The following is a 120,835-nucleotide window of genomic DNA, read 5'->3' as shown; positions in this document are numbered from 1 at the left end:
TTAGTATCACCACTGTTAACCCCTCAACCTATCATTGTTGTTATTGTTTTATATATACTTACGACTGTGTTTGAAATCGACACATTTTCAACATGTGACTGCAGATGTGTTGACGACGTCAAGAGACGGGTTCATTCACGAGCGCTTGTATTTACTGTCCTTCCCATGGGCATTCAGTATAGCAGAGGGAAAGGTGAAATAGCCAGGATGGGTTGTGTTTGGGTTTTTTCTGTTTTGTTGTTTGTTTGTTTTAGGGTTTTTTGTTTTTGTTTATTGAGTAAGGTGGGGAAGGGTGTTTTTTAGGGGGTTGGGTGCAAGACGAAACAAATTTCATTTTGGACGGGCAAACGCAAATTGCATGACTGACTGCGGTTTATTTATTTTCCCTCCTGCATGAATGTGTCAAAACTATTTGGCAAGTGGGGGTGAATAAACAAGTTGGACGTGTTGGTGACCTTGAGAGGCAATCCTGCTGATGAAGTTGTTTTTTTGTTTTTTTTGTTTTTTTTTTCACAGATCAGCTCATAAAAGAATTTGGTAGGCGATCAAAAGGTTGCATGCTCGAAAAAGAAACCTTTGTACCTCTACCAATATAAATCGTTGTTCCGATAAATCAACAGTACAGTGTATACCATGTAATTTGCTCAGTGAGCTTCATATGTTCGGTTAAATTCAGCTATAATACCAACATGACTGTTTTTGTGGAATTTTATCAAGGAAAGTTTAACAGCCCACTTATAGACCTCTACACATTTCTGACACATTATTTCTAAGTCTCGTTTTGAGAAAGGAAGAAGGAAGGCCGATGTAATATCCAAGCCAGTGCCTCAGCATTGGGAGGTCATGTGTCCAAGGCAGGTTCAAACTCCAGCAGTGACGGAATAGTTTGCTGTTCCTGTGGCGTCCCCTAGTCCAACACTGCTGTAACTGCAGCATGGATGCAGGGGGTGAGCTGGAGGACTCCTCCGCTACAGCAGTCTATAAGCTAAACCAAAGATTTCTGATTGTACGCGTGAAAGAAGTATGCTATGCTCAAATATAAATTCACATAAAAACAGTTGGAAAATTAGGCTTTCTGTGGAACTGTAATAATAACAACAGTAGCACAAAGAGTATATGCGGACACTCCAAAGACTGTCCAAATAACTTTTTTTTTTTTTAGTCTTTGTTTATTCACAATTTGATGAGTTCACTGACTTAAAGCTTAAAGCAAGTAGAAAGGTGTCCGGACTGGCTAAAGTGTAGTGAGTGAATTTGATCCATGCTACCTCTTAATGGTGATCTCATGTTTGATTATCTCAATGGATGTCAACAGTATCACCAACAGACAATTGAAAGCAATGGCATCTGTGAGGAGTGATGGTGACTAATGGAAGTTTTAGACTGGGACTGAGTTGTGGAAATTATCAACATGCTTTTTCCAAATGGTGTCTAGCAGGTACATGGCTTGATACTGTATTGTGCAAACTAAGTTCAATAAAGTTCTCTGAGAGTGTATTCCTATTTTATATAGTTTGTGAATGGATCTATTGCAATGTCTGGGTTCTTGCAGCCTCACAATCATTCCCTGGAATAAGGTCACATCACTTGTTAGCACTGACCTTCTTTTAAGGATATGACAGAAGTAATGCTGTGTTGTCAGTATCCTTCCAGAATATTGATAATGACTGCTAACTGACCAATTTAAATATTACAAATAGTGATAGTGCTAAATGCATTTCAGGTTTTGCTTTCTAGTGCCCCTAGATTGTTTACATCATGCTTAGTCTAGAGGCAGATGTCCATGTCTTTGTTGGCTATAAATCAGGTTTGTATATTATTAATGTGTGTTACGGCTGCAGAGCCATTGGCTATGTGTGTGATTGAGGCGATCCTGCCTGACCCTGTCTCTCTTTTCCCTCCAGTAGCGTGAGTGTCTGTCCCTCCCTCCACGCTTGCAGTGCTGCACAGCTTTAAGCCATCAAAATCAAGCTGGGTATAAAGGCTGAGCTGGAAGGGCAGGAGGACAGTCACCGGAGCAGATTGCGGATCATCAGATGTCTCCTGGGCTTTCGGTTTACTCTCCTAATGGAGAGGGTGACCATGTGACCTGTTTTACTTTGGGTAGCATCTTTAGTTTTCAGCCTACCTTTTTACTTCACTTTCAATTCTCTCCATTTTGATTGTTTTTGTTTTGTATTTGTTGTTTTTGCTGTAATTACCACAGTGTGGCTAATAAACCCTGATCTGGTTATCCTCCTTCCACCCTGCCATTTTTTTTATTTTGTTGGTCCCCTTCCCCCTGGACTACTTTGGGGACATAATGATGGGAAATTGTCAAATTTAGAGACTTTTGACTTAAATCCACCTGTCTGGACTTCTGGAACTTTGTGATATCAAAACAAAGCAATCATTTGTCTGAAATTTGCTACATTTCCTTTAAAGACTAGATCTGCATTTGGACCATATGGGACCACTGATCACTAGAGAAGATGTAAAACTACACAGAGGATTTTGGGTTCTAACAAAGACAAATTTATCTTATTGTATATCGAAAATTTAAAGATTAAATGACAGTTTTTGAACCAGTTCCAGATGGAGTTGGTGACCATGACGAAAACGTTGCACATGGGTTTGATTCAAACAGAAAACCTTAAAATATTGATATTGTGACGGACACCAGGGGCTATGCCTCTCACCCAGCAGGGCTGTGAGCCTGGGGCGTGGTTTACGTTCTATGGCTCTATTGTAAAGTTGTTCCTTTTTCAATTGTTTTTTGGTTGAGGATTAAAGAAGTTAAAACTCGCCTTCGTCTCCTGGTTTTTACTCATCCTGCCATATTGGTGACCCCGAATTGAACATGTTCGGAGCAGATGAAGAGTATGACTCTTTGTCCATGCCGCCGCGGCTGTGAAACTCCCGGAGTTCTAGCAGTGAGACCCGGCTTCGTGGTTCCAGCATGTTGAGGCGCTGTTCCAACAGCGTGGAATCACTATAGACGATTCCAAGTACTTTTTGGTCGTCGCTGCGCTGAACCAGCAGTCCACACGCACGGTCATACAGCTGTTGCGCGCCCCTCCGCAACACAGAAGATACGTCACCTCAAACCGCTTCTGCTCCGGAGGTACAGACTATCTGCCGCGAGCGGGCCACTCCGCGGCAGTGGATCTCATGGACAATATGCTGTCGCTGCTAGGATCGGACGAAGGTGGTATCCTTTTCCCGCACGTTTTCTGCGCCAGCTCCCGTCTCCGGTGCGCACGGCTCTGGCTAACTCACCGTCTCTGGCCGCCGGTGACTGCCGAGGTTTGGCTGAGGATGCCGATCGGGTCCTGCTAGCTACCAGACTGTTCGCTGTCCAGAGCCCCTGCCGACGATGTCGGTGGATGCGGATCCGGCCGTGATGGCTGGAGTGACTGCCCGGAGACGGCGCGGGAATGGCCTCTGCTTTTCAAACCAGCGGTTCGGTAGCATGGCTTGGCGCTCTCCACGCGCCTGGCGGGTGCCACATTTTTTTCAAAGGTGGACCTGTTGCGCGGCTATCACCAGGTTCTCGTGCACACAGAGGACGTGCCCAAGACCGCGGTGATCACACCGTTCAGGCTTTTTGAGTTCTTTGCGCATGCTTAGTTCACAACGGACAACGGGAAGTCAAACCCTGTTGCTGATTGTCTGTGGCTTGTGCTAGTGTGTCCTGTACACCTGGGGGGGAATTTTTCTGTGATGGCTGCCTACCAGCCTGGATATCCGGATGTCCTCGCCCTTAGGACAAGGCGCCGGCCTTAAACTAGAGGATACGGTGATGTAGGAGGGCAGCCCTGCCCCTCTCTGCAAAGTCTCCACTGGCCGTCCCCGCCCCGTCGTTCCGTTGACCTGACGCGTTGAGTTTTTCAAGTCGATACACTCTCTCTCACACCCTGGAGTTCGCGCATTGGTGAAGTTGGTCAGTTCCAAGTTCATCTGGCCTGGCCTCCGTAAAGATACCAAGGTGTGGGCGGATGTATGTGTGGCGTGCCAGCGTGCTAAGGTCCACCAGCACACTAAGTTGCCCCTTGAACCATTTCTGATCCCAGTTAGACGTTTCGACCACGTGTATGTGGACCTACTGGGCCCACTACGTCCTTCGCAGGGTTTTACGCACCTTCTCACAATGGTGGATGGGACCACCAAGTGGCCACCAAGGCCTCTGTGCTCCACGATGTCCTTGAATGTCGCATGGGTGTTTCTGTCCTTCTGGGTCGCCCGTTTCAGTACTCCGTCAGATATCACCTCAGACAGGGGCCCCCAGTTTGTGTCAGAGCTCTGGTCCTAGCTTGTGCAATCACTGGGTGTGAAGATGCAAAGCATGACCGCGTACCACCCTCAGGCTAATGGTTTGTGTGAGCGATTTCACCGGTCGCTTAAGGCAGCACTGCGTGCTTTGCTCTCAGATGGTATCTGGGTGGGCCGTTTACCTTGGGTTATGCTCAGGTGGCATTCAGCCCCTAAGGAGGACCTTGATGCTTCTCCCGCTGAGCTGGTTCTCGGCCAGCCGCTCTGCTTCCCTGGAGAATTTTTGCCTGGGGCCTCCACTCTCCGGCCTCATCCAGCCATTTATCCTTTTTTGTCAGACAACACTCGTGTACCAGGCCCCATTCACCAGTTTTCCGCGGTTGTTCGTACCTGCAGAGCTCATGTCGGCTCGGTTTGTTTTTGTAAGACATGAAGCTCAGCACTCGCCCCGTCGACCCCCATACGATGGCCCTTTTTGGGTTTTTGAGACAGGTTTTAAGAGTTTTGTGCTGGATATGGGGGAACGTAGGGAGCGTGTTACACTTGATAGGCTTAAACCAGTGCACTTAGTGGCAGACGAAGTTGTGTTTCCGGCCCAGGTTCCCTCTCAGGGTTGCCCTCCTTCCGGGCCCCCAGCATTGCCTTCACAGGATCAGCATTCTGCTGCTCAGCCAGTATTGGACTGTTTTTCTGCTGCTGTTTCGGCTGAGACAAGGCACAGCCATTATGGCAGGTTGCTCAAGTCTAAGACAGATTTCTTTTTCCAAGAGTCCCTTCTGGGTGTTTGGAGGTGGGGGGGGCTGTGTGGCGGACACCAGGGGCTATGCCTCTCACCCAGCAAGGCTGTGAGCCGGAGGCGCAGTTTACGTTCCCGGGCTCTATGGTAAAGTTGTTCCTGTTTCTGTTGTTTTTTGATTGAGGATTAAAGAAGTTAAATCTCGCCTTCGTCTCCTGGTTTTTCCTCATCCTGCCACAATATAAACATACCTGGTAAGAAAAGAAGACATTTATTCAACCTTCCACCATTATTATAAATGGATTAAGCTTCATGGTTCCAACCAAATATCCTTATTTTCAAAACAATAATCTAGGTGAGGACATGGCTAGCCTAGCTTTGCATTAGCCATTTTATTCCATTGTGTAAACAACAGTGAGAATGACTGGAACTATTTCCGGTTAGACAATAACAAGGTGCAGTGAATTTATGCTGCTTCCTGGTGTCTTTTGCTGATGGAAAGGTTGCCAGGTTTGGTACCATAAAACCAATGCCAACTGACTGTAGCCATCTGGCAATATAGCAGGAGACGCTGAACTGAAGCATTTGACACTAATGCTAAACAGACGAGATACAAAATGTTAAGCAGTGAGTTTTAGAGGTGTGTACTTTTGGAGTAGTCATTATGCTAAAATAGACAAATCCTGAGATGCTTGGTATTGTACCTACAGACATGAGCATCAACTCATCCTCACCTCACACCTCCTCCTACCAACTAATCCCAATTAAACCCAGATAAATCAAGTCTAATATTTCCACAGTATATTTTAACCCCAGTATGCACTGAGTACCTCCACATGAAGCATTAGCATGCAGTGATGATAGTTCCAGTTCTGGATTCACAGGGCTTGACTTTGTCGGATTCAGCTGGCAGATAAGTAGCCATTCCTGAGGGGGACCAGGGCCTTTGCTGGGCCCATTAGTCTGGCACCAAGCCATTCTTTCAGCCAACAGTGAGCTCTCACAGCTACAGGCTTGATGTGGGCCTACAGTACCACACTGACATACTCTATCAGTCTGTGTGTGTACATTAAGTGGCAATGGATACAAGTGGGATACAAAGCTTTTGCTTCCTTCAGGCTTCTCATTCTATCAGTGCCAAAGCTGCTAGACAGTATGGAGTGTATGCCAAACCTCAGTTTAATGATTCATAATGTTGCCAGCATTTTTCTGCATGAGGAAATTATGCTAGTCTTTTACTGGTAGTCTTTTTGTTTGTTGTTTGATGTGGTTTGCTACTCTTGACATTATTCTCCTGTATCCGGCACTTGTCTGTTACATCTTAATTTATGTTCACCATACACTAGGCTGTATGGCGAACACAAATACACAATTTGATGCTCATGGTAAACATAAAGGTTCAAATCTTCCCCTTCGCCATCACAGTGAACACTTTCATAATGTTTTTAGTGCATCATTTGATCATGGCTTTGCAATCAAAGTGCAAACAGAATTTCACAGCTGGGGCAAGAAATCAAGGTACCCTTTCTAGTTTCACACATTCAAAGACCAGGCCAGTCATTACATGAACAGGACAGAGTGGTGAACTTTCACTCCAAATGAACGTCTCTCCTGAAATGTCTCAAAAACAAACAAATTCAACTGCATCATCATTTAATTAGTCTGATTTAGGTCTGTTGGCTGGATGGCAACAGCAGATGTTTTAGCCCTGCCATATGCAAATTATATGGTATTGAACTTGGTCTCTGGAATAAGTTCAAACTGTGGTTGCTGATGTAAGTAAGATTAATAGTCAACTACTACAACTGTGACCAATACTACTAGAACGAATACTAATACTAGTAAACACATAAAGGGCCTAAACAACTGACAAGTCTAAAACAGAATTCCGAATGCATACAGCTTATGATGTGGTCCAGACATGTGCTAGGTTTCGGTTTGATCTTGTTCACTTTAGGCAGAGCAGTAGAGCCCATTTCCTGTGCTTTCAAGCTTTTGACTAAAATATGCTGAGAACATCTCAAATCCAGTTTCATATATAGTGTTAAACAGCTTCCTTTTCCTATGTACTTATGTGGTACTGGGGTGAAAAGTGAAAAAAAAAAAAAACAAATCTTTGGAAAACTCATAGTGTGCTTTCGTTGTCTAACTTGTGGCTTAAAGTTTATACAACATCAATATTGGGTGCATTTGAGATGGAGACAGATCACTGCTCAAAGGTTGCACTGAGATGACCAAGACAGAATTCCAAACCTGACTTGAAACAAGGCTGTAAAAAACAGAGAAGCCAACATTTGCAGTGAGCATGGAGGAAGTGCCATGTTGGCATATTTCTCCCAGGGTCAAAGAGAAGTAAGTATGAGTAAAGACGTTTTCAATTTGTTGAGGGTGACAGTCTCCCATGAATAGCTGAATGATTTTATCTGTAAGTTCTCAACACACTAAAGAGAAACTTCTAGGTGCTAAATCCTCCAAAACACTGGAGTGTGTAACTATTTTTTTTAAAACAGTTAAGGCTGCTGCTGCCTCACTTTTATTCTCCTCATCATCTTCACCATCACCATGGCAGCAGAACACAAAATAGTATCACGTGGGATGGGTGACATAACGTTTCTTTCCAGGCGCCGGATAGCTTTTTCCCAGGATAGCACTATGTACCACAGGCCTGGCCCACAGCTCTGCTTTTGTATTTCTTCCCGTCTGTGGTTGAGGTAGAACAAACTGATTGGCCAATGTCAGCATTTAAACAGCGGTCCTTCTGGAATATTCATCTAACAGGGCACTGTTTCCAGAAAAAAAAACAAAAAAACAATGCTCTTACCTTATTTCAAAGTGGCAGGTTTTCCCATAGTGCCATTTTCCATTCTTTTAAATAATGTTCTCCACTTTCCTTTCTTTTCTTTTCCTTCCATTCATTCCAGTTTTCCCTCATCTTTTTCCATTGCATAATTGTAGCCACTCTCCGTTGGTCCCTCTCTTCTGGCCAAAAGCTTAAAAGGCTCAGAAAGTCCCACCATTATTATGACTTTGACTTTCCACTTTATTTGTGTTCTAGCTGAACTAACAAATATTATCATTACAGTTAGCATTCTTGCATGATGTAACCTGCTTGAATGTGCACTGAGCAGAAGTCCGTATGCAAGACTGGCATAATATAAGTCTTGCTGATGATTGTGTGATATGAACAGTGGATCCTAAGAAGCTTTTTATCATGTTCTTTCTTTCTGGAATCTAACACCTTGATGAACTCCAACATCCATCTACCTTCCAGATGCGACTTTAGTTCATTTATTTTCTTTCCTTTCAATGACATGCATTGAGAACTTGGCTAGTTTTGCACATTGCAAAGTTCATTTTACTTGGTAACCTTTAGGTCTTTTTTATGTTGGAAAATACAACACACAGGACTAAGGACTTCATACGAATATTAAATTTCAATATAATTTTTAAAGCATTCTGCATGACTTCTGTGTTTTTATAATGAATTGTTCCGTGAGACAAATTCTGCTAAATGCTACAGAAAGTCCTGGGCGAACCTTTAAGAAATTAGCCAGCAGTCATTTTCCATTTGCAATGAACTGTGGCAGAGAGAGATTTGAACTAGTTGAACTGAATAAAATTGTGTTTTTAAAAGCTTTCTGCTGTATTATTAAAGATGTGGGCAGTTGAGTTCTGTAGAAAACTACCACCAACAGAGAGAATAATAGAAAAACATGTAGATTAAATTTAATTCAAATGCTTTGCAGTGTAGATTTTCATTTAGAACTCAAATATGACTTGAATTCTGACAGTGAAACTGTTTGTCAATGAGGCACGGACACTCTGGCATACATACTGTGACGCATCCCAGTAGTAAGAGTCATATTGTCAAACATGTCACTGATATTAACATCACATATATGCTTTCTACACACAGATGAAGATATTAACAAAGTAATATTTGTTCTTCAATTAAAAATATATATCAAAATGGAACAGGCATTGCTTCACCAAACATACACTAAAAAGATTTAATTATTGATCATGCTGAAAGTTGTTGCACACACTGATCTCCCAAACTGTGAATGTGGTCTCAGATGTTTGGTGCCTACTGTATATAAAGTTAACATGAACTTACATGATTTGTGATTGATATTTATATACTGGAGTATATTGGAGATGGCCATCTCTGGTCTGTGACTGATACAATACATGTTGCGATACACTTCCAAAGATCTATACATTAACAATACATGATCAGCAAATACAGGTGTTACACAATGATTGAACTTGTTTAAACTGTTGTCACCATAATTTAATTCAATACAGTGATTTTGTGCAATACAACAAAGCAAAAGAATGATGCAATGCAACAAGTCTAACTATTTATTTATGCGTTTAACACTAACATTTAACCTATCAGAAAGGTCTTTCGCATTGGCTTAAAAATGGAGAAAGAAAACTATTTGCTCTATTTCCTCCATCTGCAGCATCAGATTTTTTTGGATGGCTAGTCCCCAATATCAAATTATTGGGTGGGTAATATTTGCAATAATAAACAAATTAGAAATTTTTGATGCAAAGATGTAAAAACCAATGCATCTTGATTTCATTTCCACATTTCATGTATTCCCAGCCGCCCTATGACTGAACTTGCATTGTGTCTGTGCATGTCTGTGTGTTGATACAACTCATAACAATCATGAATAGTCTATTGCTAGATATAAAGTCAATACATAATATTATTCAGATTTATAATAGGTTTTATTTATAATTAGTTTTATATGTCATACTGATATAAATATGTGTAAACATTACATTTGCACTTGGGATAGCAGACTGGCTTTAATAAATGCTGCTGCAGGACATACAGAAATGAAAAGCATAGGTTGCTCAGTGGAGGAATAAGGTAGTGGACTTTATATCCACAGGTTTAGAACAGGTCTAACAAGAACCTATCAAGAACTATCTAGATTGAGTTTCATGACATGCTGGTTGAAAGGTCCTGGTTAAAACTCCAGCAACACTTGAGGTTTGGCTTCTGGCTTTCAGAGTGATCATCCTTCCTGACTGAAGTGTGCACACCAAACTCCCTCAAAGCATGATTTTCTACCATCTTTTGCTTCTTATTTTAGATTTAAGATTATTCAAGGCTTGCTTCAAGGCTTGTGCTTAAATGCACATTTTAATACCTTTGAGGAATTAATCATTTCTGGAGCTATGAACCCTCACAAAGTCATTAATTTTCCAGCTATTGGTTTATAGAATTGCATCCATACGGTGTACTTATACATACTTTAATAAACCTGTTGTACAGCACTACAATATGTTATTTAGCAAATTGCATGCATCCAAATAACAACTAATACAACGAAAAGAAACAACAACAACAAAAATAATAATGCAGATTAGCTAATACTATTAAATATCCAAAAATACACAGGATTACCTTTGCAGATTTTGAGTGACACTCTGGTCGGAACAAGTGCTTTAGTTAGTGTAATTTTGTTGTTTCTTTAATTCACGAACGAAAGAACAGCCAATAAATCATATTTCTTTACATATTTCATTTTGCAGGCGTCCACGGTAAACTGCTGGAGCGGTTTCAGTCGATCCCGCACAGTTGTAGTTTTTTTTCCTTCTTCTTCATTGTAACTGAAACATCTTATGGCTTTATTCTGGGGCCACTGTCCGCTGAACCAGAACGAGGGACTATTTTCATATCTCCATATTGAAGAGTACGTGGAGGCGCACGCGCAGGGAACCTCTATATTCTGATTGGATATAATCAGGTGACGTAAGGTGCCAGAAACAAGGAAGTCGAGGAGTTCCGATTAGCGCCAAATTTTGCAGCCGTTAAAGCAATTAAACGTCATGGATGAGAAATACCCAAAGTCCAAGCTAAAACGGAAGAAATCCTCTGCCGTAAAACTCCAGCGGGACGACCCGTTTAGGGACACAGTGGAGGAGAAGAGGTGGCGTCCAGCACTGTCTTCCAGCGATATGACGGCAGAGACCGAACGGTGGGTCCGCAGGTGGTAGCGCCATTAGTTTCTGGCTATTTCTCAAATGGCTTCTGTGACACGCAGATTTAACAGATTTCCAAGAGTAAATCAGGAGGCAGATCTTTTAGCTATCAGGCTCCTCTTCTATGGAACTAACTGTCAGTATCATAGTCTGGGGGGCGGACTCTACAACAGCTTTCATGATCAAGCTTAAAACATCCTTTAGGACAAAACTTACAGTTAAAAGATAAAGTTTAATCACTCTTTCTTTAGTCATGCTGCTTGGGCTGCACTGAGCACCACCTCCTCCGTGCATGTATATAACACACTAACTTTGTCTCTTCCTGCAGTCTGTTTTTTCCCTCTTGTCCTCTCTCTTCCTGTCCCCGTCCAACAGGTGCTGAATCATCTCTGCTCCATGATCTGCTCAGTACCTACTGCTGCAGGAGTTGCCTTTAGTTATCATTAACTGACACTATTAATCAGTCTGACTATCACTTCATCTGCTAAAAACCTTTTATACTTACTGCTATAAGTCACCAATGTACATTTAGTGGTACCAGGCATTAATCCCACTCTACGTCTATGTTTTTTCCTTGCATCTTTATTGTATTTTCTCTCCTGCTATCTCCTCTTCCCTCTTTCTCTCTCTCTCATTCATTTTCTCCCTCTCCATTTTTTTCTCCCTTCCTCTCTCTCTCTCACCCACCCATTGTGGGAATTTAAACTGGAGAGAAGAGATTAGAGATTTTGGGAAAATTCATGTGGGAACGTGCTGTTGGATGGCATAATAAAAGCACAGGAGAACAGGCACATTATTTATATTTCCAATTTGGAAAAAACTTCAAATTGATGCATAACATGGTTTGTAGGTCAGCAGTTCCTGCAGCTGCTTGGTGGAACAGACAGCAGCTGCCTGCAGTGGAGAGGTTGTGGGCATTCACACTGTTGTCTGCTCTGCCATGCCTGGAGAAGCACCATTGCGACCTGGTTCCTGAGTTTCCAGATCCTTCTACAAAGGTGTGTTGCCATTGGGTGAACCTTATTACACTGTTGTTGAAAGGAGTATGATGAAACTCAAAACAAGACTCACATCAGAGACACACATCAACATATACAGTTACACATCATACACATCTTTATAGGTTCAGGTATCCAGAAATAATAATACTTTGTAGTTAGATGCTTCAGGCTGAGAGGTGTGGATTAACACTACAATTGTGTGTTAATCCACACAGTTAAAACGGGTAAAACAGGTGACCGTTTACCAATCTCCATCTCATGACAACCCAAAACAAACACATCCTCTAATCAGTTTTGTGTCCTTATCCTAAGTTGTTGAATAGAAAGCATTGGCCTTTATTTTAGGCCTTTCTTCCTGACTCTCTCTCTTTGTCCTCTCTGTTGTCATTGTTTCATTTTGTGCCACAAACCATTCTGCTGCATTTAGTTCCTTAGAAAAGAAAATAGGTAATTACTGATGCTGTGTAATAGGTTTGGGCAAATCCCAGTCTCTGGTTTTGCCATGCTTACAGTTCAGACTAAGCACAAGCAGAGGAGTTCCTCTCTATCTTTACAGTTCTATCAAAAACTCATCTCTTCAGAGAATACCTCCTCTCTTTACTCCTTACAAAGCACTAACCTTTCAGTCCGCTTCCTTTGAAACAAACAACAAAAAGGCCATAAAGCCAAATCTGTTGCATCTTCACAACTAGCAACAACTGTGTTTACTGGACTTGCGTCTTTTAAATCATCTGTAGATAAATATATGGCTGCTGGAGAAATTTGAATACCATAATACTGTGTTCTGAGCAGCCCAATTAAAAACCTAAATTTCACAGAAACCATGAGAGAAACCAAATTGCGTAAGTTTGTACGGTGGACTGGGTTTGGGGTGTGGTTAAGTCAAGGATTGTGTTTCTTATAACACAAGTTTGAGAATTCCTGACGGCCAGTTTTAAGACTCAGTGTCTGAATACAAGCTGTGTGCATTTCTCTTTGAACTGAGCACTCTGCTATTATAATCAAAGAGGATACGGACATCTATCTTTAGGCTTTACGGGACCTTTACCTTTAAATGAATAGATAGTTGTTTGTCTTGCATTCATAAATCTTACAGTGTTGTATTTACAATCATTATTTGTGGTATCACTGTGCATTAAGAAGTATTATCCCTAGATAATGTTTATGGATTAACAAACTGGCACAAATTGTCTTCAATATAGTTGACCAAAAAGAGTGGCCTATATTGAGTTATCATTTATATTGCATTTTAGCTATAATGTACCTTCAGTTACCTGTCTTAATTTTTAGGAACAGTCTCTTCTTGTTTTTAAAAACCTTTCCACATCATTTCAGAGGCCTACAGCTCTGAAGTCAGATGAAGAGCAGTGGTGCGACCTTAGAAGAGAAGTTGCTCCATTCCCTGAACCCTCAGCTTTGTTTATTCCAGATCTTATAAGGCCCAGCTCCTCTCAGCAGGATCTATCAGCACAAACCTATCCAAAACACAACACAACAGCACACAGCACAGCGAACAGCGCACACGAACACAAAGCATCATACACAGCCGACAGACAGTTACCTTCTCACAGTAGGCAAAGTCCTGATGGCCAAACAGTATCCCTTCAAGGCCCCATCCAAAGACAAACAATGTTCTTTGACAGCTGTGAGGACGAATCATCGTCAGCAGGATGCTCAGCATTTAGAGGAGAAAAGAGTGTACAAAGAGGAGAGCATGACGAAGAAGCTGGACCAAGTAATGGTCCAGTTCACAGTAAGCAGTTGAAGTTTTTCAATGGCCTAGTATGTTCAAAGAGGAAGGATGGAAATGAAGAGAATGTTAAAGTAGATGGACCTAGACGAGAAGAGCGACTGCAGAGCTGCCCCATGTGCCTTCTGGTGTTCCCTGTTGGGTAAGAGATGCAACAGTTTCTTTTTTTTTTTTTTTTTTTCAAAAAAAAAACGGCAGTAATGTAAATATTCTTCCATTAATTTTTAGCCACACTGACTAGCTTGGATTTTGAAATAAATAGAAAGATACAGCATGCTGCTGGTTTAATCAGTGTCTGATCTGAAATAGGCTCTCGCTCTCTCTCTCTCTCTCTCTCTCTCTCTCTCTCTATATATATATATATATATATATATATATATATATATATACATACATACATACATACATACATACATACAGACAGAGACACACACACTAACTTTCAGTATTAGAAATGTATCTCCTAGTTCATGTCTCTCCAGGTTCACCCAGATGGACTGTGATGGCCACCTGGCCCAGTGTCTGTCAGAGATGAATGTGGATATGACCTGGTGAGCCCACAGGATGCTGCACTGGCTGCTGTCCATGAGCTGTGTGCACCCCAGATGCCCCGAACCTTCCAGGATCGCCTTGTATGGAGGACACACCCAGAGAGCAGCTTGCACAGAAACAGCAAGGTTCACTTTTCTGGCTGTACACTGACAAAAAACGCTCCTGTGTTATGGAAGAGACATGCGCACATGGATGACAACCCGGCTGCCGTTTTTCTGTTCACTCTCGTCAGACACTAGATCCCACATCTGGCTCTAATCTAGTCTGGCCACTTGTCCTCGGGTCTTTGATTCCAGCTGGTGAAGAGGATGTCCAAACTGAAATGACTTCCAACCAGCCTCCCCTCTGGGAAATGAAAGGGCAAACTTCACACAGAGCTGCTTTTTAAACCTATTACACCAATTTATTTTCTCAGACAAATGAACTTTACTATTATACAATCATTCACTCAGTTGAAGCCCAAAAATTTAAACAACCTGCTCTTCATCTGTTCCGATGTTGTCAATCATTTCAGGTTTTCTCTTCCCTGCAAGGCCTGAGCTCAATAACAGAGCCAAATCAGTTGTCACAAGAACAAGCTGGGTTAGCTGTTGTTGTTGTTGTTTTGAGCTAGTTAGTCTAACCATGAGAATGATAAAGACCTTCAAGGGTCAGGGTTAGACATTTTAAAACATTTTTGACTAACAAGATTTTTGATGAATGTTCTGTTTGTTCTCAAGACTCTGATAAACAGTGTTATTACACTATCGGAGGAAAAATAGCCACACATTTCTCTAAAAATATATTCAAACCAGTGGTTTTTCTAATTGACTTCCTCCTGATGTGCTTGGGAAGACACACACTGCACAGTTTTTCCCCTACCATTATATTAGGGGGGGGCGCCGTGCCCTCCCAACAGGACCCCCCCTGCACCCCAGAAGGTCAAGTTAATTTAATATAATTTAATTTTCTATATAGTGCCAGATCACAACAGACATCATTTAAGGTTAATTTCCTTTAGAAAATGTCTATAGCTACCTTGTGCTCTTATTGAAGAACAGAGTCCTATGTTATTTATTTTATTGACGTGACACAATGTCATTTGTGTCTCTCAATGTTCGCACACTTCTCCTCTTTGCTCTGTATCACACACAGTGGAGTTCCACCTCGATGTGCACACACAGGAGAGCAGACCCCTGCCAGCGAGTATCGAAAAAGCTGCAATCCTAGGCCACTCGCCTTTATCCAGCCCCTGAGCTGATGAAACCCACCAAACACTGCAGAGTTTGAATATAAATTTTTTGGAAACAGTTCAAGTTTATTTTCACTGTATGGATTACATGTTAAACTACACATAAAATGGTTTCAGTGGATGAATACTAACTGGCGTTTCCACTCACTCACTATGAATGTGCTTAGTGGTAATCAGAGGAGAGTGAGACCCGAACTGAAACATCAGCAATGATTTTTTTTTTTTTGCTGTAAACTGCAAAAAAGAAGGACTATGTTCACGAAAAACCAGTATCATTTTAATAATTATACATATTTACAAAGATGCAGAGAAGCACAATGCAGTCCCACAGCAGTCTGTTGAAACAAAAACTGTGAATTCATTCATGGAGTTTTTGAGCAAAATCCTGTTTATCTCCGGCCTTCACCTGTCTGTGTTGTTTCCAGAACTACAGTTCATCCATTGGTCCCATAATAAAAAAACAAATCATTAGATCTTGTATGAAAAAAAAAAAAAAATCCCCAAAACAATTCATTATGTTTTTATTTTACTGCCAAGTAGGTGTTGTTTAGGGGTGTTGGAGGACGAATCTTCCTTGAACGGTGAAGTGATTTCTTCAAGTGTGTGTGCGTGTGTGCGCGCGTGTGCGTGCGCTGAGCTGAGCTGTTTGGTGACTGTGGCACTGCCCCATTATCTCTCTCTTCTCTGTTCTTTGCCAGTCTGTGAAGGCCCTGGAGCTAATTGAGACCCTTTGACTCAGGATCATCTCATAAATCCTATTAGTGGTTATCAAATTAGCTCGGGTCAGATTTCATCAAATAATTCCCAGCCAATAGGGCGCGAGCTTCCCTCCTTCCTAGAACGTGCACAGACGTGGGGATCAACGATGCCCGTGTAAGAGGCCGGTTTGATCCATACTGATCTTTGTAATTCAAACATGTTGTGCCTTTTAACAGCAAAAGAGTCCTACACTGGTTTAAAAAGACACTTACTGCACATGAAGTTTAACAGCCTCATATTTATGGCTTCTTATTGTTGTCTGCACCGTCATCTGGTGAGATTAAGGATGATTTAGAAGTGAGCTGACCTACATGTGTTAGGCTTTACATCAGGCAGGAGAAAAAGAACAGTTCAAAGGGCAAAACAGTTTAAGGAACATGAATATCTTTAAGCCCTGTTTCCAACACTGTCCTTGGTGTGGCCCATGTGTAGGTTCTGTTGCTAGGTGACATCTAATGGTCATAGTAATGATGCCATAAGCAAAGGGAAAGTGCAGTGACGTAGTTTATACAGTAACAAAAGTCCACTTTCAGGAGGAAGGTGGGCTGGATGGATTGGTCAGTAATATGACACAGGAGAGCTGCGTTCAATTGCCACGTGGAGGTAACAGCTAATGTTGTTTCTACAAAGTTAGCCATGTTAGACAAAGAAATCAAAAAAGCACCTGGTGTCTGCTTAATTTTAACAGTTTTCAGAGCTTCAGATAAATTTGTTTGTGCTGAGTTATCAGATGTCGGTACAGTCCAAAGACAGATGCACACACCTATCTTTGTTGTTTGCCATCTGATGATGCAACCAGGAGCTTCCTAACATGTCAGTTAGACCCTGTGATGGCTGGGGAGAACAGACCGGAAGAATTAAGGACAGCTGTGAGATCCCACCCCTGACTCTGGGCTTTCCCTGATTGGTTAAAAGGGGGAGGCTCACTATGGTGGTTCCATTCATAAAAATCTATTTTTAGAGGTGTCTGGAAATCATGACAAAAGATTTCTTAGACCAGTGTTTCTCACATTTTTTCAAACCAAAGACCACTTAGCCACTAAAATAAAACTCACGGACCACCGAACTTGCGTGAAAAAAGTATGGAAATTCCCCCCCCATCCCCATTTTATATCTGTATTGGCTGGCTCAGTGATTCCCAACTGCTGTGCACATAAGCACGCCACGAGAAACCACTAGGTGCCCTACGGAAGATCACCCAACTTCACCTGGCCGGTGCTCCAAGGCTTTTAGGTGAAACTGGACAATCCTCCATGGCACACCCATGCGTTGCAACACAGTGGCTGGGAATCACTGGGCTAGCTAAGTGACTAAATTGAAAATGTGAGCGAAGAGGCCAGTGATCTGGAACCAAACCTGGGTTTCAGATTAGTAGTGCATGTGTCTTAACCACAAGAAGCACAGCTTGAGCCTCATGAGGTGCAATGTCATATGCACTGCTTTTTATGTGGCTGAACACAGTACAAACCTCAGTCATGTGAGGACATTCTAATAAAACTTTTCCTGTTGCATCCTTTGTGTTGGAGGTCTCTGACACTCTTAATTGAACTGTTCTTCAGCCATCTAAACTGCACAGCAGGCTCTGTGGTATATGAAACAGGAGATTTTAAAATGTTTACTTACACACTGCACTTTGAGAGGCTTCTATTGTTCTCTTGGTAGAATTAGCTCTTGCATTTGTTGGGTCGAAATGTCAAAGAAACGTGCGCGATACCAGGAATAAAATAAATGTTTTACTAATAATAGTGACATGAAGTTTCTTTGTGAATAAAGTCCAAATAAGCAGAAACATCAGGTCTACTCTGGGGTTTCTGTCATGTGCCTTTAAGGAAAAAAAAGTTTTCTATTCTTGACAACTGTATGGATGTAATAATTCAGCAGCACTGCCTTATGATACAGTCTCTAATGCAACGTTGTGTGCCAGTGCTGATGGCTGCTGACTTTTATGACTAAAGGAGCAATCTTACACTCAGCTTTTGTTGCACCATGTAAAGCCAGCCTCAGTGTGGAGATGGAAACACACAATGTTCCCAAAATAGAAATGGAGACACGTTTCCACAAAGCAGGACCAAATGGTCACACAAGACTGTTGACCAGTCGCAGATGGTCACGCAGTGGCAGCTGGTGTGGAAGAATCCAAGCTCGGCCAGCAAGCCTGTGCACACTGTGAAGGCTGGAGCCAACAGACCGGATATCGTGCTGGCAGAGAGCGTGGCGTGACTGCTCTACACCTCCGTACCAGGTTTCTATACTCCATACAAGTGTGGGTGCTGTCTGACAGAGGATGTTTGTGAATGATAGTTTGGTTTTGAACATCGCACTTCGCCTTCCAGCTTTTAATTACATGCTGCTTTTGTGAATCATAATTGGTTCTGCATTGATTATTGGAAATGATCGATAAACGGTTTGGGCCAACCCTGAGGAGAGTCTGGTCATGGCTTCAGTTGGTCTTCACCTACTGAGTCCTTCATGGGCAAGACAGGTTCAATAAGAGATAAGTGCATTCAGAGACAAGGTCATTAATTTGATCTTTGAGGCACTTCTTAAATAAAAAGCCGTCTCCTACTTAGCTTATTTTTCCCCCTCAGTTTGGGAAAATCATGAAAGATACCAAAAAGCGAAGTTCGGACATTACAGACGAAAATGTGCCACTTGCATCAATAAAAAGGCATCATCAATTTTGGATTCACTACCTACAATATTATACACAATAATAACTTATTTTGTTCCTTTGACATTGTACATTCTTCTTTAGTGTGAGGAATTGCTCCCTCCCTCTACAAGATAGAAAAAAAAAATATGAACTGTCATATTCATCCAGGGACGTGAGTCAGGTTGAGGTGTGTTCATGATGGCAGGCACAGAATTAACAAAAGCTCTCTGTTCAAATGACAAAGCCAGTCATGCTTTCACATGAGGATGGACATTCTGACGGGAGAGGGGCATGATAATGAGGGAGAGAGATCAAAAGAAGAGGGGAAGACAATGCATGGACTGGGAATATTCATATAGTTCAGTGTCTTTAGTTTCCTTGCCGATACCAAGAAAACAGAGTTTGGTACCCTGACAAAACAATCAGGATCATCCAGGAGGGAAACTTTTCTTTCTATGAGTCCGCAGACAGAGTTCATCCTCCATGTTGTCCTTTACTCCTCCTACTGATTGCCTTTTAGAGTTGGCTTACAAGTGGTTTTTGGCTGAGATGGCAGCTTGGACAGACAGTAGGTGGGCGAAGGAGGAGGCTTGTCTCTCCTTCATACAGACTCTTCTGTGGATAGCAGCAGGGGGTTGATGTATTCAAATCCTTCGAACTCTGACTGGTCTATTCTCTTGATGACGTCCCTGAGGAGGAGGTGGGGTGCAGAGAAAAATCAGAGAATCAGAGATGGTGTTTCATCACAGACCCACAGCACAATGCTACCAACAACAACACCCAGATCAGGTTGTGAACAAAGATGGGGGCAGAGAGACTTTGCTGCTCCGTTTCATGTTTGTTAATCAAAGCAAATCCATGTCTCTTCATCCTATCTGTACTTCCACCACAGTTCTTTTACCCCACTGCACTTAAAACACCAATATATTTTTTTTGCATATACTTGTTACCCTGAATATGTGGATCAGATCCCCTCTTCTGATTGGCACTCTGATTTCAGGGAATAACCTGAGCGAGAGATATAAGTCTATACTAAAACGTTTTCTGGTTATTAAAGCCACAAATATGTATTTTTATAGATGGAAACATTCGAAGGAAACAGAAGAAGCATACAATTTCGACCATTCAGGATCCTTTTACTTCACCCACCATTTTATTGCAATGTAAATGGTTTGAATTGAATTCACATATGCTAAATGTCACATCCCTCTTAAGTACAACAACAACAAATGTCACTGTTTTTGTTGGTACCTGTTGCTATTGCTCTGTAAAAGGCCTGAATCCCTTTTCCAGCTGGAAACCTCCATGTGTTCTAATCAGATTCTGTCAGTAGGAATCCTTCCAACAATGAACACTGAAACATGGTGTCACTTCACACATGATGTCCAGTGAGACAGGAGGAACATAGTGTGGAGTAATCAGTGGAAAATGCAAACATCTCCTTTTGTTTCCTGACTCTGCTGCTTCCATTAACAAAAAGCCATAATCACAGGTAAACTGAGCGGAACTACAGAACCAGTGGGCGGCTGGGTGAAAATAAATGTACTCCCTTAGCAACACTTCTTCTCCTGCAGCAACAGACTATTTAATCATCTATGTGTGTGTGTGTGTGTGTGATGAGGAACTAAAGCCCAAAAAGGAGGCCTCTCGCTGTGAAAAGCTGAGAGGCTTTCTCACTGCAGACCCTGAGCACGGGGCTTTGAAGTGAAAATAAAAGGTACATTTTCTGGACTTTCCCCTGCTCTATCAGGTGGGTGGGGGTCTCACTTTTGGGACCACCAACAGTGTCGAACAGGTTGCAGATCCCACCCACACTGAGTGAAGTTACGGGTGAATATAACAGTAGACCATTAGTTTGCTGACCAGCATACTGATGAAGTGAAACCTTTCTCCTCTATCTGATCTCATGTGACGTGCTCTCACTGTGGAGTCAGTCAACCACTGATACAACAATTACATTTGGAGAATGGTGTTTTTCTATTTTGGAGTTTCTGGTGAGCACAGAGAGGCAAAGAGAGACCACATAAAAGAGAGGGTGTAAGGTTTGGGAGTTCACCAAAATAAACTGTATTTCCAACCAATATAAATGTTACCCTAGCCTTGGAATACTTGAAAGCATTACCAAATACAGAATGAAGAGGAAAAAATGAGGAGGGCTCAGAGGAGGGGATTGCGGAGGGGTGGGGTGTGAAGTAAGAGTGAGCACATGGTTGAGAGGCATGAGCATGACCCAAATCAGACACAAACATATTTAGCTACCAAGACAATAAAAAAAAGGCAAAGAATGATTACAAAAAGAAGACTAATTAAAATGAAAGAAAAAAAAAACAACCCAGATTATGTCATAGAAGATGGACAAAGTTGACCTGCAGATCAGCAGCAGTTCCTTCTGTTTCCCACAATACTCCACGTTCAGATGCTGATTAAGCTGCCTCGTCAGTTTTGTTGTAATTAAAAGTACATTGTACTCTTTCATGAAAAAAGATGGGAATTTAAACTCATGTGCAGTCCACTGAGGATTAGACAATCAACTGCAACAAAACATCTTTGGTTTTGTTCTGAGGAAGGATTAAAATTTAATGTTGACCATCTGAATTCTTTCACTACTCTTTATCATCTTCTGCAAGGAAATAGCCCTGTTATTGTTCACCCATATTTTACTTCCCATGAAAGTCACCTATCATTTTATTGAATTTGATTTTAAAATATTATCACTTAATAGATGACTTGTTTCAACTGCCTTTTAGATAGTTAGTTTGTAAATTGATTCCATTGATTTGATTCCATTCCTGTGTGATTTTATGACTCTTCTTTATTTTCCAAAATCTCCTAATATTCTAAATTTTAATTTATTTGAGTAGTCCTTTTCTTTTTAGCTCATCAGTCTGTGACTTCAAACTGCACTCAACTGTATTAAAATAAAGTTTGGTTGATTAAATTTTTTGAATAATGTTATATTAGTAAAGTTAATACCTTCCAACTAGAATTCAATTTTTTTCTTTTTATCCTTTCAACCTATGTACATATGCATTTTGGAAAATGAAGTGTGCTGTTCAGCAGTTCCTGGCTGGATAAACAGTTAAACTCTGGGCAGCACAGCGGCATATTGGTTCGGGCTGTTGCCCCACAATAAGAAGGTCGTGGGTTCGGTTGCCGGCCTCTGACCTTTCTGTGGGTGGGTTTCCTCCCACCGTCCTAAGACATTATATTTCGGTAATCTGGTGACTCCTAAAATTGTCTGAAGGTGTGAGTGTGAGTGGTTGTTGGTCTCTGTTTGTCTCTGTGTGTTGGCCCTGTGATGGACTGGCGACCTGTCCAGGGTAACCCTGCCCTCGCCCGGAACGCTGGCTGGGATTGATTCCAGCACCCCCTGTGACTCAGAAATGGAAAAGTGGTAAAAGATGGAGGAATGGATAAATTCTGAGGACAAGAGTCGTCTATAAAGGGCTATAAGTATGTTAATGAAAATAAATTTGTAGAAAACGTAAATCTAAAAATATCACACGTGTGTTTAAATGGAACTGCATCTGCAATGGCTGCAATCAGTCCAAGAAGGTTTGAAGAAGCTTCTCTTGATGCTACTGCTGCGACTCTGCATTGTGCTTATTTTAGGACAAAACAATAACCAACTTGTCATTAGCATAAGGGTGTTACACCTTTTTTCTCTCAACTCAAACACAATCTCTGCCTCACGTCTTACACTCTGCTCCCACACCTCCAACAGCGAAAGCTCAAGTTTTCATAGGTGGAAACCATATTAGTGGTATGGAGTATAAACATTCTGCCTGTGATGCTAAAGCAGAGTATGCCATTGTTTCCCAACTATCATCCAGAAAAAATTTGAATCTAACTGTGGGTGTGGTAGATGACCGAAATGCTCCCATGAATAACGCCAGTAGTTACATCCATTCTGAACAATGTTTCTAGCGTAGCAACTGTCAGAACTCAAAGCTGGAAAAGGACTGAAATGCATGACACCAGATGGGAATAATCAAAGGTCAATATCATTTACTCAAACCAAGTCGGTACACTTGGTGTTTGGTGTAAGAGCGGTCAGATCAGGCAGAGGTATCCAAAAAGTACAAGGAAGTGAAGGGGAGTACAGAGACACAGCTGGGGAGAAACAATGAGGGAGCAGGTGTGCATATGACAAGGACCTGAAACAGAGATGAGGGTTTGGAACATTTCAAAATAAAACAGGAAGGACAAGATGAGTGAACGAAACAACATTTAACTAAGGACCAGACACAACAACAACTGTTGCACAAGTGATTTGGACATGGCCTTAATCCATTTAGGCAACACATACATGACTGAATGAATTTATTAATTAGCCCAAATAGATCCATGATGCTGAGATAAAAAATGTGTTCTCCAGAGAGATAGGGCCATAGCATGGTCCTAACCAGGTTAGAAGATATAATGATGCTTCCCTGGGCCGTGGCTCTGGCAAAACTACCCCCTCCCAATACCACGTTGACAAGGGCCCACAGCAATCCTGGCTTTTAATGTTGCAATGTAGATCTCTAACAGAGAGGGTTTACCCCTTTCTCTCTCTCTGCACAACTCTCACTTTTCTTTCTTCGTGTGCCAAGCTCATCACAAATGGGAACGATTGGAGACTGGAGAGCTTTTTTGCATCACCCCCTCCCTGCAGGAGTGGGCGAAGTCAGCCCCTCTCCTTGGTAACAGAGGGAAAAGAAAGGGATGAGGAGATAAAATGTGAGACGGAGGGAGGAGGTGTACGTCTTCTTTTGATGTGCTGTAGTGTTTGATGCCAGGTTCATATCTCCACTACTGAATTGAATTGAATTGGCATTGTGTTCCCCACCTCGCTCTCCCACTGCCTCTCCTTTCTACCATCACCCAACATCCTCCACAATTGCCTCCCCAAAAGTCTGTCAGTGGTTCTCATTGTTGAATCCTGTCACAAATGAACTTCAGAGCCGTCTCACTGTACACCCTTAATGAGCTGCGGGTTCCACCCACACCAGGCTGGTTTGAAGATAGACAGCGTCTATCTAGGATGAAGCCGTGATGTGCGGCACCTTCAGATGGCAGGAGAGCCACATTACTTACCCAAACACATCTGTCATGGGTGCAGAACGTGATGGGCATTTAATAAGGCTTCAATTAACACCAGCAGCTCCTGTTCCTGCATGACCCTGCTATTTAATGATGGTGTAGTTATTTCTATGCATGTTCAGAAGTCACACTGGCAGAGAAAATCCATGATAGCACCCCTGTCAGTCTCCACCTAGCTGGTGGAGTGCAGAACTGACTTTGACAGCTTGAATATCCCATTATATTTTGGAGGGTATCCTGACTGCAGAATACGGGCAGGTGGCCCTAACCCAAATAGGTGAGCAGCAGAAAAGTTTTTTCAAAGTCTAACAATATCTGCTGCTCCAGTGAAAAGGGTGGGAGTCTGCTTTGGTTTGGTACCTCTCTGATTTTACAACTGGCCATGAAGAAAAGGACTTTTCTCTCATGTTGTCAGTTTTCTTTCCTCAAACAAGCACTTCTGTTACTTTTCTTGTGCACAATGAAGTGCAATTGTGATTTCTTTCTCAGAAAACTCATAAAAAAATATATCAACGGGGTGCTTGAAGCTACAAGACGCTGTGGGAAACAGCAGAGATGGTTCCTTCCTGATCCTAATTCCAACTTTTTTTAAGTCATGGTTAGCTGCTACGAACAGATTTGGTAAAGGGGTGTTTAAAGAAAAACAAGATGAACAGATATTTGCCACTAACACTGTCTGGATGTGGTGTGATATGCTGTTGATGTGAGGCTAAAGGTTAAAGTTAAGCTGCAGGAATCCATACAATCTTTCCTTTCATGATTTCATCTGACTGTGGATCATGACAAAAAACACTCCCAACGCTATTATCAGAATCTGAACATCTCTAGCGGAGGGCTCACAAGAGATTGACCGAGTCAATCACTGCAGACTACTTCAGTAACTATCCGTGGGTCCACAGGGAGAACGTCCCACTTCTCTGCTCATTTCAGGATTAGCTCCAGATTCTGAAGGGGCATGGCCAACATCACTTTTAGTTCTGCTTCTGCTTTTAAGTGAGGGAGGGAGGGGGATATAACCAACAAAAGAATTGCAGGAAAAGCACAATTGTTGGAGCCTGAAAAAAAATCAATCCAGCATTAAAATGTTGTCTAACACAAGCCTGGTAATATTTACTGGCAGGCCCTGCTAAAGCCTTATGGAATCCACTTTGTGTCGGCACAAAGGAAAAGAGGCAGTGATTGTGTTTTCATGTAGCGAATTCAGACAGTCCACAGCAAAGGCTGTGCCATGTCTGTTGTTGTGCCAGATCCCTACTCTTAAAAAAGGAGTTCCTGTCAGATCCTGAAGGCTGCATGTTTGAATTAATCAGAAAAATGTCCCTGATGGATAAAGACAACAGTATTGGGAATTCACAGGGGGCAGATGTGCAGGGAGTTTTCTTCTTTACTGGATGCAGAAGTCCTCTGGGAGGAAGGCATATTACACACTGTTTGTGTAAAAATAACTGTTCTCTTTCAGGCTCCGTTTGATCATGGCCTTCACACCTGCCTAATGCAATTACAGTCCTGCTGCAGTGTGACACTCGAAAATACACAGATGACAAATATCAATGCAACACTTTTCTTTTTGCTCCCTTTTTTATGAGTTGATATTAAAGATCACACAAATGGTTCACAATAGCTTTCAATCTGAGTTAGCGAAAAGTTCTCCTGCTGTGCTCATCCCTCCACCTGACATGATGCACAATGACACTGGTCACAGTGAAAGCATGCTTTAAGAATGTGTAATTTTATTTCGGAAAAAAGTATTTATGAGGGACAGGGCTGTGGATTCCACAGATGTGCAGCTTTTTTTAGACAGGAGAAAGGCACGGTTAAGAAAGCCTGTGGCCATGATTTGCCTCATGCAGAGCGACACACCTCCCATACGCAGTTGATCAGATGGTTGGCTGTGCCCTGTGGAGTTTTGGACTGCTCCTCTTCAGTGGCTGTGTTCAGTGGCTTCAGTGGCTGTGTGAAGTTGCTGGACATTGGCAGGAAGTGGAACACGCTGTCGTACACACAGATCCAGAGTGTCCCACATGCTCAGTTGGTGACATGTCTGGTGACAATGCACACCATGCAAGGACTGGGATGTTGGAAGCTTCCAGGAGTTTTATACAAGAGGAGGCGATGGCAGCAGATGAATAGTGCGACAATGGACTCGTCATGCTTCCTTAGTGTCTTTTGTGTTTCTAGAAAGAAATCTCACATCTTTTAACTCAACTAAATAATAAATAAAAACATTGTATTTCTGTTAAGGAGACAGTATTGAAGGGAGAAGGAAAAGCAGAACTAACTGAAATTTAATCTTGTAAACAGGGCACTGTTGCTCCACAATAAGAAGGTTGCAGGTTCAGTTCCTGGCCTGCGTCCTTTCTGTGCGGAGTTTGCATGTTCTTCCTGTGTCTGCGTGGGTTTCCTCTGGATACTCCAGTTTCCTCCCACCGTCAAGACATGCATGTATAGGTTAACTGGAGAATCTAAATTGACAATAGGTGTGAATGTGAGCGTGAGTGGTTGTTTGTCTCTGTTTATCCTTGTATGTTGGCCCTGTGATGGACTGGCGACCTGTCCAGGGTGTACCCCGCCCCTCGCCCTGATGTGAGCTGGGATTGGCTCCAGCAGCCCTCCGACCCGGATACAGATAAAGATGAGTGAGTGAGTGAGTGATTGTTTTTCCAGTGGATGTAAACTTGTGACACCCACTAACAATGTCAATGGTCCAATACAGTCCGTGCAACATCTGTGTGGGCTGTGGACTTCACATCAGAAGCTTACACAGTTTATACCACTGGCTGCCAAGACTGTTGCTTGGCCCCATCTGTTAAAAAATCTGAGGTGACAACACCATCACCACAAGTGGACTCTTGACACACAGACAGTCCATCTCTTCTCTTTAGCTTGGGTGGACATGGCAGTAAGAGCACAGGAACTTATGAAAGGAATAAAATGTAGTATTGAACGCAGTGGTTCCCAACCTGTGGTTTGAGGACCGCCGGTGTGCCTGCTGAGGTATAATAAATGGAGCAACCACTCAATTGAAAAACTGCACAATTTGTACGTTCATTTAAAAATAAACTACAGTCAGAGAGATAAATAAAGAATGTACGGCAAAAACTGGAGAATAATCAAATGAAATTAGAATTAAAAGACAACAGTGAAGAGACCACTTCCAACCTTAAGAAAATCTGTGCAAAGTTAATATCCATCTATCAGTTGTACCGGGTGGTGGCACCAAAGTAAAGTATACGTCTTTAAACTGTAGGAAGAAGGCAGCGTCCCTGCCCCTCCCTACGTGGAGAAGGAGACCACTCCTGGGGTTTGATACCAGACCAACCATTGTGATATTGTGAACGAAAAAATAACATGTAGATGTTGTCAATGCCAGTGAATGCTCATGTATGCATCATGTAGGATATAGCTACTTATTACCTCTCAGTCTCCAGTCAACTCATGCCCATTTATGTCGATTCATTTCATTTCACTGTCAGCATCAACCAGCAGACACTTGAAATTTGTTTGACTTATGGAGTTTGTCATGGTGATAATTATGTAGAAGTTTGAAAAGCCACAGAACAAGTGTTGCAACACTAAAAACAAATCTTGGACAAATTTCAGCCAACGCATCATCATCAAGCATGAAAGAGTGACAGAAGGAAGAGGGCACTGAATTGTTCACATGAACTTAACTTTGCTGATGGCAGTGATGCGACTGGAGAAAGCTGTACTCACTCATCATCTGGTGTTAGCTGCACTGGTTCATTCGTAAACTGCGTGTCGAAGTTTTCAAGGCCGTATTCATCAGAGATTTGAGGTTTGAAGGGTGGTGTCACCTCCTTCTTCTCCAGCTGAGGAGAAACAAACACATCAAACATATCATGTTTAACAGCCGTGTGAGAGAGAGTGGAGACTATAGAAGGAAACAAACATATCAGACATTGAAAATTATTTTAGCTTTTTAAACATGCAACTGATTTGTGATCCACACAGATAAATCTTTTCCACTTGGGTAGTTCAGTTCTTTTTTGATTGAGAATTATTTTTCTTAATTTATTTTGCAACCTAACACTGGAAAAAAGACCCAAACAATTCAGTATCACCAAGTGTTTGGGTGATTTATATTAAAAGCTGCAATGTCCAGCTGTCATGAGGAAAGTGTACACCTTCGCCCAGACACCAATGAGCTTTAAGTAAGAACCACAAACAGGGAGGAGAGGCCAGCAACTAAGAGAAAGAGAGCGAGTGGGAGGGAGGGATGGAGAGAGACATAGGGACTAACATGTTGCTGGTCTTTGTTTTTATATAAACACTCTAGGACAAAGTAAATTTTAAATTTCCTGATTGACAAAAGTGACTGACTTGCTGATATCCTTGCTTGATCAAAAAATTGTCGGGGAAGGAAGGGAACGAAATAGCTACTGAGGCAGCGGCAAACTGTGCTTCTTATATATAATACATCAGACACTGTGGCTCTTTTCCATGTGGTTGGCTATACTAGAGTAAGAGACAACTTGCCACTACATTTCTCAGTTTTGCTGAAGATATACAGGATTGAAAAGTGGAGAGGAAAACAACAGAATGAAAAGGGTTGATGCAGAAGAATAATTGTGCCTGAGTGATTCAGCAAGAAGAGTTTCTGTCTGGTTTGTTTCCATGGTTTCACATCCGTCCCTGGTCCAGTTAAAATGTGCAATGAGGACTTTTTCTGAGAACACAATGATCCATGTTCCATCCATGCCTTGATGTAAACTAACAGTTCAGTTCTGCCTTATTGGTTTGAGCGAAAGCCCAATCCAAAATAAAAACACCTTCACAGATTGGTCTGGAATAAGTAAGAATGGATATGCACTGCAGGGAAGAAAGGAGGGGAGCAGCAGAAATGTAACTAAGTAAAGGAGTGCTGAGAACTAAGTTCTTGGAAGTAAAGTCTGGACCCCTGATGATGAATAGTTTTTCCTTGTTTTGTTGTGAACTTAGCCACATCACATTGTCGTGTTTTTACATGGACAAACAGCCGTAGCGTCATGAGAGGGAGAAAGAGAACACAAAGCAGCACAGTCTACTTTAAAGTAGACTACGTTTTCTACTGCTCCCCTCCTTTCTTCCTGGCAGTGCATAGCCATTCTTACTTATTCCAGACCAACCTGTGAAGGTGTTTTTAAAGTACTTAAAATAGGCGTTTCTACAGTACTTTAATGTACTTTAGAAGACAGAATAATTCTCCATTTAATAACAGAGCAAAACAAGAAGGGGGTCGTACCTACACGTCTACCTAATGTACCTAATTTCAATGTTTTGTTATACGGAGGTTATTTAGAAGATGTCGACAGAAATATTTCATGCAATTACTACTTCTGACTTGATTTATGAGCTCAGTTTTCCTAATTAGTTTCTGGTCTTCTTCAATACAGCGTGTTAATTTTTAAAACCATCCTATTTAGGGGAAACAGACCATAAACCAGGGCATGGACTGCGTATACTATTACCTCTTATCAAGTCTCAATCTGGAAGGGATGCTTTTTACTGTGGATTGACTTAAGAAAAATTACAGAAGGAAGGAGTGTAACAATGGCTTAATTTGTGGGGGGCTTTATTAATTAAAATGGCTAAATAAAAACATGCTCATTATATACAGGTGCGGATCAAAGCATAAACTAGGTGAACTGGGTGAGCTTGGATTTGCAAATGGGATGGCATGATATAACTGATAATCAAGCGGCTGGTGTTTCTTGAGGATTTGGGCAAATGAATGGCAGATTGTTTATCAAAATACAAGGGGGTGGCTGTCTGAGGAAGGAGAGCTCTAAAACTAAAATTTGATTCACTGTTGTCTGCTAACCATGCCTTGCACCACTCAGAAGAACCCGCTGGGGAAGCAGATAAACGCCCCCTTACTTGGTTGACTCAACTGGTCACAAAAAGGGCAAGATATGTCAGACAAGAGTGGCCGCGTCAAGGTCCTTCATCGTGGCCTCCCAGGCTAGACTGGTCCTCGGCTGAAGTGACTGTCAGTCTGGCTCGTCCCTCTTCAGTGGCAGTGTTATCTTTTTAGCGATTGGCTTGGTTATTAAGTTAATGTCCGAATTATTCTTCTCTTTTCTGATGAAAACAGATTGGATCAGCACAAGTGGCCCTGGTCACCACGGCAACTCAAGATGCTGAAGACGCTGAGTCCCATGCAGTCAAACTTGTTCCGGTTGAGGACAACCTTGGCTTCAAGATGGAACTTAGCCCTTGTTATTTAGCGGCTAGGTTCTGACTTCTAAGTTTTGTTTTTTTTGTTGTTGTTGTTATTGCTGCGTCAGGTCTCCTGGGGAAGCTCTCTTCTTCAGAACTTCCCCAGAACTCCATCAATTCAAGACTCGATAAAATTTAATTTTGACAACTTTTATTTGGGGCCCGACCCACGGGTGTGGTCTGGTTGTCGGCGCAAATTTGGTCCAATCAAGTTTCTCCCTTTAACTTCAGGGCATAGCAAGGGTGGTGTTTGGATTTGAAGCTACGCCTTTCATTCACCTAAGGTTGAAGATATATATAAAACAAAGTACAGTTTCTCTGCTTGTTGTGGTTGCTTAGGTGGACATGGTTTTACCTTATCCACTGTAAAACACAATTAAATGGTTATTGGTTAATCACAACATCGCAGAGCACACAACCAAATGAACTAAGAGAAGAACATGTTTCATGTATATCTTGACTAGTTGTGGAAAATCAGAAATGTATGACTATGGGCTATGTATAAAGTTTCTTTTTCTTTTTATAGAACAGTTAGACAACAACCAAGCACATAGATTATGGTGCTCAGGCAATATGCCATTGGTTCCGGTGGTTCGTCATTCGGGTGGCGCTGTTGTTACATAATTTGAATAGTTCATTGTCCATTGTAAATTCTATCTCAGCCCAACTGTCTTGTAGAAAAATGGTTCGAACAGCTGTGAAGTCCTCTCTCACGGGGGAATCAGTTCGGGATGTTTGCAGTCTCTTATTTGATCAGGATATCCAATTTCTTATTATATCAATCTTTGTGTCCTTGTTGGCCTGGATGCATTCCAGAGCGGCAATTTACATCTGTTGCCTGGTAATGTTATCAGGCCAACCCGAGTGGAGGGTCAGAGAAGGGATACCTCTCTGCGGGGTTAGACAGGTTTATGCTGATTTGTGGCATGGACTGCAATTTATTGTTTTGGGAAAGCAGGGTCTTTCGATGCCAGGTCCAGGATGGCACTTAGCAGAGATTTGGAAATCTCGGTGGAGGCAACAGTCTCTTTAAAGTTTGCCGGGTTTGAGAGATTGGAATCTCCACCCCCCCCTTTCAGGACACATACAACACTTGGTATCTGAGTGCATAAGTGTACATTTATTTGTACATTGACATATATAACAGCATGTAGTGCACTATAAATATATTGGTGGTTCACTTAATACATTACTTAACTCAGTAGTTGTCATTTTGGTTGCGTAGTGGTAGGAAAAATCCCGTCAATGTGTTTTAAAAATTGCGACAATGGTAGTAGACAAGGTAAGATAAGTTGTTGCAGCTGATGATATCTTAATGTCCGGTGACACAGACTGGAGATTTAAATGTTAATTTTCAAGTCAGGTGAAGACACCAGCTGTCAGTCGGGTGACGTGTCATTCCCAGTGAGTATTTCACACACTGTACCAGTGAGGACTGTGTGCGCAGTGTACTACACAGCACGAGCTTGTGTTTTCATTTCACATCACAAACATTCAGACATGACTGACAGTGACATTTAGCCATCCTCACACAACTGCCTCCAGAGACACATAGATACTTCTTCATATCTAGAGGGAAGCCAAGGTATCGTCCAATATGGCCTGAACTTTATTGGTGGAAGTTCCACCTGTACACTCGACCTCAAGAGGAGCATTTGGCAGCAGCAAAAACAGAGAGGCACATTAATGAGAAAATGCTCCTATGATTTATTTACAGATACAGACATACAACCTGATTTGATGCTTATGCATTAATACTATTCATAAAGCTTTGTGTGTGAGCTCCAGGTTCCACTGCTGGTTTTTGTAGCACTTTCTCTGCTTCATTTGCATTATTGGTTCAAAGTTCTTTGTGAGAAAAAACCTCAAATAAGCAAACAACACAAAGTTTCTTTATATCTCTTCCTCTCATTCCCTCACCACCAAATTGGTGCATCTTCCCCCAAACTCTCTCCCTCCCTATTTGCTGATTTCTTTTTCAACTTTGTCAGTGCCTACCTACACTCCTCTGTCAATTTCACCCCCTCACATCCCGTCTCCATCTTCCTCCTCTCTATTTGTCTCCATCTTACTCATTGTCAATTCTCTTATCTTTTTCACTTTCCTCCTACTTTCCCCAGTCTCTCTGATGTGTTGTTGGGCAGAATGAAGCTCTGTGTGGTGGTAATGAAGTGCACTGAGGGCCAGAAAAGAGGCAAGCACCTTTACACACACACAAACACTCACAGGCACACACAGAAAGTGGCCGAGAGGGGGCACATGAAAGAGGTACGTTAGGCGCCAGGGCTGTACTGGAAAGCTATGGGGTGTCAGTTCATAGTACCTGTGTGTGTTCATTTGTGCGTGCACCTTCCACTGGAATCTCTGCCTTTAGGACAAGCTTGGATGATATGACAGTCAGATTGATCTGAGGCAGACATTAATGTGACTGGAGTCGTACTACAGTCAACAGATGCGAAGCCATATAGCACACACTTACACTGTATTACTTAATGACACAGCGTGCACTGTGTTAGAAGCACATCTCCATAAGGGCATCATCAGAGCAGGGGCATGCAGCATGCAGCTCCCACAAAAAATAGACCTGTTAATGTCACTTTGACATCATACCAACAACTTCACATATAACTGACCTGTTCCACAATAGTTTAAATAACTACAATATATGCAAACATGGCACCGACATTAAACAACACATCATTTTACTGGCTGCAAGTGGAAAAGTTAAATTTTAGAGACATTTTCTGTCAGAAATGAAGTAAAATTTACAGTATCCACAACTGAATAAACTGTAAAAATCTGTGTAGAGAGACATACGGATACTACAGCAGATATACACAGATTCATACAAGGTGTAGAAGTTCAGCAGTGCAATGCAGGCAGTGTGGTCCTGATTTTACACAATCAGACAGGTAGTAAACAAGTACCAGAAAGATAAACAGCCAGAAAGTCTAGTGCTCACACTAAAAGTTGTTCAAGGGTTCAGTAGATTTGGGAAAGTAAACATTGAAAATTTGAAATAGATAAAAGACCAAAATATTTAGATGCACCACCTGTGAGCCTGAGCGATGAGCAGTTGAAAATGAAATGAAGTGAATGTTAAGAGGCTAGCTCTAAAACATCAACAACAGAAAACAAGTCTTTGTGGTTTTATCAATGCAGAATTGAATTCTTTCTTTTCAAACTACTCCACTAAAAACAAATCTGACGTGAAATGACGCCAACCGGATGAAAAAGGACAAGCTAACTGCTCTGTGGAGACTGAGGTACATTACCTTCTAAAATATAAATCATGACATAAAACAAGGGATATTTGCTTTCATTTTCAGTTCTGTAATCTTGAACTTCAGTGAACTGAAAAACACTGTGACATGAAAAGAGAGGACGAATCCCACTGCCCAGTATATGACACAACCTGAGTGGACTTTGGGTGACCCCTGACCCACCCACACAAACACACACACATTTATTTTAGAACAATAATCTACACATCCATCTTGATGTCTATCTTGTTTTTATTTTATATTTATTATTCTTTTGAATTTGCATTTTAATGAGTTGAAAATATTAATATGGCCTAAGAAGTTAATTAGCCTTTTTCAAATATAAAGTGCTCTACAGGAGGAACTTCCTGTTTTTCAAAGGTTCTGCCCAACTTCAATCTAGTTGAAAATAATTGGAAACATGTGAAATCCAGTTGTACCCGTTTCCAAACCATCGACTTCTTGTTCATGTACATCAACCTGACAGTTCTCTGGCAGTGAGGAACTGTGCCCTTGAAGAGGGAATAAAAGAGGACAGAAGGTAAATGATATTCAAATGTGTCATCTCTTCAGAGAGAAAACTCGTTGCTCTCGCAGGAACTGTCTGATGAATATTAATGCGTGGTAACAACAGTAGGAGCATGCCAGGCCTGTCAGGTCTGGAGACAGGTTTCTAGTTTGAGGGCAGAGAGCGCTGCTTCTCCACCTCTCACAGCTTTGTCAACTTGTTTTCCCTCTGCGCTGCATGGAAGCTTTATCGCTATGCTCAGGATTCCTTTTTGCTTTGATATCTTCCCCCAGTTTGCCTTTGGTGTGTACTTCACAGGGACGGTGGCAGCACTCATTATCACACTGACAATTGTTTTCCCTCTCTTTTATACCACTCTACTACCTGCTATCTCACCTAATTGCCCCATGAGGGACATGGCAACAATGAGGACGTAAAATGGCCTTCATTCAACTTAATTTACCATTTGTGCTAATGTAAAGTAACAGTAAAGCAAAAAATAAGCTTTTTATTACGAATAACTCAGTCAATGGTTTATTAGCAGGTTTTACCCTCCTTAAAAACCAAAAAAAAAAAAAAAAAAGAAAAGCAAGAGGTGAAAGGCTAACCCCATTACACCAGGGTCATTTAATTTTAACATCACCACCACTGTGCCTTACCATTTAGTTTGAGTAACCTCTAACAGTTAACAATGTGGCTGTGAAAGTGTACCAATGAATAGGTCCGTTTCCATTTTGCTGATTTTTGATGTCCACAACATTTGCAACATTTTCAAAGAATGCTTAAGTTGTTTAAAAGAAAACAAGAAATCCGGACTGGACTATTCATTGACACATATATTGGGGAATAAGAACACAAATCAAAAATAAAAAAGACATACACTTTCTTTGCTACTTAGAAAATATTTTGGAGCAAAATACATGATATTATGAACCTTTCACCAAGTAAGTACTTGAGCTACAGAAAGAAGCCTGAGAGTTTTCATTTCAGCTCGATGTTCCTAAAAAACTGCTACAGTTCAGTATTGTAAAGATTCTTAATATTGTACATTTTCTATCTTTATTCATGTCAGTTTGAAATTATTTTATGTGCCAAACTCAGCACACACATATTCCCTGCCACTGCTTCAGTTGGTATGAATATATGAGTAATTAGAAAATTCACTTTTATTTCCCTTGTTGCTCCATAGAGGGGTAAGGTACTTCACTGCATGTAGATGTATTCTGCACACAATTTATCTAACTATATCATCCATTTTTAAAAACATAGATACACACTCATTTGCAAATACAGATGGAAGAGGTAGGGGGCTTCACCTTGCTTGTGTGTCGGCTCAGATCGTAAATAAAAGTGTGTGATGTATGAAGTACAGACACACACAATCAAATCGGACAAAGACAATTCAAAATGGTGAATGACAGCTGAGCATTGTTCTCACAGCTGATTGACATTAAATGTAGGCATTGTGTATTTATTCTGTTTACACTAGTTTGTGACTGTAACTGACAGGTTTCGAGAGTCAACCCCTAGATCTGCTGCCAGCCGCTGTCTATCAGGTAGTAACACTCACCCAGATCTCACAAATGAAGACCTGTCTCCTGTAAGTGGATTATGTGGCAAGTCACCTTCCACCTCCATTTTTAGATTCAATGAGTGATTTTGAAGTTGATGTTGGTTTGAACTACTGACTGTGTATGAGAGTGGATGTACACTTTGGGAATGCCGAGTGATGCCATTGGTGAAGACCCTTAAACTTTTATTCTGTCCAATGACGATCAGGGAAGACTAATTGTAAAAACCAGCCAAATTGTATTGAAATCTACATGAAAATGTCACTAATTCTTACTCCTTTTTTTTTGGCCACATTAAATGTTTTCCTTGTGAATTTATAGTGTCAGTTTCTTGTCTGGTGTTCATTTTTTAAATTACTGGAGGATAGACCATAAAGCAAGGTTATGCATTGGCTATGTTTATCATGTAATTGATAAACACACATAGAATGTGCCTGAATTTGAATTTTAAAAACCAAATTACAAACTCCCTTCTACTTCCCCCATAATGCTGTCATCTGATAACAATCTGAGCCACAAGCTTCATGTACGAGGTGATAAATACAAGTATTTTATCAAAATATTATACGATCTCACAAAACCTCTCCAGGTCATCGATGCATTATCAGTGAACCTGGTGAAGTTAGAAGAGTCGAAAGGTATTAACAACATCCTTGATACTGAGTATGACCATAAGCATGAGACAACTGAAATCTATCAACCTTTGATTGGACATAATTTCCATTACATATGAGTACTTTAGAAGGTTTTATTTTTGATGGCATGATGGGCTCTTGCACCACATAGTTCCTTTGATCTATTAATCAAAAATGTGGACTTCAAACTGTGTTAGCGCTAAAGGTGTTTTGGATCCAGGTTTGGTGAACTTACGTTTATGTGTATATTCAGGAACATACAATGTATAATTTTCCTTCATTGTTATATTTTCCAAAGGACATTTATGGTTTTGTTTTTAATGTCAAGTGCATTTTTTTTTATCTAATCTAGGGTATGCTTTCGTTTTGCACTGTGCACTTCTTGGGAAGAAAATGTCGAATTGTAAACTGAATTGACTGCAATATAAAACCACTTAATGAATCATAGCAGGATGTTTTTCCTGACCTCAGTCAGCTCTTACCTGGTTCCAGTCTATACTGCGGAAAAATGTGTGTGACTTGATATCTGTGAAGCCTGTCTGGACTTGGCATCCCAGCCGTTCCTTGGGATCCTGCAAAGACCAAAACAGCAATTAAGGAACATCAACAGAAGCAATAGCAACATGAAGGGTTATTTTGTATTTTGGGATTGAGTTGTAGACAACACAGGTTGACTTAATTTTACGTGGACAGTATGAAGAAATAAGTGCAGGATTTCCCTGGTTTTTGATATTACATGACTACCCAGAGAATGAAGCAACTGTCGTAAACACATATATACAGTTAAAAATCTATACGGGTGGAAAGTTAGCGATGATGTTAATGCCACGTTATACTGCGCTGCTTGTTTATGTGTGCATCCTTCCCCGTGTCAAATGAAACAGCCACTGCAGTTTGACTTTCTAATGCTTCAGATAACTGGGATGAACTTGCACACAGATTTTCTAAAATATCAGCCCTGATTGTCAGTTTTGTCTTGTGGCTACCTGTGTGAGGATGAGTTAGCATTACACAAATTCGGTCAAGTTGTACTCCTAACACATTCATGGTGTATATTGTTTTTTTGCACCATGATCTTAAATCATTTTGGGAGAAAAAGTTCCAGTTTAGTCTTTGGTACCATTTTGTAAATTAATCAAAAAGACCCAAGGATTGGCTATGTCGATTCCTTAAATAAGAACTTTCTGCAGAAAGGATCTTCCACTTTTCCCACACAGGAATGAGCGCACAGATGAGTCAGACAACATTAGGATTTTTTTATCACTCATACACCTGTCAGGGTTGGAGTGGACACCTAGGAAGGTGATGAGACAATAGCAATATGCAGTTGAAATATGAGACTAAAGGACTTCAGATAGTGACTAAATCATGCAATCTAAGATGAAAATAGACTGTCTTGTATACAGAATTAAGCAAGAAATATTTTTTTTCTATCACAGTATCAACTAATCTTATTTAAACCCAATAAACTTGATTTGTGTGACCATATGTAGGTGTACTCTTTTATGTTGTATACGTTTCCTTTATACAAGTTTATTAAAAAACAAAGTAAGTACTTTTTTGTTTTTTAAGAAGGACTGTTTTTCAGCTGGACAATGCAACCGTTATCCAACCTTCCTCAAAAATGAAAAAGGGCATTTGTTGGGCACTATTTTCATTAGTGGAGTAATCCACATTTACAGCACTTCTGAGTGCAAGTCGCAGCAGCACAATGTGCGTGTGTTTGAGTAAAAATAAACTACAGTGGGTGTTTGGTTAGGGTGAAGGAGGGACATGTCAACCAGGAAAATCTATGTAACTCGCGAAAGTACTTTTTAAGATAGCAGAGCCTGAGAGGAACAATCATTTACAGCGAACTTTGACTGGCATTGTTTTACATGCTGATCGATCTGCAGTTTTCTGATAATTTAATCCATCAGCAAGGACATGGCTGAAGATAATCTGTTTCAAAATGTCCTTAATTATGTTGGTTTTCTTGTGCAAATAGATGTGTAGACTGAACACAGATAGCCAAGTGTGGCCTAAAGACTGCAAGTAGACTTACTACAACCTTTACAGTCACTAATGCTAATGCACTAATTTGATAACACAGGCCCATCTTGCAGAGATGCAGTGCAGAAACCTCAGGCAGATGGACAATCAAGTTTTCTGGTTCTATTTCTCACTCTTTCAAAAGGAGTGAATACACGTGATCTTATCATGTCTGCACTTGTGTCTGTATCGGCACAACTTCATTTTACACAGGAATTATAAAAAAGTAGCAAAACATTTCAAACTTATGACCCACAGTGGGATTCTGATCCAAAGCCTACACCACTGCCTGGCTGTAACACAAAGAAATCCTCACCTAGATTATTTTTACTGTGTAGCCTATAATTCTCTCAAGATGTTAACTGGTTTTACTGCTATAACACAGGAATAAACAGCCTCAAGATCTTGGCAAAGATTCCAAACATTATGATTTGACTGAGTAACAGTCTACACAGACACATACAGAAACGGAGAACGTGGAGGTGGGGGGGGGTGGACGACTCTCACCTTGTTTAGAAAGCCCTTGAGCACGCTGGCAGCTTTTACCGACAGAGACCTTGGGATGCGAATGGGCTTCTCAAGAATAACTGTTGCCAAAAGAGAAGGACAGCAACAAAAAGAGAGGGAGAGCAGGAGGATGAAAAGGACAATCGTGAGTAATAAGGGATGATTCATAGTCCAACCTGCCTGTGGGTGCCAATGTCTGCTGCGTGAGAGTCAAAGTGGGGAGAAGAAACAAAGGACACTGTTCTTTCACTTATTTTTGATGGTCTGCACACAACCTTGAGACTCCCACAGCTCAACAATGTTGTATGGACCAGAAGAAAAACACACTGAAAACAAATATTTTCCCTCAAAACCTAAATCCAAGGATGCAGTGCTGCTACACACAATAGTACTACACACTTAGGTGACCAGAGCAACTTTCCCCAATCTTTGTTCATAGTCATGTGACCACGTGTTCCTACATGGAAGAGAAGCAACTTGTTTTGTTACCTTTAGATAAGTGGTTGCTATCTGGGGGTCCTATTACCTACAGATATATCAGAATTATTGGATTTGAACTACGGGAGAGCAAATGCAAATATTAAGACAGACATATTAAGATGTGGTGTTATTCCTCACTTGAGCCTGAGTTCCAGAGTAGAGTCATTTAAAATGAATACTCTACCAAGAATTAAAATCAAATCAAATCAGACTTATTTGTATCGCGCCAAATCATAAAAAAGTTACACTTTACATATAGAGCAGGTCTACACCAAACTTTATTTAAAGAGACCCAACAGATCACCCGATGAGCAAGCACTTGGCAACAGTGGCAAGGAAAAACTTCCTTTAAGAGGCAGAAACCTCGAGCAGAACCAGGCTCAGGGGGGGCAGCCATCTGCCCCGACCGGTTGGGTTGAGAGTGGGAGGGAGGGAGAGAGAGAGACAGAGAGCGAGAGAGAGAGAGATAGGCATTGGAGGGGGGGCTGTAGGCAGGAACATGTTGCTGCATGAAGTTCATGGAGTTGAGCTGTAGTAATTCATGAAATATGGGACCAGTAGGTGTTGCAGGAACATGGGATGGCGATGAGTCACCACCTGCAGGATGAGGACAGGGAGAGAGAAGAGAGGAACTGGGAGAGACAGAGACTTTGGCAGAACATGGTTAGTAAATGCAGTATAAATGCTTAGAACTGGGTGAAACTGTGTTTTTTAAGAAGGATGGTTCTTATCAACACATGCAAGGGGGGAGGAAAGGAGAGCAAGCGAGAGGGATGGAGAGAGAAAGAGAGAAAGAGGGAGAGGGGGAGAGGGGGAGAGAGGGTGACAGGGAGAGACAGGGAGAGATAGGGAGAGAGAGAGAGAGAGAAGCTCAGTCCTTCCCCCAGTAGCCTAGGCCTACAGCAGCATAGCTAAAGAGTAGAGGACTTTAACTTTTTAACTATAAGCTCTGTCATTCAGGAAAGTTTTAAGCCTGGTCTTGAAAATTACTTAAGAGTCTGCCCCCCGGAATGATGCTGGAAGTTGGTTCCATAGAAGAGGAGCCTGATAACTGAAAGATCTGCCTCCAGATTTACTCTTGGAGACTCTAGGAACCACAAGTAAACCTCCATCTAGAGTGCGGAGTGGCCTGCTAGGACAGTAAGGAACTATGAGCTCTCTGAGATATGATGGAGCTTGGCCATTAAGAGCTTTATATGTTAAAAGAAGGATTTTGAATTCTACTCTATATTTTATTGGCAGCCAATGAAGAGCGGCTAACACAGGAGAGAAATGATCTCTTTTCCTAGTTCCTGGTAATAACAAATCCATCAAATTCCTGATATGGATTTGAAAATTTAGTTTGCGTTAAAAACCTAACGTTGGTTTGACGTCTAATTATAGTATAGTATGAGCATAGTGTACCACATAAATTTGGTTTGAGGTCAGTAAGCACAACAAGAAATCATACATGCGCACAGGATTATAAGGCGCTATTGCCAATTTTTCAGAAAATTTAAGGATTTTAAGTGTGCCTTGTAGTGTGAAAAAAAAATTAAAAAAATTGTATATATAATTTTGGGGGCCTTTTCCATGATTTCATTTGACAAGGGGAGTGTTGACAGAGGGGAGACGTGTTACCTTGCATCCAGATAGCTTTGGATTTGAGCCCTGGAGTTTGTATCTTCCTTTGGTTTGCTTTGGCTTCGCCCCACAGTGCAAAGACATGCACTTTAGGTTAAATGGTAACTCTAAATTGTCTGCAAGCGAGTGTGAATGGTTCTTTGGCTTTCAATGTCAGTCTACAATGGATGGTGACTTGTCCAGGGTGTACCCCAGCCTCATTCAATGTCAGATGGGATTGGTTCCAGCCCTGCAACCCTGGTACAGATAATTGATAGGGTAGAGAGAGACAGGAAATGCAGGGGAGAGACTTGCAGTCCGGCCAGCTGGGAGTTGAATTGGACCCTGCTGTCCAGGGCTCCATATGGCTGATGGTAAGTGTCCTAACCATTTGGCAATCGGATCACTACACGATTAGTTTTATAAATTATACCATTATGTCAGTGGTTATGTTGGCAGTTATGCATTATATAAATGTTTTTTTTGGTAGAAGTTGAGGCTGAGAGAGGAAACATTTTGTCCATATAAATATAAAACAGTATAAACATAATAAACAACACTAATTCTGAATAAACCTCTTACTACTTTTTTAAGTAAATCTCCGTAAACCCCCTTCAGTCCTTTTGGCATCTCATTAAAAACTTGTCCTCCCATGGAAATTACAATTACAAAAACAGGAAAATGTTGTTATACTGTACAGCCGCTTCTCTGGTGCTCTTCATCATGAGCACCAGATCAAAAGCTGAATAATTACTGGCTAGTGGGGCAAAATGGTGCAATGAGAAAGGCAGTGTGATGTTTATTCAAACCAGGTCTCATCAGCTCATGGGTGTAGACGTTATTATCGATCTGATCAAGACTTTGTACAAGTAAATTTAAACTGTTGTCAAAGTGACAATTTAAAATGGTTGTTTCCATTTCAAGAATTAAAAGCCCCATATTTCACATTTTCCCGTTTTTTTATCATTTCCGTTTTTATTTTCCACATGAAGATATATATTTATAAACAATAAAAATACTGCAGATTTCAGGTAAACACTCCAAATTCCTGCAAGTTTGGATGGGGAGGTCCAGGAGGTTGGTCTTGGAGCATAACTGTGAGCAGTGACTACTTTTTTGTGCTTTCTCTGTCAAACATTGCTCCACAATGTCTTTCAGTCTACAGCAGACTGAGAGTAAAATGCTTTGATATATAACATAAAAAAGTAAGTCCTGACAGCTCATTTTAAGGCTTAGTGTCGGAATACAGATGTGTTTTTCCTCTGTGGACTGAGCAATTTGATTCTTTCACAGGATTAATAAATACAAGCCTTCACCTGCTTTAGTTAAAAAAAAAAAAAGAAAAGAAGATATGGACATCTTAATTTAAAACTGCATGTTTTCGTGTGATCCCACCTTATGGCTGTTTCCACATTAGGATCTTATTTTTTACTAATATCTTTCCATCTGTCTATAGCTGTCGGTGTGTCATGTGAAGCACTGATACTCAAATAAAAAAATAAAATAAAATAAAATAAAAAAATAGGGGGGGGTTGGGGGGACCTAGGACAGGGTCTAGCTAAATGGCATATGGCTGGGTGGCTCCTATATCTAGTTTCCGTTGGCAGGCACCCATCCAAAAACCTGGTGATTTAAGGATGGAATCGCCAAGACGATGGTGCTAGTGGCAGATGCTAGCCATGGAGCCACACGATGCTCTTGACAGTCTCAGCAGAGATGTTATGCGTCACACGGGGCTACTGTAGTATGGAGGAATTTCAGTCACAGAAGACTGTGTGGGTGTGAGCAAGAGGGTGAGCTATGTATGGGTACCATATGGATTGAGGAAACACAAATGAAAACAGAGGGACAGATATACTAGAGGTTCATCCTTTGTGAGGGTGCAATTGCATCCATGTTTAATTTTCTTTGGTCTAGTCAACTACTTTGAATGAATCTGATTTATGTGTCTTCAAGTGTTACATTGGGTTTTGGCAGCATTGCCGCATCTATGCTGCTAAAGGTTTCCATTAAGCCTATGTATGTGCAGGGGACTTAGAGGGAAGTATGCTGTTGAGAAACATTTTAGGCTTAGCACAAAGAAGATTTATGTGTCTTTCGTTGTCAAATATATTTCTTAAAAAAACCCTTTTTAAGGACAAAATGTGTGTCAATCTGTTGAAAAGCCTCACGTTACTACAGGAACCATCTGGCCCATCTACATGCAAGGTTGTAATTGTGGTTCTCCGAAGTCAATACAATTTTTAGAGTTTTCATTACCTTTGCTCTTTACTGAAGACACAGACCCTATGTGAACTGTCAACTGTGTAGTATGTGTAAACCACCCCATTCACAAACCACATATCTCCCTTTTACACTCCTCCAGACATATCAAATCTCCTTTGTCTTAACAAGATATTGCAGCATAAAGTGAAATTGGCTTTTTCGTCTCCAGGAAGAAACAGTGACAGTAACCAACCACTGAACTCACCACCTCTCTATAGCTTTTGTGATGTTACATTGATTCTACATCACAACCTGTAGTTTACTAAAACTGTAGCAGCGCATAAAATTAAAAACAAGTCCAGAATGAGGTCCATCTTCTTTGTCTCATTTTGCTATTTGAGGTTTTCCAAGTACCACTAAGTACTGGCTTTAGATGTCTATATCCATCTCGTTATACTACTTGGACTCGACTTCATCCACTCTCAGAATGTCAGTTATGCATCATAAAGGGTTAAATTAACACGTTTGTTTAAGTGGCACCAAACAGCCTGTCATGTGTTCTCAATATTCATATTTGATATCTGACTCCTCTACATTCCCAGTCGCTTTAAGCATAGAGAATGAACATTCCTGTTGGAGGAAGATGGACAGATGTACGACCACATGACAAAAAACAAGTATGTACAAGAATTATTTGACTGGTTAGAAGCTATTCGTAGTGAAAATTAGCTTTTGTAAAGATTGGACACACTTCCATTATGGCATTTACTATTTCTTTTTTACAAATTTTTTGTAGGTTCAGGTTTAGGTTACTTCATTGGTAAGTAAATTTGGTTTACAAACTCTTATTTCTAATGTGCTGGTACTTCTACTTGCTGAAGTCCCAGTGACTCTGACACTGGCACCATCAGCTGTTTGTTTGTTTGTCTTGATAAAGATCTTAACAACTATTAGAGTTGTTATGAAATATGATAAATGTTAATTTTGTATCATCAAATCACCGCTTAATTATTGACAATCAAAACAACTTCAGCTCTACTTTAACTGTAGAACTAACTAGGTATTGCTAACATGCTATTACATACAAAACTAAATAAAAAATATTTCCTGTGTGTCCAGAGGGGTCTGATAAATTTCTGGCCCCTGAAAACTTTTGAAAAAAATTTTAGTAGGTAACTTGACCTCACAAGACACTTAAAGGTAACTGAAATTTTCCCTGGGCAGAAGCTAATAAAATATAAAAAGCACATTTAAACTAAATAACTTTTTCAATATGGAAACTTGTTTCTGTCTAATGATAGCTGTTTGATTCTACAAAACAGAACAAACAAACAAGACAAAACAATGTGTAATATCTCAGAAAACTTAATTATTATTATAGGATGCAGCTGTTATTGTTGTCTCTCCCCCCTCCTGTGGCACAGTGGTGCCATGAAAGCTCCTTTTGCAGCAGATACAAAAATTCTCCTATCCCACCTTGAAAGAGGTACTCTTCTGTGTTCATGTCAGGATTGTCAGTGATGATGTCAAATGGGGACCTCCCAGCCATCATTTCAAACATCAGCACACCCAGAGCCCACCAGTCCACGCTGAAGCCTGAGATGTGGGCACAATAACACAATAGTTTCATTCAGATATATGTGTGGTGTGAAATGACACCTGACAGGACTATCTTCCAGACATCACACCACAATAAATCACAGTATGGCAGGTTGTTTGGGTTTCTTTAACTGTCCAACTATTATTGTTTTTCATAATAAAAAAAAAAGTTTCAAGCCAAATACATGATTGTTGGCATCAGTGTTTTGGCATGAATTGATCTAACCCAGCATAACCCCTGTACTCACCATAATCCTCTCCTCTGAGGATCTCAGGTGCAATATAGTTTGGTGTTCCACAGAAAGTACTGGTGGTGTCACCTGGTCTGATCCCTTCCTAGGTAAAAGAAGAAAAGAAAAGAGTGCAAAGGAGAGCAGCGGTTGCAGAAATGGAAGCGTGTGGCAGATATGAAAACAACAACATTAATGGAGAAAACCCAAAGAGGCTGTGATAGTATTTCTAGTTGATACAGACATACTACATTATTGATAATCCTACACCGGCAATCCACATAGTGCAGTGGAAAAATCAATCCTTCTCTTACCTTGCACATGCCATAATCTGTAAGCTTGATGTGCCCCTCATGGTCCAGGAGAACGTTGTCCAGCTTCAGATCGCGGTAGATGATGCCCTTTTCATGCAGGAAGTTCAGAGCTATACAGATTTCAGCTGCATAAAATCTGTGAAGACACAGACAGGAGGTGTCTAAAATGTTCTCTAGCACCCTCACCAGGCCAAATATTCCCAGTCATACAAAAAAAGTCAAATTTTCCAACCCATGATAGAATGCGCATTATGTTTTTGTAAGTACATCGGCCCTGATAACATATCTATATTTCCTCCAGAGCAATTGTGTGTGAAATACTGTGAAAGCATCAAAGGTCTTAACCCACAGGGAAACAGTCTGTACTCAGAAACAGAGCCTAAAAATCACCTATGATGATTTTTTGCAACTTTGTGATGTCACAACAAATCAGCTACTGTCCAGGCATGCTGTGCAGGCCAACCCATCTCTCAGCCAACAAAACAGAAAAATATATAATTTGTTTATTTCTAGTTGATCAATGCTTTCTTAAGTTTAAAGGACCTTTCATCAGTAGGTTTGTGCTAATGGGATTATTCTAATCAGGTCAACACTATATTCTAACGCTTTAAAGGTGATTAGAGGCACTGTGGGCCTCTCTGGTGAGTCAATAGCATGTTTCCTCTCCATGTGTAGGTAGTGTGTATTCTGTCTCTTAAAGATAAGCCTTCATTAAGACTGATGAGCCTCTGTCTGCTGTAAATCTATGATTGTCAAACACTGAGGGAAAGATGTTGTGTAGCAATGTTTGACAGAGAAATCACAAATCCCACATTGCTCCCCCACGTTTCCACTGTGACAGCCTTTATTGTTCACTGTTATTTCATTGCTGGCATCAGACTGATGGAAGCTGCATCCTATCGGCAGCACCATCCGTCGCCCACTGGCCAGCCTCCCCCACTACATGGGGGAATGCAGCAGGGCTCTTTCCAAGAGCACTGCTCATGAATATGTACAATCATTATGAGTGATTAACATGCTGCTTTGCATATGTAGAGCCACTGTCTCCAGAATACAGATTGCAGGGACTGATTGGGGCCCAACAGTGCCTCTCTAAATTACCCGGCCTTTGATCCAGCATTTATCAGAGCCGCAGTTGGAGTGCCCTGCACGTAGACAGGCAGAATGAATTATGGGTGCTCATTATATTTCTCAGAGGTGGAAAAACAAGTGTTACATTGGGTTTTGGCAGCATTGCCGCGTATATGCTGCTAAAGGTTTCCATTAAGCCTATGTATGTGCAGAGTACTTAGAGGGAAATATGCTGTTGAGGAACATTTTAGGCTTAGCACAAAGAAGGTGAGTATAAAAGCATCTTTAGTCATGCGCACCTCTTCTAGCTGTCCCACACAACATACAAGATGCTTTAAAAGTGACATATTTTATGCTTTTAGTTCTTGGTGAAAGACAACAACTGCAGTGCAAGCACTCTGCCCTTCACATAATACCATCATGTGAAATACAGAGGAACCATCTGGAGGAAGTTCTGTCGTTCCAATTAAATAGCAAAGATGTGTTTCCTGTGGAGCTACCTGACTCAGCCATGTCAGCTTAACCAAGATTGAATTATAAATTCACTGGCTTGTATATCCTACTGGTTTTAATGTCTGTACATCTAGGAACAGCCAAGAGAAAAATCACTTAATTTCTCCCATGATTAAAGAACCAGTTTATAAGATTCAGTGACATCTAATGGGGAGGTGGCAGACTATTAACAGTCCACGTGCCCATGCCCCATTCCGCCCTTTTTTTTTTTTTTCCCAGTTTCTCAAGGGAGCCTTGAGCGGCCTGCAGGTTCTCTCCAGAACCTGTATTTTTTCAGTCCATTCTGGGCAACTGTAGAAACAAGACAATGCAACCTCATGGGCTAAAACACTGAAAATAAAGACATAATTTTTATATATTATGTTATTTTATAAATAAAATATATTCAATTCACGCATTTTTTGGTATGTAAATGTAGCATTGATTGAAATATAACACAATGAATCTAAATATAGATATGTAATTCTAGACTCATTAATCAAGTATGTTTTTTTCTCATCTTAATGTTTACCTTGCATGCTCTTCTGGGAGCTTCCTTTGTCGTTGCATATGAAACATCAAGTCCCCGCCATTCACATATTCAATCACCAGAAATAACCTGGAAACCAGAGCATGATGGGAGAATGCATTAGTATACCACTGATCTTGTTGACAGTGGATCTTTGAGAGTCTAAGAAATATTCTCTCGATAGTCTGCTATAGCTTATAATTGTGTGCCATACAACTTCAGTGACAGTGATTTTGCATCTAGTTTCATTTAGATAACTAGATTTATAAACTTTTGGTCATATGCCTCTGTCTGTAAATCAGAATCACTGTTTTGATCTTTAGCTAAAGTGCTGAATAGCGGCCAGAAGTGTTTTTTAGATTATTGCAATGTCACAATGCTGCTGCCTTTTAACCTTTGTGTCTTAGGTGAATATTTTGACCAAATTTGAAGCAAATCCCGCAATGTGTAATTAAGATATAGTATATAGTATATTTGAACAATCTAAAGGCAAACTGCCTCCGGGAAGCTGTGTCCACTGTATATTTAGTATTGTTTATTGTTTCTATCATATTCCTGTAAATTATTGTCAGATGCTGTGAGCTATAAATGTCAGTACAGTGTGAGCTCTTGCTGAGTTTCAGCTTCATCATGCTCTTACCGACTTTCTGTCTGGAAACAGGAGTGGAGGCCAACTAAGAAAGGATTGGTGGATGCCTGCTCAAACACATGCTTCTCTGTCTGCACCCAGTCAATATCCTGGAGAAATGAGGCAACACAGAGAAAGATAATGTATTAATAATCAATCTCTCTGATCAATAGACTTTCTCAGACAGTTAGTCTAGAGAATATCCCTTTCACCCAGGAATATTATGAGATAGTTTTATTCATTTGACTGTCCCAACAGTTGGAGGGACCTTGGATGGTGTGCTAATACATATTATGCAGCATAATCACTAAGTCTATCTTGAAAACCATCAGTGAGTTATTAAATGAAAGAAAGAGTCATATAAACTTTGGAAACTATTGTATAAAAGTTTAGAATGTAGAAAAACAACATTGAAGCAAAGAGTATTTTGAAACCAAATCAGTTTTGTTCCATGTGAATAAAAGAGTTAGCATGTTCTCCCTGTCCCTGAGTGGGTTTCTTCCAGGTACTCCAGGTTCCTCCCACCATCCAAAGATATCATGTTTGGGTTAACTGGTGGATGTGAGCATGAGTGGTTGTCTGTCTCTGTGTGTTAGCCCTGTGATGGACTGGTGACATGTCCAGGGTGTACTTCGCCTCCCACCCAGAGTGAGCTGGGATTGGCTCCAGCACCCCCTGCAACCCAGAAATGGAAAAACGGTAGAAGATGGATGGATAGAAGGAGGTAGGCCATTCTGTCTCCTCATCTCTTCTCTTGTATATGTTTGATCTGTCAGTGCAGTTACACGTTTGTGAAATTGTGTTCATGGTTATTCATTCTTTCAGTAACATTCTTCTGTAGTGTATGCAGATAATTTTGTGACTTTCTCGATAGTAGGGCTAGTATATCCAAAAGCTACATAAGATGCTGTTATGATCTTGATCAAATATGTATACAAGAGAAATATTATGAATCTTGGTACTTGGGAAGACAGAAAATGGGATGTCCCAACTTCTTCTTGTGCCATATTTCCCATAAAGTGCACAACAGGGTCAACCTACTGGCTTGCCAGATAGAGTCCATACCATTAGGCACTCTCCCCAAGTCTCAGTGTACCTTGACATCATCCACTAGTTTATGGGCTTTTGTTTCGAAGCATCTAGTTTGTAATTTGGCTGTCGGCTGTCCAGACAATACAATATTTGGAGGACAAGGTGGGAAGCAGTGAGGGGTGCATCTGACTTACTCTGACTCAGGGTATGTGTGTCAGTCACATGCTAACTTATATGGGGCCATTATTAAAAAAAAAAAAAAAAAAAAAGACGAACAAACAATATGTTATATTGAAAAAAAACTGAGCCTACAAACTTGTTAGGAAAACAAGTACTGTGGCAATAAATCAAGCCAGAGGAAAGGCCATTTTCACAGGCTTCCGTATAATTTCACTTTTTCATTTCTTTTTACAACAACTAGTGGTATTGCTCCCTGGTGATCATTTGATTAATCTAAGGCATTTCAGCCTTAGCTTTTACTCGTCAGGTCCTGCGTCAACATCCATTTTTATGTAAAGTCTATGGTTAGCTGTTATTGTAGTGGTCTCAGTTTAGGTCCAACCCAAAGCCCTCTGCATTAAGTGTCTTCCCTGTCTCCCTAATTTTCGTCTCTGTCTCCTATTATAGATCTCCAAATAAAGGCAAAAATGGCCCAAAAATAACTAAATAAGGTAAATAAAGTACACTTACAATCAATAAACACATCACTGATAAATATGGTCAAGAATCAGACACTGTTAAGAGTTCTCATATTAAAGCTTTTTGCACCCTCAGGCACTGCTAGAGAAGAGGCTGTCTATGTGGCTCATGGTGGCTTAAAACAGAATGAAAAATATACCAGCACTGCTTACACTGACTACCAGTTTTCTAAAATATCCAGTGTGTATAATTATTATCATTCCTCTGTGACTTTAATTGCTTGTAGTTCAATTGTAGAGAGCTGCTGGTGTGAAAAATGAGGTGAGGATATTTGATGCCGGTTTAAAGTGTCATTAAGTTGATAATGGTTCATATTTTCTGTGAGTTACAACAAAGTGTGTCAGAATTTGGAGCTCCCCATGCTGTGCTCCATCACTGTATGGTTCATTTATAACATCCCAAAAGAGACCTCATATTGCAAACACGATACCAAATTCCTTCTGGTCAATTCATTTCTAATTGAGGAATTTATAATAATGCAAAATCCAGCATTAAAATATCTCCTGTTGGTCATTTGTTTTGTAGTTTGTAGTCAGCTCTTACAGGCTTCCTTTGATGTGAGGCATTGGACTACTGCAAAGATGAATTATTAAATGAATGTACATGGGTTATACCATTCATAAATATAAATGGGAGATTCATTATAAAAATGTGTATAATGGCTTATTCTATTGTATGAGCAAAATGGAGTTTTATGTTTTCATAAAACTGGCTTTAAAACTGTTATCTGGAGGTATTTGGGCAGGTGCTAGTGATGTTTGTCTGACTACATGAACCCACTGGGTGATGCTTTCAGAAGTTATACATTTAGCAACATCACCCTCAAGTGGCTCTCAAAACCACCACAATCTGTTTTTTCCTCAGAATAATATAGTCTCTCTCATGAAGCGTCATCTTTCTTTAAGCACATTGTGGCGAGTTTAGGATGAATAAACACTTCTCTTTACATTCTAATAGTGAACTGGTCAGAGGTGCTTCAGCCTTCACATCCTTCTGTTTTACAAGAGGCACAAGTGATTAAAATGCATGACAACATGTCATTGAATTATTTCTAAAGTGTCCTCACAAAAACAAATAACTGAGCTGAAGTGGGTTGTTAATTCATTTGGGATGAATAGTATGATCATCCAGGACACAACATTCAGTGACTGAAGAAATGGAATAATGATCCACTGATGAGATTTTAATTATTAATCCAGTCATTCACTTACCCTTTTAGAGTTATGGAAAGGTGCTGGAGCCAACCTCAGCTACCCCTAGGTGAGGGCAGGGTATACCCAGAACAGGTTGCCAGTCTATCACAGGCCTGACACAACCTTATTCTATATTATCAGACTTTCTTTCATTATATATACAGATATGGACAAAATTGTTGGTACCCTTCTGTTAAAGAAAGAAAAACCCACAATGGTCACTGAAATAACTTGAAACTGACAAAAGTAATAATAAATAGAAATTTACTGAAAATTAACAAATTAAATTAAATTGTGGTTCAACAGAATCATTTTAAAAAAAAAAACTAATGAAACTGGTTTGGACAAAGAAAAAGAAGTATATATATATATATATATATATATATATATATATATATATACTTCTATATATACTTCTTTTTCTTTGTCCAAACCAGTTTCATTAGTTTGTTTTTTAAAATGATTCTGTTGAATAGATAGAATGGATCCGACATATCTTCTTCAACAGACTACTTTATTTCAGTCTGGGTCAGCTTGAGGATGTAACTTGAGCTAAAGGTCTCTGAAATCCATCCTCTAACCATCTTGGTACTCTGCTCTGTCACCTGTCATTGTGGAGAAAGCAGGTGGTGATTGAAGCCTCTTGCCTGATCGAGACTTCTCACTAAGGAAGATGACTTTTCACTAAAACATGTGTTGAGGAACTATAAAACTAATTATCTCCATGACTTGACAACAGCAGAGGTATGTAAGAATAACTAGTTGGAATTAATACCCTTTAAGAGACTAAACATCAAAGTTTAGTGAAGGTTTTTCTTGTAAATAAAAAGTTTCTTAGAGACACTGTGGTCTTAGAGCTACTCTCATGCTAAAAATAATGATGTGAAGACGTGTGTCTGTATTTCCTGCTGTAAGAACAGTCTCTTCCTTTTGAATTGGATTTCATTTCATGTTCATCTGCCGATTCATCACCGCAAAAAAGATTATACCCGGATTTTGTCATCTCCTGTCACCCACTTATTGATTCCTGCTTCCTTCCTAAGCCCTAAGTCAATTCATCAGCTCTGTACCACTTTGAGTCATTTCCACCCCTACTCTACCACATTCTTTTTCCTCTTTCCTTACAGAAACTCCTACCAGTTTCTGACTCAGTCATTCTCACTCCCCCTACCCACCACCTTTCACTCTCTGATTTCCACCCGCCCATTCCAAAGTCCATCCTTCAAATTACACCTCAATCTCTCCTTTTCTCACTGATCACTGCACTTTGACATGGTTTACAGGCCAAGCAGTTCTTAATACCTGCCCCCTGGGACTAAGAGTAATGCTACTTTTTATTCTGGATAGGCAAAACAGGGACTGCTTCCTTGAAATGCAAGGTCAAAGCAATTAAATAGATGGTGTAATCCAAACCCAGAAGTCCTCTTAGCCTAAGCACATGCACTGAACATATGATTCAAAACGTGTTTAAAATTCATGCCCTCATCCATTATAACACATTAACCCATTGATTTCCTTTCATAGTTCCTCAATTAGTGCAAAAGCCTTACACACAGACAACTTTTGTGTTTCCTTCGATTGCTCAGTTTAGCACACACCTTGTTTTCAAAACATCGCCCCATTTAATGTCTGTAGCACATGAAGCACATGGACATGATGTGGAGGTAGAGAAGCTGGGAAGCATACCTTGGGGGAGTGAATGTAACTACGTTGCAAAGCTGGAGCACTGACACATGTTAAAGCTCGAAGACAAGACAGAGGCCCCTCCTCATGGAGTGTGAGACAAGTACTTTTCGTGTGTGTTGGTGTTACATGACATGCTTCATGTATCATCACCTTGTCCCCAGTCTACAGTACATCTCAAGGCAAACAAAAAGTAAACAAAGATTGTTGTTTTGAACCTGTACTCATTTCAGCAACACGGTACAAAGAGGAGTTCACAGAGCTGAATACAGGTTTCTACTTCAGCTCACATGTTTAAGGCTGGTCATTATTTAGTCACCATCCCCACCAGCAAGAATAATATTGTACTTTACATGTTTCCTGGAGTTGTGGAAAAATCAATGGTGAGAGATTTATATTGAATAGAAGCTAGCCAAACTGATTTAGAAAAAATGAATTACCAACACATGAGATTTCCGGTAATGAGCAAGAGAAAATTTAGCTTTTTTCACCTTGTGTTTGCAGGACTCAGCCATTACATTAGTGAGTCAAATTTTATTGCCATATAAATAGTGGAAAAACTAAATAAGAAAAATAAAACCCAGTTTGTAATAAATTGTTTTAATACTGTTCAATATTAGATAGGTGCTGTTTAACAGCACTCAATGACAGAATGTCCTAGTGAAGGAGCTTCCATTTTCCCACGAAGCCTTCTTTGTTTTAGAAAAGTCATGGTCTCACACAGCAAGTGCGAGTGTCTGTATTGTCTGTCTATATCAAATGAAGCCATTATCTTTTATATTTTTTGAATAAATAAATAAATAAATAAATAAAAATCGGGGTAAATAAGCTGCTGACACAGGAGCAGAGATGGTTTATGTTGATGGATCATTATTGATGCACATTCTGACATCTGCATTGTAGTTTTGTGTATGAAGTGCATCTGTGATATGGTCTGTCAGACTGTCTGGTGCAGCATCAGACAGTTCTAACTGTCTTGCATGTAGCTATGTCCCTATGTCCCTGTTCCTCAAATTTGACATCCTGCATCTCTCACCTCGTCATCGTGGACCAGCTCCTTCTTCACCACCTTCATGGCATACATCTGTTCATTCTTTTTTAGCCGAACCAGCAGGACCTTGGCATAACTGCCACGTCCAATCACTCGAATCAGGTCAAAATCACCCAGTCCAAGGGCGAAGCCCTGGGACAGCTTGATGCCGTCAATACCATCCACTACTGCTTTGATGTCCTGCAGGGATGTGGAGTGAGTACATTCAGTCAGAGTAAATATGAACCAGGAGAGTTTTAGTTTGAGTAAGACTGAATTAACAGGAAATTGTATTTATTTAGAGGATGACTGTTTTACTAACTCTTTGAAATGTATTTATTCGTCACATGAATGTAACTGTAAATTCTGAGAATCTTCTATTTAAAACCTGGAAACATTTAAGATCCCTTACAGAAATTTAGCTATGACTGAAAACAACAGAGAGCAGGGGCCATTTTTTTTACCTGAGCATATTCTGATAAGATTTAAAAAGTTGTTTGTTGGCTTCAAGGCCGTTTACCTGACTTTTATGTCTAAACTGTCAGTGAGATTCATATTGTTTTATCACTTCAAATGTTGTACATCCAGTCTCAATAAATCCATTAAACCCAGCATATTGAGGTTGTCCTGTTTACAACATCATGTTCACACTCTGAAACCACTGAATCTTTGTAACTGTTTTGTGCTCAGGTTGTATGCCCTTCTCTTTCACTATCTCACCAGAGGGCTGCTCAACCCAAGCAATGCTTTGTTGCTGAAGTTTCTGTCTCTTAAAAGGAATGATTCTTCCCCATAGTTTTTAGTTTCTGGTTTGTCAATTGGCATTTCTATTCAAAAGTTGTAGCAAATGATACCAAAGGGAAGGAATACTGATAATTTTATTACATGGGTATTATGACTGGGATGAGTTAAAAATGATCAACAGCTATAAGCTCTTTTTGCAACATATCCGATGCATGCTAAAGATCATCTTACCTCTGCATCTGCATCTTCTGTTTTATCCGCTGTACAGTTGTGCGGTGAAAAAGGTACTGCAAAAGACAGATACAAAGACTAACTGAATTTTGGCCATCCAGACAAAATGCAAAAGACCTGAGCTTGCATGGTTTGTTTCAACATGTTCTTCTTCTGTTCCAGAAGAGGGAGGTAGAGCACTACAGTACTTTAGTCCAACTATCCACAGAAAATAGCAAACTAGGTCAATCCATAGGGGTGTCCCAGAGCATGTTACAGCCAAGACCCCCCAAAATTGACTCCATCAGTCCTCAGTCTTCTATAATAGGATAAAGGCTCTGTTTTTAGGGATCCCTTCAGAAAATAGTATTTAGATAGCAGCGAGAGTCTGTGTTAAATAAGGGATGATGGTGCGTGTGAGGTTAAGCTTCAAGGGTCTACAAAAATTCTTTAACCCTCCTGTCGTGTTGGGGTCAAATTTGACCGATTTACAACTTAAAACACTCATAAATATTGTGTTTTACATCTGATTGCCTCAAGGCCTTATGGTACCCTCCACACTATGCACTTGAACATATAAAAGTGATCATCACCTCTTTCATTGAACTTTGAGTGTTTTAATCAACCTTGTTACACCTGTGGTGTTCCCGGTCAAAAGTGACCGCCATAGGAAATGAAAGGGTATCCAGAATATATTCATCCCATCAGACAGAAAACATCTGCATACACACCACCCCAACTCACTCACTCACACACACATTTCAGAGTGAACAATGTCTTTTGCGGGTACACATCTATTTCCTGCGCTTATGTGCCGATTGTCCCATGTGGACCAACTTCCCGATGAAACAATGTATCATATCTTCACACAGACTAGACAGGTGTCTGTTATGTGAACCCACCTCTTTCCCACGCTTTTGTGCCTATCCCCCACGTGAACCACACCTTCTAGACTAATCAATGCATCATCTTCACACAGACCTCATATATATAGCATGATGTTTGCCTTGCACTCCTTTTACTCTGAGCACAATGAGTAGGCCACTGACCAAGCGGTTCTCTGTCAAAGAGGTTCTGGTCCAGCTTTTTGGACATGATGAAGAGGGCACTGAAATTGAACCAGAGAAAGAGGAGGATGTCTCGGAAGTGGAAGACAACTAGATTTTGATCCAGACTTTGAGGAGACTGACCAGTCAACAGATGGAGAGGGAGAGGCACCTGAGGAGACATTCCAGTCCAAGAGTGGACACTTGCTCTGCTCTTCATCCCCCAAGACAGAGGAAGTAGAGCAAGTGTGGAAAACATCATAAAGGTGACGCCAGGGCCAACACGGTATGCAACATCTTGTGTGGATGACATCAAGTCCAGCTTCCAACTCTTTTTACCAGAGTCCATTGAGGGAATTACACTCGAGATGGCAAACCTGGAGGGTCACCTGGACACCTGGAGAGAAATCGACCTGGTAGACCTCCAAGCCTACATAGGTCTGTTGATTTTAGCTGGAGTATATCGCTCAAACAATGAGGCTACTAAAAGTCTGTGGGATTCCGAGTCTGGGAGGCCTATATTCTGGGCAACTATGTCCTTACAACAGTTTCATGTCCTTTCAAGAATTATTCGATGTGATAACAGAGATACACGACCCGTCCACTGGCGAAATGACAAACTGGCTGCCATCAGGAACATTTGGGACAAGTGGGTGGAGCGCCTACCACTTATGTACAATCCAGGCCCTGATGTGACAGTTGATGAGTGCCTGGTTCCTTTCAGGGGTCGCTGTTCCTTCAAGGTGTACATTCCAAGCAAACCAGGGAAATATGGACTGGAAAAATGCCACTTATGTACACACACACACACACACACACACACACACACACAGGCACAAGTGCACACACACAACTTAATGTTGAGTTTGGTCTTTGGTTTTCCATTTAGTTTTTACATTACATGTTCATTTTGTAATACATTTTCAGTGCCCATTTGTATTTTCACTGCAGTTATTTTATGTCTCAATCTATAAATTCATATTAAACAACTAAAGAATGTTGTATAAAAATTTGGTGGTGAAAAATGGTTTTTGTGCTAATTTAAGAGCAGTTAAAACAGACCGGTCAATTTTGACCGGGAACACTAAAGTAAGTGGTGGGAGGTGAACACAACCGGAGGGTTAAAACAGGGTTCTCCAGGATTTATATCAAGACTCCCTGCAGGCTTCTTGAGCCCACTCTGGTGGCCACACTCCACTGTGTACTTTGAGAAAAAAAAAAAAAGTTTTTTATTTTTTACACAGATTCTTCATAGTAAAATATGAAAAACAGCTATTATATAATAAAGAATTTATCCTGGACAGGTGTTTGATGTGGTTAGAGCTGTAGCCATGTTTTTTAATGAAAAAAAAAATGTATGTCTAATAATTTTTTTATTTACCCAGAATTCAAATTGGTGCTATTCAACCCAATAAACAACAAGAACAGCTTATTGCCATGGATAAGTTAAGACATCTCTGTGAAGTCTATTTGTCTAATATGAAATACAGTCAAGAGTTTGAGTGGACCTAGTCAGAAACTAACTGTCTTTGAATGGATTCTTGCTTTTTCCCCATGAGTCTCATGGGTAATCCACGTGATGCATTCCTGCAGAGCTGTGTCTCATCCTTGGAAATTAGTGCTATGCATCAACAGGAAGTAATTTAGGGTTTCGGTGGATGACACTTACAGTTGGGGTTTGAATATCAGGATGTTACGTAACATCAGCAGGAGACTCTGCTCCAGCAGAACATATGTTGGCTCTTTGAGGTTAACTTTGGCTTCTTAAAAAGCAACTGCAGAGAGATTGGTTTACTCAGGTGGTCTTTTTTAGACTTGTGTATTTGTTGTGGAACAATGTTTTTAGCATTCAACACAAGGCACAATTACATTTTTCCCACTTTGTCATTTACATAGTACATTGAATGCAGGAGTTTGGCAATACATTTTTCCTTGCACCCTGGCCTGGTTTTGAGTATTTTGTAACTTTTCAAATATCAGCACACAGCAGACATAGAGCCTGCTGAAGACTAACATGTAGTGCACATACAACACAGTATCAGAAATAAAATGGGAACGATGTCAAGGAAGATATTCTGATGCTGGCTGGGAATGATCCAGCCCTGACGATCTGCACTTAGCTTCACAAAGGAAGCCATACTTGTCTATTCACACCACACCTTTATAGCTTCAATGCAGTGAAAGGCATTGGTATAAGTAATAAGTACAACATTGACTAAATAAGTGCAGGAGATTGTATAAGAGGCAGAACAGAGACTTACCATGAGAACTTTTGAATGTTACTTGGTAAAGCTTTTGACTTTTTGTTAAATGCTTTCCCATGGTGATACAGCAATGTTTTTATGTTTTAAAAATCAACTGCCCTGACAATGCATGTGTAACTCCAACATGCATAGTCCAAACTCCAAACTTTCAATGTTGATAAGGGTCCTGAGCTGAACTTATCTACATGTTCATATTAAGTTCTAATCAGCACACCCTCATGTTTACAATTTGATGCGCTCATCCTCAAACTTTAGCACATGGAAGTTTTGATCCTTTGCCATAAAAATTCAACTTCCACTAACTACAGCCAGAATTGGCAAAACTAATCGTAAACTCTTTTGTATTCTATAATTGCTTGTCTAGTCATGGAGATTCTTCCTGTTTGATCAAAGGGGTTAAGTTGTTGTGAAGAATCATGGAAAGAAATAGATATATTCCTCTCCTTCTCCTGGGCCAAATTGTTTGGAATTCCAGTTGTCTACACAAAAAAGTAATAAAACTACTTGAAAGACAACACACATGAAGAATGTAGCCAAACTATTAGTAAGTTCCAGCCAAATGTGGCTATATGCGTATTCATACACCAACGACACATCAGGGGCAATTTGAATTTCAGTGTTTTTTCCAAGGGCACTTCAAATTGCCCCCTGAGAATCAAACCACTGACCCCACCAACCCACAAGATTTATATGGTCTATCTGAGACATTACAAGGCTTGTAAGAGCCAACAAAATGGTTGTATTCCTTATTCCTTAAAAACTGCAAAAAAAAAAAAAACAAAAAAAAGGTTCAGCGTCTTACTTCCATCTGTGTCCTCTGTCTCATCTGGTGGAACATCCACCTCTTCACTCTTAGCATCTGAAGGGGGCTCCTGTGAAGGCATGACTGGATCCTGGACAAAGAAGTCAAGATATCCACCTAAATATCCCAAAACACATTCCCTCAGATATCTAGTATAATACCCACTCATGGTTTAACACTCCTGGAAGAGTTTACAACGAATCATGTTTGTGAATATGGAGAAAAAAGTTGGAGAGAAAGGCTGTTGTTCTGAGATCCTCATGACAACGTGTGAGTTTCACTAAAGAAGGAACTCGATTCCTTCATCCTATCAAGCTGCAAAGTCACTTATCTGGCACCAAAGACAGTGAGCTGGAGATGTGATCACTTCACCCAGCACCAGAGCAGGTCCTGCATTGACCTCTTTGATTTTCTAGACAAGTGTCAGTTCTGGATCTTTGCAATTTGTCCTTGTGGTCAGATGGACTGATAAGACACACTGATTTGCTGTCAGTAAAAATGACATCTCATTTGAATAAAACAGTAGGATGAGCTGCAGAAAGAACATGATAAACAGGAAACGTTCAAGGAAAAGTGCTTGATGAAATCAGTCTCTTGATTTTCAGGAGCCCTTACTCACAGGGGACACCTGCACACCATTTCTAATATATTTGTTGAAGGTCACATTTAGTTTAAATATAGATGCCCGTGATATCTTTGATTATAAAGCAGGTCTAGGTTCCATATTACTAGTGTGAAACTATTAAAGTGCCTAGTTCAGAAAGAAATGCACACGGTCTGTCGTCTGATTGGCCCACCAACTTGTTGTCCCTAGAATGGCCAAGAAAAGCCTGAGAAAAACTAGAGTGAGATGAAAAGATCAAAACCGCAATCGGCATGGACACTTCAGATAAACCTTTTTTAACCAGGATTTTATATGAAGCTCATTTCGGTCAGTCTGGCCTTTAAATTGCAGATTTTTTTTAAGAGCAGGAATTACATTCTATTTTTGCCACTGAACTGCGACCAGATTAGAGTTATAATTATACTCAAAATCATTAAGCCATGTTCCTTTGAGTTCATGAATGAATCACTGATGATTGTGGCTTTTCTCTTAATTATAGCTATATATTGCATTTATCAATAGCATTGCTTAGAGACTTGAATAAATGTTTCAGTTTGTTTGGAAATAAGAGCTTTGGACCTGGATGCTTTACCTCAGTTATACAGTAGCTACTTTTAGGAAGTTTGTGATTTTCACATGATTTGTGTATCCAACCATTCTGATATGCATCTTCTCAAGCTATTGATACTTCAAACCAACATGGATATGTATCACAATAATCATGAGTATCAAGAAAAACTGGACAATGCAAAGGACTAATGCAATTAAAGGGTGGCACAAAGAATACAAACATTTTCAGACAGTTTAATTTTGACAACACATGACATGACCTAAAAAAATAAAAAATTGTGATAATAAAGAAGGAAATCATCCACATGAAAATTACAGACCACCTCCCTTTTCTTGTCGAGTTCCTAGAAAAGGTAGTTGCAGCCCACCTTAAAGATCACTTCAAACACAATAAATTCTTTAAAAAATGTTCTTCTAATTTTCTTTCAGCCCATAGTACTGAAATATAGCTGGTTAAGGTCACAAATGAACTGCTGATGGCTGCTGATGTTGGCTCACCTTCTCTTCTCTTTCTCCTGGACCTTGCTGCAGCTTTTGACACCAATGACTACAACATTCTCCAAAGCTGACTTCATCACTCAATTGGAGGTACTCTAGTACTGTCGTAAACTCGTTAAAATTATGCCTCAGTGATAAATTCAAGTTTGTTTTTATGGGAGGCTCTCAGTCTCACCCACAAGGGTCAATGCTATGTCCCATTCTTTTCTCCCTTGACATGCTTCCCCTTAGCTGTGTCATGAGTTGATTTAGAATATCATTTCACTGCTGACGACACTCAACTGTACATCAATATGACAACCACTCCAGCATGGTGTCATCCTTGTCATCTTCAACACTGGACCCTTCCTCTCCATCTCCAACACCACTAACCACAGTGATTGCCTCTCTGAAGGACAAAGATATGTAGATGAATGGCAACTTTCTTCAACTGAACTCAAAGACTGAAGCAGTTCTAATTGGCATCCCATCCCAGACCAGATCATCCTCTGTTACTAAATAGCACATTTTCTTTCCAGGACATTCTCTACATTCCCTCTCTACAATAGTCACTAACCTTGATCCCCACTTAATTTATGAGGCTTTCAAAAAAAACTGATCCAGGCCTTTGTCTCCTCCAGGCTGAATTACTGCAATGCACTGTTCGGATTCACAAAAAGAGTCTCCAGAGACTGCAATATGTCCAAAACAGTGGTGCTTATGAGTCCTTATGAGAGTGTGCAAGTACCACCATCTTCCATCTATTCACTGGCGTCCTGTCTCTACTAGGATTGAATAAACGGTCCCCTCCTCACACACAAATACATCCATGGAGATGGCCTCAGAATCCTCACCACAGAGTCTGTTGAGTCCACAAATACCTACCACCTCTGTCCTCCCATCCTGAACTAAGTCCTTTCTGCTCCATAGCCACTTGTTCATGGAAAGCTCTCCATGCCCATCCAAGGGCTCCGCAGACTCTTGAGACCTTTGAAAAGGAACTCAAAACGTTCATTTTTAGAAGGCACTGTTACTTTTGAGTAAACTGCAATTGTTATGTGATTATATTTGACCTGGACTCTATTTGACTCATAGTTTTTTCCCCATTGTCTTTTTGTTAAACTGTAGCATTGTGAGATTGTTTTAAATGTAAAGTACAAAATATATCATTGTTATCTTTATTATGGTTACTAAGGCCTTTGGTGTCTCCAGAGGAGACAGCTAAGACATATCCTTGAGAGATGTCACTTGAGGCAGTTAGAAATTAGAGATCTGCTATTACTTGGCTGTCAGCCTAGAGAAATCCCCAGCCAAAATGTTGGTGATGTAGTTGCATTCTAGTTAATATAGACACCAGGTTTTGAAAAAAATCAAAAACAAGAGTGAATTTGCGTAATTGTCAATGGAGCATAGCTTAAGATTAGGCTGGTTGTGATGCTGTTTCAGGCAAGTCGAACAATTAACTTCAACATTATCATCAGATTTCTGAAGTTAGAGAGAAGATTCCCTGTGAATTTATCACTCTGTTTTTCCACTGATAGCAACCAACAAGCTTCCAACATCCTACTTTAGTAGACATTGTCAATTAGGTTAAAGTCAGTTTGTGGTCTGACTGTTTTCCTATATGCCCTTATTGTGTGACTTCTCATTTTTTCAGATTTCACTCTGTGTCAAATAGTCCCTGCTGACCAACAAAACAGTCCATGCCTCCTTAGAGGCAAGCTCACTTTCAGGGATGTTACTATCTAATTAGCCACAGCTGATCTCTTGCCAGAAGTGCTTCCCAGGTGCAGGAACTCTGGAGAATGTGCATCTTAATGATACTAGTCTCTTCACGTTTAATGAATACAGTCATATTTGCAGAATTGGAATTAATCCATGATCATGTACTTGGCCTTCAAGTGTTAATTACACTTAGTTGCGTGTACACTGTTGCTTGGTAAAAAAATTGACAGACTTTTTTCTAACCCTGAAACTGTAGTGCACATCATTTGTAAAGCAGAAGTGTATCACAGTGCCTTTGTGAAGGGATTAGTTACTACAGGCAGAGATTCAAAATGCCTCTTTCTTGTTTCTGAGGCAAGAGTGATGCTAAAGAATGCCTAAGACAAAGACGGACACTAAAATCAAGTATGTGAAATGTGTGCCACTTCTTTGATCTCATAATACTCTGCCGAGGTAATCAAATCTTGCAGCGGTGGTGTTAACAGCCAGCGCTGTGCTTCCCAGCACTCAGGGACATGATGAAATACTCACCATAAGCCTTTGGCAGGTCCGAGGGATGAGTCTGTGACAGCGCTTATGGACCAGCAGTTTGCAGTTGATGCACTTGAAGCCCTGCCTGCCCAGCCCCCATATCCTTTCACCACAGTGGCCACAGTAGGCTTTCTGTAAGACAGGGCACACACAGAGGTTAGTCTTTTATTCACATGGCCACTAACACAAACATCAGCAATTTAAGCAATAATTAAGAGGGATGATTGACACAATCGGTAGCAAGATGTGATGGACCAACAGCCTTGAAGCTCAAAATTACACTTGAGTCATTACTGTCACTTCTGTAGGCTACAACAAATTTTCTATAACTAGTAATTTAACTAACTTAACTTATTCAGTTAGTAACACCTGTTTTTATTTTCTTTGGTGCTTTTCATATTTTAGGGGTGGAGGTCGAGGTTTGTATTTTACTGACCTGATGTATAGTATCATGACTGTTGGGCAGGTTGCAATGTGTGTGGTACAGTCTGTCAATCACAAGGTAGCCATACAACAATATGGTCTTTTTTTCCCCAAATAGGAGCATCCTTTAAAAAATGTATAGCTTCTGATATTGCAGAAGACTTGAAAGTATAGACTGAGACTGTAGACTCACAAGGAAAACATTTAGAAAGTAATAGTGAAAATAGGCCATATTTGCACAGATATCAATACAATGTGACCAATGGAGATCCGACCAACCAATGGACTCACTATGGTTTTATATGTGCCAGCTACTGGAGAATTTCCTTCTATATTAATTGTCATACCTACCTACCTACTTAACAACAGTAGTAAATACATTTATTAGTAATGTTTACCGCCACCAGACAAATGTGATTCAGTCTTGAGGAGGACTTGAGCAGATTCGTAATTTAAATGGAGCAATGAGAAAAACCTAATTCCAAAGTTTATTCACAAATACATGTATGGTTTTGGAATAAGTAGAAAAAACTCCTGATGAGAACGATGTTGGAATATTGTTAAATGACATGTTAATGTATTTTAAATGTACTTTGTTTTTAACACTGTCTCCATGCTATTTAATTTTTATATTTGATATTAACATCATTAACCTTTAAACAAATGGATCAGGAGATTGATGTGTTTGACTTGAAAGATATGTAATCTGCTTACAAATTCAAAAACAGTGTAACACACAATTTTATAAAACTCAGACAACATAAAATGCTTCCCCTGTGTGACTGTGTGACTTCCTGATACAGATTTTATTACCTGAACCTGTTTGTCAGCTGATATTTGCACTAATGGCAAATGTTACATTATTTACTGGAAAAACTAGCTGGCAGGGGGCTGAGAAGATGAACAAAACTAGACTTGCTTACTTGCAGATATCCAGGACAGTATTTTAGGGAGTTTCTAATATATTTTTTTCTGTTAGTATACTTGTGCAACCATCTTGCCCCTTTGGGGTTTTTTTTTTTTTTCTTTTGCGCACAAGCTGGACTCCTCTCTTTCGTTCTGACCTCATTATCTAATAATCCTTTGTTCATCCTTGTGAATACACTACTGAACTGCATCTGCTCTGCCTCTGTCCACTTCGCATGTTTTTGGTTGCCCTGCTTGCCTCAGTTTTCAGAGAGGATCTGGAACGCTGAAAACACAATGGCCAGGTGGCGTGTGCGTTGCAGTCACTCTTGCTGATCTGCTTTAGATAAACGTGTGTGTGTTCACAGTAGTCACTGCTGTTGCTGGTATTCTGTCTCTGCAGAATTTGCAAGAGATTTGAACGCTCTATGTATCACATGTCGTTGCAAAGCTGGTTAAAAAAATTGGGGGGATTTTTTTCTTGTCTGTCACATACACAAACTCAGCCTGGACACAGAAATGGGAGTCAGTTTTATGTACCATATGTACGGGGTCCATTTTACCTTTGGGGTCAATGGTTGCAACAACACGTCTTTCCCTTTTGCAGCCAGATGCAAAAGTTGTAGGTCAGAAATAGGTGATATGAATCTATAAATCACGCAATGGAGCTTCCCCATGTGAGGGCACACATATCTGGCTGTCAACCTCTAAGAGAGAACTGACTGTGAGTCCTGGTGTGAAATCAGGTGACCACAGCAGAAACAACATAAACTGACAAAAATTTGAGCACTGATTTCCATAATTTTAACATGACGGTCTATGGGAATTGAGTCACTTTTGCAGCCAGACTCTAGTTTTTGATTATTCAGTTTTGGTTCCATTGCTGTCCTTTTCATCACTCTGTCAGTGCAGCTAGAAAAAATCGCTGTACTGCTGTAGCTTTAAGTGCCTGAAGCACTGTGCTTGCACTCCCTTCTGTGACGCTACTGTCAAACACTGACAGAAACAGGGAACAACTCTCCACCGCTCAACCATATTATTGTGGGGCTAAGTCATGGCAAGGACATTAGAAAACATAGGACTCGTTGAGGGTGCACCATGCCCCTAATCTTTTATTATAAGATTTTTTAATCTAAACTTAATCTGGATCCAGACGAGCCTTTTCCTTCTGACAACATTAACTAAAATTGTTGTCCGAGCATCACTGGAGACGAATGTTGACACACATTCTCTTTACTTCAACTCATTCTGATAACATAACATGTTTCTTGTCAGTGGAAATGAGACTCCCTTCAGCAGCTCTCAGCAACTGGCATTAACCAGTGCGACTTTTAATTTGGATTTTATGTATGGTAGCAGAGGTTGGTGCCAGTCATCTCTATTGGAGTGCTGGTGGAGGACAGTGGGGACAACTGTTCACTCACATGAGCAAAAGAGACCCCATGATCTCTGTTGGAGGGGATCCACACATCAGCTTCCTTCAGATAGAGCAGGACAGAGAGGAGGCAGAGGAAAGAGATAAGTGCAGAGAGATGGAGTGAGACAAGGGAGGAGAAACCTGACCTACTTCTCCTCAGCTTATTTATATGCAGAGAACAACATAGTGAACCAACCAGAGTCTGATGAGCTGGCATAGCAACAACAGTCAGAAACATCCATGTCTGAGAAGCCAACTGATTTAAGTACACACAAACTGAGCCTTAAATCAGAACAGTGGATTGAAACACTCTGAAAAATTTTATAAACATTTAGATATGAAATCAGTCAATAAAAATGTATCCCAGAAATGGCTAGTGTTACTGTACATGATCTTACTGATAACAGTGTCTCGACATTTTCTGAGAAACCCAGCCACAAGCCTTCTGGTTCCTTCCGAGGACATCCATGTTTAACATGAGTCTGCAATTCTGTGAGGCTGCGCTGTAACATGCTCTATGCTAATGTAGAAAACACAGACATACTGATTCTTAACATTATGTCTGTCATTACAGAATTTGATCATAAACTAAAGGACTATTGACCTGATCACAGATCATTAATTTATCTAATAGTTTTTAAAGTTATCTGTCACCTTTATCCCCTGCCTTGAGAGACCGAGAGAGAGAGTCTGTGGGTGTGTTTGTGTGTGTGTGGGGGGTAACAAAGGTGAGCATCTCCTCCCCTCTCCGTTGCTGTGTCACTCCCGACTTACTACAGGACACCTGCAGTTTTATTTTTTAGGAAGGAGTGAGTCAGCACCAATGCAACACTGAGTTTCTCGGTTCTGTAGGCTACATCTTAAGAGTTAAGAGTGCAGCTCCCATGGGATATTGTCCATCCCTTATCAATATTAAACTCCCCTGTTCTATCTGAAATTAGCACTGAAGTTATGAAATAAGTTATGTCTATGTAAAATCTTCCTCACAGCTCCCCTGTATCTGTCCTCTTTTTCATCCTTTCACCTCAACAGACCTCCCATCTCCCATTTTACATCTGTCTTATCAGACTGGATGGTTTTCCTATTTCTTCTTTCGCCTGTTTCCTCTGGTCCACACGCACAGCTCCTTTTTGGCTCATCCATTTACTTTCTCTCTTGTTCTCCTGTGTGTCCACTGCCCGTGTTTAGTAATGTGGTGTCCTGTCAAGTTGCTCAGTGACCAAGAGCCTCAGCTGCCAGTACCATGATCAGTGGCAGCCACTACTGAATCAGTTCCAGACTTCCCAAACCATCAGTCATCCAAGCTCTTCTCTGGACAGATTCATCTCAGTCAACAGTGACCAACCAGCTCCAATTGCCCTAACTCATTTGACAATAACATGTCTCAGTAATGTTTACGAAACTACCTCTCCTCTAAGGCATTTTCACTCTGTCAAACATTCATATGCAGGGACTGAACTGTAATGTGTTTTTCTTTCACCAGATATTTACCTGATGTTTCAGGCTGTTTCAGCTTAAATTTTGAAGCATTAAATGAGGGAAAAACAATTTTTTTATTCATGTTACTTGGCAAAATCTAACTGCAAGTCATTGTGTTCTGTGAAATAAAAGCCCCCAACAGGATAGTACTCATTCTAGCAGCAAAGGAAGTTGATGTTCTTGCTTCCTTTTCAGAGTAGACACATTAGCAACTCAAGGTCTGCTTGAAACAGCATTAATGTCTTGTCTGCCTTCCATAAAGAACACTCAGACAAGCCAGGAGGGTGAGCAGGTGCAGCCTTTTAACAACTTGGCAGGGAAATGAAGCTGTGTGTGTGTGTGTGTGTGTGTGTGTGTGTGTGTATAACATGTAGCTGAGAGCTGATATGAAAGATCTACTTAACAAGCCATAAGTAGGATGCCAGGAATTATGCATCTGTATCCAGATAGCTTAGCTGGAAAGGGGACTTCATTACCTGTCATTTATAATTTAACTGCAGCATGTTTATGGTACACTCCACACAGGAGCAGAGAGAGATTTAGAAGCACACCTAGATAAGGGCAAAGGAATTACTACTGTAATTACTACTGCCCAGTGTGTGTTTGGTGACACCCCAGGCAAAAGAGTGCGACACTCACCCTGTTAAAGCGCTTGGCCTGGAAGACGTGTCCGTTGACTCGGTAGAGTTTCCTCCATCTTCTGGCCCCGTGGCGGTAGATTGATTCTAGGAGAGAGAGTAAACAGTTGTAGAGTATCATCATGGTGATGGACTGCTGGGTGACCGGAGATGTGCTACACTAGGGAGGAGATGAGGAGGTGAAAAGTGTAAAATCTGAGGCGAAGGTCCTAAGGCACATCTGACAACCATCAGGTTTTTCTACAATGTCTGCAAACACATACGCAGCCAAAGCTCCAGAAACGCCCACCTGAACTCCCTCTTTGCAGTCCTCTCTCACCCTCCCTTGCCATCGTCCTCCCTCTTTCCCAATCTTCATCCCTCATTTTCTGTCACTCCTGGTGATGAATGAACGTCATACTTTATCATGCCTCATTTTCAGATGGGACCATGCAGGTAAAGCTATAGCTATTTATAACAAGAGTAAGTTGTCGGCCATTAATAAACTGTAGGGTATCAACAAGCAACAAAACCATACTGAAAGTGGGAGATTCTGTTCTCAAATTAAGCCCCATTTTATAGTATATAGGAAACATTTTACATTCTTGTTTGCTGGCAATCAGGAATGTTTTGGGCTCCTGACTGGCCCATACAGACTGAAGTGAAAATACAGTTTCTATTTTGGTCTGGCCTTTGTTGCTCTATGCTCTATGGTGGGGCGCTTGTGCTCTGGTTACATATTTATGGAGATTCCTGGATGTGCATCTGCATTGTGAAAACTGGCGTTTCCATCCATTCAAGTAATGTGATTTGATGAACAGTGTTAGTCTAAAAACATTCTCATCATGTGCCCAACATATGATTCATTACAAATGGATACCGTGAATCTGCATAGAGGCTGTACAATTTGCAATACGTTTGACACCTTTGTATTAAGAGTAGTTTAAGCTATTAACAGATGGAGGGTTGTGCAAAAGTGACTCTTAGACAACAGCATCAGCATTATTACAACAGAAACTTTCCCACATTTTCACACTGTATAATAACAGCTAAATAACTCTGGTCATCACTTACAGTCACCGCGCACTTTACTATATATATCTTTATCTTTACTGAATATATTTTTATTCTTATTCTATGTTGTTTGATGTCTCCGTGTGTAATGCTGCTGCTATACTGCAATTTCCCAGCCTGGGATAAACAAAGTATATCTATGTATCTATAGCTATCTATCTATCTATCTACAAATCGTGATTAGTGATATAGCCTAATCGTGACGAATATTCTCTTGGTGCCACACATTAAAAAAAAATAAAAAATTAATAACTTCATAAAGGGGTGATCATAACGCCCTGGCTCGTCAGGTAACTATACTGTAACTATAGGTTTAACCCTCGTGTTGTCCTGTGGGTCAAAAATGACCCACCACCATGTAAAACATATAACACTCTTTTTCAAATTGAAATTTTATGACTTTTCCTCAAGGGTCCCCAACATTAAAAAAAGTGAAATTCTGGTTTTGTTTACATTTCCATATGGGCTGGGCTCTACTAAGGTCCTAAGATTGTCTTATGGGTCATTTTTGACCCATGTGTTATAAAATCACTTACATGACAGAAAAAAGTTCAAAGGCCACATACACAAATGCTCTCTAACACACACACAACAAAGAAACTGGTTTCCTATTGATGTACGAATTGAATTTGCACCTGCACCTCTGACCTGCATCTAACCCCTCACATCACACAAGATCCCAGAAAAAACAAAAAACATAATGTAAAACAAATTCAGTGGAGAGGATATAAAGATACCCCTGACCCAAGAACCCCCAGTTGGTTCCTTGTTGAAGCCATGAGCAGACGTTTCACTGTCCAGCAGGTCCTGGACCAGATTTTTTCAGAGGTTCAGGATCAGCAAGAACACTATGATGTGGAAGAAGAGGTATCTGAAGAAGATGAGGAGGAATACAACACAGACCATGAAGCCTCTTCAGATGAAGAAGAAATGACCTAAGCTGACAGAGATACATTTTTATGCAAGAACAGTAAAATAGCATGGTCCTCATCAAACACGGACGGCACCCCAGGAAGAGCTTCAGCACAAAATATCATTGGGATGACCCCAGGGCCAACAAGATATTCAGCTGCCCATGCCAAGGGCATCTCCTTCACTTTCCTCCTGTTCATCACACCAGCCATTGAAAAGATCATACTGGAAATGACAAATTTGGAGGGTTCCCGTAAATATGGAGACAACTGACATAGGGCTTTTGATCTTAGCAGGTGTCGATAGGTCTCGTGGTGAGGCTACATCTAGTCTCTGGGATGCAGAGAGTGGAAGGGCAATTTTTTGTGCCACAATGCCGCTGAAAGTCTTCCACACTTTTTCAAGAATGCTAAGATTTGACAACCGTGAGTCAAGACCAGCAAGGCGTGTGATGGAAAAAACTGGCAGCCATCAGAGACATCTGGGACAAGTGGGTTGAGCGTCTGCCATACCTTTACAACCCTGGACCTGAAGTCACAATAGATAAGCAGTTGGTTCCATTCAAAGGTTGCACTCCTCGCAACAAGAGGGAGAGTGGTCTTCTCGACAAAGTTTGCCTTCACCCCCACCACCACTCTTGTTTCTTACCTCCCAAAAAAGAACAAGAACGTGGTCCTGCTGAGTACACTGCGCAAGGCAGTTGAAATCACTGATAATGAAGACAGGAAGCCAGCCATCATCCTGGACTACAACCGGGTGTGGACAACCTCGACAAGGTTGTTGGAACATACAGCTGCAGAAGGATGACTGCACGCTGGCCCCTGGTCATCTTCCACAAAATTCTTGATGTCTCATCATACAATGCCTTTGTGATATGGCAGATGATCCACCCAACCTGAATGGCTGAGAGGAAGAACAGGAGGAGGATCTTCCTGGAGCAGTTGGGAAAGGCTCTTGTCACCCCATGCATTGCAAGAAGGGAGCACCTCCCCCACACACAAGCCTCTGCAGCAATTGTGAGCGCTGCTCAGGGAGCTGAATCTTGTCCTGAGCCACCTGAGGCTGCAGCTGGGTCAGGCAAGAGACAAAAGCCCATGCTCATGTTTGCACATAGTGTCCCACATGTGCTAATGTTCAATGTTAAGCAACCTTTTGTTGTTGACAAGAGAAGAGATGAGAGAATAGATGTATTTGATAATTAAATTCCTAAAGAATATTAACAAAGAATAAACTGTTGGAAAAGTTCCATACTGTTGACTGTTATTTTTTCTTTCAATAAAATTTATTCCATAGTCATTTCTTCACATTGATATAATAGTAATAATAAACCTTTACTGTATAAAAGAAAACTATTATTGGATTGGAAAGAAAAAATAATCATCATATTCACTGGTGAACGTCTTATGATAAAATTTAATAAAAATTTAGTTGATTTGATAAATAACAGGATGTTTCATTATACAAAATAGATATTGGATTTAAAATACAATTAAGCTGCTTTATTTTAGGGCTTTGGTGAAGGCGGGTCATTTTTGACCCATAGGACAAGGGTATGCAGAATGTTAAGACCGCACAAGGGTTAACCAAACATGTAAGCCACAGTCCAGTTTCCCTGTGAAAGGTGAAAATGATCTTAATTGCTGATTGTATAACCATCAAGTTCCATTTTTTCTTTTTCTGGTCATATTCTATATAGATATAGAATTCGGTGAAAACATCCAAACCAACAATCACTGTACAGTATCTTGCTTACAAGTACTGTGTGTGCGTATCCTGAGCCTGATGCCAAGGCCCAATGCAAAGGCCCTTGAATGAATACTTTTTCCCCTCAGATAATTTCTTGCCCTCGATAGGGTTAGGGTTAGGGTTAGAAAAAAAAAAAACAAGAAAAAAAAAAAAACAGCACATAGCAATAAAACGCCTGATAATAATGGTAATCATGGTGCAAGTGCCAGGTGCTAGAATAAAATGTCAGAGCTTAGCTCATTTTGCAGATAAATGCTGCATAAGACAAAGGATGAATGGCCTCATTACCTCATTCTGGGCATACCATATCTCCACTCTGAAGGTAAAAGCACATAATCCAAGATCAGAGGGTGCAGTGGATGGGTTAAGATGTTTAGAGGTAGATTTGCGGTGTACTGGTCTCCCATATAAGTACTACCGGCACTGGTTTCCCAGTTATCTTACCGCCAATTTGGATGACCTTGTCTAATTTCTTCTTACTTTGTACTGAACTACCTGAGAAACTTGGTTGAAACTGCTGCCTTGTTTGCAGCACTTTATATTTAGTTAATTGATACAAAACATTTTACTCACTGAATTACCAAATCTAGATTCATCCACTGCCAGATATAAAATAAAATATATCAAAAATAGTCCATCAGCACATCTAGATTTCCTCCTGTTTGAGTTATATTTAAATCTATGCTGAGCAGCTGCTTTTGAAAATTACTCACTTTTTTTTTTTTTTTTTAACAAATTTATAAAAGGACAAACTCATGGTTAGAGCCAGTACTATATAGGCTGAGCAGTGAGTCCCCAGTTCTTGTTGTTGACATTTTGTTGCATGTCATCCGCTTTACTCACACCCCCTTCATTTCCTGTTAATATTTACTGAATGAGGTTTTACTTAGGTCATTGAAGTCTGACTATGAAGAGATGGATTATCACATTGTTGGTTCTTTTTCTTTGCCACTGGGCTTTTTGAGTTATCCCTTCTCCCATTTTCTTTTTTTCTTTTGTTTGCCACCTTTGTTCTGAGAGTGGCAGTGAGAGAGAGACAAAGAAAGTTGGATAGTGTGTTGGGGCAGCAACTGCAGCTAGAACGAAAACTTTGTTAACTGCTGTTAATTTTCAAGGTTGATCTCCTTGGTTGCTCCAGTGATGGATGCGGCTACAATATCCTCATCCACTCAGATTTTTTTTTTTTTTGCCTCTGTTGCTACAGTAGCCCCAGCCCACTACATACTGACTACTATTAGTTGGTGGTGAGGATGTTAGGATGACAATGTCTGCAAATAAAATTATATCTGAACAATAACCCCTCCTCCTCTAAAATTGTTTCCAATATCAAATTGAACATATCGTGTACCATATTGACTGTTTATCTCTGGAGTTGCGGGCACAGAACTGCCCACACCATGGGATGAACTCATACTCCTGATAGTTAAAAAAAAAATAAAAAAATAAAAAATAGGACTCACATCATCATGAATGTCGAAGTTAAGAATGCATTGTTCTCTCTCTACCACCATCCTTGACTATTGTCTGCAATGTTATTATTCAAGACAAAATGTAAGTATATATGTCGTCTTTTTGGCAAGTAAAAACGTCAAGCTGATTGAATTGAGTCCCAACAAAAATTTAATTTGTGTACATCACTGTATGCATATTGGCAGCCATAGAAATAGGGATTTAACCATCCGATCAGACACTCGGTACAAACTGCTATTTTTATAGGTAGTATCTGCTAACAGAAGTCTGAATGCTATTAGAGGCCCCTGCAGGAATGAAAAGCTTTTTGCACGGTGATGAATATTTTTGTGATTCTTTTATCTTTGAGTCAGGTGAGCAAAGATCACAGTGAAAGCAAAGCAGAGGGTAGATGCAAAAAGGCTCTGCTCTTCAGGGTCTCATCTGTGAACTCCCTCTAATCCAGTTACTCGAGTTCTGTGAAGGAGTGACGCCTGCCTTAGAGATTCATTGCATTGTGTTTCCATAGTTACCTGATAATTCTTTCTGTGGCCCAATACTGCTGATTGAGTGAGGGAGTTGGGAATGACACATCTGCCACTGAGTCTCTGAACCTTCAGCTCTCTCTGCTAAATAGATGACTAATTACAGTGAGTAGGTTTAAATACAAGGAAATACAAGGAACTGTGGTCATATTGACCATTGTAGCATAACATGCTACATACAACATGCTGTTTATTTGAAAGCACACTTTACAAGCAAAGGGCTAAAAGATGAATCCCTCTGAGAAAAAAACACAAGGAAAGAAAAATGTTTTTGTACAATGTATATGAGTGAAATGAGTGGTTACATAGGGATGCATACATCCCTTAATCTATGAAATCTGTTAATTTGCGCAAATGGGACAAAATAAATGGGAAGCCTTGTAGGTGTGCATTAGCACAAACTAAGACTTTGTAAGTAACAGTCAGGTACAAGGTAATAAACATAATAGATGCTAAAAATGCTAATGATTCTTATGAGACTGTTACACAGTGCTCATCTGAGTCTGGGCTGGACAGAGGCTCAAGCATGTGGGCGGGCCTCTCTACCGTTTCCTTCTCTAACCATCTTGATACGCTCTGACCTTTCACCTGTCAACCAGAATCAAGTAGGTGGTTTCTGAAACATGCCAGTTCTCTTGTTGGTGGAGAATTAATTAAGTGATGATGCCTCTATCTGTTGTTGACCTCATAGTGTCATTCTCACCCTTTTTCAGTGCATTTGGTATTGGTCTGTTTCAGATCAGGTCCAAATTTTTGGACCTGGAAAAACACTGATTTGTGAGTAATATAGATATTCTGAACGCTGCTCAAGAATTACATCTGAGTCGGAACATGTACCAGAAAAAATGTTTTCACCACCAAAAATTTGACCAGCCAATTAGGATGAAGTGAAGTTGTAGAAGAACAGATGAAGATCAAGATGTGCATATTACACATGAGGACAACTCAGCAGCGATTTTTTTGATGACCAGCAATTTCTCCTAACAGACATTTCCTGTTGCAAGCCATCATGATGCTGGAAATCCAGCCACAACATTGGCTCCATAACGGTCAGAGATAAACAACAGCGGGATTTCCAAGCCTAAGCTACTCCTTTATGCTTTACCTGTAAATCACAGCATCCTCTCCAGCACCTACTAGTTATAGCAGATGTTATTTCTTACTGCATTCAATTTAAAAACAATTTCCGGATTGAGGGTTTAGTTCTCATTTACATTTTGCATTTTTTGCATTCGAACAAGTGCTGCAATACACTTTTTGCACTTGACCAGCAGTCCTGACCTATTACAACATCTGCCTCTGGAGAAACACAAGTGTTGCATTGCCCCATTTTTCTGCCAAGGTGCCAGAGTGAGAGTTAGAAATGACAGAGCAAAGGAACAAGCAGATAAGTTACACTGTAAATTAAAGCAAAATACACACCACCAGATGCAAAGGCCAGTGCGCACAGTCCTGCCATTTTGTCCGTTGAAGCTATAAAGTAGAGCAGATGACCTGCTGGTGCAGAAGAACAGGGTGGTACTACCAAACCGCTGCCAGACGGGACATTTACTGGGGCTTGACTCATTTCCAGACATTGTTTCTCTTACTCATGAGGAAGTAGCAGCATACAAGTCTCTCCCAACAACCCCCACCCCATGCCTTAATTACCCTTTAGGGAAAATTATCAAGAGGAAAGCGCAAGCCCTAAAGGGTTGTTGTACTCCGCACTGTACCTAGATCACAGCAATCACCAGTGTGTGTGTGTGTATGTGTATTTTTATATATATATATGGCAGGTGCCTGTCCTCCTGTCTTAGGCACTTTTCACTTTTGCAAAGTGCCGAATTGTTTTTGGGCACTTCCTGCCTCCAGCTGATGAGAGCAATTATGTTAAGCAAGGTTATTAGAGGTCTCCATTTCCAAAGGAACTGAAAGACATCAATGAATCAACCCTGAGGCTTTTTCAGCCACAATTAGACCTCTGTGATAGAGAATGTTCAATAAGCCATGACTAACTTTGTTAGTTTGCCTTTAATCAAAGTATTTATTCAATTGTCCTTTTAATTAGCGTGTTGCAGATAAAGAGGCAGAGAGCGGACATTGCAAAGCGCATGAAATTGCAAAAGGTGCCACTTCAAAGTAGGCATTACTGAAATTAGATACAGATTTAAGAGTTATGTAGAGCTTCATGAGGGCCACAGGGGTTTTGTGATAGTGACAGGGTAGGAGGTAGACATGACCGCACTGTACAATAGGCACACAGCCAGTTTGGGTGGGATTCCCTGTGCTGCAGATCAGTGAGTGTCGCATGTTGATGAATCAGACACCATGGCATTTTATTTTGACCCCACATCCACATTGGACCACTGAGATGTAAAATGTGTCAAAGATCCCTAATTTCCTCGGACCTGAAATGCTGGATTAGGCTGCAAACATAATGAATACAGCACTTGAAAACATCAGGAAAACATTCAAGCTTATTGGGTCAAAAAATCTTAATGCTTTCACTAATGCATATGAACCTGAGAACTGCTCATTATTACCATTACTAGATGGCACTAGTAATACCTGTTAGATGGCAAAAATAATACTTGCTTTATCACACTCAGCAGGAGTACTGATGTGATGTAGTTAAGTCGTCCTAAAACCAAAAAAATAAATCAGCATTATTTAGAAATTATCATCAATAAATAAGATATTTTTTGAAGATAGAATTTAAATAGTAGTAATTTGTACAGAAGCATTGCAACCCCCAGATCTCTACTCTCTTTGATTTTTAGGTGTCAACTCCATATCCATAGTATTTACATCATACTTATAACAGGACAAGTCTTACCTTGGGACACTAAATAAAAGCTCTGAGCTGTTTATTGATCTGGAAAAGTAAGTGTCAACAACCAGGTCTGCTAATCTACAGAACATCTGCAAAAGCCTGTGAACCAAACAGCAACCTCAGGGTCTGAAAAGTCCAACGATGAAAGGACCACACTTGCAGTTCCTCTAATGACCACTGAAGTCTGGCTATATATATCGAAGTGGATGTAGACTTTGAGTCTGTAAACAGACGTCAATTCCAAAGAGCCTTAAACCTGCATTCTATCGAATAACATCTACACAACAACTAGACTACCTCAGAAAACAGATTGTGATAGAATCCAGAACAGGTCTCATCTTTTTTGGTTTCTTTCAGAAGAAGAAACCCAAAATCTGAAGTGCAAAGGAAAAAGAGGACATAGAGTCAATCCCCTAAAATCTGACAGAAGGGGTTGATCAATCATCTACAGAAGACCCTTAGGAAAATTCCTCCATGACCCCAACAGGCCTCAGTTAGGGAAGGGAAAACTGTGCTGTGACTGTGAGAGGTCAGTCTTTGACTGGTTGTTCAAGTATATGGCTGAATGTAGTGACATTATAACTGAATTATACTTTTAATTACTGAGCAATCGATGTACTTATTTTTAGAAGGCCAGAAAGAAAATGTATAATTTCGTAATTTGTTTTAATTTTAATATTTTCACTGAAACAGATTTGCTATTTTTAACAGCTTTTTCCAGAGCAAATTCAGAAAACAAAATTATCTAATTGTTTGATATCTTTAAGATTAATTTTCATATAACAATTATTTTTGTTACTGTTACTGTTTTGTTGATTTTCTGTGCCCAGTTTTCACTTGTAATTGAAATCTCACTCAACCCAACTATCCGTCATAGACCTTAAACAAGCTTATACAATATGTTATTGTTGTCTCAATCCATCGATATAAGTGTGATCTAAAATGATGAGTGCATGATTACAGCAAATAGTAAGCAGAAAAGTGTAGCCTCAGTCTGTTGCAAGTTGTTAATACAAGCCAGCCTGTCTTTAAATCAAGAGGAACATACAGTGTTTTAACATTGTTAGCAGTCATTTCTTCAGTGAGACAGATTTACTGGGAACTGTAAATAGGGTACATATTTTATAATTAGCCACTTTTGTGATTCTGAGAGCAACCGATAGGCACAAATTGTTAGGGATGACAGTCTGCAGATGACAGAGCAGAGCCTCACATGAAAACAGGGATATTTGATTTGCGATGCAGCTGATATGAAGTCCATATGAAATTCCATGAGGTCAGTTAGACTCAAGTTCTATTTGAATTTAGCTCACAGGATGCATCCAGCAAAAACAATTCAGCAATATTGTACAAAAAGGCAGAAACACATTTAATCAAAGGACTCTGTTTCCTTAACTGGCTGACTCTCAATGATGTCATGCAAAGCAGTTCACCTCAACGTAACTCAGCATGGTCTGCTTCTGCTTCATGCAACCCGCCCACCCAAAATAAGCCTGACCTGCTTTCTGGATGATTGCCTGTCGCTGCACAGACCTGATGCAATGCTTTCTGGATCCCAGTGTTCTGACCCCAGATCCCCTACCTTTGACTCGAAGGTAGAAAAGCAGCGTGAGCAGCATCCCTCCAGCTGAACAATACTACTTCCTCGCCTTCACACCCTAGATCTCATGGTACTCTCCTGTGCCTCCTCCTCCACTGCTCCTCTTCCCATTCTGTCTTCCTCTTCCTCCTGCTCTCAGCAAACAGCTTTGCATGTGTATCTGAATCGCTCCCTCTCCTCCGTCCCTCCCTCCTCACTTGCTTTAATGCCCCTCAAGGCTGCTAGTCACTCTACAAACACACACACATACTGAAAGTAACTAGATATCACTAAGGAATGCAAAAACTCACTTTTTTTTTTCCTTCATATTCCAGTCTAATCATAGATCATACCACATGACAGGTTTGTCTGAGGAAACCTTCACTTCTTCCGGCCCATGTAAAGGCTTCCCTATTTTCCCCACTAGATGGCAGAAGTGGCAATGAGTCTGTCAGCGACCTCAGTACACAACACATTTTAGTTAAATTTAAACCCTGTGGACTATTTTTAGTGGCAGTTCTGTTCCTACTGGAACAGATACATTTCCTTTAATACCTGTGTGTGGATGTTCTTCATTTAATCTAGTGCCGCCCTATGTCAGACAGAGTTCCTGTACATTGAAAGAGGCTGCTGAGGATGTGTGAAAGAATGATATAATCCTCACTATGGGCTTTTTTCCATACATGCACACACTGCTAAATAAAATCTAAAATTTATTTAAGGTTGAACTAAGAACAAAGGGGAGGTGGGGTGAGCAGGTAGTACAAAAGCTTTGTCATAACTGCAGTAACATTTTAATTTTCAAATCTGACCTGTGGCCTTTTGCTTCATGCCCCCCCAGCTCCAGCACCCCGCGACCCGGAAACAGAGAAGTGGTAGACAATGGATGGATGGATGGATAGAACAATGTTCTATCCATCCAATTCTTGAAGTGGGCCCCATATTTCTCATATCTTTTAAAAAGACTGAGAAAGAGTTAATACAGCTTGGCTGACCGCTATCCATTCATCTGTATAAAAGTAGCTGAATGAAATTATGAGAGGTATCATATATTCCTTCACTATTTAATTGTAGTGATGTCAGTGAGCATCTATTGACATTAGCATTGTGGATTTAGTTGTAAGTCAATGTGTAATATTAAACTATGTTTAATGTTCAATGTGTAATATTAAACTATGTTTAGGCTTATACTATAATAGTTAGATAAAATGTCGAGCAAAAGATAATTCAATCATTAACTCGTAAACTAAAATTTCATGATCCTGACCGGCCTAATTGCAATTGCACCATCTGCCACCATGCCAGCCATATTGGTTGACATTCTTGATTATTGATTTTCTGGAGTTTATTAAACATTAGTTTATATGCATAACCTAACTATGAATATCAAATGTTATCAAATTACATAAATTAAAAAAAAGGACAAACAAAAACACAAGATGTTTAAGTTTTACAGTAAAGCAACCAAACAAATTCAGCTGTGTTTTGCCGCTGTTTCCAACCCCATATGAATAAAATGAGAGTTCTTTCTGTTGAGCAGGCATAGAACCTGGTAACATCATTATTTGCTTATAGCAGATGGCTGGACGTATCAAAATGGTTGTGACAACCACTGTTAATTTTGCATCAGTGTCTAATTCACTTTGCTTCCTGCAGCACAATCACTGTTGCCTTCTGGTGACAGATTCAGGTTCAGTGTCCACCAATCTATTAACCCTAAATCCTGCTAATGTCCCCCTCCACAGAGACTGTGCTGGGGATGTCTGTGATATAGATTAGTAATCTTACAAATCTTTCCAATGCTGTCAGTGTCTATCATACAGCCTGTCCAGCAGAGAGCAGTGGCAAGTTTATTTTTGTACCATAAAACATTCTACGCTCAGTGTGTGCTTTTAAAACCAGTTATACAATGAAAGGCTCTTTGTTTCCTACGTTGAAAAATTAAATGTCATTTGATATTTAAGGCATACAAGCTGTATGAGCCTCAAATCCACTTAAAACTTCAAGCTAAAAGCAGAAGATGCTCCATGAATAAATGTAATGACTAAGCTGTGTGTGAATTTCACCATACAAACCGAAATTATTTTGCACACCTAGAGCTCTCCCTCTCTCTCCCAGCTAAACACAGACTTGGACACATTTATGTGTATCCCCGCTTGCCAGTGTTGCAACACCAGGGAGGTTGTGCAAGCAATTTCTGCATTCCTTCACAGTGAAGGCTTTTCTCAAGGCAGAACCCACAGCTTTATCAGAGCTACTTTCAGCACTTGTACTTTATCAGTGTTTCCCGGAGCAAGGAGTGCAGCACGGCCGGTCAGTCACTATGAATCCACACTGTGGCTGGCATAAAGAGTAGGAAATCACATGTTGACTAATTTTAAAGTGTATCTCCCCCATGAGGAACTGGGTGATTAGAAGTGGAGCTGAGACTTCCCCCTGCTCCATTTGGTTATTCGCTCTCACTTTGTCCTTCCAGCTACACCAGCTAACTTCACTTCTAACTATTTTTTATATACTGTCCTTCAGTCATACATTTTACTTATTTCTCTTATGATACCATGTAGTTTAAACTTCTATGGGGTCTTTGATTATAAAGCAAGTGCAGGTCTATATTAATATTGTGAAAGTTCTCAGACAAGCTTGTAAAAATTTGTAACGAACTATTATATACAACCTAGACCTGAAAAGTGGAAATCTCACTTTTTACAATAAGGGATCTTTAGGTACTTACAACATACTTTTGTCTCCCTTTAAATAACTAATCAAAACGATCTTAAAAAAATGGGTCTTTTGATCATTATGCACATTTTAAACTTGTTGATGTTTGCAACACATTTTCACTAGATTTCTTATGTAGACACAAAGCCTACTGTACATGTAAACCATCTATAAAACCCCTTAAACCATTAAATTATGCACCTTTCCCAGATAGCATAGCTCAACTGTTTAACTGGTACAGAAATGTAGCTATAGTGCCTCCTACTATAATGCAAAGTAATACAACAACCCACAGTGTTACAGACAATATACTGGTTTATTTTTGGATAAATGCTTATGACTAATATAAACCCAAGCTTTCCTGCTCATGATAGACTTTCAGCCCTTTTGTCTACACTGTACTGGCAGGCCATTGTACCGCATTCAAATTCAAATTCCTTTATTTGTTCCACAGTGGGGACAAATAAATTTTCAAGCTGTGTCATATCAGATTGTTAAGGCTTTGTGCAACACTTTCATTTTCTGAATATCAAAAACAAAGAATAAAAATATGACCCAGTCAGGTACATAGTCCACTGTGCAGAAAAATGCTTCCTAACAGACAGGCATGCAAAATGGTGATAGGAAACATATTAGAGTAAGAAAGAAATTAGGACAGATGAGGGAAACTATAATATAAAAGAGCAGGAAAGGGGAAAAGCCTTGGGAAGGTCTCTGAAATGATGCCAACAGCTCTGCCACAGATGCATAACAGCAGTCGAACACAAGTCAACTCGGCAGTTTTGCAGGCCTTCTCTTTCAGCTCAGTATGAAGCCACACCAAGGCTAGTGTGAGCAGCGGCATTGTTCTGTGGCTTGTTTGTGCCAGTGTCAGTGGTTGCCCAGTGGGAGCACTAGGCAAGAGACTAGCCTTTTGTGGATTAACCCTATGAACAGATGTGCTGTAGGCTAACACTGTTCATTGCAGAGGTTCAATAGTGGGACATGCTGACTACTCCAGATCAGGCTGCAAGAGTGGAATGAGGTCAGCAGCAGAGTTGGATACTTAGGTAGAGGAAAGACAAGTGACTTTAATGCTGTGCTGGACACTTAGAAGTACTGTTTGTTAACAATTGCTAGTTGCAATCATGCAGCTAGCTGTAAAGATGCTTGAGTAAAGAGTTTTGATATCTAATTCTATATATCAAACCTCTAGTGTCTCTATACCCAGGACTATTATTCATTACTGACTTAAACAAGGCAGCGTTAGAGCTTCAGGTTAAAACAGACTTGTATTGTTGCTTACATTCAGACTTTCTTTTCTTTTTTTTTTTGTTAGGACAATTTTGGCCTGTGAAGATAGAGTAAGTTGTCCCTAAAGATTCCCAGTTGAACTATACCGTCACTTTACAAGTCGGCCATTCGGAAAAGCTGCATCACTTCATAGTAGTTCAGTAATTGGGAAGATAAACTACCAAGCATTTAAATTTTTTTAAATTAACTTGTTTTTGTGTGTTTTGCGTCACACTGATTTTTTCCAAATCAAATGTGTTTAAGATTAGTGCAGAAATGTGACAATCTTACCTACAGCCCTTCAAATTTCTGACCTATTTTAGTAGGTAACATGTCTGCTCATACTCCAACTCATATCTGACTCACTCAGAGAAAAATAAAAACTGTGCTCTTTCAAAATGTGTTGAACCATTCAACACACTATAAGCTCATAAGTAATTCCTTAAGAGAGACCTCTACTGTAGATGCTAACCCATCAGGTGTTTCTGAAAAGAAAAAAAAAAAAATCATGACTATTACATTGAAAAAATAACTAAATAGAATAAAATCTATGGAAATGTAGGTATTATTTATTCATATTATTTTCTGAAAGCACGGGTTGATCATTAACCGGATCGTGTGGGAGCTACTTAGGCGCTACCAACTTTTCCCTGTTGGTTTTATATCAGAACTAACTAACCATCTGCCAGCAGGAACTGGATAACCAATTAAGAACAAATCAGTCAAGTGTGGAGTCTCATTATATTAACTGCTTATTAATCAACAGCAGCACGTGAACAATTCTGCTGACCTGGTCCTGAGTTTTATTAACGACACCCATGTTTTCTGTTCATTCTCTTATAATATATATCCATATGCAATAAAATCAAAGAAGAGAAAATAATAGTCAGTGTTGCATTGTGTACTTACAGCATGATTATTTTAAATGAGGGAAGTTTCACTTCTGCCTTGACAGAGCAACCACAGAATATTTGGAAAGAACCAAGGAGCTGTAAACTGCCAGAAAATCAGTCTGGCATCTCTTAGATCAGTGACTGTCTAACACATCCTCTGCTCAGGACATTCCCACTGCCTTGAGCACAAAACTGCTCGAATATTTAGTTGGGCAGCTGAGAGATATATCTCAAGGGTTTGTTAAGAGATTGTGAGAAATTGTGTTCTTTATTGTTGAATCATGACTGTAACTGCTGGGAGCAGACTAAACACAAGATCTCAACATTTTTTTTAGGTTGGCTCATGGCCCACAATCTGAATCACAGGTCTCCCTGACTGACTCAGCTGACTTAAACTATGACTGGTGTGGTTCATGTACAACTCAAACGCTCAACTGCAACCGCAAGTGTTTCTGCTGTGATATTATTTTGAAAGTTCGAAACAAAATCAAATCAAACAAAAATTTATTTATATAGCACCAAATCATAGCATTTTATGTTATAGAGCATATCTAGATCAAACTCTATAGAATTATTCAAAGATACCCAGCAAATCCCTCCATGATCAGGACTTGGCAAGAGGCAGAAACCTCAGATAGAACCGGGGACGGGGAGGTCAGCCATCTGCCTCCACTGGTTTGGTTAGCCAGAAATTGATACAAATGTTTCTGCCACTTTGATGCTTGTTTAAGATGTTTTTCTACTCACCATGGATCTTCACTCATAAGACTATTTACAAATTATTATTCAGTCAATCACACTTTGGTTCATATGGAGTATATGTTGTGGCAGACCTGTTATTTATTCTTGATGCTATACATTATGTAAAAATTTAGAACAAAAACTGATAACCAGGATTAGAACTACACTGTTTGTGGTTTTTGCTTTGTTCAAGTTTAACAGTAACAATGGGCTGGTTAATTTATAAAGTAATTCGCAGCTTTCCAAGACATAATCTATGGCATCATCCAGGATACAGGCTCGTTAGTTGGTCTTCCTCTTATGCCAATTATTTATGATTATTCCAGTTATTATTAGACCAAGCTTTAATTCACTCATGTACTCAGAGGAAAGAGGAGCCATGGCATCTCTGGTTTAACAGCTCCATGCTGGTAGGTTTGCAGGTCTGTGTCTGTGCTCTGAGAGACTGACACTGAGTAGCAGAGGGAGTGAAAAATAGAAGGCTCACTTGGGTATTGTGTTTACATCAATGCCAATCGGAGCCAGATTCAATTAATACCTGTGTCTACTGCAGAGTTATCTGACACAGATCTGAATACCATTATAGCCTTATCCATTTTGGAAAAAAAGCTGATGTTAGCAGGTCTTCACTGGGATTTCAGACCAGCCTAAGGACCTTTATAGACAGATGATACCAAGCAGCAAGATGCTCTCACTGTGTCACATGCCTATGATGTAGGGGAACCTTTTTCCAACTATTTTAGCAGCAACAGAGTAGCAGATCATCATTTATTTAACATGTAATATAAATGGACCAATTTTAGGTTAACAGTTTGAACCTTTTAATGTCCTGCTCAACTCTTTGGTGAAGCACATTTTGATATTTGAATGTATTTTAATACAGTTACCATGAAGTGTCATCTCAATCATTTAGTAGAGGCCTATATCTTATAAACTTTAAAATATACATCACAATATACACCTTTATTGTGACTTCTGCTGTATCACAATACTGTATATGCAAGCAGGTAGAGGAGAAGAGAATGCAGAGCAAACAGCTAAAGCTAGTATTATTAATATTAGATTATATAGAGCAACCCTAGCCATCTACTGGTGAAAAAGGTCACCAGAAACATTGAGAGGAGGAAAGACTTTGGAAGCTTTGACCTTCAAACATAAACGACCACCCTTCCCCATTACAGGTGAAAATAAGAGGAGGGCCATATTCAGTACACAATAAACATAACAATGACCCTAGAAGAAGCAAGAGTCATTTTTCATCAACTTGCATTGAACCACAGGTGCACAGAGTACGCACCACTTACTCAGACGGCATAATGAGAAATCAGTGCATTGCCTCTTGAACCTAACAGCTCTTGGGAAATCAGGGATTCCTCTGTGGGCAAGAGACCAAATATGTAGTCCTGCAGCTGGGGGTTAGGGCCGGCTTTGATGGCTCAGTAAACCAGCATTATGTAATCAGTGAACAAACAAGGACAAAAGCAAGATATTTGAAAAAGAAGAGAATACACAGTGTCACACATACAGTGTGCTGCTGTTAATGAATTTGAATGCTGTACGCATTGTTAAACTGTATCAACAATAACATGCTGTTCTGTGTACAATAATCCAGATGAACCCTCACTCTGGGATACTGAAAAATGTACTTGGTCTGGTTCCAACTCATCATTCAGTTTCATAAACACAGGAGGGCAGTAAGCATATAGTAGGTCAGGTAATTTAAGCTGTACTATTCATACATTTAAAATAGATCAATGTTTTTTCAGGCTGACAAGGCACATGGACACCAAATCAGAGGTTTGCACTTTTTACCATAATAAAGGTGGTCCCCAGCTGATGGCCCACTTAAACCCAGAGAGGTTTTCAGGGGAGCTCACTTACACCAAAGGCACCGGAGGAGGTGCGACAGGCAGCAATGCTCAGCAGGGTCACCTGTATCTTCTGAAGTCTAACCTGGAGGCATCCAGTGACTACTGTGAAAGGACAGTTGGCGTCCAGGAAAGACTGGAGGACAGCCAGGAGAGACTGGTTGACCACAGGAAAGTCTGTACTAGGGGTGGCAGGCTAGTTACCTAACCCACTGGTCCCTCACGGGACACCCTAAGCAAACTACAAAGACGAACAAAGGAAACAACCCGAAGGGCCAAACCAGTATGACTTCTTGGTAATGACCGGAAAGGATACTGACAATTTCATGAGAAAATGCAGGTGTGGATGGGAGAAGAGGCTTGAGAATCCACCAGGGAAAGAAGAGGTGTGAAGGGGGAGGCCAGCGGCAACATTGCACTGCAACCACAGGTCAGACAAGAGGAGCCCAAAACCAGGTTACTAACCACAGTGCTGAGGTTTCTAATGTTGCTGAGGGAAGGCAGGCGGAGCATACAGAAGGATCCATGGTGGATACTTATTCTTCGCAGGGTGGCACAGGTGGACACATCCCTAAAACATCAACGAATCGCAGAACACCAACTGACCCCAGCAACCAAGAGCCAGGTCATGATGCTCAGACTTAACTGCTTGGGAGACATCCTGTACAAGGAGTGCAGAGGCAGATTCAGGTTAGTTGACAGAAAGCAGCGTGCGGGCCCGAAGCAGAAGGGGAGGAGGGAGAGAGAGAATGAGCAACTGGTGAAGATGTGGTGTCAGCTTCGTAAGCAGTGGAGGAAGGCAAGTAAAGAGGAGAAGGAGGGCCTGAAACCATTGTGGGAGGAGGCGAAGAAGGGCCTTGTCAGCCTGCGGAGGGCAGAGCGCATCCGCAAGCGCAGAAGACGGAAGGAGAAGGAGAGGAGCAGCTTCTTCAAAAACCCCTTCAGGCATGCGAGACAGCTACTGGAGGAGAAGAGAAGCGGGAAGCTTGAGATCACACAGACAGAGCTGGAGAATCACATCAGTGAGCAATACAGTGGTCCAGCAAAGTCAAATCCACTCGGATCACCAGGGTACGTTCCTCATCCAGACCCTCCATCCTTCATGTATCTCTCCCTAAACTCAGCGAGGTAGCAGAAGTCATCCAGAAAGCGAGAACAGCCTCAGCGCCGGGCCTCAACGGGGTCCCATATAAGCTGTACAAGTACTGCCCAGGATTCAAGAGACATCTGTGGAACCTCCTGAGAGTGGCCTGGAAGAACCAAGTCATCCCATCAGAGTGGCAGAGAGTGGTGACAGTGTTCAAAAGGTTAACAACTTACCTTACAAGCAATGAGCTGCCAGAAAGCAGGAGTGCCACGCTTCTCAGGATGTGTGGAGCATTCTGCAGTAATATGAGAGCAGATCCAAAATGCAAAAAGAGAGAGAGGTGACCTGCATGTGGTGTGGCTAGACCTTGCCAACGCATACGGGTCCATCCCCCACCAACTCATTGAGTATGCCTTGGGCTTCTTTTACATCCCTACCTGCATTCGTGCCCTGGTGACCAAGTACTTTGCAGACCTCAAGATGTGCTGCTCTCATCAGGACTTCACAACATGCTGGCAACAGCTGGAAGTAGGTATCGCCATAGGATGCTCGATCTCTCCCATTCTGTTTGTCGCAGCCTTCAAGATCATCCTGATAGGGGCGAGGAAGGTAGTTGGAGGAATGAAGCTACCATCAGGACAAAGGCTACCACCTGTGAGAGGCTACATGGATGATATCACCACCATCCTCCAGACGGCAGCATCCACATCAAGACTGCTGAAGAGAATAGATGGGCTTGTGGGGGGGGGGGGGGCGAGGATGAAGATCAAACCAGCAAAATCGCGCAGCTTTTCCCTCAGGAAAGGGGCCAGAAGCGACGATACCATCTTTGTCGCAGGCGGGGAAGCGATCCCATTGCTGGCAAGTCAACAAATCTCTAAAAGGCCTTCAGTTAATTCAGAACGCTGCTGCACGAATATTAACAGGAACTAGGAAAAGAGATCACATCTCTCCCGTGTTAGCTGCTCTTTATTGGCTGCCAGTAAAATATAGAGTAGAATTCAAAATCCTTCTTTTAACGTAAAAAAAAAAAACAACAGTTTCACCCAGTTCTAAGCATTTATACTGCATTTACTAACCATGTTCTGCCAAAGTCTCTGTCTCTCCCAGTTCCTCTCCTCTCTCTCCCTGTCCTCATTCTGCAGGTGGTGACTCATCTCCATCCCATGTTCCTGCAACACCTGCTGGTCCCATATAGCATGAATTCTGTATTACAGATCAACTCCATGAACTTCATGCAACAACATGTTCCTGCCTACACCCCCCCCCCCTCCAATGCCTCTCTCTCTCTCTCTCCCACTTTTTCCTTGCCACTGTTGCCAAGTGCTTGCTCATCGGGGGATCTGTTGGGTCTCTTTAAATAAATTTATAAAGAGTTTGGTCTAGACCTGCTCTATATGTAAAGTGCCTTGATGTAACTTTGTTATGATTTGGCGCTATACAAATAAATCTGATTTGATTTGAACCCATCCGAAGCCTGGGCCGGATAGATACAGCAGACCTCTCCGACAGGAAGATGGGGGAGACTGTGAGGAAGCAGCTAGCAGATGGCCTGGCCAGGATCCATCAGAGCCAGCTCCATGGCAAGTATAAAGTATGGAGCTACCAGTTCATACTTTATCCAAGGGTGATGTGGCCTCTGAAGATCAGTGAAGTCTCCTTCTCGGTGGCAGAAAAGATGGATAGGCTGGCAAACTCATTCATCAGGAAGTGGTTGGGACTGCCGAGATGCCTGTCAGACGTAGGCCTCTTTGGCAGGAACACGCTGCAACTGTCCCTGTGATCCACAGGCCTGGGATACAAGCAGGAGAAGGTTCGAACGGTAGTGGAGCTGAGGGAATCCACTGACCATCTGGTGAGAACAGCTGGCTCCCAGGTACGAACAGGGAGGGAGTGGAAAGCACAGGAAGCTGTCGACACAGCCATTAGCAGGCTGAAACATCGTGAGGTACTCGACAGAGTCCAGGAGGGCCGAGCAGGCCTCGGGAGTGGCGAGCCCGCCCTCTTTTGGTCAAAGGTATCCAAAGAGGAAGGAGAAGGAAAGCCATGGTGGAGGCTGAAGTGACAGGGACCGAGCAGGACCACCTTAACATCAAAGCGGTTGCTCAGAGCTGGCAGGGAGGCTGGACGACATGGGAGTCTTAGACAGATCCCTGACATGGTCTGATCTGTGGAAAATCCCCCAAGCCAGGCTCAGCTTCCTGATCAGAGCCACCTACAATACCCTACCGTGTCCAAGAAACCTCCACCAGTGGTTCGGCACGGAGGAGGCCTGCCCCCTCTGCGGTACCAGCAACGCAACCCTCCAGCACATTCTGTCAGGCTGCAAAATGACTTTGTCCCAAGGCCGCTACAGGTGGTGACACGACCAGGTGTTGAGGAAGCTAGCGGAGGTAGCAGAAAGGAGGCGAACAGCAGACCCTCTGCGCCGGAGAATCAGCCCATCCTGTTCGCAAGGGCAGGAGAGAACATCAACCCCCCCTCCTGCCAGAGCAAAACATCAAAAATCCTCACACCTGGCAGTGCTTGGTCCATGAGGGTTGGGAAGGCAGTTACAATTCCCTAGGGAGATCACTGAAACACCGCTCCGGCCAGACCTGATCATGTGGTCAGAGCCACACAAGACCAACCTGCTCCGTGACATGGGGTGCACTGGAGCAGCACAGCAAAAGGAGGAGGAGGCAGAGAAAGGCAGCTTTTGGCTGTGGCTCAGGAGGAAGCAAGGGAGTTGGGGGTCAGACAACATCTAGGGCAGCAGCAGGGGGTGGCGAGGAGGGATCCTTGCCATCGCTCTGCCACCAGGAGATGTACTGGGGTTAAAGGAGCGAAACATCCATGATCGGTGGTCCCCAGCTGATGACCCACTTAAGGTGGTGTTCAGGGGAACATACTTGCACCAACACACCGGATTAGGTGCGACAGGCAGCAATGCCCAGCAGGGTCACCTGTATCTTCTGAAGGTTACGGTAAGGTTATGTTATGATTAATAGTTTGCTTAACATGGTTTTCCATGTCTAATCCTTGCCTTGTACCCCATCCACCACATAAGGTAAAAGGCTTGTTCCAGGTTGACAAGTGACAGAAGTATCAAGATGGTTGGCAGAGGCAGCACATTTGTCTCATGACACATTTAAACCTCAGATTATGAGTTCTGTGAGCATAGACTGAATAGAAAAAGTGATGGAGTTTGTGAATCTTCAACTTTCAGGGGTTCAGCTTTTAATTAAATATAAAATCAGTTGTCACAATAAGATGCATCACAAATTATTATCTCAAAACTTGCTATTGATATTCCTGACTCTCTTTTGCCACACACAAAAAACGCTGCTCTGCCTCAGCAACCCAATGCTGCATTACCATATCATTTTTTGATTAGTTGTTGCGGTGTATTTTTCCAACAATAGGAAAGGAAGTGTCATGTTTCTGTCTGCTTGTGAGCACTTTACTTAGAATTGTCCATTTTTACAGTTCCAAAAACAATAAAAAAAAAAATAAAAAAATAGTATGGCATAAATTCATCATATTCATATTCATCATAAATTGAGTTTTACTTGCCCTATCAACACAACTTACTGCTATATAGTTTGAAGTCCATGCTTCTGCCACATGTTCAAATGGACACTCAACAAGGCTGTATCTTGCTGAGATACACTGATGAGCTGACTGGTGGAGGCTAAGGCAGTGCTGCTGCTGGGGGCTGTGGAGGTGGCTGAGCTGAACCACACATCATCTTAAATCAGTCTTGTGATTTGGATGCACCGGTGCATCTGTCGCCTCCAAAGGGTTAAAGTGAAGTCAATGCTATAGTCCTTCAAATCTGCCTTCTGTCTTTCGACAATGAAGTGGAGACTCCAGCAGTTGTAAGTCAGAGTGTATTGAAGTCTACGGGAAAACTGACATGCTTCTTAAATATTTTTACCTTAGTAAATGTTGTCCTAATGAGTTTAACGTCTCAATCTTTATTCTCAAGATTTCTTCTGTACAACATATGAAATTTTTTAATGATAGATTATTAAGACCATAAATAGACCATTAACGCAGAGTATGTGTGTGTGTGGCTATTAATTGACTGTAACACAGATGGTGATCTTCCAAACAATCAGCACACAGCAGCTCAGATCTTACAAATGCTATGTCCTGGTTTAAAAAAAAAAGAAAGATGGCCAACAGAGAAAATTACGAACTTGAGCATTAAAAATGGCGGTTACAAATTAATGGTCGTTATCATGGTGGCATGATGATTGGTTTCTGTCGAGAGAGTTTGAGTTGAGAAGAGATTGGCAGGTGTTTCAGAGATCTTAGTGTAATTTAGCATGTTTTTTTTTTTTTTTTTTTTTAAGTCTTCGAAGATGGGAACTTGCAGAACCTGACAGTGTTACTGGTTGTCCCAACACAAACTCTGGCTTTCTGACCTGTAAAGGTTTCTGGTTGTTCTAGCTTCTGACGATCTGAAATTATGTGTGTGGTAGAAGCACAATATGATTTCTACTGGCAGTAGAAAACACTGTACGAATGTGAGTGCAAAGGGGTAAATCTGACTTCTATTGTAAAGTGATGAGTGGCAGATACGACTGTTATTGGTTCACTGTAGTCCCGGATGAATATACTCAGAAATGGTGGTGACTTATTTCACTCATTATGTGCATTATATAAAAAACATTTACGTGTTATCAAGATTAAACACCTGATTCTCACATTAAGAAAGTGACTCATATCCCTGATGGCAGGAACATTGCATCTTGAATTAATGAGTCTGATGTGATTCTGTAAAAACTGGCTTATCCTTGGCGTGCTTGATAAATTCAGTATTGGTGATAAATTAGTGCTTAGTGTTAAATGTGTCAAAATCATAATAATGACACCTTTTTGCATGGGACAGTGATGTGCATGATAACCAAAGCTGTATCACCTTACTGTGAGCTAATGCCTAATCTGTCTCTGTTGTTGCTTTATCTGATTTATCACTTTACATTACATTATCAGTTGCTTAACACTCCTCTCTCCATGTATATTTCTTGCCTTTATATCAGGAACACTGTATAAACATTGGGTGGATCCTCACATTGCTCTCAAAGCCTAAGCTTCTCATGTTAATGAAGCATAGCATGTCAAAACTCTTCTATGAGACTTGCATCCATGTTGACTTGACTGCTTACATTTTTTTCTGCAGATTTATCAGCTGCATATTCAAACTGCCCATCTCCTATTATTTTGCATCCATTGTGACCCCCCCCCCCCCCAGGCTCCAGACCTCAGGAGGTCAAAATGGGTGTAATAAGTCACTCACTTCATGAAACCAGTGTGAGATAGCATCTGCTTTGTGACATGAAATATTAACATGCAGGAAGTAGACGTTGGAAGATAGCGATAGATTGTGTTGTGTGTCAACATGATGTTATGATGTTCTGGGATGGACATGGTTAGATAATGTTTTCTGACTTCGCCATCACTACCTCTATGAAGTTCCTGCTATAGTAAGGGTGCCCAGCACCACATTTTGCCTTAACACAAACTACACTCGAGGGAAAAGCCAAATCACTCACAAATCTTTAAGTTTAAAATGGCACAGAATGCTTTGGAAATTTGTTTGTGAAGGATATGTGATTTGTGGTGGACAATCTATAAAGAGCGACTATCAATATATCATGTAAATTTGCATTTTAAAAGCAACCACAGACACTCAGGCTCGAACCCCTTTTATTTTCTTAAAAAAAGTGAACAATCCAGGAGATTAACAGGACATTTTGCTTGTGTTTCAATTAAATGGCCCATTAAAAGACAGATTTTCATCAAAAATATAGTCTTAGCATAAACCCAGTGCTGTCTCAGGAGAGAGCCTCCGTCTTCACCAATGCATCACTCTGGTGAGTATAGAAACCACAGTGTGTTAAAGGCAGAACAATGGCACGCTGCTGTGCCATTGTCAGTGCTTCACCAACAAGGCCACCATTGATAGTAACTATGTTAGCTCTGTATTGGAAGCAATGCTGCTGCAGAAATCAACCTTCTCAGGTCCATATGACTACACAAAAAATAAACACGGGTGCAGGAAATTCAATGAACCAGGAAAGGCAAATTAGGCAATTAATGACACTAATGACGGTTGATGTTCTTACTGATGCTACTTGTCAAATGTCCAGGCTGCCATGTGTTTGAAATTAGCTATTTGTGTGAAGTAATTTTGGTGCAAGATTAAGTTTCATCTCTATTCTTAATATCCTTCCCTCTCCAGACATAAATGTCTGATAAATGCAGCCAATTATGAATATAAAATTACATCATATAATTGGAAATCAAATTTATCTTGGCAGCCAGCTTCTGCATGCAAATGAATACTGAAAGCTTCCCAGCTGCTTGGTTATCGGCAACAACAAAACCATGTGGGTGTGATGCAGTGCAGCAGGGAGAAATGACACATTACAAAACCACTGTTGCTATTTCTGGTGCTGGATATACTTATAAGTCAAGATGTGTGCTGAGTATTATGGGTGTGGAGGTTGAATGCAAGTCCAGCTGGATGTCACTATGTGCTGGACATGGGAGACACAGCTCTTAGAACAGCTACATTTAGATGCAATAATACTTCATCACAAACTTGAAAAGATAAGATACGAAATGAAGCAAGATGAGATGTGCCAAAATTGAGCAGAAACCGAGGACATTTATATTGTACACAGTACACAAGTACAAAAGGAAGTTATTGAGGAAATTACATAAGAATATTCATTCATTCATCTACCACTTATCTGTTTCTGGGTCCCAGGGGTGCTGGAGCCAATTCCAGCTCACACTGGATGAGGTCACCATTACATCACTGGGCCAACACACAGAGATAGACAGAGACCAAAAACCACTCACACTCACTCTCAAACCTATGGACAATTTAGAGTCACCAGTTAACCCAAACATGACGTCTTTGACCGGTGGGAGGAAACCCATGAAGACACAGAGAGAACATGCAAACTCTCAGAACATGCACAGAAAGGACCCAGGCCAGGATCCGCAAACTTCTTATTGTCGGGCAACAGCGCTAAACACTACACTGCCATGCTGCCCAACAAAAGAATATATCAAAGGTAAATGCAATACAATGCAATAAATTAAAAATACTATTAAAATGTATGAATATTATTATTATAGCGCATCCCCCCACCCTGCAGGGAATAAACAACTGGCAGAGGTACTGAACAGCTTCTACTGCTGGTTTTCACACCTATTACCCACCCCATTCACAACACCCAACAGCTGTGCTGTACCTGAGCACCCTGCCACTCCCTCCCCCCTCCACTCAGACCCCCTCACCTGCATTGAGGATCTGTGAAGAGAACATGTGGCGGCTCTTTCAGAGGCAGAAGATAAGGAAGGCTCCAGGACCCAACAGTGTGTCCCCTTTCTGCCTGCTGACCAGCTGACCCCGATCTTCACGCAGATCTTCAACAGATCTCTGGGGCTGTGTGAGGTTCCCTCCTACCTCAAACGCTGTGGCTGGTGGTATTGAGGTAGGAAGAGGACTCACAACATGAAAGTTCAAACCATGTTGTCTATGCTTGTCATTTAGTAAAAATCATTTAGTGTTTGAAGTGACGTAACCGCCATGAGTTATATGATGATGATAGTTATGAGTCATTTTTTTCTGTTCAAGTAGTATCAGGCCATTTTAGAGCTAGGCTTCAACTTAAGAAATAAGAAATAAGTTGAAGCCTTGTCCATGGCACAAGGTGTCACAGTTCAGTTGCACATCCTTCTGGATTATTACACCTCATCTCTCACACAGAGAGATGCTCTTGTGAGATTCCCAGGAACTTTGATTTTCAGATTAAGAATCATACACAGCCATCTTCAACTCTGACAGTTTTTCTGCAGTACACACAACACTAAATAGTGTTTTGTACAGATATTTTAAAGACTACGTATCATTTGCTTTTCAGGCACTTTAAAAGGGGACTCTGAATAAATTGTGATCAAGTAAATTAATAAATTTTACAGAGTACCTAAAACTTGATTTCTGTTTCATTTTTTCATGTTTGAATGAGGGTTACTCTCACACAGAGGAGCATAAATAGTTGACTCATTTTAATCTAGTATATTAATATTCTCCCTCTGCCCTCCATCACCCTTTTTGTCTTTCAGTCATGTCCAGCAGGTTCTAGACCTCAAGTAAACCATCACCACCATCGCACACTCTCTCCCACTTTATTTAATCTCATCTCATTAATCAATTATGTGAATTATGTGCACCATGTCCTCAACAGCATCACGTTTTATTTACCAAGCTACACCCACATATATTTGTCTCTTGAACTAAACTACGACAGCTGAAGTCAGGAGCTGGTTCTGGTGAAAGTGGAGCTACAGCCCGAACCAGCAAGAACACAGTACTGTAATGAAGTCAGATTCAGCCCAATAGCCACAAACTGCAGGTCACTTCAGAGACTCAGAAGAAATTTGACATGCACAATTCTACTGAAGAAGTGGATGCAAAACAGCAGCTGTTCCATTCAGACTGACGACCAATTACAAACAACACAGCCTGAGCATTACTTGTGGGGTTAGTTTAAGTCATCTGGAGGCATGAGTACAACATATCAGGGACAAATGAAATCACTATTTGTAATTAGTAACAGTATTCCGCTATCTCATGATATGAAAGAAAAGTGTTTAACAATGTAGAAAATCCATTTTTTAAAACAACACAAGTAATGTAATCAGTCATCTCCATAATCAAGTATTTGTAACTCTGAATGCAGTAGTAACCCATTGTCAGTCTGGTCAAGTGAATGGACAATGACTTATTAAATATAAGTGAACATATTAAAATATAAATACTGCAGTATTTACAGGTAAGTATTAAGTTTTGGCATGTGCAATAATGATACAGAGTGTTGCACAGCCATATTATTATTAATCCACAGTGTTTATTGCAGAGTCATAGAGTATGATGGCAGATGGCAGAAATTATTTCCTGTGACGCTGAGATAATTTCCTTTCATCTGTCTACTGTTGGCTGCTGCCTTATGAAGAGAAGAGAAATTCATCAAAAGAAAAAACTTCCTCCACACTGTTTCATGATCGAGCTCACTCTTTTCAATGACCGCTTTCCTTCAGTAATGATGCAGGGAAAGGTATCCCACTCGGGAAGAAAACCAAGTCTGGCAGACCAATCAACAAGCTTACATGACTGTCAGTGTAAGACAAAGTAATTGTGATTGGCCATGGTCCTGCATACAATCAAACCAACAAAGAGAGAACATCTGTGTATGTGTTGTGACTGCATGCACCGGCTTGTATGTTGGTGTGCACTCGTAGGGGTAATTTGGAGATTGGAAATTAATATCAATGATTATGAAACTGATTATTGATATCTTAAATTCTTTACTATGAGTAGTAAATTTCGGGGCACCACCCTGTTACCAGGGACCAATTTCCAAATTAGCAAAAATCAATATCAAGTCTCAAAAAGGTTAACAGAGTAAATCCGAGCACTAGCTGTTATAAATCCAGCAATTGTCACAATTATAGCCACAACAATCACAAACAACGGTTTAACATATAACAGAATTTATTCACAGCAATAATTATTCAAAATAACATCACTTTGGATAAATGGCTGTTATAGTTTGATTATTCAGTGACACACATCAGCTAGTAATCTACAACAGATAACACACATGAATGGGTTAGTAGTATGGATAGCCTTAGCGATGGTGATAGCTATAGTGGTAGCAATAGTAACATCATATGCAGCAATACTAATAAATAGCAATAGCAATGACAATCACCATAGCACAGCAACAGCAACCGCAATCACACCAGTCTATCTATGGATCTTGAGGGAGGGTGAGGATGTGTGTGTGTGAGAATGTGTGTATGTGTATGTGTGTGAGAGCAGTAAAGATGGCCGGAGAGTCACGTGAGTGACATCTGCAATGGCCAAGATGGCGATGCACACCCGTTAGAGCCAAGATGGCGACTGGTTGCTGCGTGTGAATGTGTGTGAGGGGAAGAAGAGGAAGGAGAAAGAGATTGTGGACGATGTCACCACAGTTGATTGTTACAATATCACTACAAAATAGCTGAGCCAGCAAACGGAGTTCATGGGTCAGGTATTGGTCCTTTAACTAGTGATATTGTGCTAACCACGTGATGGCCGACACAAGATCTGTAGCACCAATCACTTTTGCAATTTATAGGATTTAGGGGAAAGAAATCAAAATAAAGCAAACAGATAAACTGAATCCCCAAATAAACAAAAAACGCAGTAAAACAAAATGCAATGCACGCTATGCTAATTGTCTCTGCCCAGACGTGGAGCCTCTTACTTTGGTTGCTCCACTCCTCCAGAGTGAAGGAGATAAAGAGAGAGAGAGAGAGAGAGAGAGCCACCCTGAGTGTCCAACGCGTTCTTCAGCTCAGTCGAGCGGTCCGTGTTATTCTCAGATAACGACGGCGTGGTGAATCCCTCGGTGGCAGCTGGGAAGATCGCAGAAGTCGATTGTTCTTTGTTAGCTTCAGGTACCAAGGAGCAAGAAAAAAAAAGGAAAAACAAAAAAAAGAGAAAACAGTAGTCTACGCTTGTCCCGCGAGTTGAAGACTGTGACCCAGGATTTTGCACTGGCAGGATCCAAGTTGCTTGGTGTTCCAGATGAGACGAAAGCTGAGACAGCTCTCTATTCTAACTGGGGCACGGGAAAAGGCAAAGATGGAGAGCCACCGAGCGTCTTTATTACCTATGTGATGTCACCGGGGACCCCTGCTGAGGGCGCTGGCGTCCAGCCGATGCCCTCCTGTTCAAACTTAGAACCACACCTTAGGGGTGGATCATGGGGGTCGTGGCGCCATTTTCAAACAGGCAGACAACTCTGGCCTAGGCTTCAGGAGGGACATCTAGGCCTCTCTATTGTTTTTTTCAGCGCACGTGGGAGGCGATCCCAACAGTGTGTTGTTGCTGTGTTCTTTTCTGTGTTTTCAGGTCACAGGTTCCAGGTTGAACGGAGTTGGAGGTTATCAAGGACGTAAAGGCAGCTGGCCACCATGTAGATAATAAAAGAGCCAACCATTTCCAATTAGAGTTTTAATTTTCTGTTACTTTAGCTTTATATTTCTGATTTTAGTCTGATGATGATGAGTTCAAACTGCCAGCTGTTTTGAGGTGACAATTTTTAATTAATTAAGTTAATTAATTAAAAAAAAGTAATTTATTTAATTAATTAATAATTATTTTTAATAATTTAAGTAATTAAATTAACTAAATTTCGTTTAAAAAAAAAAAAAAGCAACAAACAAACAAACAGCACTTTGTTTGAGTTCCATCCATCCTTTTTAGCTATGGAGTCATGCCATAACAGTGGACACTCGTATTTCTACAAATGTTCAACATTATCTGATGCTCATCCTACATACTAGAAACTAGAAACCCAGCATTCTCAACTTGCAGGAAGAGATACAAACTCCAAGTTCAGAAACAGAAACATACAGAAATACAGAACTACTACAACTATTGTCTGACTTCTCTTTTCTAAAGGACTGTGATCACAGTGACTTTAAATTTGAACATAACTCATTCTTCCCTACACGTTCTCACAATAAGCACAACAAATTCACAATTTGAGAGAAAGGTTCTTTCCAACTTGTCCGGAATAAGCAACAGAAATCTCCGACAAGCTGCCCTTAAATGACCTGGATGTGAACAACTGATAAACATGTATATAATATGCATCCGTTTCTCTCCTTGAGAGATGGAGGGCCAAAGACTAACAATGATCAGTTCATTCTAATTCCATTTCACAACGAAAGCATATTCAGATCCAGTATAGAAAAAATATACACATTGTTTTCATGTCAGACTTTAAAAATCTGTCATGTTCCATATAGAGGTCATTAAATAGCACTGGGTATATGACAGATGCTGATGCTATGTTGAGGTAATATGACCAATCCATAGCATATTACTTGTGGCATGGTGGCACAACAAATTAAAAACATCTCTCTCCATTGGATTACTGCACTGCTATCTAGCTATTATATCATGACCTGGAACCATTCTTAAGAAGGTGAAAGGGTATAAACATAGGGCTCAACCTGAGTGTGGTTTCAAAGGATGATATCACATTTTAAGATTGACAGCAATCAGATATTATACCTCTCCATGAAAACAATTCGACCTTCATGGGATATAGAGTTAATTATAAAACGTTCTCAAAGGTAGAACATAAACAAAGCATTTCTTTGAAGAAGAATGAGGACAGAGAGCAATTCAAACATCTTTCTACACACAGAATTAGTGCCATAAGTGACACTTGTTGCGTTGAAATCTGGTGGTGCAAGAATGAAAACAGAGTTGGGATTCAGACACAGCTGGACGATCGTAAACTGATCCCTTAAGGATTATTCCTGCTTTACAAAGAGTCAGGTAACAGCACAACTATCAGACTCATACAATGGCGACTACAGTATAACTTTCAAGACTTACACTTACACTCGAGTGACATCTGACTGACAGCTTTTTAGGACCACCTGCCGGAGTGGTAACAAATACTCAGATGCACAGGCATCTGCTCCTACAACTGATCAAGGGTTTTAAAACAGATTTCTCTAGGTTGTCACAGTTGAGACTTATGTCTCATAATATCAACAGCTATGATCAATGTCTAACAATAAAAACAAAAAACAAACATTCAAAGTTTCTTCCTAGAGGAAGTTATTGGTCTCTGGCTAAGCTCTGTCTGTAGAACTACACATCATACTGGTGCTGCAGCTGCTGAATAATGGACGAGTCAAATTAAAGAGGAAAGATGTGTCCACCTAGGAAGCTGTGCCACATTTTGCCCCTAAACAAAGCAGTTTTTCTCACCTGAGAGCTATGATAGTTTCCGCTGTTTTGTTGTTGGTGGTCTGTTGTATATTTTAGTATTTAGGGAGTTGGTTACAGATTCAGTACAGTAAGTAATTCCTGCTAGTACTTTACATAACACTATTGTTGCAGATGTAGCTGATGAACTAGTCTGGTTCATGTTCTTCATGTAAAAACAAATTGCTGCTGTACTGATGTGATGTCTATAAGACACCATTAACCTCAATTGATTATATTCTATTTTAGTGTCCCATTGTATTTCAGTGCCAATGAATGTAAACTGTAAACCTGACATGACCTTGTGACTAGCACTATGGCCACACTGCGTTCGAATGTGGTTCCTAGGGTCTCCAAGAGTAAATCTGGAGGCAGATCGTTCAGGTATCAGGCTCCTCTTCTATGGAACCAATTTCCAGTATCGGTCCGGGGGGCGGACTCTTTAGTAATTTTCAAGACCAGGCTTAAAACTTTCCTGTATGACAGAGCTTATAGTTGAAAAGTTAAAGTCTACTACTCTACTCTTTAGCTATGCTGCTATTGGCCTAGGCTGCTGGGGGAAGGACTGAGCTTCTCTCTCTCTCTCTCGCTGTCTGTCTCTCCCTGTCAGCCTCTCTCCCCCTCTCCTGCTTTCTCTCTCCCTCCCTCTCGCTCACTCTCCTTTCCTCCCCCTTGCATGCGCTGATAAGAACCATCCTTCTTAAAAAACACAGTTTCACCCAGTTCTAAGCATTTATACTGCATTTACCATGTTCCTGAACACCTGCTGGTCCCATAGTTCATGAATTCTGTACTACAGCGCTCTCTCTCTCTCTCTCTCTCTCTCTCTCTCTCTCTCTCAACCGGTCGAGGCAGATGGCGCCCCCCCCTGGTTCTAGTTTTTCCTTGCCGTTGTCACCAAGTGCTTGCTCATCGGGGGATGTGTTGGGTCTAGACCTGCTCTATATGTAAAGTGCCTTGATGTAACTTTGTTATGATTTGGCGCTATACAAATAAATCTGATTTTATTTGACTCTTTATTTGAATTGAATACCAGCAACTATCTGTGTAAAAGCCACATACACAAAAGCAATTTTTTATTTTAAATTTAAAGTTCAGTTGCTGCTAGCCAGTCCATTTTAACTGGTAAACAGCTCGCATGCTAACTGCAGCTAGAGGTTGCAATCATCATTTTGCTGCATATTTACCCATTCTCCAAACAAGTAGAACGCGAACCACTGTCACCGGCTGCATTCCACAGTTATTCCATAGAAGTTACAGGCCCGCCTTTCGGATTAAAGTGTTTACAGAGAGGCAAGAGTAGCAGCCAGCAAGTAAATGTCCCAAAGAAACTACATAGTGACACAAATATCCACTTTAAAACCCCTGGTCAGGCCTTTGTGAAAGATTTGTGAGTTGAGTCTACAAATGACAGGAATTTGTATTCAGGCAACCATATGTACAACTAGTTATGTGTTCAGCTAAATCTGTGGGGGTGGGGCATGGCACAGGTCATGGATCTTGACTCTACCTAAACAGGCTTTGATATGATATTTTGGCCTGATCACCCTACCTGAGTTGTAGATTGCTGTCAGGGACAACTCCTCAGCTGACTGTGGTACATTATGGATTTATAGTGATGGTTCAGTATTGTGGGTTTCCCTCTGTACAAAGTATCTTCAGCGAACAGCCAGTTCAGAGTCTGACAGGATTGTACTATTTGGTTGTTGTTGTTTTCTTCTTTGGGTGTCAGTTTACATATGGATTGTCTATTAAGGTAATTGGCTAGCCCACATGTCCAATTTTTAAAATTCAACCTACCCCATGAAGGTTAACTCCACCCAGCCACTGCATCCCCACCAGCAGGAAGTAGTTCATAAATAAAGGCACCCTCTCTCTGGCTCCGTCTCACTTTCTAAGACAGTACTGTACACTGTTGGCTCTTGCATCATATATCCCATAGTAGATCTGTGTGGGTGTTAAAGAAGCAAGACAAGAAAAAGTCCAAATGAACAGCATGAGGGTGAAACTGCCACCCAAGATGCCATCAAAAAGCCTCTTGTTTCCTTGAATAATGAGAGTGAGTAAATGAGTGCAAGGACTATGAAAGGAAAGGCACTTATTATTGTCCCGTCAGGGGAGTTTGTCTGTTGATCCTTGAAGTCTCCTGAGACTTTAATGTTTGCTGCTTTTCTTATACAGCTGACAAAGAGAGCATTGTCTGACAGAGTTTCCACTGCCAGAGTGATTTCACTTTCTTCTGAAGCTAAGCAGTCACCTGGACCTTACATCAATGTGGTCATCTACTAAGCTTAATAACAATCTGTCCTAGTTTCACCGTTGACTTTGATCATTCAAATACAACACTTCATATGCCATGGGTGGATTAATCATTTTTTGTCCCCAGTTTGTGTTTCACCTTGTTTATGGGTGTCTTCATGGTCATGAACTCCAGCTGATTACTCCACTTGCCATCAGCTACCTCCTGCTATACAAACCCAGCAGCCAAGAGTATTCTTTCCTTGTGTTCATTTCCATATTCCCACTCCTGGGTTTACTTGCTCTTCACTCTTTTTGCAAGGACCTGTCACATCCAGTTTCATCCATGTTTCCTATTCCTCATTAACAACTACATTACATGACCATTTAGACTTACACACCTATTGGAGTCTTCTGAGAGTAAAGTTAATGCATAGAGTTTGTTAGTTTCACATTCAGTGTTTCAAATACAGACTACTTTTTAATTAGTTTCCAACACTGCCCAAAAAGTCATTAAGTGTGATACTGTGGTGCTTTTTTGGTGGATTTAAAACTAGGAAAACATTTAAAAATTAGCAAAAGGTAGCTGAAAATGTACTGAAAAGTTGGTAGCACACATTGCATACTGTAAATAACCTGGATGCAGACTGTTAGATATCCAATGATGACATTCCAACTCAGCCATACGTAGTAAAATCATTAGTCTCCATGTTACTTGCACTTTTTAAAACACTCATTCTTTCATTAAAATGTACACAACGTGCACGTTTATCTCTATTTTTGTTATTTTCTTTTCTGTTAATATTCCTTGGTCATGGACAGAAGAAGTTTGTCAATACTATGTGTACTATGTATAAATGCTGGGTATTCGAGTGCCATATGACATGACTAGACCGATGTTCTTCTAAGTCACATATTTGAAATCTTAAAAAATAGAACAAAACTAAACTGAGACTGATCAAACAAGACCCTTGTTCAAACATATGACTCAACCAAGGCCAAACAATCCTAGACACATGAAACTCCTGAATTACTTTAACAAGATTCTCAACAAATGTAAACATCCCTGAACCATGAAGCACCTCTTCACCCAATTTAGTGCAAATCATTTCAGTATATTTTGCTACAGAGCCAAAACAATTTCAAGACAACCATATAATGATAGCAAATAACTGTAGGAGTGGTTGGCTTTAAGTCAAGGGTCCATCAAATATCACTACAATTAATAAATGTAAGCAGGTGCAAGAGCGTTCGAGAATAAAATTAAACTTGCAGAGACTGTTGATTTAAACATAGAAACTGGAGTTTACCATCCAAAAACTTGACTTTATAATTTAAAAACTCATTTCAGGGCACATTTTGTAACATCATGGAGGTAAATTAACCCAGAACTGACAGGAGCAATCAGATTATATCTTGGAGTTGAAGCCTCCGAGAGATTACATCAGTGGCTACAACTTAAACCAAGTCATGAGTGTGCTGAAATTTGATTTTCAAAGCAGCTTTCCCGTGAATGGCTCCAAGCAAGGGTTGATGAATTTATGTAATCTCAACATTTGCCAATATTGAGCAGACCCAGTATAGCAATAAAGCATGAAAAAGACCTTAGGTCATGTGGTCATGACAACCACGTCCTTTTTGTGCTTTGTGTTCTTGAGCTAAGAGTAAACAACAATCATATAAATCTATGCTAATCAACAGAAGTGACTAAACTCCTCACTCATCGCAAATGCAAACAGTTTCAGCTGTAAGACTTATTCTTTGAGGCTGGCAGCAATGTGTCCAAATGCCCAATTATGATTGGAGCGTTAACTGATGTGATATAGTGATTGTAGGACAGAAAACCCTCTCACTTTGTCTTCCAGTTCACTCTCTTAGACAAGCATTGTGCTTTTTTCCTCCTTATTTCCTAGGGAGTGTATGTATATGGGAACTGATGTATTATTGAGCAGGAACTATGAGCAGCATAACAATGCAAGTGTCAAATTTGAGGAGCAGATATACTGAATGTATCAGTCAGACATCCGAGGACCAGTGAGTCTGCTGGTCTCCAGTTAACCAGTTTAACCACTTTCAGATTGCCTAGAGCTCCTTAATGCTGTCCCAACGGACCTTCTCACTAGTGCAACAGAGAACCAGACCATAGCCACAGCGGCTGATATGAACTGATACACAGTCACATCCACTAACAAGAGGAAATGGAAGCAGATGTATCATTATGTAGCATGAGGTAACTGCAACTGCATTGCACACTGAGCTATTCAGCTGAGTGTATCCATAAAGTGCTATTAATAGGTCGATGACCAGTCAGCACAACTGACACACAGGAAAGTAACTTTAGCCAGACACGCACGCGCACACACATACACAGAGCCACAGTCCTAAACAGGCTCATAAATAGCTGGAAACAGTGCAGGAATCAATACATGGAAAACTCAGATTGGACAGAGCATGGCCACTACAGCCCCAGATTCTCCCAATGCAGATATAGGCTCTGAGATGAAATACTCCGGCTCCGTATTCACCCTGAGTCTTGCAGACAGCAGACCAAGGACAGAAAAGCACAATGCTGAAGTGCCATGTCACTTTAGGCCAATAAATCCAAAGCAAAAAGGCCTGGGCCATCACCTCCAGCCACATCAGTGCATAGACCAGGGCAATAAAACAGTGTCCCTGAGACATTGCGTCATGGGAGCACCTAAAATCAGCGCTGGGCCTGGCTCTGCCACGGAATCCGGAAAATTTTATAGACAGCAGCCTTCTTGAAGTGGAAGAACTAGAAATAAAGATTTTAATAAAAATATGTAAAAATGTCCTTGATAGTAGAATAAACTGCAAAGGACACAAAATGTTAAGAGTGGTGTATGGGATGAATATGGCTAATCTGTTTGATGTGAGTGGACTCAGAAAATAGCAACAGTAAACTTGGCGCATTTCATCGATCGATGTGAAAAATATTACACTAACTGCTCTAAGTATGCAATACTACAGCTTGTGTATTGACTAAAAATGGTATTGGCAGGACTGATAGGCCATTGACTACTGACTGGTCACAACAAACCAAAACAAAATACCCCCTCCTCATGAAAATCAGCCAACATGAGCCCAGTGTCAAACTGAGATGATGAAATGGAATACAATGATCAGACTAATAGCTGCCAGCCCTCATTTCGGAAATCAGACAGTGGTCAAATACAATTTTACTCCACAATTAGTAGGTATAAGAAAGTTCAGTAAACCTGCTTGGGGGGGGTTTTCAACTGGCAGATGAGTTTTTCTGAGAGGACACATACATTAGATACTGTACATTTACAGGGCACATACATAGGCAGGGGGGAGAGAGAGTGAGCTGCTAGTTGCTGTGCAGACTTGATCAGTGGCATCTCACCCCAAATTTTGTGCTCCTGTCAGTTTAGGAATCTCTTTGTGAGACGCTTCTGTTGGTGATTATGTGTTTTTATTAGGCTGACAAAGAGCTGATTTTACTGGGTAAATTTTAACATGATATCATTATTATTGTGACAAAATTGCAAAAATCCGAGCTTCAGCTAATTGAAAATACTCAAAAGTGAAAGAGTCATTGCCCAGAAAAGGCTTCTAGTCCTCTAAAGACAAACTAAGTTTATGTCATCAATTCATTGGCTCACACTGGAGCCAACATTTCCCATTATGCAACAAAATACACAAATTTTCAATCTCCCTCATCCAAAATTTAAGACATAGATTCCATTAAAACATGTAGCCTCAAAGCCTAACTTGAGATACCCCTGATGCCATCACTGAGGTCATTTATTTAGCATGGATAAAGCTCCTCCAGACCACAGAAGACATATTGTTGTTTTCACTAATCATGACAAATGATATTACATATATATATCATTATATGTATTATGTATATTAGTGTGTGCAATTACTTCCTCAACGTTTCAAGCACATGCACACAAAACTGTATTCAACTGTCTTTACTCTCTCTGACACAGGAATGGTAGAAAAGAGAAAAGAAGAAGAGGACACAGCACTTTATTTTAATTTTTATGTGCTTTGTTTATCGAGCCTCTCTGCTCTGAAGAAATGAGCACATCCACCAAGCAAGCAATCCCATGAACCCCATATATACCCACCCACACATACATACATACATACATACCTATACAAGTTTTGCTTTGTTCGCCATCTGTATAATTTGGTTGCATAAAGAGGTTTTTGAAGGTCAGGCTTAACAATTTTGGATTAAAGCAACCATTATTACTATTTTACCACACCATTCAATCTTTAACCCATTTTCATGGGGCTAAGAATAACAGGTTCTCTGAAAGCCTGTAAAACAGCATTTAGACCATTAGAGTCTATTTTGGTTAAAGGATTCCAATAGGACTGGTGAGTCAGTGTTCTAATATGCAATCAACCAGCTTAACAGTCACTAAAACACATCTATTTTTTGACCTGGCCTGATGTAATGACAAAATTCTATACCGCCATAACAATGTACACATAAACATGCACATCAACATCATGTGGCACTCACTGGCAGGTGCAGTTTCTGAGTGGACTGCCAAATAGACAACCTTCCATGGCTACGATACAGTGAAGGGAGCCAGCAAGTAACAGGCACCAGCCATGCTAGCAAAGCTAGCAGGTTGCATGCACACAATACCTGCCTGCAGTGTGTGACACAGCAAGCAGCAGTGCATGAATCAGTCGCACACGCTAATCATGGGGGCAGCTTTCACAAACACACACACACAAACATATCACTCGTACACAGAAACAAGAATCCTGGCAAGGGGATAGTTGCTCAAATCCATCGTCTTGGGGTTTATTGGCAAAAAAATAAAGGATGGATGGATGAAAAGATGGATGATGGATAGACAGATAGATAGATGGATGGATGGATGGATGGATGGATGGATGGATAGATGCAGAGATAGATAGCTCACCGGTTTTCCTTCTTCCTCTCTCTCTACCTCTTTCAGCACATTATCCAGGCGACGCGTATATGTGTGTGTGTGTGTGCGTGTGTGTGTGTGTGTGTGTGTGTGTGTGTGTGTGTGTGTGTGTGGTGAGCTGGTGAGGATACACACTGCTACATCCCCTCCTCTGCCTCTCTCTGACAGTCCCTCCCTCTTTCTCTCTCCTCCCTGGGATTTATTTAATTATATCCTCCCTCGCCGTTTCTTCCTCTCTCTCTTCTCACAGCTGATAGAGTCGCCTTGATTTTCTCAAGGCTGTTGATTCTCCCTCTCTTCCCATTTTTGCGTCCTTTTACAACTAGTTATCCTCAATGAAGTCGCACCTCAGATTTTTTGCTGTGGCAGACAGATAAAAATAGAAGAACAAAGAAAAAATTGAGTGCCTGCCTTGTATATTAAGAGCTGATATCTGCAATCCTTCCTCTCTCTCTTGCTCTCTCTCAGTCTCTTTCTGTCGGTCCGTCTCTCTCCCTCTCTGTCTCTCACTTACACAGTGTCCCTCACCCGCCTCTGTGTCTTGTGTGATGCAGCAGCATTGCAGGCTCCTCCCTGGAGAGACAGCAGTGCCACAGAGCTGAGAGAGAAGAGGGGGATGCTGGGTAAAAGTGGTGGCATTGATGGGAGGGGAAGAGGGAGGCTGGGGCTGTGGGGGAGGGGCAGGGCTTCGTGCTGGCGATGGGGGTGGGGGTTCTGCCAGAGAATCCAGTGCAAGGCAGGGCAGCCTCCATCCACTGAGTGCATCATCCAGGATTTCAACACTTCCATCTCCTCCCACCCTCCATCATCCTCTCAGCACACAGAGGCGTCTGTTCATTTTGAGCACACACACGCATTCACTAAATCGCACTTTAAGCCTGACAAAAAGCTTATCTCAATGGGTTACTTGTCTATTGTTGTCAGGCTTTCAAGCACCTTTGTCAGTAAAGCAATCAGATATTCCTCTGTTCATTCAGGATAAAGCAATTTACCCCAAAATATGTGACCATAACAAAGCACACTGGGTGTGCTTTAATTAATTAATTAGACAGCAGGAGGGAACAAAAACAGATTACATCTATGACAGTTGGTTGCAGAGGGAGGGATACTATAAAGAATAATGTTTTACGGGAAGTGTTGGCCAAATGCTTTGAAGATTTCCATTAAATGTGGCACACATAACCGTGTTCCCCAGAGCTTGAATATTAATGGCTCTGGTGGCTTCCCGACTGTTCCTCTAGAACCATCATGTTAGAAAGGCCTCACTGACAGGATTACCATTCCAGTTTAAATTCTAGGATTCCATTATCTATACCGTTTATCCTTGTATGCTTGGGCTATATAACAAATCATGAAACGTTATGGCGATAAAATTTAGGTTGAGCCCATTGAGCACACCAAAACTATGAAAATGTGTGCTAATGCTGGCCTGACTCCACACAGCAGACAGTACTATGTTGGGGGCTATTAGCAACACTAGTGTTACCGGGGCTCCTGTTAACACATTTTGCACTTATTGCATTCTACTTCAAGAACATTTTAGAGATGTGAAACCAGGGCATCTTTTCTATTTTATCTTACAGGTCCATCGTGCTAAACATGTTAATCTTTTCTGTATTGGCCATTGAGATGTTTGCTGCCATGCCAGAGATTTATTTATATTGTCACAGTAAGTTTAAGGTCATGCAGGATAACTATATATTGTAAAGGCAGATGAAGCATGTTTCGAATTATAAATGATGTGCATGTCTTCTATAGCATTATCATTGATTTACAGTACTTAAATTTTGAATTTATGACTACCGGCAACATGGTGGTATAGTGGTTAGTACTGTTGCCCCACAATAAGAAGGTCATAGGTTTGGTTTCCGGCCTAGGGGACTGTGTGGTGTTTGCATGTTCTCCCCGTATCTGGGTGGGTTTTCTCCAGTTGAATGGTGACTCTAAATTGTCCGTAGGTCTGAGTGTGAGTGGTTGTTGGTCTCTGTTTGTCTCTGTGTGTTGGCCCTGTGATAGGCTGGTGACCTGTCCAGGGTGTACCCCGCCCTCACGTTCTCCCACAGTCTTCCGTCACACTGGTTACTCTCCTGATATTTATATAGTGTGTGCATTTCTAGCTATTTCCTATGCAATAAGATGATTTCATACTTAGTTGTAGTTTGGAAAAGCAAAGAGGCTGATGGGGAAGCATGCAAAATGCCCAGGGACATGATACACTCCCTTGATTCCCTTGAGACTTACAATTTCACTGGTTCATATGAAATATAAGGTGAGAGTTTGCAAAAAAAGTTAGCAAAATATTTATCATGATGATAAATATCATTGTGATCATCACTTCATCCTCATCCTGCTTGGTTCATCAACAAATTCTTTCTAAAGATGACTGAGCAACAAGGTCACCCTCTCTTCTCTACTGATTCTCATCCTTTCATCTACTCCTCAACAAGTAAATTAGGTTTAGCTGAGAAAACAAAGCAAGAAGAAACTGGTACATTAATTATATTGCACATCCTCCACTCGGCACAACAATCAAAGCTTTACTCAGCAATACATATATGAGAGGGGGTTAAATCTGTGTGTGTGTGTGTGTGTGTGTGTGTTTTTGAATGTCTGAGACTGTGTATCCTTCCCACAGTATGAGAGTTACACTCAGTTCCTCATAAAATAAACCAGTCTGCCTCAGGGTAAAAGAGCAGGGCTGCCCTCCCATCAAACAAACCTGCAGACACACAATTTGTAGTCTGCATGCTACTGAAACGTGCTGTCACAGCAAATTGACTGTCAGGGTGTGTAGCAAACAGCATGAGAGCATGAGAGTGAGATTGAGTTAGAAAAAGAGAGGGAAATGGAGAGAAAGAGAACTCAACTGATATTACAGTTCAAGTAGTATCAGCACATGTATAAATGGCACAAAATATTGTATCAAAATACAGATTTTCAGATAAAGACCCGGGTGACATTGATGCATAATTGGGGATGTAGTAACCATGGAAACAGCTGGTCACAGTGAATTTGACCACAACAGACCAGACTAACAGATATTAATAAGACCCAGAGTATGACTCCTCTCTGCTTCAGTAAGGGTAAACAGATCTCAAAACGTCATTACTACAGAAATTGAGTATTATTTTTGAGGGTTAATATGGTCGACTTCAAGTTTCTCTCTTCTACATTGATTTAATTTCAGAGTAGAAGTGTACCACTGAAGTGTCATAAATGTCATCAACCTCCCAGCAGAGCAGGTAGGCAGTGAAGGAGGAGCAATGTCTGCAGTGGGGAGATGTTTTACCTTAAACAACAGTGATAAAAATTTAAAGCTGATTGCTAATTCTGCCCTGCCAAATTCACAAGAGGAATGGCAAAATTCTGCGGTTACAACACAAGCAACTAGAAAAAACACCTGAAGAAACAACATGACAACAAGTTCAAGGAGTTTCCTTAGAATATGGTGGAAATTTTTTTGCACACTTTGGCCGGCTTAGTGCCAGTTGAGCACTATTTAAACACCACAGCCTGATTGTTGTTGCTGAAAATGTCCATCACTTCATGGCAACAGTGTACCATCTTCTGATAGCTACTACCAACAGGATAATGTATCATGTCACAAAGTTCAGATCCTCTCATACTGGTGTCTTAAACATGACAATGACTTTACTGTGCTAAAATGGCCTCGAAGAATCATGAGACCTCAAGCCAATAGAGTACCTTTGTGATGTGGGGGCACAGGAGACTTCAATAGTACAAAAATCATTGCAGAATCGTTCCACATTGTTGATTCTATACCACCAAAAAATAAATAAATGAATCAAGGGAGTTCTGTAGGAAGACATGGCTCCAAACAGGCACTAGCAAGTGTATCTAAGAAAAGTGACTGGTGATTGTACTTGGCACAAACGGGCATGAACAAAGTCACAGCTCCAAACATGCTTCATCTCTTTTTTATTTTGAATCCACTTTTTCCAAAGATGGAAAGAGTGAAACAGCTCACTTAAGGCTCAGAATTACTCTTGAGGGCACTGTGACTGATGTGATACAGGCGATGTCCATCTTTCTACCTATAGTCCACATTAACTTTTGTCTTTTCTCTCAAACATTTGTGTGTTTTGTTATTTTAAAATTGGAGATGAAAAAGATTTTAACAAATTTTGTTGTGTATGCATTTCTAAAACAGAACAACCTAAAGACAGCCTAAGACTATGATCCATCACACCTTTAAGTCCCAAACATAATTACATGTTATGTGTAATTGTTTCAAACCTATAGTATTTTCTTCTTTTTATTCATACTTTTTTTAAATACACAAAATGTGATAGTCGCAAATCCTAGCAAGTTCGCCCCATGTTTATAAATGTGGGCCTATTGCTGGCCTGTCTATCAAGCTATGCATCTCTTAATTTATTCATTCATTTATTCATTCATTTAAATGTATTCTATATGAAGGTGTTCACAATTTTGGAGAGACGAAAAGGTGCCTCTCGGTTTGTCTTCGTACTCCAAATATCCTAGTTAGGAAACTGGGACTTAAATTTCATCGGCCTGGAGTATATCTCAAAACTGTGCACATTATTCAATGACTGGCATGATCCTTAATTCATCACTGCATTCACATACCAAAGCTACGACTCTAAAATGGTGCATTTGGTTACAATCACAATGCATACAATCTTATGTATCCATGATCAAGGTCATAAAATACAAAGAGGGAAAGCAGACATGATTTACTCACTGTCTTCCCCAGGGCAGGGTAGGCCTGGCCGCTCCGGGATACTGGGGAAGACTGCAAAAGCAAATCAAGTGATCATTTCAATTTGTTGTTTTTCCTCATCTATCCAGAAGCAGAGATGGAAGGTTAAATAAAAAAAAAAAAATGAAAATTCTAAATCAAAAGGTTTTAAAAATGTTATGGAACATTGATGGTCATTAGTGGAACACTAATTGAATGCCCTTGTTTGAATGTCTTGATACATGAATTAAAAGTCACATACACCATTAATACCTTGATGTCCTAGACACATCTGTTGTGACAGACAGTTAAATGACTAACATTAGAAATAATAAGATGAAGGACCAACCGACCGTGCAGTAGCAGTCCAGATTTCTTGGTCCGATTGTAAATGCGAAATGCTTCCTCCAGCTCCATCTGAGACGAGATGGTACAAGGATCCCCTTAATGGATAGAAACACATACAAATTCACACCAAATGAAGAAGGTAGGTGTTCACTTTAAAATTTTCCACTCCTGTTTGTTTTAAAATATTTGTGCCTAAAATTGCTAGACAGACAAAACAGCACATTCACTGATGTAACTGCAGGCTTTACATTAGTTTCATTTTCAGCTACAAGTACTAACTCACAGTGCCTCCACAAACCAGTAAATTAGAGGTCCTTCTGTTTATGTGTTAAGCACCGAGTAATGCCTAGAGGAGGAATCAAATCAAAATCAGATTTATTTGTATAGCACCAAATCATAACAAAGTTACAAAAAGGCACTTTACATGAAGAGCTAGACCAAACTCTTTATAAAATTATTTAAAGAGACCCAACAGATCCCCCCCAATGAGCAAGCACTTGGCGACAGTGGCAAGGAAAAAAGAGGCAGAAGCCTAGGGCAGAACCAGGGTCGGAGGGGCGGCCATCTGCCTCGACCGAATGGGTTGAGTCAGAACTTTATCAGAACTTGAAACTTGCAGGTCGGCGCAGAACTAAACTACAGGTAGGAAGGGAGTTCTAGTTCTGACATTCACCTAAATTCTTAAATTAAGATAATAAAAAAAAGTGATTGCTATTGCTGTATAGGCAAACTTGTTGGGTGCAGATGGATGAATATGAGTCCTTCAAGTCATTTCAGTGTGCAGTGTGATGTGTCAGTGATGGCTTTGGCCTGGCCAGATGGCCAGGAAATGGGCTTTGGGCCAGATGTTTAGTAGTATAACAAAAGAGGCACAGAAGCTGCCTTCAGGGACAGACAGAGAATGCAGATTCATGCATAGTACGAGTGTGAAGCACACCAACCTTCATCATCGATCCACTTGAGCGTGATGGGCTGCTGTTTGGCAACACTGCACACTGTTCTCACCTCCTCACACAACTCCACAAAGGTTACTGTGGTAGCCAAGTCTGTGATCAACATGTCCCTGAATGAGACAGACAGAAAATGTTAAGATTGAGTCATTTTGTTTAAGTGGAGCAGAGATCCTGAACTCCCTCGGGGGGGTTAAGGAGGCAACAACTAAAGGAGAAACTTTTATTGAACTCGAAGCAAACCTTCTCTGTGATCTAACACTGTAGGTGAAAAATAAGCAGTCTCACTCCGCAGTTATTTCACAAGGTGTTCAGATAGTATTTGGATGCACAAAGATATTTGCCAGAATCACATTTCATGGTTGGGTTTCTAACAAGCTTAATAGCATATTGACTAGAGAACAAGATAATTACCGGGCATTTGCTGTTGGCTCCACACAGTCCTGGCTCCCTACCAGCTTGGCCTGATCTTAATTGAATTTCTATCGCAGGTGTTCAATGATACCATCCAAGGTCCAACAAATAAAATCACAATTTTGACAAAGTAACAGTGATTGTATCATTGTCTCACCTAATGATGAAAAGAGGTGACACTGGCACAATTCAGCTATTAACCATAAAAGTATCAAAACTGACATTGAGAGGCTCTCCAATTTAATCTTCTTATGTCAGTTAATTTGGTTAATACTACAGCCATACTTTCATGGCCTTAGTATAGCTTTATTAATGTGTATGAAATATCACAAATATATTTTTTAAAAACATGATCCTGGGAGCAATGACCTTGAATGACATGTTTAACCTGAAACAGAGTGGCTTTATTCCATATCAGTGCTGGCCTTCAAATACCCTTATCAGTTCAAAGAGGGATGTGCATGTTCAGTATCAAAATCTGCCCTCAAAGTTCTGCTGCTTAATGAACATGACACTGTGGGCTGTATCTATTCACATTCAACACTGCAGCCACTCACACCGATTGGATTTGTGTATTTTATTCTGTAAACAAATACCACAGCCAAAAATGTGATTTTAAAAGATATATGTAGGAACTGCATTGCCTGGGTCCACATGAATGTCTCTGACACATTTCTGGGTGTGTGTCGCCAAGTGTTTATTTTATGGCAAGTGCTTGTTGGACTCCAAGAAGGTGGAGCAGAGACAGCTTGCTTCCCAGCAGGCATTGTTCCACACACTCAACACACCCACATATACCAAGGTGGAATGAGGCACACATATACATTGTACATACATACATACATACATACACACACACACACACATATATTAATATAAATTTTTGTGAGTGTGTGTGTGTGTGTGTATGTCTCTTATTATTCGAGTTACATGGGTGGCCAAATGTTTCTGTCACCCATGGCTCAAACTGTGGGCAACTCAGTGTGTTGTTTCCTTGGAAAAATATCCTGGGTTACTGGGTCTGCACTTACTGCTACAGGCAACACATTAAACTTTAAAATTCTGGGGTGAAATTTTGTAGCAGCTTCTGTTGATATTTACCCACTAGCCAATTAAACTGCTCTCAGAAGAGTTAAAGGTCAAATTGTGGGCAAGATATGGTCAGAAATTTAATTTTGAAATTCTCTAAAAATCAACCAACATAATATACAATGTGTAAAGGAACCACAGTCATGATGTCATGGCCAAGACCTTCATCTATTGTATTTCAGCAACATCACATCGCAGAAATTTGCATGCGAACCATCTCGCCCGACCCCTGCTCTTGTAAAACCACTTTGAATGTCTTAATGCCATATGAGACGGTGTAGCATCTAGGCTGCCTTTTCTCCTATGTAAGAGGAAGAACAGCCTCCTCAACAACTTGAAGTTAGGCTACAGTTCCAAAGATCATACTTTTACACCTTTGGAAACATGCCATTTCATGACTGGCTTTCAAATTTTCTGGACAATTTTTCCTCCCACCCATCTCTGTATCTTACGGTTACGGTGCAGTTGGTGAGAGGTTAGAGTAGTTGACAGTGGTGTTTGAGATAGTTCCTTTTGTGTTCCTTTTGTGTTTGTGCCTCTTTGACACCATGTAGTTAGTACAGGTGAGCTGGCCTGTGTTGGAGTGTTGTTTGAGTATAGGACCATTTAGGTGAGTTTAGTTGCTGAATCTACTAATGCAGCTTGTATTGCCTCCACCTCCTGCGCCCTCTATACTTTCATGCCCCCTACCCGAACCAGGGTCTGTATCCCATCCCTACTTTTATCTCCACCTCTTCTATTTCTCCCCCCTACCCGAACCAGGGTCTGTATCCCTACCCCGCTTTCACTGGTGCAGTTGGTGAGAGGTCAGAGTAGGTGATGGTAGTGCTGTTTGAGATAGTTGTCTTTGTGTGAGGAGTGGTGATGGCTGGCATTAGGGGGGTGACTCTGGGACGCCAGTGTTCACGGTCTAGCCTTCTGGAGGTGTTGTGGGCCTAACTAGACGAAACACCGGTGAAAGGAGGTTCCCACGTGATGACCCCAAAGACATGATAGCTATCACCGCTCTAGTTGGATATTATCTGTAGGGAACATAGAGCAGTGTGAAATTTTGTTGCTAGGAAGGTGATCACTGAGTCTGGTCCATTTTTTGTCACACAAGTTTCTTGTGTTTCTCTAAATAAGTAACCTTAATTTCTCTATTTTGTTCAATTTCATTTTTCTCTCTCTCTCTTACTCAGAAATGTTAGTCAATGACTGATCGGTACTGAAACTTGGCTATTGTGTCTGCCATACTTTCCAATCACAACATTTTTTTAAAATACGAGTTTTCATTTTTACACAGTAACTAACAAGCAAAACCATGTTTTGAAGTTACACTATTTGAATTTCAGCTTGCAACCGTTACAGGGAAATCCCTCTAACTAATGGTCTGACCTTATCGCTAAAAAGAGGTTAGATGCATTAACATGTCATGTTATTCAGGAGTTCAGGTTGTATCTAAAGCTCACATAAAAAATAACAGGATGCACCTTAGCTTAAACCAGTCACATACCACCCAGTCTCTCTGTGCACACAGGTGTCTAAAATACATTGGGGGATCTGACCAAGCTAAAAGCAGAGAAACACTTCTGACCCAATTCAGAGTTTTACATCAGTTCTACATCAGTGTACTGCAACCTGAGAAGTAGAAATCACAGCATCAAATTCATTACTCCTGCCTGCACCCTCATTGTTCACAAAGGTTTCCCTCTGAGACAGACAGGTCTGGTGGCTGGTGGCTCCAAAAAACTCATTGGAGCTTTGAGGTCCTTCATGCTCCCCAGATTAATGAAACACTCAACAAGACGGCCTTTCAATCTCAGGCCGAAGTATTTTGGTCTCAGTGTATTATGGACCTTGTTTCTGTTAATTCAATGTGGATCTAGAAGGCATGCCACAATCATTCATCCACACGCTAATTTTTGGCACTGTCAGCAAGCTTAACTAGTTCTGAGATACCCATACAACAGATACACACATATATTCAATTAATTTATTTATCAAGTAGGAATGCATTCCAGTGGCTTCAGAAAGGTTTCAGTCGCCATTGTTTTTCTTATGTCAGTATCACCGCTTATCTATAAATAAGTATTATGGAATACAAACACTAAGGATTCTAAAATTTCAATCAAGTACAATTGCGACTTCCAGGTGATCCATTGAAGGGTGTTTTTCGAATGAAACATGCTTCTCCTGCAGTCTAGTCTCAAGACATCCCATAATTCTCGTAAAATCTTGTCCCAGGAACTCTGCTTTGAGGAAGATGGACAAGAGCATTTTGTGTTTCCAAGGTTTTGGAATGATGATTTGCAGTCAACTGGTCAAGGGACCTTCAACATCATGTCCTGCCTGTTGTAAATGCGTAAAAAAGTTTTTCCACAACACTTTTGCGATTAATATCTATTTTTAATGTGACATTAAGGTTTTGCGCATTTCAAGAATCAATGGTAATGTACCTTCTGATAATTTGAAAACAGTGTCTCGATTGGATAGCTTGTCCAATTACTGTACAACTGATTCAGCTGTAGTTTGAGCTTAATGCTAACATTAAAGTTTTACTTACCTGATGTGGAAACACAGTTATGACCCTATTCAGCCACATTCCTCAGTGGATGCAGTCCACTGCAGATACAGTAAGATAGTTGTTTTAGACCATGAAGGCATAACTAAATAGACAGTCTGGCTGAACTTTGGTTCAGTTTCCAGGCCTGGGGCGTTTCTGTGTAGAGGTTTTCATGATCGCCCTGTGTTTGCATGGATTTCCTGCAGGTACTCTGATTTCTTCCCACCGTCCAAAGACAGGCAGGTTTAGATTAATTATGAGTGTGACTGGTTGTTGGTCTCTGTCTGTCGGACCTGTGATGGACTGGTGACCTGTCCAGGGTGCACCCTCACCCAGTGTGAGCTGGGATTGGCTCCAGCACCCCAAGGCAACCCGGAAAGATATAAGCACTAGAAAATGAATGACTGTTAAGGCCATTATGTTTGGTATTGTTAGCTATTAACCTGATCTAAAACACAACAGATTACGGACTTGCTCACTCATCGTTGTCAACTGCTTTTTCCATTTCTGGGTTGCGGGGCTGCTGGAGCCAATCCCAGCTCACATCAGGTGTGGGGCAGGTCGCCAGTCCATCGCAGGGTCAACACCCAAAGACAAACCATTCATGCTCACATTCACATCTACAGTTAATTTAGAATCACCAGTTAACCTAGAAATGCATGTCTTTGGATTGTGGAAGGAAACCGGAGTATCCGCAGGAAACCCACACAGACACGGGGAGAACATGCAAACACCCAGGCCGGGAAGATCAATGTTTTCCTCCTTTGCTGGTTTTCATGTAATTATACGAGCATGTTGAGTGGAACAGGGGCATGCTGATTAGCGCTATTGCTCAACAGCAAGAGGGTCATGGGTTTGATTCCCAGGCCTGGGACCTTTCTGTGTGGAGTTGATATGCTCTCCCTACGCCTGAGTTGTTTTGCTTCCACATTCAAAAGACATAGATGTCTATGTTTATTGGTTTATGTCAGCCCTCTGATAGACTGGTGACATGTCACTTCAGCCACTTCAGTGACAGAAAAGTCACCAAAGTTATATACTGGGCATTTGACCTTACTTAGAACAGTTTATAAATTATTAACTGAGTAATCATAAAGAAAGGGTATTTGCAGCCTTACAGCTAACGATGACACTCCTTCACCTTCTCTAGAGTAGTTATGTGTACAAATCCATCCTGTTCAAAAGGTTAGCCTTTTACAGTTATTTTAAACTCCAATGGGATGAATACAGATTACAACAAATTAAAAAATACCCACGAATCCCATGAATAGAAGTTGAAATTACACCAACAATACAAAAGTGAGGGGAAAAAGTATTGGTAGAAGGATTCAGCAACAAGGACACCAGGCAAACAGAATTAACATAAATAGGTCTGTCATAAAAGGGCAGTGTGTGTCATCTACAGTCATCTGCACTGTGAACTGAAGAGTGAAGTAAAGCCTTACCGGTTCTCAAGGTACACTTAAAAGATTGCATATACTATCTACCACGGATCCAGCACACAAATTCAAATATGAGTACAAGAATCTGTACTCATGGAGTCTTTGGGGTTGAGGAGCAAGCGGGACCGTTGTCCAAGTTAAGTTTATTATGAAAGATTACACTTGTACATTACTTATATTTGAGAAACAAATTTTTAAGCCTTCCCAAAACGGAATTGGGGCTTATTTCCCTCATTGGGAAAATAGCTGTTTTATAATCTTGGGATTTAAGCGGTACAAGTTTCTAATTTGGAATACTTTACAGTATTGCAAAAAATATTAATTTTTTTAAACTTCTTGGACTATCTTGAAAAGGAGATTTCTATCTGAATGGGCATTCACCCGAATCAGTAAAGGTAAATAGGAATATATAGGATGTGTCTCAGCAACAACGAGGAAGGTTCATTTCAACATTAGAGAAAAACGTACCTCTGCTCATTGTCGCATAATAAGGCAAAAAAGGGGAAATTAGCAGAGCACATTTCCACAACTGTGGAAGAATTACTCGTGTCGTTGGTGCGACAGAAATAAAATATCTGATAACATAAATGAAAATGTTATTCGCTGCACGAGTTCAATTGTCTATTTTGGGTTAATTATACAACGGCCATTAATTGTCAGTCTCGTTGTTCAGTTACACTTGTGCGAGTGTGATCTCAGATACACAACAGTGACTCACCTGTGTTAAACTCATAAACCCACCCACCCGTTATATGAGTACAAATCTCCAATCCCTGATCCACAGGTGTGGTTCTTTTTTTGTTTTTGTTTTGTGTTTTTTGTTTTTCTGTTATCGGTAGCTGCCAGCTCCTTGGTGTCTGTTTATTCCCTCTTAAGAGCTACTTACCCGCAGTAGTGTGCTTTTATTTTCACAAACTCCGTATCCAAGTTCGTTATGGATCCGTTTGACGCTAGCATATGCATGGTGCAGCTCGGTTTGTCTCCCAACACAAACGTTAACTGTACAGGCCTGAAGTCGCCGTGTCACCCGGTCACGTCAAGAAAACAAAAGTTTACATAACAGGTCCGGAGAAAAGGGAGATGACGGAGGGGACGCTTCGGCCGACACAGTCAACAGAAAACTTGCCGAACTACTTTAAAGTTTCTTTCGTTCAGGCACCAGGGACGCTGTGGTGGCGAAGGAGCGGCTGAAGCGGCTTCAAATTACCTTACGGCTGCACTTCACAATAAAACCCACGCCGGCGAGTCTGCGTTGTAGCGGGTTCATGGACAGGGAGTGGTGCTCTTATTTTCAAGCGTACATTTCCGAAAGCCCGAGCGAGTGGCGGTGGATTTGATAGTTTCCGGTGGCTCACCATGGCTACCGTAATCCACTTTCACCTGTCCCGTTGTTTGGAACGGACCGGTCCACCTCCTGCGATTATAGGGGAATTAAAAGCTGCTTAATGGAGACTCGTTATAAGTTTAATTATTAACGTTGAAGTTTCACTTTTTTCCTTTATTGTTTACCTTCTAATCTTTTAACGGGGTCTGTCATAAGATGAATACTTAACCTGAACCTCATCCTCCTGAGAACTTCATTCTCATACGGAGGACAAAACAGTTTGGGCTCTCTTCGCAATTATAATTATAACAACAATATAATTTTGCTCAACTTAGACCTGTGAGCCTTAGTGGTGGATACTTGTGTCTGTCATCTTGTGGTCACCAGAGCACGTTACAATCATCACGGTTGGGTAATACTAGCCAATTCCCAACAACATGCATGCCAAATTAAAACTCTGGTGTCAGGAGGTTAAAGCCTCTTTGTGATGTGATGGCCATATTTATCACCGTGTTTTAATTCCCATTCAGTGGTTGATAGAACAGAGGACTTCACCCATACAAAGGATGATGACCTTATGAGTAACAGCATGGTTGATACTGTTGGCTGTAGTAGTGTAATTCACAAGTTGTAGTTCATTACTGTGCCAGTAGGTCACGCTCTCTAGGTGTTGGTTTAGTTATGGTTCCTTGAGTCTCCAAAAGGCAGATCTACAGTTAAAACTTAAACTTTAATTACTCTTCAGTTGTGCTGCTGTAGACCTAGACTGCTGGGGGATTATGTCTCTTCCTGCAGTCTGTGTTGCTCTTAGATATCATTAACTGACACTGTTAATCACTACCTAGTATTATTTACTGTTGCAGTTGTTGCACTGTCACCAAGTGCTTGCTCATGGGAGGAATTGTTTGGTCTCTTAAAAAAAGAGTTTGCTCTACGTAAAGTGATGATGATGATGATTATTATAGTGTTAGTATTATTAGTATTATTTATACAACAGCATAGTGGTTAGCACTGTTACCTCACACCAAGAAGGTAACGGGTTCGGTTCCCAGCCTGGGGCCTCTCTGTGTGGAGTTCACATATTCTGCCTGTGTCTGTGTGGGTTTCCTCTGGGTACTTCAGTTTCTTCCCACTGTCCAAAGACATCGTGTTTGGGTTATTTGGTGACTCTAAATTGTCCATAGGTCTTAGTGTGAGTCTGAGTGGTCTCTGTCTGTCTCTGTGTGTTGACCCTGCCCTCGTCTAGAGCTGGCTGGGATTGGCCTCAGCAACCCCACAACCCAGAAACAGATAAGCAGTAGAAGATAAGTGAGTGCTTCATGAGTAAGGCAAGTACTTTCTCAGTGTCAGGATCTGGTTCAGCTCTGCTCTCTCTGTTTTTTATCCATGTTTTCCTTCTTCCCCAGGCCAGGGTGGGGCTTTTGCATCCACTGTCCTCTGTACATCTGCTTCCCATCTACCTCATTTCCCTCCACTCTCATCTGCACCAGATACAAGATGGTCTCATCCTCTACTCTTTGAAAGTTAATTATTTCGCCCCCTGAGGTAAAGCTCTTGGATCCTTGTGCCTGTATTTTTTCATCCCAGAATTGCTATTGACTGCTTTTGACTTTTGACCCTAACACTAACCCTAACCCTACCCCATCAAGCCCTGTCAGCCTGGCTTCCTGTGTGCTCGTCTGCCTGTATCCCCCAGGGTTCTTCCTCATTCTCAGCAGCAAGAACACTATATATTTGAGCACCCTCTGTCACAATATAAAGTCACCACACCTGCTCTGTATTACAGGTTCAGCCAAGTAACTTCCTTACACCCTAGCAGTAGCTTTGGTGTTGGCAGATTAAATAGGTGTCTATGGAGATTTTACATACTCCAGAAATTTGCTCCAAAAACAATCATTTCATTTTGGATG

At 40.8% G+C, this 120,835-nt stretch overlaps 2 protein-coding genes across 5 annotated transcripts; one reads left to right on the top strand and one right to left on the bottom strand.

Moving 5' to 3' along the window:
• Window positions 1–10,786: 10,786 nt before the first annotated feature.
• LOC115046138 (uncharacterized) lies at window positions 10,787–18,049 on the top strand. Of its 2 annotated transcripts, none has more exons than XM_029506300.1 (4): window positions 10,787–10,989; window positions 11,844–11,991; window positions 13,330–13,886; window positions 14,212–18,049. In XM_029506300.1, the coding sequence occupies exons 1-4, from the start codon at window positions 10,841–10,843 to the stop codon at window positions 14,297–14,299; spliced, it is 942 nt and encodes a 313-aa protein (XP_029362160.1). In that variant the 5' UTR covers window positions 10,787–10,840; the 3' UTR covers window positions 14,300–18,049. The 2 variants fall into 2 exon arrangements, with proteins under 2 accessions (XP_029362160.1, XP_029362161.1); XM_029506301.1 differs by having other exon boundaries at window positions 14,227–18,048.
• Window positions 15,625–118,717, bottom strand: prkcz (protein kinase C, zeta). 3 transcript variants are annotated; one of them, XM_029506294.1, is made up of 18 exons: window positions 118,488–118,717; window positions 112,103–112,224; window positions 111,167–111,256; window positions 110,817–110,867; window positions 67,383–67,468; window positions 62,519–62,650; window positions 58,612–58,702; window positions 54,521–54,576; window positions 53,552–53,746; window positions 47,921–48,018; window positions 47,284–47,370; window positions 45,189–45,324; window positions 44,893–44,980; window positions 44,522–44,641; window positions 38,759–38,838; window positions 36,703–36,792; window positions 27,739–27,854; window positions 15,625–19,628 (listed from the first exon to the last, which is right to left on the bottom strand). In XM_029506294.1, the coding sequence occupies exons 1-18, from the start codon at window positions 118,562–118,564 to the stop codon at window positions 19,541–19,543; spliced, it is 1,803 nt and encodes a 600-aa protein (XP_029362154.1). In that variant the 5' UTR covers window positions 118,565–118,717; the 3' UTR covers window positions 15,625–19,540. The 3 variants fall into 3 exon arrangements, with proteins under 3 accessions (XP_029362154.1, XP_029362157.1, XP_029362156.1); XM_029506297.1 differs by lacking the exons at window positions 110,817–110,867; window positions 111,167–111,256; window positions 112,103–112,224; window positions 118,488–118,717 and adding an exon at window positions 77,484–77,612; XM_029506296.1 differs by lacking the exons at window positions 110,817–110,867; window positions 111,167–111,256; window positions 112,103–112,224; window positions 118,488–118,717 and adding an exon at window positions 74,509–74,638.
• Window positions 118,718–120,835: the final 2,118 nt, after the last annotated feature.

Source organism: Echeneis naucrates, chromosome 7 (genome assembly GCF_900963305.1).
Source record: "Echeneis naucrates chromosome 7, fEcheNa1.1, whole genome shotgun sequence".
Taxonomy (NCBI): Eukaryota; Metazoa; Chordata; class Actinopteri; order Carangiformes; family Echeneidae; genus Echeneis; species Echeneis naucrates.
The sequence above is the reverse complement of the archived record's forward strand: the minus strand, read 5'-3'. Positions and strand labels throughout refer to the sequence as shown.

Bases quoted from the DNA above. Each gene is read 5' to 3' on its own strand.
- prkcz (XM_029506294.1), bottom strand. From the start codon at position 118,564: ATGCATATGCTAGCGTCAAACGGATCCATAACGAACTTGGATACGGAG. The intron at 47,371-47,920 runs GTAAGAGCATGA...TCTGGTTTCCAG, and splicing joins TGTTTCCAGACAGAAAGTCG to GTTATTTCTGGTGATTGAAT. The intron at 27,855-36,702 runs GTAAGAGCTGAC...GTTTCTCCTCAG, and splicing joins GCAGTATAGACTGGAACCAG to CTGGAGAAGAAGGAGGTGAC.
- LOC115046138 (XM_029506300.1), top strand. From the start codon at position 10,841: ATGGATGAGAAATACCCAAAGTCCAAGCTAAAACGGAAGAAATCCTCT. The intron at 10,990-11,843 runs GTGGGTCCGCAG...CATGGTTTGTAG, and splicing joins ATGACGGCAGAGACCGAACG to GTCAGCAGTTCCTGCAGCTG. The intron at 11,992-13,329 runs GTGTGTTGCCAT...ACATCATTTCAG, and splicing joins TTCCAGATCCTTCTACAAAG to AGGCCTACAGCTCTGAAGTC.